At 38.6% G+C, this 121,896-nt stretch overlaps 1 protein-coding gene and 1 long non-coding RNA gene across 3 annotated transcripts; one reads left to right on the top strand and one right to left on the bottom strand.

The window, feature by feature from the left end:
* The first annotated feature begins 489 nt into the window (after window positions 1-489).
* Window positions 490-14,101, top strand: LOC125702766 (uncharacterized). The gene is made up of 4 exons (XR_007380691.1): window positions 490-1,296; window positions 2,019-2,149; window positions 7,071-7,158; window positions 8,222-14,101. It is a non-coding gene; the product is annotated as an uncharacterized LOC125702766 (long non-coding RNA).
* ALCAM (activated leukocyte cell adhesion molecule) lies at window positions 2,214-120,102 on the bottom strand. Of its 2 annotated transcripts, none has more exons than XM_048965984.1 (16): window positions 119,801-120,102; window positions 37,833-37,933; window positions 35,116-35,335; window positions 30,515-30,579; window positions 30,037-30,124; window positions 29,003-29,185; window positions 24,097-24,224; window positions 22,345-22,474; window positions 18,094-18,206; window positions 17,099-17,234; window positions 16,883-17,020; window positions 15,304-15,432; window positions 14,563-14,601; window positions 14,128-14,245; window positions 7,263-7,379; window positions 2,214-4,584 (listed from the first exon to the last, which is right to left on the bottom strand). In XM_048965984.1, the coding sequence occupies exons 1-15, from the start codon at window positions 119,889-119,891 to the stop codon at window positions 7,292-7,294; spliced, it is 1,767 nt and encodes a 588-aa protein (XP_048821941.1). In that variant the 5' UTR covers window positions 119,892-120,102; the 3' UTR covers window positions 2,214-4,584; window positions 7,263-7,291. The 2 variants fall into 2 exon arrangements, with proteins under 2 accessions (XP_048821941.1, XP_048821950.1); XM_048965993.1 differs by lacking the exon at window positions 119,801-120,102 and adding an exon at window positions 64,623-64,727.
* Window positions 120,103-121,896: the final 1,794 nt, after the last annotated feature.

Raw genomic sequence — 121,896 nt, 5'->3', positions numbered from 1 at the left:
GAGAAAGCACTAGGACAGGACGTGCAGGACTGCACAGGCCTTCTCTGCACATCAGATGGAAACACGAGAACAAGAAAAATATTTGGGGATGAGGACATATGGTGGAGGTACATTAATGTTTTCTGATTAAGGAACAAAATTTCATAATACTTAGTCTCTACCTTTTCAAGCTGAAATTCATTACTACATCAAAGTGAGTGCTTTGCTGCTAACAGAGTAAATATTTCTATTTAGAAAAATGTGCAAATTACAGGACTTTTAAAGAACCAAGTGGCTGATAGTGAGTGGCTGTCTGGCTGGAGTTGATCTTAGTTAATAAATTGATTTTGATGTAATTAGATAATAAGTAATAAACTTAGCTACTGATTCTGACAATTTGAAACAAATTATTAAATGTGTGTGCTGCATGACACATGAAGCACTTTTTAATGTGTGGTGGTGGTGGGTTTTTTTTGTATGTATGTTCCATTTTGTTTTTCAGCCTCTCCACCTTGCTCCCTGCCCGCCTGTAGTACTACAGTGTGCTCAGCCTGTAGCAAAGTGCTGTGAGGAAAGGCTGAGGTTCCCCTTGTTCAGCACTGGAGCTAAGATGGTTTCTGCCAGCCCGAGGATCCCACCCTCTTCCAGAGACACAGGTATGTAATGTGCAGAAGTCATGGGCCTCCTGTGTTCTCTCCAACTCCACAGCTTGGGCTATCTTGACTGCAGGAGCACGCTGTTCAAAAAAGCTGTAGCAGTTAAGTTTTAGAAGCAGATACCTGGATGGAGATGCTTTTTCATCAAAAGAAAACTTTTGCACAGATGTGGTTGACACAGGAGGGCATGATCTCATCCCATATGTCATCATTAATCTTAGCTGAGATAACTGCAAATGTGTGACCGTCACACATGCAATGACACAAAACATGAAGCCAACAGGAAAGTACCTGGCTACCAGCTACATGTGGTAGTACAAGTAAATCAGACTGAACTGCAACAGCTGAGGATATTAGATGAACTTGCAAGTTCCATGAAGAAATTACTTAAAAAATAAACAAAAAACCACAACACCACCTTTGCCTGTCTCTGTGGCTGCTACCAATATGGGTGAAACGTGTCAGCATTCCATTATGCTCAAGTCATCAATGTGCAATTTAGAAGTTACTGACTTGTCTCTGTATTTCAAAGCAGAACATCATCATGAAAACTGTTTGCAGGGAAAGTTGTAACATATTGCCTGAACCATCCGTATTGCTGGTTGATGATGGCATGTCATGGGCAGTACAGATGACGGCATGTGGATAGTCTGTTTTACTGGTAAGCAATCTGGTAAGAATTTAACACTAATTAACGGTCTGAACATCTGCTAACTCAAGAAGTATAGTTGGGGGTGCATAAAATCCTGGAAAGTAAGCTGTTCTGTAGGACTCAGACCCAGTACAAAATCCACCTAATGCTTTGCCTTTTCTCATGTTGATTCCAAGCACTCACTGTTCCTTCAGAAGGCCTCACCTTCTGGACATGCCATTACCAAATGTTTCTGTGCTAGTGTTTTGTTCATCTATTACATTGAGCTGCAGTTTTGAGATATTGCTTCTGGGGTCTTAAAAAATGACTGGCTTGAGAAGCCTATGGGCTCTCCTTGCAGTATGCTGCTTCTGCACCATGCAGACAACCTCTTGGTTTGTTCCAAGCTCAGTGACACTTTTCTGTACAGCCATGAACAGATATCACAACCAGTCTTAATTTCCCAACCTCAAGAGGTAGAGGTTGGGTTTGTTCCACTGTGTGCTCTTTTTGTTTTAAACCATTTCTGTGGAGGGATTTTTTTTTCCTTCTTACATGTGGTAAATTGAAGCTGACACCGGAGCAGTGTACAACATTAGATTTCAACAGGACCCCTAAGAGTCCTTCCAAGAGTGTTTCTTTTAACAAGGTTGCATGTGGAGACACATGCCAACCTCATGGGGGGTATCAGGTACCTATGAGGCAGCATGGGACAGTTATATTTCTCTTAAGTGAGTGCTGATTCTCTCTAGGTCCTGACCATCTGCTCTGAGAGAAGGCCCATACAGCCACATAGAACTCCCCAGACCTCATGGGACTCTGCACCAGTGGGATTCTGCAGACGTATATTTGCAGTATCACAGTCAGCAACAGCACAAGCTTGGTAAGTAAAGTGCCCCACTCACATTCATGTGCGCTCTTTCAAAGTGAGATTTCAGACAGGCAAGTGAAGATATACTTCAGTTTTATTGTTGTTTAGGCATGGATAGAAACATCAATTCTTTTGCGCTCTTGGTTCTTGAAACGTGCCTACAGTGAACGTGGAGCAGTGAAAAACGCGGCTCCTAGGACTGACGATTTAAAGTGCATAGGAGATCTAGCAGAATTCCAAAGGATGAGAAGGTCTTCTAATTCCTTTCTCATAGCTGTGGAAGTCGAAGGACTTTTGTTCTTCTCTTCTTCCACCATGCTCCCAAGACAGTGGTACAAACATTTTCAACCCTTCCCTATGCTTTCCCTGATGATCTTTGGAGGTTTCTTCTCTGTGTTTAAAAACTATTTGTAGTGTTATAAACAGTTGATTTTTGCATACTCCTTCCCAGCATTCTGTTGCAACTTTTTTTCCTGTTTAGAGTCACGCTCACTGTGATTTGTTAAAAAAATGTGTTATCACTTGGCAGTGTTCTCGCACCAAAAGAAAAAAAAAAGATATATTTGTATATAAAGTAACTGCTTTGTGTGTTCACGTTTTATTTTGGAAAAACAGGTGTTTAAAAATTTTAGAATTTTTTTAACAAAATTCTAAAAAGAAAAAAAAAATCACAATATTTACAGAGATAACATAATGGCTTAGCCATGCAAAACAAATCACTTTGGTTTTTCCCCCATTTTACTTTGGTTTAAATACTGACCAAGATTATAATTTTTTTTTCTCCTCTTTGCCAAATAAAACAGTAACAAATCAAAAGTTTAGAGGCATATAACAGGATTTCCCTCTAGTATTTTATACAGCATAGAGTCTATAGGACTTCTTATGTATTTTAATCCATGCCAATGCACTACAGGAAGCTTTTATTAAGACATCAGTCACTACTGCCCAGACATATAACATTTTACAAATTTACAAGTAACAGTGTTTTCTTCCCCCCTAAATAATGCAAAAGTGGCAAAATACATTTCCTAACGTCCATCTCTTTCTTTTATTTATTTATTTATAGTCTTTTTTGCCTACCAGTCTATAAAAACATACTTTTTTCCCTGGATATTTGTAAAAGGAAACCTGATGTTCTGCATGCTTTGCTGTTCCTCCCCATCAATCCACCTATCGCTTTCTTCCCAAAACGATCCTTCCTCGCAGAATGAAACTTCCCTCTCCCTTAACAACAATTCTCTATCAGCCATTCACCCTAAACCATTTTCTTATCAGTACCGTTCTAAAAATTTCCTCAAGCTTAAAACATGTTTATAAAGTTACAAACTTGAATGTAACTAAAGATACATAGACATTTCATTGTTACAATTATATGTACTGTTTGATAAATTAGGTACCAGTTAAAAACACTAAAATTATCTCAAGGTGCATTCAATATCTGTAGCATAGTTAACAAAACACACAAAAAATATATATATTCTATTTTTGTGGAAAAAAATGCAGCTTTGATATGACCACTTTTTTTAAAAAATCTCCAATTCTGACTGATATCTCTTTGAAATGAAGAAAAGGTACAGTACTTTAAGGCAGCGGATAACGTAAAGGAATCAAAATCAAACCAGAAATCCAGTTCCTTATCCTAATTTTAACACGAAGGACAACAGGCAATGTATGAGTAAAACGTACGCCTTGCTTTAGAAGGAAAGGACCACAGGCCACCATCTGCACGTAGGCTATGAGTGTTTCACTGTGTTCCTTGCTCAGCCCCCAGCCTTCTCCATTGAAATTCTTTATTCCCTTTCTGGCTGTTTGCTTTCCCTCGGCTTTCTTAAATTCTCACTGTTATTAACAATTCGGGTTATTTTTGTCACAATTGTCACCTCTCCTCTTTACTGTGACTTCTAAAAAATGAAAAAGGAGATCAATGTTTTCCTTTAAGACAATCTTACGCTTTAGGTATTTGCTACAAAGCAGAGGTTTCACTGATAACAATCAGAATTAGACATGTACCTGCCCAAAGGGTGCCATAAAAACAATTGAAATCAAACCATTACACTATACATCAGAATAACAGCAACTCCCAGAACAAAGCCTTACAGTGTATAAAAATAGCTACGTAAAAAATTTACATAAAGGCAAACAAAAAGAAATCTTCAGTGCAGACATTTACAAAAAAATAGTTTAAACAGAACACAACATGGTGACCTATTATCATGGCTGTTGCCAAAATTAGTTATTCTGTGGGTTGGGTTTTTTGTTGTTGTTGTTTTGTTTGTTGTTGTTTGTTTGTTTGTTTGTTTGTTTTAGCTTGAGATAATTGTGTCTAAAATCCGCTGAAAACTTGGTAGTATGATCTGTTTAATACTTGAACCATGAATAGCTGTCACTTCTTTGTATACGTTTAAATACAATCCACGTTCATGCTTCAATTGGTCTATATGTATTCTCTGAAAACATGAAAGATAAAGGCAGTTAAGCAGGTTTAGATTTAAACATGTTAATCAACATAACTGCTCAGCATTCTGACCCCCAAACAAAAAGCTAATTAGCAGTACTTCCCATCTTGTTTATTATCTTTATTGATGACCTAGATGAAGGGATTGAGTGCACCCTCAGTAAGTTTGCAGATGACACCAAGTTGGGAGGTGGTGTCGATCTGCCTGAGTGTAGGGAGGCCATTCAGAGGGATCGAGGTAAGCTGGATTGCTGGGCTGAGGTGAATGGGATGAGGTTCAACAAGGCCAAGTGCTGGGTCCTGCACTTTGGGCACAACCCCATGCAGCACTGTTGGCTTGGGGATGAGTGGCTGGATGACTGTGAAGAGGAAAGGGACTTGGGGCTGTTGGCTGATGCTCAGCTGAGCATGAGCTGACAGTGTGCCCAGGTGGCCAAGAGGGCCAACGGCATCCTGGCGTGCATTAGAAATAGCGTGGCCAGCAGGAGCAGGGAGGTGGTCATCCCCCTGTACTCAGCACTGGTAAGGCTGTATCTTGAGTACGTGTTCAGTTTTGGGCCCCTCTACAAGAAAGACACTGAGGCCCTGGAACGTGTGCAGAGAAGGGCAATGAAACTGGTGAGGGGTCTGGAGCACAAGTTTTACAAGGTGCAGCTGAGGGAGCTGGGATTATTTAGTCTGGAGGAGGCTCAGGGGCGACCTCATTGCACTCTACAAATTCCTGAAGGGAGGCTGTGATGAGGAAGGGTTTGGCCTCTTCTCCCAGGCAACAAACAGGACGAGAGGAAATGGCCACAAGTTGTGCCAGAGGAGGTTTAGGTTAGACATAAGGAAGAACTTTTTCTCTCAGAGAGTGGTCAGGCACTGGAATGGCTGCCCAGGGAGGTGGTGGAGTTGCCATCCCTGGCAGTGTTCAAGAGGCGTCTGGATGAGGAGCTACGAAATATGGTTTAGTGCTTGTGGTAGCAAAGGTAATGAGAGGAGGGTTGGACTAGATGATCTTGCAGGTCGTTTCCAACCTTGTGATTCTATAATTATAGAATCCATAGAATACTTTCTTCTCCCAGTTTAAAAGAACACTTTCCTTCATGATAGCAGCTGTTGCAATGTAGTTCCTAAAGCAACGTCTATCTGGTAGGTAATGTACTTACGGATAAGCTTTAATTGATGCAGGACTACTGACCCAACAAAATAAAAAACTGTAATAAAAGATGGCACTGAAGGCTTGTGATGCTATTTGAATTGCTATGGCCAATAAACACCTTCAGCAATTTCGTCTCCACCTAATCCCCTCAATATTGCAATGCCGTGGAAAGTACAAAGTCCAGAAAAACAAATAAATACAGAATGACCCCCAGCTGAGGAGATGGCAGAATTTTCCTGTAGGAATGTATGTACACTGTGACTTTTTCAAAATCCAAATTTAGTTTTCACTTTTAAGACTTTTAAGTCACTCATAAGGTACTACTTGGAAATTCCCAATGCCAAGGAAACTCCAACAAAAGGGCACACGGGAATACTGCATCTCTTCATATACTCTATAATCATTTTTCTTTAGTACAAAAATAATGAGGTTTATTTTTAAATTTCAGATAGTACTAATGTAGTGAAATGATCCATAATCAGAGCTGTATTCTTATGCAAATGAGAAATGTGATCATCCCACCATATGCTTTAAAGTCCTGCAGCCCAGAACAGGTATCCAGTGCTATTTAGTTACTCAGGGCCATCCACTGCTTTTTTATTGAGGAACTCCAAACACTGTGCTGCTGAACATGTACTACTGCCCTTTTAACGATCAGCTGATGATTAATTCAAGAAAACTGAGTATGGTGACCTACCACAAAGTTAATCTAAAATTACCTGTGTTGCTCAGAAAAATGTTCTGAACTCTCACTTTGAGTACCAAGTAGCAAGATATGGCATGTGGGTATGCAGCAGTGGTGTATAGACGTGCAGGCACTGGGTGGTGCTGTTGGTGCTTCGTAGTGCCCAGTAACTCCAGACAGAACTTCTGTGTCTGTTTATTTTTGCATACTTTATTTTACACAGATCCCAGCTGGGCAAGCTTGTATACCTGTTGCACTTTTACTAGCTTAACATACAGTATCTCCTTCCAAGAGCATGTGGAGAATCATACCACTTTGTGAGGTCCTGAATAAAAGAATGATTTTATTCTTAGGAAAGGTTTGTGCCTTTTGCAGCACTGATGAATAAAGCCCATCAAGAAATATTGCTTCCTGTAACGCAAGAGTGCTCCTGTGAGCATTTAAAGCCATAACTCAAAACCTTCTAAATGTTACCTACACACCTTCTACACAGAAATGCACAGGTAGGTATATACCACAGTGGTATATTACACAATTAGTTTTTTCAATTGCACAAGTCAAAAAAAAAAAAAAAAAAAAAAAAGCCAAAAAGCCAAGTACTAACTTATATCTAACTTATAACTTATTTCTTTAATGTGTGTCTATGCAGGTTAGAACTTGTAACTGGCTGGGGACTTGAGTCTGTCTGTCTTCATATCACCAGAGTCCAAAACCACTCTACTTCCTATGCCCAAAGGGTAAGCAACAGAGACCCGAGCTAATCCTGTGATTGTTAGACATGGATTGCGAGAGAGAGAGAAGAGGTGGCCAGGTGTTAAATTTTGCAGTATGAAACACCTACCTGGAATGATGACTGACACATTTTGTCTCTTAAGTCTCAGATTTATGATTGTTTTCTTCTAGTTTTTTATTTTCTTCTATATTTCCGAGATCTTTGTCTACATGTTTTGACGCTGTCCTAGAACGAAAAATTAGGGTCATTTTTGCACTTTTACAGCACTTTGTTCCATACACACATTAACGATGCTGCTCCCCCCTCTTACAGTTCTGTTTGGAGCAGAGCAATAGGCTTGCATATGATTGTAAATGGACCAATAGCACCAGTTTCCCCACTGAAGCCATGCTTGTGTGTTCTATATCTTGGGAAATCCAGAATTATTCTGAGCTAGCAAGAATGGTTGAATTGGTTGTGCAGATTCATGTATCTCGATAAATTAATTGTGAAGCTTGTTTCAATAAACAAGAGTTTGCTTTAAGGCATACTAAAATGTTACAAGTATGGCTAAGATATCTTGATCAACCTAGCAATCTTTTGTGTACTCGTAGTAATTGACTTTCAGAAGCTGTGCCAAACAGCAGCTCTTTAACTGTGAAGAAATTTAAGGAAAATTCAGGCAGCACCAAAAAAAGAAAACATTCTGTCTTCCAGATCTGTGCTGGCTCTGACTGACAAGGTTTAAGTAAAGAAGGGATTGTGTAAATGTTTGAGGGGGAGAAAAGAGGTATGCCTCGTTTTAAATAGCAGGTTGTCTTTAATACGAGTGGTGGAGATGAATTAATGAGTTAAGTGCTTAGTTTGGCTTAGCACAATAAAACCACTAAGCCATTCATTTAATGTGTGAGAAGCCTCACTGTCTGCCAAGGTGAAAGATTCCTGCAGAGCTGCGATAACATTTTGAAGGCCACAATTTTTAAAATGTAAATGGGCAAATGTGTTTGAGTGGGACAAAGTAAATCCCTCGTGTCAAAGCAGATTATGGTATAGGCATTTTCTCTAAGGATAATTTGTTTCCCCTACAGAAAAGTAACATCTGTTGTGACAGATTTATGCATATGCTCACCCTTGCTTCAGAGTAAAGATCTGCGGTGACACTGACTTGCAAAATGCAATGAAGACACAGGTAGGTAGGCAAAGGAGTGTGACATGGGACGCTGACACCATGCAGGTATGTACCTTACAAAACCACCAATTCCAATTTTTTGCTATTGGAGTGTTTCAGTGCACATCCTCCATCTGAGCAAAGGCTGCGAGCCAGGGCTGAGCACTGTGCGTGCCCTGAACTGAAGGAGCAGTGAAAGGTACTGTCAATAAAGCACTATTTAGTGCTTATCTCAGCAAGCTTCTACCAGGTGCTAATGCACCTGCTCCTTAGCACCCCTGGGAATGCTGTGACAGCTGCTGGTGGGAGCAGTGTATGATGGGCAGTGCCAGAGGGCGTGCAATTCAGGGTCCCAAACCCCATGGAGTACACTGAATGGGAAAAGTTTTAAAGTAGGTTACTTCCTAGGTGGTTCAAACTTGTAATTCTTCCAAGTTACATTTATCTTTTACTAATGTTCTCAGACTGCCTCTGTTCTGCTTGTGTGACTGTCAGAAGGGCAGGTGTCTGTGCAGAACCAGTTTTGCTGTAAACCTTCTTATACACAGATTCAAACTACTGATTGTCAAAGGCAAATCTAATTTTAAAATGCCAAACTTGATACTTGAAGGAACACGTTCTACAGTGGTAAGTTTCTATCGTACTGTGAACTTCCTACTTTCTTCAGATATCTAAGAGCCTGGAACACAATAAGTGCACAGGAGGAAAGGATGTAAGATGTAATGAAGAAGAAAATCCAATGATTTGGTAGAGGTCAACCCTCTCCTGTGATCATAGTAACCCTTCACAAATCTCTTTAATCCTAGTTAAAAAGCAAACAAACAAAATATCCAAATAAACAAAGCCTTTAAAAATTTGGAAAATTATTTTTTCTAATTAAATATAAATGTAAAACTTTGTCTGTTTTAGGTAGAGCACAGAATCTGTCTTGTCACAGTTAAGAAGCCTTTTCCACAAAGAATTCTTTCACAAAACTGGAGATGATAAGGAAAGAGATGAAAAGCTGAAAGAATCTGGATCTGGGCAACTGCCAGAGCTGATATGAGCTGGAGGTGGGGAAGCAGCGCTGTGCTCATCTGCTCTCACAGTGCTGTATGTGGGCACTAGGGCTGCTGCTGCGGACAAGTGAGTGGAATGGACAGACTATTGGCATGGCTCAGCATGATGCCTTTTTTGGCCTCTTATCCACGTTTTTTTATAGGACCTAAAGCAAACTGGATCTCGAATGACCTGACACCTAACCGCCTAACAACAGGAAACTGTAAGTAAGTGGCATTACTGTTCTTTGATCAGGTTAAAATGGATCAATGACTACAGCTGGTAGGTCCTGCGTTGCTATCAAGATTTATTTTTCAGGTGTTTCACTGTAGCTCTGCATTCAATGGAACCGTGGTATTCCCTCACTAAATGCCATCTCTGTTTTCCTAGAGCCAAAAGGGGTGAGAATGGAGAGGTGAAAGGCAGCATTCTGACTTTGAAAGAGAGTTCCCCAGAATCCTGATGTGGAGTACAGTGAGTGTTGCTTGTCTGAAATCAGAGCAGCTTTTCATGTCAGAAAGCCAGACAGATTTAGATTTTCAGCATCTGAGACTGAAATACATACAAAGTTCAATTCTAGTGTCTTGGTGATCTTGCTGATCACCAAATGCTGATATATGGGCAGATTCACCACCTCAGTACAAATTCTATTTCTGTTATTTTTTGTGCTAAATAGTATTATTAAGGGACAGAATCAAAATTTAGACTGAGTTGCAGCAGTGTGATCCATTGGCAGTGCTGTGCCAACAGCAGAGGAATGGGCAACTCTGTCATCTCACACAAATGATGAACAGATCCAATAAGCCCCTATTTTAGTATGCTTTGGCAATGTTACACAATCCCTGAAGATATTCAAGGCCAGGCTTGATGGGTTCCTGGGCAGCCTAATCTAGTGGTTGGCAACCCTGCCCCCAGCAGGAGAGTTGAAACCAGATCATCTTTTGAGGTCCCTTCCAACCCAAGCCATTCTAGGATTCTATGATATTGTGAAAGCTGGATGTATTATTATGAGCTTACTTATATCTCTTGGCTGTTTTTTTTTTTTCTTTTTTAATCGTTTTTAAAACAGATCATTGCAAGTTCTTGCTAAAATCATGACTCATATTTTACATTTATCTATGCTCGCTCTTCAGGAAAATGATTATCCTCAGGGAATGCTAATCAAAATGTCTCTGTAAGTAGTGCCAAAATGAGGTCTTCAGTTTTCTTTTGAGTGTGTGTTGAGGGGCCATTATTTTCACACATTTTGTTTAAATATTTTTTATAATGTTTTTCTTAATATAAGGAATTTTTTTTTCCTATCTCCATTGTTTTACTTGCTTTACTGTAAATACACTCTGCATATAGGTTACACACACACACACATATATATCTCCTTGGAATTTAACTCCTAATTTCTTTTTATCTCAGGCAACCAAGCCTCAGCTGAAATTCTGCTGAAGAAGAAAATCTGCAGTGCCTTTGTCTTGCTATCAAGCTTGTGATAATGACAGGTAAGAAAACACACATAGATGGAGTTCTAAGTGTTGAAGCAAGAGCTATGAACTTCACTGTCAGCAACACATTTGAAAGGCATGTTAAGACACTGAACTGCAATGCTGAAAAGGATTTTGTAGGAGCTGAGGATCTCACCCCACCAAACCTGGACTATTTGCAACCTCTTTCCCTTCACCCCAATTTTGCCTTCTAATTCCTACAATTACTTTTAAATGCCTATTTGTAGGAAAAAAGGCAAAAAGAAAAACATAACAAAGGAGCAATTTTTGTAAATTCAATTTATTCCATTTTCATGCAAGTTTTGTGATGTTAACTGACGCTTCCAGAGTTGTTCTTAATTTGGTCTTTTCTCTGGAAAGCAATTGCATGAAAAACAATGCAAGTGCTGCATCCTGTTGTAAACATACAGCAAGTTGCCTGTATATTTGTCCTGCTACATTTGGTTTCGTATGCTGATTTCCTATAAAGTATCAGTAAAGCAGAATTGCTATGCTTCAAGTGTTCAGTTTCAGAGCGAGTCAAGCAACATTCTTGATTACTGTGATCTAAGGAGAATTTCAATATTTTGTTGTGCTCTGAGCATGAACAATTTCAAGACTGCTGCTGTGCTTCAATTTGCCCAGCTGCATATACTTTCACTGCATTTTAAATCTACATGCTGCACTTCCATGCCTGGAGAACAGGGATAAAGGTTGCTGGGTATGTTGCTTTCTTTCTAAACCTTTAATGTGTACAGAACTCTCATTAGTTTCTGGCAACATGAAAATTTTGTATATAAAGGATTTACAGAAGATGGGTGTTCTAGAACTGCTTAATTAAGATACAGCAAAAGTTTTAGTAAGATTCTTCAGTGCCATATTATATCCTCTGATCAGTGCTAATTAGTTCATTATATGCTTTTTGGAAAATGGACAAAGCTGTAGAAAACAAGCATTTGGCCTTCTGCTCAGATGAAGGAGAGACAAAGCATGCTGGGATAGGGAGCCTCAGCTCTTAATGTGAGACGGGGCTGGTTGCAGGACATGGAATACAGATGAGGCCCTGATTCATGGGATAATATTCATAGTGAGAAGAATATGTGGCAATAATCAGCTTTTGCATCAAGTGGAGCTGAGACAGTGAATAACTCTATAAGTGATTTATTGTGAATATATTCCAAAGCTACAAGTGTAATTTCTACTTAGCGTGGAAGACAAAACAATAGAAGATTATGCAAACCACAACACCCATAATGACAAAAGTAATGTTTTTCTTGCCTCGGCAGACTTGGAAAGTTCTGTGCTGCTGCCTTCTCAGACTTTCCTTTGGCGTCACTTTAGGGATAGAGATTAGGTGAGTTACTGTTCAAGGGTGGGTTCAATAAGTGACTACTATCTGTTGGCCTGCACGGGGACGGACAGTTGTGATTGGACATAGACTGTAACTGAAGGTGTAAGGTGCTTTTTACAAGGAGTATTTTTACTTCTAGATTATGCTGAAAAACTTGTCAGAGAATAGGTGCCGACACTCAGCTTGCTCTTGCAAGTATGGCGTACACAAGTTAGGGAGGATAAAAACAGGTCAACTTCAATATATGCTGAGAACATGAGATTGTCAGTGACAATATATCAATTAAGGGTTTCAGAAGCCAGCAACATTGTATGAAATAGGAAGACTATTATTTAACTATAAAGGTTTTTTATTGTTATTTTTTTGTTCCTGGTGAACCTTTCTAATAAATTCAAGCTCTAATTTTACTTGAAGCATGTATAAGAGAAATTGAGCACAAGGAAAAGAAAAAAGAATATAGAATATTCCATTTAGAATATAATGTATCCTATATTAGAAGAGGAAAAAGCTATTTTAAATCACAAGCTCATTTCAGCAAATGACATCCTGTAATCTAGGTTTCTAATCGGCTCTCACCACAATATATAAATGGTGCAGAGAAAGATACTTTACCTTCTCTGCCCTCCTTGTATCCTACCACCTCTTGCAAAAACCCAATCACTGCATCATTTTATGACTGCACATTCTCATATTCAAAACAGATGAGAGAAAATGATTCTAGACATTATTACAAGAGTAGCAAAGTGTGGGAGGAGGAGCTCAACGTTATTTTACTAGATGATTTTAAGTTTTCCAACTGTAACGATTCTATGGTTCTATTATTACTTCTTAATTAGTAAGCAAAAGAAGCATGACCTTTGGAAAAAAAAAAAAATTGCTTCCGCACCCTTCCATAATATCTGAATATGGTTTTGTGCTCTGTCAAAATCAGCAGTTCTTTATTTGCAGAACTTCTAAAAACTACTTAGTTATGTCTAGAGAACATTCCTTATGTAATATAAAAAAACCCTGCGTTTTATAAGAAAAGTAGATTGAGAATTCTTTGTTACACTTTGTCACTTTTCTGTCACACATTTTAGATTTCATTTGAGCTAACTGTAATGAAAAGTCACAAAAAGAACTTTAAGATTTTTTTTTATATACTTGTGCTGATTTGTTTTTATTATGCATAACTTCTTTAATCTCCCTATTTAAAAAGTACTTAACAACAACCTTCCAGACAGCAAGCCTGTTCTAAGTTCTCCCTTGGGACACATACATGATGATAAGGCCAAATGGCACACAGTCATGGCCATCTTTAAAATTATGGAGAAAAATGGCTACACTTTAATAAAATGAACTGGATGATCTCAAAGTGGGCCTGAGTGATAATACAAAAACTTGAAAGCCAAGCAGACCTCAATGGCAAATCCTGTGCTTGCTTAGGTTGGTAAAACATTCATTTGGATGACGGCTTCTATCTTTTCTGCAACAAAAGGTCTACGTTTACCATTTTTACTTCTATAGATCTCAAAGTATATGTAAATGAATGAATGAAGGACCTAGATAATTCAGATCTGTTCTGCAATTTAGTCCGCGTTTTAAAGCAGAAGAGTTACCCAAATTTTTAAGTGTAGACAATTTCCAGTAGCAATCGAGCCACATAGGACGTGACTTCTCACAGTTAACTCACAGGTACCATATCAGCTCAGATTTGGCTGTCAGGAAATAGAACCTCATTAGAGACAGCTAACTATGAAAAGTCTTGGAGTAAGCTGCCTTTATCCAAGAGAAATATCTTGTTGAGCTTTAGGGCATGCCAATCAGAAGTGTCAAGTTTCCTTTCTCTATTAAATGCACTTAGTATAACAACTTGTCCCTGTCAGACTACTGGAATGCTGCAGGAAGGAAAACAGGTAAATATATGTTTGTGTTTATGATTATTTTTTAAAATTTAGTATCAAGTTTTTCATAAATTCTTACTTTGATTTCTTCACATAGAGCCAGTAGACAACACCTGCAACCAGGGCAACCAACAGAAGACCGACTACAATCCCCACTATTAGTTTCGCCTGGTCATTAACCTTTTCACTGTTGTCATCTGAAGCAAAGAAGAAAAGTTAATGAGTTAACTTATGATGAAGAAAAGTACTACAGCATTTTAAAAATACTTGCATTATAAACAAAAAAAGGAGTCAGAACATAAAAAGGAAAAAAAAAAAGAACTATTTCAAAAAGATCAAGCCAAAAATCCACAACACTTAAAGCTTCAAGAAAGTCATGTTCCTAGTCAATCATGGTGCCACCTGCTACAGATCAAGTTGAGTCCTATTATGAGGGACTGTTCAGTGATTCTGCATATGTCTTAATCTGAGACAATGAACAGAAAGGATTATGGAGATAGAAAACTGTACATACCATTTCTGTCCTCTGGTTCATCGTACTCTGGAATACTTACTGAAATGAAAAATGTTAAAATTAAAGATAAAACATGTGATAACCTGAATATTACTTATAATTATTTGCATCAGTGACACTAAAAAAATAATGCAATATTTGCCAAACATCTTTAAGAAAAAGTTATTCTTTTATAACTGTAAGATATCCAACTGAAGAATCTTGTTCAATACTATAATATTAATCTCAGAAATATTTATGTGTTCCTCTTTCACAACTATTAGCTTCTTAATATATTTCCTCACTGAAAATTGAAAAAGTCAATACCACTAATGACAAACTGGAATTTGAGGAGTAAAAGATGGTTATGTAGTAATAAATAAAGACTTTGTCTTTTGTAAGTAATATTTTATTATACTAAATGTACATTCTTTTGTACCATTATTGTGTAATATTACACAAATTAAACACAAAACTCATGTTTTATAAATATATATATTGTACACTTACGTTGAATATAAAATGAATACATTGCATACATGATATAACTAGTCAAGGAAGACTACACAGCTTCATTCAGAAAGATATCAACACATTCTGTATTCTACTATACTATTAATGGTTCTATTGCTTTTGAGACAAAAAGGTAACTACGTTACTACCAACATTATTATGCACATCCAGTCTTCATTTGTGCACGAAGTGTGGATACTCTATGTGGAACTACAACTTTCAGAAAAATGGTCTTTAGAAGATACTCACTAGCAGAGACATTCAGAGAGGTCACAGTCCTTTCTAGCTGATTTTCTGCAATGCATGTTAATGTTACATTTTCCTCAGGAGCAATTATAATTTTACTGGAAAATTTTCCATTAACATACTTGGTCTCCTCTGTCTGAAAAGGTAAAAAATGAAGGTTAGCATCCTTGAAAAATGCAAACAACAAAGAATTTATTATCTGTATTTACGCAATGAAAATGTTTAGAGAGAAATAACAATGAACCATATTTCAGTTTTCCAAATAACTTTTCCAAATGACAATAGAAATAATTCATTATTACATGGTAATGCAAACATTTGGATTGCCCGGTCTTTTCTTGTAGCTGTATCTACATTTTGCCCAGGACATACTGCAATAAGACTTCTAAAGAGGTATTTTTCAAAAGTTCACCAGACCCTGTACTTGTTTTTGTTTATTCCAACTATTTAAAGAATACCCGAAGAACAAAATTCTCCAAGGAAACCCCAAAATGAGATGTCTAAATTTGCATGTCTTTATGACCACTGTAAGATTTCCACTTTACAAGATTCCAAATCATGAGTTGTTTCCACCCAAGAATCATTTTGCCAAGCCACATCTATTTAGTGGTACCTGCAGCATCAGTGCTGTAATGGTGATGAAGGTGTTCCTTAAATTTGCTGTACACCATTCTTACATTAATACCATGTCCAGAAAAACATTATTTTCAATTAATTAGTTACATAGACTCAACACAATTCCTAACCTACAGTTGCAAGTAAATGGACATGTTTTCACAGTCATGTAATTTCTGAAGGGCTAAAGCAAAACCTTAGGAAGCAGTGAAATCTGCAGGAACAATGGGCATTATACATATATATATATATATATATATATTCACATGTTTGTATACGCATCTAATTTATTTTTCCCATCAAGACAAAATATGGCAATGCTCTGCATGTGTTTTGGTTATCAATATGAAGATATTTCAATTTGCTCTTTTTTCAGATATTTTTCAAGCTGCTTAAGTCTTCATATTTCTCCCCTAGGCTGACTGCATTTTGGTTTTGTTTCTAAAATGCAGTAAGAAACAATGATATAACCACACAAAAATAACATATACATTAGGATAAAACTGCAAAGTCCATTAGGAACTATAGTGAGCATATTTTCTGATTTTTACTTGTAATACTTCCCCCAGCTAATGCCTACATCAAGTACCTTATTACTTTCTAACACAAATTTCAGAGTATTTGTAAATCCTTTATGTATTTGGCAAAGCCACATTATCCAAGCAAAATGACTGAATAACTTTAAAATGCAGATTTTAATTACAAACTTCCTTTTTTTCCTTCCAGCTTCGTCTTGTAGGTGAGGGAACCTGTATACCTTTGCAATATGCATAAGCCCTTTATCATCAGAAATTACCCATGCAGGTACCAGGTAGCTATTGTCCACATAAGCCTGTAATATAATTTACCCTCCTTCTCTCAAAGAAATAAAACTGATTAAACTCCTTCATCTAATTACTTGCAATTTTTTTCTTGACTTTATACACCAAAACATAGGAGGCGTGATTTAAAGTAGTAAAAGAGATACTTGCCTTATTTATGAGGCTTCCACTACCAGTAACTGTCCATTGCACTGCTGGTTTGGGAAATCCTTCCACGTGACAGACAATTGTTTTAGACATTTTATTTGTATTGGTTTTCTTTGTCATTTTGATTTGAGGCTTTCCTATTTGAAAAATATTACAGTTAAACATTTTATTTATGAACAGCATAATTAATAATCATAGCTTTCTTGCTTCCTTACCTTCCACTATAAGTTTAAGTGTCTTTCTTTTCTTTAGTCCTTCAACTTCCTGTAGAGTAGTTTCACAGATGTAGTTTCCAGCATCTTGATACTGCAGACTTGAAAATGATGGACTTGTTTTCATTCTGGTATTGTCCTGATGGAGCAAGGAGTTAATCTTTTGAACTCTAATTCAGAATACATTAACCTCTACATTACAAAAGTTGACTGGCATTAACAGATTAGAGTCTTACACTTCAAGTGTCTTCCTGTTAGTAACCACCTTCAAATAGCAGACAGCAACATCTGAGCATGAAAAGTGGAAACTATTGGATGTTGATATAAGCCGCTTCTCTTCTTCACCTTCAAGTCAAGGGCATAGATGGGAACAACTTTTCTGAGCTTTGCCAGTAGTCTGGTGAAAAATGCTATTGGTACAAGTTGACACACTATCAACACACCTCTAGTAACTGAGCTTAGGAGTTCACTACTAAATGACCTCAGGAATCATCATTTTTAGTTTCCATCAGTACTGGTGTTCTTTAAACCTGCTATCTACAACAGCTACTTTTTTTTAACCACCCACTGAACAGCCAGCAGCCAACATCTAATCTCTCAACCAGCCTTGTCCTGCTAAATTTACTGGGACCGAGATTAAGCTTACCAAAAATAAATAAATAAATAATTGATAAATTCAAATTCCTTCAAAGGGCTTTTTCCTCTTAGCAGGACCTGATTCTAAAAGTTCCTCATACAGACCATTTCAATAAGATTGCATTTGTGTTATACTGTTCAGTAGTTCTCTGAGAATTGAGCCAATAATTACAGTAACTAATTTTTAGTCATCAATTTAAAGTGGTGTCTCTTATTTTAGCATTGCACATAAGATTCATTTTAACAATAGGCCTCCAAAAGCCAAATCAGCATAGTTCCCGCCCTCCCAAAACACTGAAGTATCAACAGTAATATGAAGTGATGAATACACAGATGAAGTGTGAAGTAGATGAATCACTGACCTTTATCCAGAACACAGTTGCATTTCTACTAGAAGAAATTGTGCATGACACAGGCAGGGCCTCTCCAATCTGCTTTGTGACTTCTCCACTAGGAGTAAGCTGCAAATCCAGATCTGGGGCACAAAGAACATTTGTCAAAATGGTAATCTCAGAATGCCTGGGCCATAACATAGGCTTTCCAAGAAAAGAAAATGTGACTAATTGCACTCATTACATTCATTTGCTCAATAAAATCTAAATCAAACTTAGAAGAAAGGATGAAGACAGAATTATTCTAAAACAGGCGTTGCAAGAACATTCACATTTTTGCTGTAATTACAGGCTAACAGGAAAAGTGAAAACTTACTAATTACTAGACAAATTGATATCTTTTTTCACCCTTGTACTACTGAAAGGGTGACAAAAGAGGCACAAGAATCCACAGGAGTATTCAGCATAGCAGTATTTGTTTCTTGAAAGAGGAAGCACAGGGTGCCGTGAGGGAATCTCTTTTTCAGCCAGATTCAAGAGTACTTTCAGTGGAGGACTCAAGCAGGTGGGGACAGATTAATTTGAACAGTTTCTTAATAAAATGCAGAGAAGAGGATAGGAGGACAAGGGGTAACTTTCTGAAATCTGATAAAACAAGATGATTTTTATGCTGAGCATATGGAGAGGATGAGAGTGGTCAATGTAGCGTGTGACAGATGATACTGACTGAAGAGACAAGAGGCCTGAATTATAAGGCTGGGTGGCCACACATGAAGCCCTTTGATTTCTTTGTTTTCATTAGTAACTTAAAAGTCATTCTGTGTTACTCAGAGTCCAAGCTTTCCCTGACCTGTTTTGGCTTCAGGGAAATTGCAGAATCAGTGATAGCTGTGTTTGACGCTAGGGAGGGTGAGACCCAGTAATAGAAAGATCAGGAAACACTGCTCCAGAATTTTCTGAGTATATGGATTTGGCAGGCTAGTGATTGCTTTTTCAGGAAAATCCTACAATGAAAGAAAAGCAGAATTTGCCAAGCTAAACCTCTATTTTGCTTCCCTTCTCACAGAGCTTTGCCTGTGAGCCAAGTTGCCTGGTCAAATAACTATCACAGATGCACACACACAATAGCTCAAATGGCAAGCATACATGGTTTCATCGTGAATATAGCACTAGAAAAGCACTGCAGAATATCCTTTTGGCTTTTAAGCAGAGTTAAATATATATATGTATATATATACATATACTTGAGGCAAAATCACAGTTGGTAAAGGAGGAAAAAACAGTGAGTTTTACTTAACAAAACAGTGAACTTGACTACTGGTTTCATTCAGCGGTTGCCCTGGGAACACCATTAAAAAGCAGGACTTCAGGGATAGTCTATGGTCCATCCAGTACTATTAGACTGCATTATTATCTGTATTATAAAGTCTAATGGCTACTCTGAGAGGTCCCAGATCCGCATGAATGAAAGAAACGTCTTGAAGGGGAAAAATTGTAATTTTTTCTTTAGTCTTTCTTTCCCCCACCTCCCCAACTAGCAAACCCAAGAAAATTAACAAAAGCTACTCCAGATTTTACCACTGCTTTCACAAGGGAAAAAAAAAAACAACATGGAAGAGATTTGTTTCTTCTAGCTCAGCTCCTCTTGAGTCAGAAGAGTGGGTTGAAGACAAAGCTACATTTTTTCCCCCCTCACAGCGACTCTCCAACATTTACTTAACCTTTTCATTCTTTGAAGCATGATATCACCTCAAACCAGAGATCACCAAAGAACAATGAGCATCTTCTTTCACATACACCACAGAAAGGAGAAACTCATTACATTTTTGGCCATCATCTCAAGCAAGACCGACACTGAGCCTCAGTTCAATCCTTCAAACTAGTCCTCCGCCAGGGTAGCAAGCCTGAGCCCCCCACAACTCCATCTTTCTGGTGCTGTAAGTGAGACTACATTCCTCTCACACATGGGTCTTCTTGTTACAGATGTTCAGGAAAATTTACATTATGTGAGATGAACTGCACATCTCGAAGCATTGTTTTCTGAAGTTCTTTTATGAGGCAAACATAGAATTAACATACAATTTCTCATAGAATTCCCTCGAGGAAGAATCCATAGAGCAATTTGATTTCTTTCTTTTCTCTCTCCCACCCAAAATTTGCTTTATGAATACAGTATTTCCCTATATTTGATGGGTAACTCAGATGCCTAAATGTCAGTGTTCAGCTTTCTGTAAAGTTCATAATGGATTCACTGGTGTAAACAAAATTTTGTATTGCCTGTATTTTTAATGGAAATGAAAAACCTAAAGTGTCAAGATCAGAAGTGAGGAAATGAAAAGTCCTGGCTCAGAATAAGCACTTTTACAGTGTAACACTGCAGAAAGAAATACTTATCCACATGAGAAAATGAAAGTAATAAAGCAAAGGAGGAAAATAAAATTTAATACGAATTAAGAAGTATTATTTTAAGGACAGGTACAAAGGTTTGGGCATTCAGGAGGTACAGAACTGTTCTGAGCCTCACCTAAGCAAAGGCTTTAATACTGATAGATGTATCTAAGAGAAACAAGCCATACACGAAGAAAGGAAGCAAGGTACTAGACTGGACATACAAGTTCTGAGTAGCTGCACTCAGACAGAATTACATCATGAAAATACATGTTTCTCTCATACACTGAAACTCTTCTGACATGCACAAAAAACAGCAGGTAAAGGAAAACTGACTCTTTATATATCTATATATTTGAAGTCACAGAAGCCATACTCTAGAGTAACTATTTATGGAGGTATTAGTCAACATGCTAACCACTTGGAACAAAACAAAAGGGCCAATGATACCACAGCAATCTAGCAGCAATTCAGCTTTGGTATTGGGCAGGTAGGAGCAGAAGCACAGATCTCTTACATATCCCAATTCTTTGTCAAGAAAAGGGAATAGATAGTAAAACAGCAGACAACCTTGTTAAATATAAAACATTCATTAAACTAAAGAGGGTAATTATTCATGTACAGGTAGATTCTAGATATATTGTACCTCTTCCAAGAAAAAAAAGCCCACATAGCATCAAACTGCAGAAGAGCAAAAACTGTGGCACACCAAATGCTATGTAGTCAAAAAGTCCTTGCTTTACTGTGTTCCATTACATACAGTCAATCTTGTTGATCAAACCTAACAAAGGAATAAAGTTGGTTTAGAAGGAGACAGAGGCACCTCAGCTCTTGAAAAGTGGGCAGAGAGAGGCAAGCAGACTGAAATATCAGAGTTTTCTAACTCCCTAAGCAAGTAGCTAGATTCTGAAGTTGAAATGCCCTAGCCTGACCCACACTTACGAGGAAAAATAAACATAGATATTCATTTTTCTATGTGACGTTTCTTTTTGTATGAAGTATAATTACTGTGGGAGCATTTCCAGTTTGTTATTAAGTCCCTCTGAACCTGTAAACTATCAGGAGATATTTATGCTACTGGGAAGACTAGAGACCATGAATATCCTCTGGGGAAAACTCAGGACCATTGGCCTGGATCTCATTTCACACCCTGTAATAGTATGGTAAAGTTTGAATGAAAGAGGCCCCACTCCTGCATTTTCCCAAAAAGATAAAATTAAAAGCAGCCATTGAATTAGTTGCTTCAATGGTTAATCCAAGTCAGTGGTTGCTTCATGTTGATGAAGTATGAGTAAATACTCTTGTGTCCATCTAAAGCAAATTTACCAAGCTCTGTTGCTCTCATGATTCAGGGAAAAGGAAGCAAACAAACAACAACAACAACAAAAACAGAAAAAAAAAAAAAAAAACCAGAAAAAAACCCCAAACACTACATGAACAAAACGAATATCTAAGTTGCTTCTCCTTATGTGTTAACCTTATTGAGATAAGATGAAAGGACATCAGACTAATGTGAATTTGACTGCAAAGAACAACCTTCAGTGCGAGCCGCTGTCTGTCTGAGCACATTCTGAGGCATTGCTGGATCAGAATAATTTATCATATCGTGACACATGAAATATCAGAATTGTCACTGTACAGTGCAGTATATAACCTACAATGGTTACATAAAGTGAATCTCTAAGCCAGGAAATTGAGAAAGTTTAGGTGTTTAAGCAGAGATACATTGAAAGGAAAAAAAATTTTAAAACCCAACCTTAATTACTTCAAACAAGCCACATCATTCAGCTCACCATAAGTCAGTTAGAGAGATCTCATTAAGTAAAGCAGAGGTGCAAGCTAAGTTTTCTATCCTTATACAAAAGGATCCAAATACAAAATGCAATGACTTACAGTGCACAGTGATGGTGGTTGCGTCCATCATGCTTTTGTCAGTCAGAGAGCACTTGTATTCTCCTGTTGCATTTCGTCTCACATCTGTCATTACATAAGTATCTGAGCTTCTTATACCTTCTGTTTCTCCCTGTGGATGGAAAACAAAACATTTATTGCATATGAGCCTGCTGAAAGCTTTCTTTTTTGTTGGGGATTTTTTTTAATTGTAAGGCTACTGAAATACACCAAAATACATTTAGTTTCAGTATTACTGAAATGCAATTACCCATTAACAACACTAATGTTTATTTCCTGCATGACCACAGAGTTTATAAAACCCTACAATTAAAAGCTTACTCTTTTAGTTGAACAGCTAACATACTTAAGAGAATATGAAAATAAGAAATCCAGAAGTTCAGTAGAAAGATGATGAAAGATGACTGAAAGGGTTGGAGAAACTGCAACTGCAAAACAAATTGCGTTTCTTAATTTGTATCTCAAATGTCATGCTCATTTCAGGAGGTCATGAAGTAAAATGTACTGCATTACACACACTCAACACACACAGCCCTGCTCTATCCACATCAGCATATACACTACCTTACATGCATTTATCCACAGAAACTGGGGCTTTGTCCCATTCCCCAGTTTCTACCAGATAACAGCTGACTGTCTTTGAACACCTTTGAAGCATGTACAGAATGAGAGTCTAATTCGTATCTATAAATCCAGAAAGTGATTTACCAGGTTTGTCACAATACCCACGAGTCTTGCAAAGGAATTGCAAATTCCGGCTCCCAGTAGCAGGGAGACTTGAAGATCAGACGGCCTGCAGTGTTCAGCTTGCTCACTGTGACCACAGAGCAAGGAGACACATGGCATGCAGTAAATTCCTACGATGACTCACTGCACCTAAATGGCTGAAGAGGACTTCAACTCCTGGTTTCCCTTGCTAACCTTCAGTAACCGAAACATGCCAGGAGCCTAAAGTAGAAAAGGATTATGTTTGAAGGACTACACATACAGTTTTTGAAATACTCGCAAGCATGCCATAGCTTTTGGCTCTCACATTCAACTCTGCTCAGTGCTGCAATAGGAACAAAAAGGGGATATAAGATTGAAGAGAGAGAGAAGCAGCACACAGGAAGAAGGTAGGAATCTTAAAATACAAAGCCAACATTCCAACAAAACTAAAATTAACAGTATCAAACCCTTTATCTTTCCTGATTGTCATCTTATACATTTGACAGATTTGTTCTACACTTTCTCTTGCACTCTCAAGCTGTTTCTTTTTCTTTACGACTGTATGCCACCACACAGTTTAATTAATAAATACAGAAAAGAAATTGCAAAGATTCACCCGTGAAAGTAAATTAAAAAAAAGGCTGAATTAATTTCCTGTACTTTCATTGCTGAATCTGTCCATTGTGACCAAAATAATATGGTATATTCAAAATGATAAACTGCTTTTGTCAAAACTTCTTTTTTAAAAAAAATATATGATGATGTGAAATGAAGAATGGCAATTTTTAGTAGGTTGAAACACCAAAAATCTTAGGATGGGGGAAGGAGGCTCTTTCAAACTATTTTGCCAACTCAGGTGAGATGTTCTTAGAGTCTGATGTAACGGCCAATGTCTATCTTTCAATATAGTTATAATTCCTTCCTTCATTTGTTTTAGAGTCACATATGCACTGACAAGCATCAATGTCTGTAAGAAGGATTCATACAGAATATTTCACTACACAGTGACAGCAAGGAAGGACTTACTGGAATGTAAAACAGGAACTCCTGTGGAGGAGGGTTGCCATTCCCTGAGCACTTCAGAGTGACGTTATCACCTTCTTTAATAGTACTACTTTGTGACAGCACTCGAATAGTCACCTTCTCTGTTGGATCTGTGAAAACATACACACTTAATAGCTTCCATAAAAAACTACAGAGTAATATGATATGCATGGCTGGAGTGTTCATGATTTCATCATGATAAAGTTATTTGCATGTGTTGATCTTTCTTACAGAAGACCTGAAGTCCATCACACTTTCCATACTTTGGCCAATTCAAGTAACCACAAAGAAACCATACAATACAAAAAATCATTTTTATTAACCAAAATATCCTATCACTGACACAGCAATGACTACAACTCTATGAAGTGCTTAAGAGGAAAAAATATCCAGCCCTGATCAGCACGAACAGCTTCACACCATGATTTCATTATGAGGGATTAACTTGTCCTCTGTGAAGCTTGCTATATGGAGGACTGCAGCAATCAGAACAACAACAGAGGCTCTCAGTGCCTTGCATTAGTATTAGATATTAGCCTTCTTCCATTAAAAGGAAGAAATATGAACTAAGCAACTCTATTGAGCCTATTCTGTATGCTGATCACAACAACCTTTCACAAAGATGAATTCCACAAACATAATAGGACCCTTAACATAGTCAACAGAACTGTAAATGTAACGCACTTCTGTCATGTTCACTGAAGTTGAACTATAACTTACGTTTTACTTGAGTAATTTTTTTAAGGCAAAGACGAAGTATATGTTAATAGATGCTATTCTTCCTAAGTAGAAGCCTAAATAAATTTTTTCAAATACAGAATAAAATGAAGAAAATTAAAGGAAATATTATTGGCAGATAACTCTCGCTGCTTTAATTTCAATGAATAAATAAAATTCCAAGGATGCATGTCTTGCACTAAGACACAGTACAGCACACCTTATTAGACATGAAAAAAAATTATCTAGACAGCAGAGAAATCCTTGTCTGACAGCTGATTCTCTGTGTTTAATGAAGCATGGGCTCTATGACCCTTCTGACCCCTTAAGGCACTCATCACATTCATCTTCTGCTATGGGATTTTTCAATAACATGAGCTGCAGTTTATTGTGGCCTCTCAACGACCGGGAGCCCTAATGCAGATCTGCATCTCTCTCCATAGGAAGAGTGGTACCAGACGTCAAAAGGCCCTACCTTCTCTCCTCCACATGCCCTTGGCTCCCTATCCACATCCAAACAGCTACCTCAATGTCTGCAGCACTGAATCACAACTTTACTACTGAGGAAAGGGAAAGTCCAGCTGTTGGTGTGGAACACAACATGTGAGATAGTGAGATGTGAGATAGCAGCTGGTCATAAATCACAGGCACTCTTCTTGGTAGCTTCTCAGCCAAAGACCCCAGAGCCAGCCTACTGCAGAACTGGTCTCTCCCTTTTTCAAGTTATGTACCAAAGGTGAAAATGTTACTACAAATCCTGGAATTTCATAGGCATTGTCTCTGAATTAAAAGGAGATGAATCATACTGAGGAAGACTTCAGGACTTTTAATTTGGAACTGTTTTTTCCCACAGAGATGAACTGAACTGGATTGAAAATTGGACACAGTTAAGCAAGAATGACATTCATGCAAACCACCGGTCTTTCCCCTAGGCGTATCTTACCCTTCTATGTATTTCCATCAGCTGGGAGGAAAGTTTTAATCTCATTCTCTAAACTGGAAAAAAAAAATAACTATGAAAGTAAATAGCAAAAGACTGATTAAATTGTTCTGTAAGGTGAACAGATCACCCTTCTGAGGAAGAAGCAACCCAGTGACAACGTTCAGTGCAATACTCATGCGAAGCAATGCACAGCAACACGCTTCTCCTTCACTAATAAGCATGAACAGCTTGGTGAAGGGATGTCCTTCTGCTCAGCGGCACGTATCTCTGGCTAGGTCCATATCACCCTGTCCTATAAACCATCAACTTTGTATCTGCTTTCTTCAAGAGCAAAATTGTAGAAGCAGACACCAGAGGGCAGTTAGTAAATGAATGCCACCATCCCAGACCCAATGTGTCCGCAACTGACATAATTTTGTATAATTTTAATACAAACACAGATACTGGAAGCAGCATGACTGAAAAAGCACCTTTGACTCTTATCTGTTGTGGAAAGGAGTTAATCCCGAGCAAGACAGACACTTAAAAACAGGGCATGATAGGAAATTTTGCCTAATACCCTTTTATACTAATTAACTCAGAGCAGAACAAAACACAACTGCAGTCCAGATAATTTAGATACAATCAGACATTATCTAATTGTCCAGTGCCAGGAGTTCTCCTGCATTAATCAAGTTACTTTATCCAGCTTGCTGGCTACAGCTGCAAATGAGAGCCTGTAGTCAAGCACTAATAACTACTGCTAGCTGAGCTACCTATCTCCAGTTAGCACTGCATTCTGCAGGAGTTTGCTCATTCTTCAGAGGCTGGCTGCTTCCAGGAGGTCCACTTCAGAACAGGAGCTGGCACAAGTCCTGAGCTACTAAAAACAGTAAAACATCTCTTAAATACTAACTAAACAGGTATATCTGAAACAAAAACATCTTGTTTAGCCATGGTTCAAATTGTGCTTTCCTCATTTCTTTGTGATAAAAAGTTACAGTGAATCTCACTAGATATTACAAAGAACAGCAGTCCTTCTTTATGGTTTTTTTTTCAACTTCCTCCAAAATTGCAAATCATAATAGTTTGACAGACAAACTGAAAGAAAGACTCCCATTACAATCCTGGCTTTTTTTTTTTTTTTTTTTTTTTTTTAAATCTACATTACTTTTTTAAATCTACATTACTGGATAAAAAATCACATTTGTTGAGAAAGAAATCAACTATGACCACTGAACCAAATTTAAAAACAAAAACAAATCAGACCTAATTATCATTAAATAATACCAGTCAAGCAATCTATCTGTTGAAGCTCCAGAAGTTCATAAAGAGTTTCAGAAATCCATTTGGAGATGCATTTAAGCAGAGCATGAAACGGAAGTTACAGCAAATGAAGATATGCAAAAAGGAAATGGGAATTTTCTTTACTCTAATGGTAAAGGAAATTTTGGAAGGTCTCTTTAGTACTGAAGGTTGTGCCTGCCTCCCACTGTTGGCTAATTAGCAGCACGATGCTTCCCATCTCAGGAGGAAGAGCTTATCTTAATTAAATTGCATGTTACTAGACCAGGATTAAAAGAGCTAGTCTAGCAAACAAATCTTTAATACTGGGTATGTGTGGTGTCTGATGCAGAGATTATTCTTCAATGCTGTACAGCTTTTTTCTTTCACATTGAGTAGTTCTTAATAGCAAGTAGATGTAGTACAAACATCACAGAAATTTGCAAGAGCCTCATCCTCAATAGGCAAAGTAGCCTAATGCATTAAATTGATGGGTAAATGGGGAATAATAGCAATAAACCTATCTGACTGGGAAAAAATGAAATTCTTTCTAATCATTACAATTCTTTCCTGTAGATCCTTGCCGTAAGCAATAGGAGCTTTCTGTGGTCACGGGTTCCATAACTGCCAGAAAAGAAAACCAGTGGACCCAAACTTAAAACAGAACAAAACAAAAAAGCAATGGAATTGGTGACTGCAGACTTGAAATCTCTATATAATTTCCCAGGATAATGGTTTATCTGTTATCCCAGAGGCTTTCTTTTCCATTAGTTCTGGCAGTTGTCATTCTGAAGAAACACTTGGTGAAAAGGCGGCCTTAATTTACACTGTTTTTTCTGGGTGAAAATAAGGATTAACTACTCCAAGATCTGATCCCCTACTTCTGCTGCTCAACAAGCTATACCTGCAAAGGAAAAGCAAGCAATGATCTAGGTAGAAAATAGACTGTCACTTCAAGTCCAAGACACTCATTTTCAAAGCAATGGCGCACATCTACTGGCTGCAGACATCAGATGTGCTGTATTCATTTTCTTCATATTCATTTGGATCACAGAGTTGCTAGACTGTATATACTAAGGCCTCATTAGATATCTGGACTGTGTACTCAGGCTTTATTGTTCCCAAAGTGGGGACTTTTTTTTATAAACTGAGGTATTACCTAAAATGTTCAAAGAAACAACAGTTTACAGGGCATCAGGAATAACTCCTGTTTCTCTTCTTTCTGTTACAACCTTCTGCCTTCAGTCCTTCAGAAGTGTCCCTTTACAAGACTCCGAAACCCTCTCCAATAGCTAGCACCTTCTCTGACCTACCTAGTCAATTGTCTGTTTTCTTTATTCAGAGGAGAACTATGATCTCTATGTCAGTCAGCAATACAGTAAAGAAGTTGCTTTGGGACTTAAAGTAACTATTCACATACATTCTCTACTTTAAAATTAGAAGTCTACCAAGATTCAAATGCCACATTTTGAATGTAAATATCAGCATCTTACAGCTGTAGACAAGCTACTACATTTTTGTGCAAGGTAGTCTGCCAGCATTAGCTGCTTGTGCTGACTCTTCTTTGCAAGAAATGAAAAGGATCTCAGCGTACAAATAATTATACAGAGTATTTATTGCATATTTCAAGAGGCACACAGAGTCATTCTCATCAGCCCCATCTTCTGCTAAAGTTCTGAAAAACCCATTTCACAGTAAAATTTTTAATTATTACTTTCTTCATAGCAGTAGAGCCTTGATAATCAGTATTTCTACTGTTAGAAAGAAAGAAAACACAGGTAAATCCAAAGATAAATAAAAATTACCCTTACACTTTATTCAGATCTTCTTACTGCAAATCAGCTTTGAAAACACCATCTCAATAGTCAAGCAGCAATATCTGTAATGTTTTAAACTGTCTCAGAATTATTTCTTTTTCCCCAAAGGTAGACTTTGTACAGCAGAAGATCATTTTTAGTAACTTACAGTGAACATCAAAGACAGCTGGTTCAGACTGTATTGTTTTCTGGCCAGATGGTCCATAATATGTCACAATGCAAGTAAATTTAGCATTTGCATCTTCTTTTGTTGGCATATACTGAAGAGATGATGTCATGGTGAAGAGTCCAGTAGATCTGTTCTCAACCTTTTGCAAATTTATGACCACAACTGTAAAGGAAATATTATTTCATTATCACATGGCCACAATGTGAAACATTTTTCCAACTGCAGATACTTCTTGCTTGCCTGTTCCCTATTTACTGTTATCAGGCTGCAAACACACAAGTAACATGACATATTACCGAAGAAACTACACAGAGTTTTCCTCCAGTGTTGCCACTGACATGTACTAGGAAGGTTTTATCAACAACATATTCCTAACACACTGCAAATTTTAAATCAAAGCAAAGCAAAGAACTAACTGCAATTTTTTGTTGTTGTTTTAATGCAAATCTCTCAGGCAGTAAGAAGGCCTCAGAAGTGCCAGCAAAAACAATTTTTAAGATCACATTTATAACTTAATTTTGTAAGCCTCTCCTGTTTTATGGAAACTAAAATGTTATGGTCCAATCAGCCCATCAAAATTAAAGTTGAAAGTCGTGGGGTAAAGAAGAATTCCTCCTGAACAACTTGAAGGATAAATAACTGCATAAGAAGGCTATCATCTATGTGGTCTAAAACACAGTACTGGACAGGCATAAAACTGAAGCTGGAAATTAGATATCAGTTTTTACTAGCTACATAGGTTCAAGAATTACTTTGCAACAGCATTAACAAAGTCAACTCTCCTCTTCACAATGTGTTTTTTAAGCTGTGATATGACATAAAGAAATAATATGGCATAGCTTGGGTTCTCCGAGAGGCACCCCAGTAGTTTCCTTCCAGTTTCATATTTCTGTATAAGTAGTCTTTCTGAAAGACTTAGTCTTAAGACTAAAACAGAGTAACTCCAATAAACACAGTTCTTCAACATACATTCGTATGTGAATTCAAGGACAACATCCATTACTGCAACATACCTTCTTCCACAGGCTGCAAAACTCGCCCATTTTTGTACCACGTAACATTGCCTTCAGGATAACTATCTCTCACAACGCACTCCCCAAGCTGCAAAACAGACAGAAATTAGTCACTGTTTCTTTTTGCTGTGTTTTAACAGATCTGCTTTTGTTTTGGATAAAACTTCTAGGCAGTTCAAAAGTTTAACACCAGATACATTTTTTTAAATGAGGTAAATCTCATAATGAGGCTTAGGCACAATTTGGAAGAGGGATCGGTTGTGGATCTAGAATCAGGTAGACCCTGCTTACAGGGTTATTAGGGTACTGGTTGAAGAAACCACTCTGTGCACAGCTTGGCTACACAGCGCAACCTCTCACAGCCACACATGCACACACACCCTCTCAGCCTCAGTTCATCACCTCTCTTCGTCTTCACTGCAAAGGAACTGTAGGCAGCCTTCAAGCACGCAAGGTTGAGGGAGAATGCTGCTCTTACCATTTTTAGCTTCTCTGTTTCTAAGAAGTCTGCTTGATGCAAGATTTCTGGTTGAGAGGGTTGTTCTAAAACATAAATAGGATAAAGGTACTAGTGATAGAAGAACAAACAGTTTAAAAAAAAAAAAACACCAAAAGTTACCACAAGATGTGTGAACTTTAAGACTAATTAGAACAGCCTATGCTGGTATAGCCTTATCTATACTTTGCCTTTAAAAGTGATCTTCTACTTAAATATCAGCAAAAAGACTGGAGATGAGGAAAAAACATACCCTTAAAATGTGTCCTACTTTCCGCAATAAATTCCGTGCATCCTGACAATATGTATTGTAGCCAGGCAGACAGTTAGGTGTCCGGGAGGAGATAACTTGATCTGATCTATCTGATTTACATAACACACATGCTGGAGAAGGAACCACTGGTACAGATAATACAGCAACATTAAAATCACTTTACTAGTGATACTGCTACAACTAAGCTATCACTTCATAAAGCAGCAAATTCTACCTAATCGCTCTCCTAATGTTTATTTCTCCTAGAGGGTACTGTTACATATATGAAATTAAATACAATTAAGAAATAAATTGACAGAAGTAAGTACTTGTAATTACTTTAACTGATTTTAAGTTGGTTAAGACTCTCTTAAAAAAAAAACAAAAACTTTTTCTTCAGTCCCTGCATGTCTCTTTATTTACTTTTTTTTTTTTTTTTTTTTTTGTGGTAGATGGACCTCTTAGCTTGCCAAAGTAGAGGATCTATCAGTGTTTCCATCATAAAAAAGTACTTTATAGACACTATATAACGTTTGTTAAAACAAGTTGGCCTGAAGCCCGGAATGCAAATTTTTGTCTCTAAAAGAAACAGTTTTTCCCACTTTTTTTTATTATTTTTTTTTCAGAGGGGAGAGATGAGAGGGCAAAATAAATCAATGTTTCCACAGTCAAAGAAAGTCTCTGCATTTTGGCTGCACTGCTTAAGAAAGCACATGCATTATATACATTTACACACTGAGACATCTTTTACCACGTCAGCTTACAGAGCCTTTTTCCCAAACCAAGTGCCCTATAACATACTGCCAGCAATCCCATTCCCGGTGAACTTCACATCATCATGCCAAAATCTCAATGCAGTGATGATGTAACTCATCTGCAGGTGTACCCTAACCCTAACCCTAACCCTACTCCTACTGTGGCACAGATAGCAAGCCTACTTATTTCCTCAAAAATTCATTTGCTTTGTGTGTGCATGTGTGTGCACAGACATCCTTTGCTTGGAAGACTATGCCAAAATGGAACAAGAGCAGCTCAAAAGGGAAATGAAAGGCAGTAAAAGAAGCTGTTTATCTGACATGCACCAACAACTTGCTTGTGGCAAAAAAAAGCACCAACAAAAACAAAAGAAACAGTGGAAGCAATGCACCAAAAGCCATCACAATGTCCTCAAAACGTTAACAGAGCAAAAGGCACATATTTTTAAAAGCTACATGCATCTTTATTTCCCTTTACTTTTTTAAACGAAAAAGATCAACTTATTTCTGCAAGAATCTGTCAAGGATAAAACATTTCCATGTCAATACAAACAAATTAGGTTTTACAAGACAATTAACAAGCCTTCTGGTTTAGATTTTCTGGTCCCATGCACAGGCACAGTTGATTTCCTGTGGTAGTCGCCAGCTGATCAAATCACAAACCACACAGCCTCCCCTCATCTTTCCCTCCTTGCATCTCCCTTGTCCCTCAGGACAGTGCTCTGTGCCTGTTCAGGAAGATCTGTGCTGTGCTTTGTACCCTCCTCCTCACACCCTTTGCCTGAAGGGGAGCAGAGGGCTGCCATGCTGTGCCCCTTGCCACGCAGTGCCCTGGCTTCTGAGCACATACCATAGCTGAGAGGCCTGCTGCCAGACCCCCAAGCCACAGCGTGCACACCAAGGTAATTCACTGCACAAGACTAATATTGGCACATTGCAGGATGAAATCTGAAGCTTAGCAGCAGCAGGACACACTTTGATGGGTCTGCAACTTCACTCCAGCACTCATCTCTTGGCTGAAGAGCTTGCCAGGACACTCTATAGTCCTGCACAGGCATTGCAACTGCCTGAAAAGTGCTCATGACCCACACCAGCTGGGTTATGGCATGGTAGGGCAACAAGTAGTGGCTGCTGTGCTGCTCTGCTCTGGAAACCTTGGTCACTTAATTCCAGAACAAGATGCTGACAGAATCCATCTGGAAAGCTTGAAGAGCTTGTTTGAGTAGTCCAGTGAGTGTGACTAGCAGGTGGGAGCTGTGCAATGAGCCATTCTGGCTCGTTAGTCCTGAGCTAATCAGGTAGCAACAGCTGAGGATGTGACAAGCTCCAGTGAAACCTGGCTTCAATAAAGCCTTCTGGGATACAGCTGAGGTTTGGTTTACGAGGGTTTGCACTATGGCAGCTTAGCTCTGCATTTGTGGTTCAAGTAGCTTTGAAACTCCACCGAAGAAACAAAACGCTTCAGCTCCACTTAGAAATGCCACTGAATAAATGAAGCTTGCAGGCTACCGTTAACTCTTTCATAATTAAAACAAACAAGTACACAAGCAAGCAAAAGCAACAAATGAAATCCCCCAAAACAGACACAAGGAAGTTAAATGCACAAATATATTAAATAAATATATTTAATAAAGTTGTGAACTCAAAATGAAACACTAAAAAGGTAATTTTTTCTTGTTGTGCCAAGTCTGCCACATTATATATGTGGCATCCTCTACTCTTGTTTTCCTCAATAAACAGTAGCATTCTCTATTAGTATTAATGCAGACTATAAAATACGCAAGCTGTGCTCCATGGCTGAGTTAGCATTGTCTGAATATTTAGTACAGTACACAGTAATTCAAGCAGTAAGTATTTAGTTCACCATACACCACTGTCTCATCTACATATTTACTGCTGTGCAATAAGTAAACACGATCATTCTTTATCATTTCCTTTGGAGCACTGTGCTTACTACGTGTGCACTGAGCATACATGCCCCTGTTGTCATTAATTCACTTGTTCTCGAGGTCAAATTCAATGTGAAACAAGGGAAATGGTATTATTGTTGACTACCAGTCTACATTCACACTCCTTATGCCACTGATAAACTTCTGTCAAGATAACACTGAAGTTTTCTTTTCTCCCAGAGAAAATCCTAGGAATTCCCTTCTAAAACATATTCTTGTGCGACCTGGTTTAGGGAATCTGCTTTAGCAGGGGGTTGGTCTCAATGATCTCTAGAGGTCCCTTCCAACCCCTACAATTCTGTGATTCTGTGAGATTCTGATTGAAACTGCCAGCCTCTGAAAGCAACATATTCTGATGACAGAGACTTACTTTGCCTCTATAAACCTGTATCTGAAAGGCAAAGGCCAAAACAAGCCCTAGAAAAATATTATAAAGACAACAACTTCCACTGCAATTTTAGGACAGCACATATGAACTCTGCCTTAGCCTCAGCAGATCTGAGTCCCTAAAAGAGAGCAATGTATGTCCCTTCGTAAGGTGGTTCAAATTTTGAGGAATTATGTTTCTGAATCACCACTGGAAAGAGCTCAGGTTTGCCTGCAAATTCAGAGCAGGATTGCTCTGGTTCACAGTGTCAATCTGTGTCAGAGCACACAGTCTTTCGGCTCGTTTTGAGTGCAGCTAAACCAAAACTAGTGCTTCAGAGTTCACTTAATGCCTCCCACCAACTGACATTCAGGGCACGCAAGGTTTAGTTCAAAGTAAAGTTCCTCATAAGGTGCTGTTGCTGGCTGGTTGCTAACCTGCTAACCTAGACAAATCCAGGACACGGGAGAGCGCAAAGAGACCAGTTCTTCCAAGTCTAAAATGACCCAACAGTGCTCACAAAGGTGTAAATGCCACATGGCTCTTTCAACAGACCAGATGTTTTGAGACCTTTCAATTTGCCTTCAGTAATCAAAAACAGAAGGATCTTCAGAAGCTGCTAAGAAAGAAGCCTCAGGAAGTCAGGCTTCTGACAGACTCAGAGCTTCACTTCCAACAAACAAATACAAAAGCAAAACCTCAAACACATTCAGCACTCTGAAAATCTCCACTGTGATCCCTAGTTTACCAAATGCTAATAAACCTTGCAGAACTGCACCAGGGGATGGCACCTGGCTTTTCAGCTCCGCTCTCCCAGATTCACAGGTCATGCCATTTCATACTGCCTGCTCAGAGATGCTTTATATATCTCAGCTAATCTAATCCTTCAGAGCACACACAGTTAACATTTCTCTCCTGCAGAAAAATTCACTCAGAGAACAAATGAAAAATAATCAATGCTAATTTTACATTTTTCATTTCCAAGGCCAAATGACATCACATAAGTGAGTCATTATCAAAGTCTAAAATTCTCTTTGAGCCAGCACTTATCATGAATAAACTGTAAGTGCAGGCAGTCCTGTTACGTAAATGCTACCAGTAGATTACATTTTTGAAAGCTGCAGAAATTTGCTAGTCTTAGTAATTTACTCAGCCAAGCTTACTTTCTTGGCTTTAATCTTCCCCTTAAACAAAAGTTTCCTTAATTCAAGATTCAGATACTGAGGAATACTAACAGCAGTAACAACGAGATTACTTACTGAAGACTTTGACTATCGTTGGCTCCTCGGAAACATCATCTTCTGTTACTAGCATACATACAAATCTCTTTTCATCGCTGATTCTTGCATTCTTGATGGATAATGTATAGTTTTCTGAGAGACTCAACCTGTCTTTGTAGTCTGGTACATCATCATACTGTACATTCTTTTTTGTTGATGATCTGAAGGCAATAAATACTGGAGATTCGTTTGGCATTTCCTATAAAAATTAAAAAAAAGGATAGACATCTCTATTTTGCATAAACAATCAGGTTCACTTCAAAGTCCCAAAATATTTGGAATCGGTACAAAGCTGTAATTTAAAAAAAAATAATGTTAAAAGTACAGGAGATTACTTTTTTTGCTGATTAATTTCTGCTGTATGAGCAAGAAATTCAGTGTCATATGACAGCTAGAATAAACCATCTCTTGCACACACTGAGAGTATCATCAGTGGAAGCAATTTCAACCCTTTGGCTCAACTGCAACACAACACAGGGCTTTCTATGATCAAGGCTGGTGGTTTTGGCACCACCTGATTCTCAGTATATGGAAAATCCATTTGAAATAGAAGCATTAATAAGCTAGGCTCAAAAGCTTCAGTTTCCTTTTTCATGATTGTTTTACATATTCATATTGTTTGCCTGGGATAGTCAGACTTCATTCCAAATGCAGGATTTAATCAGGCATAACTGCCTATTTTATTCTAAATTAGGTTTTAGCTTTTTTGGTTTTGTTTTTGTTTTTAAAGGCCCAATAGCTTGTAGAATAAAAATATACATACAAGCAAATATTGTTATTTATGCATTTTAGTATAATCCAAAAAACTTCATTTGCTAGACATCCTCCTTATATCAATCAGTATTCAGTTGCCATCCTGAAAACAAATACAAAATTGAGAGCCTTGCACAAACCTACTGTATAAAAATTTTATTTTGAAGATAAAGACAAAAGTACAAGCTGAGCTGAGCAGGATTCAATTACCCCCCTGCACAGAGAAGGGACAGACATTGTCCCCCTTTAAGTAGGGTGAGGTGAAAGGTTGAATCCCTCTCTACATTCAATATTGTGCTGAGAGCTGGAAAAGGTTTTAGTTCTCTTTAATCCTTTGCACCTTGCGGCACTGATAGTAACAGTGCTCCCAGCACAATATCTCAGCTTGACTGCAGAGCCCACAAAAGCATGACGATGCTGTGACAGGAGATGAGTGGTGTCAGAGCCAGGGCAACGAGCAGGAGACAACAGCTAATGTGAATCTTAAATTCCCTTATAGTCTTTTTCTCTTTTCCACTTTCAAATCCTGGATTATTCCAGTGTCTGTTGCAGAGGAAAGAAGGCACTGCCTCAACTCATTACAAGAGAAGTTGGCTGTCAAGTGCAAATGAGCTCTAAACTATTCAAGCCTGAATGGGGTTCCCCCTTCTTTCAATTAAATAATCACTGCCAAAAAAAACAACAAAAAACCACCACATCCACAAACCAACCAGCTCTCCTCACCCTAAAAGCCAGTGTTGCTACACTGGGAGCTGCCCTGGGAGAGAAAAGTATCAACTTCCCTTGTTTGTACATGGACTATATTAATAATTTCATACAGTTGCAATTGTTTTTTTTGAACATTAGGTTTATGTCCCTTTCCATCATCAGCAGACAGTACTGTATGAAATTGTCCACACACTTGGGACAAGTGGTAGCATTTCCTTTTGATGACTGCTGCTCATTACTTGGTGGAGATGAGCAAACCAAAAGCAAGGGAAATTGATGAATTTTTCTTTCATCTGTCTTCTCACCATCATTTGCATCAATTTTCATAGACATGGACTCCTCTCTTCCCAAATGACACCAGAAAACAAAAACAAAAACAAAACAAAAAAAACCAACACATCGCAAAATGCAGACTTTGCATCTTCTAAATGGATATCTGACATAATTTTACTAGCCCTTTCAGGGAAACATTCTCCACAGACTTGTGATTTTACATCCCAAAACTTGCTTGCAGAACAGGAACTCAAGTGTACAAGTTCAGTAAATGCTGCAAACCTGTAGCCATGAGGGAAAGAGGCAGGGGGATGACACACTAATTGCAGATTGTTCTGCTTTAGAATATGCTAATGGATACCATCTACAAAGAGAGGACTACATAATTTTAAATCCAGTGTCAGAGTAGAAATCACCTGTTACTGCTGGTAACACCAGAGCAAGAGAGGAGATCTAGATCAACTTAAAGAAGCAGGGAAAACCAGCAGGAGATCACTGCAGCTCTACTAAGGTCATCTCTACACTATTCACTGCGCATAAAATACACTCAGCCATGAAACAGCGCTGTGCAGGCAACTGTCACATCAACTGAGCATGGGGACAGCATTTTCCCAGGGATGAAGCATGCCCTGCCTCAGGCAGCCTGCTTCAAAAGCATTCAAATGTACAGCGGTGGCTCTGTCGAGCAAGTGAGATGTCACTGGGTAACATGCCAGGTTTCTAACCCAGGTTGGCAGACAACTCCCCAACAATTATTTCTCTTGAACAATGAGATTAATTTCTCAAAGCTCTCATCTATACTTGGCAGCAGGATGGGGATCTAGCAGTCTTAGAAACGCAGAAACAAGTGACTTTGTATACAAGGCAGAAATTCCATGGATTGAAATCTTGTAGACTCGCACACAACAAATACACATTTTCTTATACCAGTTCTATTGAATAAAAATATAAGCTATACTTACATATTTCCATTTTCCAAACATCAGACCATCTGGTACTTCTAGACGACAAGGCATAGTAATAGTGTCTCCATATACTGCATTTACTGTATACAATCCCAGAGCTAGAAGAGAAACAGAGAAAAAAAAGAAAATAATGAATGTGTTCTCTTGACTTCCAATATGTAAAAGTTTGGTTCACAGCTACTACAAAAGAAGAGCCACGTCCTTTGTAAGTGGTTATTTTCCAGCATACAAGATTTATCTCCAAACCTCTCAGAAAACAGGATTCCCACCACTAACTTCACTTAAACATTTCACCCTTTCTCAACTCTTTTCATGCTGCAGTCAGTGGGAGTGGATTTTCCTACAGCATTTCACTCGTTCAGGTGGATGAACACATCCACTACCATCAGCATTCATGGCTATTGTTCCAAACTCGACACCTGAAAAGGGAAATCCCCATGTATTTATTTTCTTTATTTCAAAAATTGGTCACTTGTGACCATAGAGGTTATGTTGCAATGCCCTGCTGTGGTGAAGACAGCTGACAGGCATTATTCTGACTGCTGTGCTACACTGAAAAGTTAGAAAAGAGAGTGCTATTTAAGTGCTACATTTCCTTAAACACGGGAAACAAACTAGTCTGTTCATGGAGGCTTTGGAAAACTGAAGTGAAATGCTTCCATGAATTATTTAAAAATAGCTTTTTAGAAACCTCAGTGTTATTGTGCTAATGCATACGATTCACAGGGTAGAACTGACCCACTTATTTTTCTTTTCATTGTCCATAATACGCAGACTGAAAAAAATCAACAGTCCCTAAAGTAAAGAACTGTAAGAATGTGAGGAAATTTAAAGCATCATTGTTACAACTCAGTGCATTTACTATGATAATGCATCAGTGCTTAGCTTCCATGTTGAGCAGTCACCTCGGCTCTTGGAGAAGCCAAGCTCTCCTTAAACCATTACCCTACCAACACGCCACTGGGAAGTTTTGATTTGTCCTCCAGTGCTCACTAACTGCCAGATGAACCTTACTGAAGAGAGCAGTGAGATGCTGGGTGATGCAACACAGGCTGAAGAAACACTCAGTCCTTCTTTACAGGCATTTATTGTTTTGAAGATTCAGCCCTTTTGCTGGAGAACATGCACAGAGAACCTGTTCCCTGACCTGAGCAGAGACTCTGATCTGTTCACAAGTCCTGAAGCAGCCAGAGGGATGACCTGGCAATTCTCTTGCCTTCTACACATATACCACAGGAGAACTTTGTTATAGTATTGTCTTTTTCATATTTTTTCAAAGATCCAAACACTGAATTCCTTGCCAACATCTTAGGTTCCAGAACATTTTTCCTCATGCGAGGACTTCGGAGCTCATGGCTAGCACCAGTCAGCCCTCACCATCTGTATCACTATGACAATGTGGCTGTTCTGCATTCTCTGTGGCCATGCATAAGGAAATACTTGAGACCTAGATGAGACCTCGTGGTAAAGCAGAGAAACAGTCAAAAAAGCTTGGGGGCTTGATAGACTAGAGGAATTCAATAGGTAATGGGCAACGATGCTGGCACATATCATAACATTTACTTCCTTCATAGCATGCCATATCTATTAAATGACTGCTACTCTTATTCTGTTAGTAATTGGTCACAAACGTGTTTTGGGTACATTATTCACATTATCAAGACTGCGTGCTCGATTTGCTACAGAGTTTCCCAAGACCAGCTGTTTGCTACGTTTAAATAGAAGTTGGTCCACTAGATGGTGCTGAATAAGTACACACTTTACAAACGAAGCAAAGATTTGTGATGGAAGCAGCTAACTAATGAATAGGACTGATGTTTTATGAAATCAAACTGCAAATAGAAGTAACATTCAAATTGGGAGCAAATTTTCTCCCTTTGACTCTCCTCTGATCCTCATTCTGATCTTCAGGAGGGGGGACCACACAACTTCAGCTTTGCAAGCTGAATCCTAATGCTCATTTCTGCCAGAACTAGAAAACAGTCCTTTTTCATTCCTCACTCCCATGAGTGCAAGTTTATAAGAGAATTGCAAATACTTTTTCCATTGGTAACCAGGTTAGCACTCATTCAAATTCCAGTCAACACACCAGCAATTTGAAATTCTGTAATGGTATTTTGTATCACATGGAAAACCAGAAACTGTTCCTTCTGCTAGCAGATACTCTCTGTCATTAGGGGAAAACAGAAAAACCCTGTGCAATCTGCAAGACTGTTCTTCACCGTTCTCTCCTCGTCAATCGTTTAACCCCTGCAAGTTGCTAAGGTAACAAGCGTATGCCACCAAATACTTGACAAGCAGCCCCAGGAAGGTGAATGAAACTGTTTCTGGAAAGGATTTACGTTTATAGCATTCAAAGCAGGTAATCAATGAATGCCCTGATAAATGGAAAGCCTGTCCTCTGGTTTTAGAAGAATTCTTTCATCTGAAATGTATTCCGTCGAATGGACAAAACCCACACGAAATCACGTCTTGCCATAAATTGTCAAAATTAAAACCATACCGTTTTCTAGGAATTTGTTAACAGATAGAACCTGAAAAATATGAAGGGAAATAGACTTTAGAAAAATACAGAAAACTGAATAGAAAATCTTGTAGTAAAATGTCCTCCTCCCTTTTCTGTAAGGAAAAATCTAGGGCAGGTGAGGAGTGCAAACTAATTGAATAACTGCAAACTTTCAGAGCAGGAACTGCAGTAATAACTGCAAAACTACTTTGCAAAGCTATACATTAGAAAACAAACTAGCAAAAAAAAAAACAAATTGGGAAATTCCCTTTTGTAGCTATTTGATACATTTGCAAAAGAGTGGGATAAATAGGAAAATAGAAGAAACCGACTACTTAACGACATGATAATTCTTATACCTCCCCCGCCCCCCATATCGTTTCCAGCTCATTTGAAGGCAAAGAAAAAGGGATCTACAAATACAAATTGCCACATGACCTAACATCACACAGGGTCAGTGTCACAGCCCTTGTATCTCATTAACTGCAGTAGGGGGCAAAGGCAACTGTAGGGGATAATACAACAAGAGATCACCACCTACCTGCATTTCTGATACAGCTTTCCACAGATAATTAAGACCTCAGCCAGCTCCCCTGCATGAGTTTCAGATTTTATCTTCTAAAACTGAGCCAGTGTTTTTGATAACAACGCTAATTCAGAGGCAGGATCTCTTCACACATATGCTAGATGAAGCTCTACTGAACTACCTGTAAGTGGTCATGGCTACATTCCAAGTGAATCCAATTGACTTCCGTGCCCCTCCTTTACATCCAGGTCCATGCAGGCTCAGGTGATTCTTAACTCATTTCCCCCTATTTGACCCAGCAATGAAGAAATTCCCCTTTGAGCAGGATTAAACCTTCCCACGTGAGTTCAGACAAGGGAAGAAAGCAGCAGCATCAGGAGGCATTTCAAGTCAGCAAAGACCCCAGCAGGACAGTGCTAAATTGAGATTACATTTGCTGCTGGTGGTATTAATTACAGTGCTTTTTACAGCCCCACAGCAGTACTAACTGGCATTCCCTTTTGTCCTCCTGTCTGTATGGCCTGGCCAAGGGAGGAACTGAGCAGTTACTACCCACAGACTTGGGTGACAAACCCAAAAATCTGAGTGGTTGATCAGGGGCTTAGAGGGCTGTTACTATTTTACTTTGGATCTTCATCAAACCGCATGATATAAGTCATAATTTAGAGTAATCATCAGTCTCTAGAACAAGAGGGGTCATATAAGAGGAATGGATAGAAGGTGAGTATTAAAAAAAAAGAAAACATTCAGGAAACCGATGTTTATTCCAACAAAAGCTGCAGGAAGTTGGTGGAAAATATCAATATTTTCCATCTCTTTCTTCCACCTGAGAATGCTTTTCTTGCAAGAAACCCACTTCTAGGTGCGTAGAAATAACATTTTTAGACAAAAGGCTGTTTATAGACCCTTTTAGATGCAAGATTCACTAGAGATTATGAATCTGTACTCCAAAACTATGACTAGCAGAGCTACTGCTAAAACACATCTTCACCTGCACAATCATCTGCCTTAAAGCGCAGCTAGCTTCTACTCAGTAAAGCAACAGAAACCTGGGCAAACTGAGCCTCCCTCAACAATTGAGTCCAGCAGTTTAAATTATGCTTTATATGTACATAGACATCCTATATTTTCCTCTATACCTGATTATTTACTACTGATGCCTCTGCAAGGTTCAGCAGTGATGCTTTCTGTTCCTCAGCAGCAAGCTTTCATTATCTGAGAATAGCAGGACACGTTGGCCATGACTGTTCTTTGCAGCTCTCAGCAGAAGCTCTGCATGCTGGTGGGCAGAGGAGGTCAATTCACAGCTTCCAGAATGGATGTGTCCAAAGTAAGTAACTATTATGTTTATTTAGTGCCTACTTCAGAAAGCAACAGTTAAATTTCGCACTCCAAATCTTTACTTGAGATTTTGCACTCCATCTAGGCCAGGTTACATTGTGGGAGGCTAAAAAGATTTGCCTAATGAAATTAAGACTGTATTAAGTTGCTTATTATCAGCTCTGAAGTAGTCACAGGATATTTTTCTCTGTACCTTCCTTCCACTTCCTAAGGGGATTTCAGGTATATAGCTATACAGAGGTCCTCTTGAGCATCCTTTTATGTACCACCCAGGAAGCATCAGTACTTCACAAAAACAGTAACTGCATGTTCTTAAGATCAGAAAAAACACCTTTCATTATCTGTATTTTATTCTACTGACAAAGCAGTATTTGAATGAAAGGTGGGTGCTGGTACAAAAAGCATCAGCAAGAACTGTCCGGCACTGAATGAATGAAACGGGACTTGACAGAAGATACTTCCTCTCTCAACTGGTGATGCCAATGATGCCTTATATAGTGCTTCTAACTCTGAAAAATATTTTACATTTAATTACAAGCAGCATTTAGAGCAAAAATTAAGAGAGTGGCACTTCACTACTCACAAGTCCTTTCTGCCTTGTGTTTATAATGGATGGACCAAGAACTGGGTACAGTACTGCAGCTGTGGAACCACCAGGGCTGAGAAGGATCACCCCCCTCCACTTGCTGGCAACTTCTCAGGTTATCTAATATAGGTTATATGAACACTATATTTCTTGTCTCTTCTTATTTGAGTATTGAAACAAAGCCACCCATTGGTGACCAAGCCTTCAGAAGGTCTTTTAGTTTCAAGAGAATCATCAGTATTACCCAAGATGGAAATTAACTATGCATGAACATATCCAGAAGTATTTAATGTAGCATAGTTATAAAACATCACAGAACCTGAAAGGTTTCTTGCTCTTTACCACATCATTCCTACAAAGATTTTTAAATTCTGGATAAGCGCAGACAATTTTAACACCAAAAGACAAAAAAAATCCTTTATCATCTCATAAGCACTGATGCAATGGACAGCAATTACCCTTTGGAAGCCTCAGTGCTTGCTTGAGCTCTTTGAATATGTGAAATAACTGAATGGGAATGCACTTTTTTTTTTCCCCCTCTGGAAGCCCCAACTCAAAACATGGTTGTGATTTTGAAAGATCCTGAACTTCCTTTTTCACAAGCTGCTCAAAGAGACACCTACACTGCTCTAAAGATACCAACTGTAAAACTCAAACAGGATCACTTCTGTGCTTAGTGCTAATTTTGGCAAGAAAAATTGTAAATTAGGGAGATGGGATTTGCCACCCAGGAAAATTAATTCATCAGCCAGTACTGATCAGGAAACAGGCAGAGTATGCAATATTAAGAGATACTGATAACACCAGAAGTGGATAGAACCAAATGTCAACAGACTTCAAGTATATCTTTATATACAGCAATATGGTTGTTTAGACACCAGAGGTTTTCCTTATAAATTGGGTAAAATTCTACAGTAAACACATCAACACTTCCCATGGAGTAGAAAAAAACAAAACACTGAAAAATTCATAGCTGTGAAAAGGGCGATAACAGGCTTGTACTTTATCTGGAATCAAGTCAAAGAAGTTGCAGTGGAAAAGTTGTATGTGGCATGAGAAGTTGGGAGAGAGCTTTTGTTTTAAGCCAGAAATTGAAAAAAAAAAAAAAAAAAAAAAAAAAAAAAAAAAGTCAAACCTTCAAAATTTTGTCAAACTCATGCAAATTTCATTTTTGCCATTTCATATCCTAAAATAACCTGGTCTATACGATTTGAAAATTCTCTCTCCTATGGACCCTTCGCTTGTACTTTTCTCACATTCTAAATAAACCATTCATAATCTTCCTTATCAGTACAGAGAGACTGGCTAGAACTAGAAACTAGCTCAGATAATCTGCCACATGTGACCCAGGTTCTATGTTATCAACAAAGAAAGCTTCAATTTCTGGCCAAGAGGACAGAGGCTAATGCCTGGTAATGCCTGGTAATGCCTGCAGTTCAGCCAGTCGTGCTCTGCATGGGAACCACAGTTTTCTATTAAGTAAGCTCACCTTAAAGGAGAGCTCAAGACTGGGATCTTTCTGTGTTCAGGAAGAACAGTCATGCAAAATCTCAGTGAGCACTTTAATCACAATTTTTGAAGTCCTGCAATGCAGCCACGTAAGACTCTGGGTGGTGCGTGTCTGTTTGCAAGCCAGACTCCTCAACCACTGGTTATTTCACTGAATATCCAGCTGCTTTCACTGTTTGGGCAGCTGTTTTCCCCACCTCCTACACCTGAATACAGCTTTCCTATCTATATTCTCTCTTCATCCAAGAGCTCATAGCTTGATTTGGAATGATTTTAGTACAAGCTTTTGAGAAGTTTGAGGGAAATTTCCATCAGCAAAGCAGAAGTGTTAGAAAGTGGCATACTTCCAAGGGCAGATGGCTTTGTGGAAGATTCTACAGCATACCGTTACGGGGTTGTCATTACTGCGAGCTTTGCCTTTGTGAGGTTCACACTGAGCATTCCCCTGAACGTTTATACTGTCACCAAAGAAAGTACAGAAGAAAAGCTTCTTCAGTCCGAATGTAGCAAAACTCCTAAACTGCTTCCAAATAGCTATGACTAAGAAACCTTGTTAATTTAGGTCCTTTATATACATTAGGCAATGATCATGACAGTAGTCATATAAGCACCCAAACATTTCTAGAATATTTGATAGGCAAAATAAATTTGTGCATATCCATGCACTTAACATTCAAGCGTCCTTTATTAAGTGACAACAATAATGCAGTTAAAGTAAAAATGAACACTGCTTTCCACGTCAGCAAGCTTTGAAAAAAACATACCAAAACTATTCCCAGCATTAGCACCTGCAAAGCTTGAAATCAAGTGAGTAGTTGAAAGCTCAGCAAACAATGCAAAAATGCATTGCAAAATGAATTATTTGTATCAACACACAAGCCTTCGTACTGTTCCACATCAGGCACTGTTCCAGTACATGTTCCAAGAAGACAAGGGAAATTGCCAAGAGCAATAGCACTGAAATTGGACCAGTAAAGCTCTGGTTTGCTTGGGAGCAGTAAGTGCATCTCTGCTTTTTAATCTTTAAATTAAGAAAGCCCAAAATCTACTGAAGCAAAGGAAAGAAAACCCATGCCTTTGCACAGTATGGTAGAGCAAAATTGATCGCAAAGTCCTAGGCTTCTTCCACAAAACAAACACCCCACAAAACGTTACCTGTGATTTTAATGGCCTTCTACTAACACTATTTTACAGAAAGCTTTAAGCCCAGAATTACATCACTCTATTTCTGGATTTGTGGGTTTAAATTTTCAAATTTTTTGAGTAAATCTTAAAAGGTTTAATAAATTGCATATATACTGTAAGTAGGAAAAAATGTAATGTAATTCTAAGGAAATATCTGCAAATATGTCATAAGAAAAAATATACCTACTTTAAATTCTTGAATTAGCATAAGGCTAGTAGAAATGAAGCTTCCACAAGGAGCTGATGGAATCATATTAAAAGACAACATTGGCAAGCTGTATTTCAGAGGAAGTGGTAGAATGGCCAATACATCATCTTGTACATTCTTCTGTTTGAGATGGAGCAGTGAATAAAGGAACTGATTACTTGCAAGGTTTATTTTTGTGTGTGCATTTTTTTTTTTTTTAATATATTGGGAACTTGAAAATCATTTAAATGGTTATCAACATATGGTGAGATTTCTTTATTTTTTTTATTTTTAAGTATTTCAGCACATCTGTCAAGGCAGCGAGCTGTAGCTTACCAAGGTTTGATGAAACAAGCTGTCTGCCAAGGGATGAGCAGCAAAATGCAGAAAAACAGTTCCTGAGTCAATACTGCCAGGAGTTTCAACTTTAAAGGATATAACTAATTAGGTAAAATGGAATCAGAAAAGCCCCTTTAATTTGATGAAATTTCTCCTCCTTTTCGATGTTAGCCTGCGATTACTCCCACAACACACTTCTCTTCAGCTTCTCAGCAACCCTTCCAAAATGCTTTTCCATTTGCTCAAACTACTCCAATTATTTTTCACCTTCTTGTTATGCTAGTCAGCAGTTGCCAAGTATTCAATAGCTTAAAATGACTTAGAAGTTTCTATTAAGTTAAATAAAATCTGTAGCTCAAAAATAATAACCTAAAATGCTCTAAAGTCCTATTTTGCCATGAATCCTTTTTCTTCTTCTTTATTTTTTGCTTTTATTTATTTTTTTAAAGGCCAATAGAAAGTGTACTAAATTAAGCTATGGCCCTCTTACTTCTTCATAACCTAATATTGACAGGGTGGATCAATATACCCACAGGCTAACAGAGCAAGAAAAGCATATAATTTATATACAAATGCTGAAATAAAAGACTAACAGCGTATGTTTTTCATATCAAAATTATGAAATATTCTGTTTTGGTACTGCAAAAATATATTACTCTGCCATCCCAGATTTTAACTCAATGTCAAGTTGGCAGCATAAAAAAGGAGAAGATGCTTTGAAGGAGGAGGCTGGATTTTGCCTCTTGTATCCCCTTTCCTTGCTGTGCTTCTTCACCACAGGCAAAAGCCCTGATAATGAGGGTGCAGCTGTGGCTGTACTGAAGATACTGCTGTGCAGGCAGCAGCGGGGACCGAAACCTACTGAATCCTTCATGGAAGTGAATGCAGACTGGTTCTCATCTCACACCTGGGATTTTGCTGCACTCAACCACAAACCTCTTCCTATTGGCCTGCACAGGATCACAACAATGGAAAACAACTTGCAATTGCAAGGATTTGTCATTGCTTTCCCATTTAGTCAACTACTGTTCCTAGGAAGGCGCAGTGCAGTACCACGCTAAGGCTTCACTGTGATCATCATTTAATAAAAAAGGCAAGTAATGCACAAAAGCTCCTGACTATGGTGCTCTTTTCTAACTATGGATAACACTGGAAAACAAGTTTTCTTTCATCTACATTATGGCCCATATATGTTAGCAAAGTACACACTAACACATCTATGTGCACGCACTACTTCTAAGTACTCTTCCTTAGATTTTGGTCTGTGAAGACCCATAAGAAGGAAAGAGGACAAGAAGCAGATTACCGTTTTGTTGTTTTGGTGGGTGTTTTTTTTAGAATCTGCACTAAGAAATGTATGCTTCAACTCTTCCATAAAAGCAAGGGGAAAGTAATCCAAGCAAGTCACTAGCTTTGGAACGCCTTTAAGTATCTTTCCCCTGGGATGAAATGGAAGTGAGGATGCCTACAAAGATCTCGGCATCATAAAGTCATCTGATCCTGATTATATATATTCCCCATCAGGACATGGAAGGCTCCATGACCATATCCACAGAGCTACCAGCAGCATTAAAGCTAGCTGTTTTCCATCACTCACTCTTTGTACCTTGTCTACTTCCACATTAGTGAAAATAACGTGGTTAACATAACTATGGTTTGGCAGTTAACAAAATTATCCATACTTCCCTCTATAGAGGTACATAAAAGACACTGAACCTCTTAGTAAATGACAACTTATGAACTATATTTTATAAAATATGTACTCTCCAAAACATGCATATATTCCTTAAATTTCCTTAAGCATGGAGGAATTTCAATAGTAAATTAAAAAAAAATCAAGTCAGAAGATTACTTTGCAAAGTATGAGCAAAAGCATATATAAAGCAAAGACCAGTCTAGTTAAAAGCAAATAAAAACAAAGGAAAAGATAGGCAAATATGAGAAATAATCCAACACAAAAAAATAGAAAAATTACTGTAGTTAAATCAATGCCACTGCAGTCCTTTTAAGCAAAAGAATCATGACAAAAAACAGCTTTAAGACAATTTTCTCAATTTTCTACATCCTGTCTACAGTCCTCCTTTTGGGAAGACGCACTCCCTTTCTTTCTGTCTTTTGGAAATTTTCCAGTTGAAGACTTATACTTAACCTAATATCAGTAATCTTTTTATACATATATGTTTTTGGCTTTTTTTTTAAACCATGCTTGTTCCTCTACTTCAAATCATGGTTTGCTCTGACAAGTAATCCTGAAACAAAAAAAAAAGGACTTATCTAATATTTGGACTGTTCCAGATTTGAGAATATAATTCCTCCCACTCTCAGGGCATTTGCTTACTCATGAAAATCTGTTCTAAGGTTCACGACCTCATCCTGCCATTGGCTTGCTGTCTGGTATCAGCATCCTCCTCTACAGCAAAACAGCCTTTTGAGAAAGAGCATGATCTATTTGGAAAAGGCATCATTTGGTCTTCTCTAACAAAGCTTTGAAGCATTTGCAAAAGCTATGACTGCATTGATGCATTAATCATCCCTTACATCCCAATAAAGTATAAAATATTTAGTTAATGGAAGCTTGATTGGCAAGTTTCAGAAGCATAGGATGCAACTCCCCCTGACACTGCTGACTCAGCCACCTGAAAGCATCTAGTAAAATGCAGTGTTCTGCCACACTTCTACTCTACAGAGTTGCCAGTCCCGCTCTGCTTGCTGCTTTTAGTAATGCATATTTCCAAATGAGATAGATTCAATGAGCAGAACCAACCACAACCTGTGAATAATGTGTACAGTTGGTTTTTTTTAGTTCAGTGAATGAGCTCATTTATGGTGAAAAACACCTTCAAAAAACAAAAACAAACAAACAAAAAATCACCAAAAGAACAAAAGCAAAACACACACAAAAAAACATCTTAGAACTCACAGCTTGAAAGGGCATAAATAAAGGACAAACCTATCTTTCCATAGCTCTGCATGGATTGAATGAGATATATCTGCTGAAAATGTCCAGTGAGAGGTAAATGGAAAGTTTCAGTTTCCTGTGCATCGCACGGCTCTGGTTCAGTGGAAATCCCCTCAGCTGATGATAGGCTTTTGCCTGCTACATCTGTTTTCCAATTGCATTCCGTACTGATAAGGGAGATGACAAAGCAACATAGATGACATTAATACAGCTTCACTGGAATCATCAACGGGTCTTTGTTACCTAGAGACAAGACCTATCATTTCACTGATGGCACAATAACATAGGTGTGAGGAGGGAAAATGCTCATTGAAAGTATAATGTGATAAATCCTTATGATTTATGCTAAAATGAGTGACTGACAGTTCCTTTGAGGCCTTCTTTAGATTTAATGGGCTCCTAACAGACGTAGCTTTTCAAATTTCAAAGATGCCTGTAGTCAGCACTGTTAGCGGCAACTGTCTGCTGCTGAAGGAGGATGAGCTGAAACAGACATGCTCTTCCTTTCCAGAACAGGAAAAAATCAGCAGCACCTTCATTTCTGAAAGTTTTGTCTTTGTCTGTCTTTATCGGTATCTTGAAAATTAACAAGTGTGCCATCAGCACAAACTGACAGCTATACAAAATGCAATATTACATATTATACGCTCTTATTCACTGGTGAAATACAGATGGTAAGGATATATGCAAGGCTGGTGTGAATTCTGTGCCTATCACTTCTATTTGAAATTACTTATTTGGAGAAGAAATGCTGACACATACTGGTGTCTGTTTCAACCTTGTATGTATTCACATAAGAGCATGTGTACCGAAGGTAGCATCTGATGCCCTAATAAAGAATTTACACATAAAAGAAATTAGTCATTAAAAAAAAAAAAAAAACAACCTTAAAATAATGCTTCATATATAAAACAAAGGTGGAAATGACCACTCATCTGATATGTGAAATCTGGTGGATTGGCAGTGTCAAATGATTTTCCAATATAACTTAACACATAGGAACTGTACACTTATTGAACAAATTGCTGTAATATAAGTCACAGCTGCTCACTAGAGAACACCATGAAAGGCTAGGGAATGCAAAGTATTATTCCTACTCATTTTTTATTAATATACAATTTACTTTCCAGAATTTTAAACTGCTGCCATTGCTTTCTGCCAATACAGTGTTGCTATTAGAGTTATAACCAGCAGCAGCATGCACTGTAAGGGCTATCTTTAGTCTACAAAGAGGTATTAAAGATTTACTGGAAGCACTGTGCAAACAGAAATAATGCAAGTTCAACCTTTCAAGTACTTATGCACATAGTTATCTTCAAGAACAAACAGTTCCACAACATGAAGATTGGGGCGCAAAGCAGCAGAATTACTACTAGAAAGCAGTTATGCTGAATATGACTCTCCCAGTTATTACAAATTAGGGTAGCTGCTTGAGACTTCAGGAGCACTTTTATAAGATAATACGAGGCACTAAAATAACAACCAAACAAACTAAGAAGTCAACTAACTGCTCAGAGACCCAGCCCATGTTAAATCTTTGCAGAGTTCTTGAAGATCTTTGAGGAGCCACTGCTTTTTCCAATGTAATCCCAATGCAGTGAGCTCCTCTGCCCCAGATAAAATCCTGACCAGAGCCTGCAGGAAGAAGAACGTTGACAAGCTCTACATACACTGCATTGGCTTTAGGGAATATATTTATCACATGCCACCAGTTCTGATACAGTCTTGAATGGTATCATCCTGGGCAACCTGACCTAGTGCTTGATGTAGCAGTTGGCAACCCTACTCATGGTTTGGGGGGGGGGGGGGAGGGGGGTGGGAACTAGATAGTCTTTGAAGGTCCTTCCAACCCAAGACATTCTATAACTCTATGAAATGGTAGCTGCACAGTTAAATTAATTTACTTTTAGGTTTTGATTTCAATGGTTGCAATTCCTTTGGAGTAGCCAACCAAGGTAGGTGCATGGCTTTCCATGCAGAGGGGCTATATTTATGCTGTTACTGCAACTCTCTGTAAACACCATCTTGGTCACTTCAAATGAGTCACCCCTCTAAAGACCAGTCAGGAATTCCTTGTAGAGAAGATGGCTTTTACTTAACGTGATGGCTTCTGTTGCACATTATGCTCTTGTAAACCGAACTAATACACAACAACACTTATAAGTATAGTTCAAAGTGATGTTCTGACCTACACAATGGGACCATAACTACCAATTTCCTTGTCTAGACACTGCTGCTGTCAATACCACTTCTCCCTGAGGGGCACAGAAGCCAAGTCTTGTGAGTTGCCATTTTGATTCCCTGCAGAAACTTTTATGAGTGCACAACTAATTATTCATTTTTAGAAACTAACAGTGTATTCAGAACACTACTGTTTCTCAACAAACACCAAACAAGCACTATTTGTTACAAAATCAGCATCAGAGAATTGCAGGGGTTAGAAGTGACCTCCGGAGATCATTAGTCCAACTAGTCTGTTAAAGCCAGTTTTCTACAACAGGTCTCAAAGGAAATTGTCCAGGCAAGTTTTGAATATCTCCAGAAAAAAAGACTTCACAGCCTTTCTAGGCAGCTTGTTCCAGTTCTCTGTTACTCTGACAGAAAATAATTTCTTCCCTTTGTTTGTGTGCAACTTCCTGTGTTCCAGTTTTTGCCTGTTACCCCTTGTTCTATCACTGCACACCACAGAAAAGAGCCTGGCCTCATCCACTTGACTCCTGCAGTTTAGTTATTTATAAACAGAGAGCCCCTCACAGCCTTCTCTGCCTGAGGCTGAACAGGCCCAGGTCTCTCAGCCTTTCCTCACAAGGGAGATGCTCTAGGCTCTCCATGATCCTTGAAGCCCTCTGTCATTGTTGAACCAGAGAGAATTGGACACGGTATCCCAGATGTGGTATCACCAGGGCAGAGTGATATGCTGTCCAAGCCAACAAGTTGCTGATGTGCTAGGCTGGAGTAGATTAGCTGCAAGAGGGCAGAGTCTCTGTGCAAATCTTTATACTGCTGCAAAACCAAATAAACAAGGGGTACCTTACTACTATCAGAGGAGAGACATGAATCACTTCATGCTTTATGTGAATAAACAGCATTCACAGGGTAGCTGCGGCCCTCACAGCTCTCAAGTCTGAAGGCACTCAAAGCCCAGCTGCCTTCAGCCCTTCCCTACCACTGGGCTACAGGCAGCAAACACTCCAGACAGAACAACCCTGTTCCACCCCTGCTGCACACCACCTCTCAGCATCCAGAGGGGTGCTAAGGTGACTGACAAGAAGCTGTGACCTTCCCCCAAGGACAAAAATCTGCTCTGTCTTTTGTAAGGAAGCAAGCTGATCTCCAATATTCTCCAGCTTCTGTAAAAACATGCACTAATTAGCAGAGTTTTTTTTTTTTTTTTTTTTTAATGCCATTATACCTAATTATTCTGAAGAAATCCTGAAAACTAATTATTGGTTCTGGAATCCTTTCTCTTTTTAGAAAGCCAGATGGTGCCCTCCCTGAAATACAGAGGTAAGAGAATTATTTATGTGAGCTCTGACCATGTGTGAATGGCTTGGGGAATGATGTATGTTTTTAATGCCCGGATCCTGACAACAGGCCTTTATACCTTAAATTAATGGGAAACAAATGTTGCACAGTGAAGATAAAAATGACTTTGCAAAGTTTTATTCCTTAGAAGTTGTCTTTTTTAAGAGACTGGGATCCTAGCAAAAAACAGTGGCATCTGCTTGTCTGAAAGACCAGAGGGATACCATGAAACGTCTGCACTCACGGCATGTGCTTGGTTTGGGCTGGGGGAGCGCTAGAGGAAAAAAAAAAGAAAAAAAAAAATGATAAAAATCAATAGAATCTGGAATAATGTTTCTAATTTTAGCTTGAGTTTCTATTAAAAAAACAAACAAACAAACCAACCAACACAAAACCAAACAGAATAACCTAAGCCACCCTCCAGCAAAGTAGCAGCTGCCTTTATTTACTCACAGGTAAAAATCAGCTTTTTAGGCTTATTTAGGTTGAAGCTATTATGTGGGCCTTTAGCAATAGTGCTCTGGATTATCTTTCCAAAAGAGGTCAATAGGAGCCTAAAAATCCTACGTTTCTAGGATTGTTTAAAACGCTTGTTTTAAAGCAGCAGAACTCGGGGCTGCAAAACACATCACTATGCCCAAAGCTGTGAGGAGGGCTGCCTGCCACAGCGCATAGGGACCAGTAGGAAGAAGCTACAGAGAGCTGGCACAAAGCAGCTATGAATCAAGTGACAAAATACCTGGCTGCAGTGTTGTGAGTGGGTTTCAGCAGCAGCATTCATGCTATGCCCTTGGCATTATCCTAAAGGCACTGTTTAATAAGCATCACACCTCAGTTTGAGGCTGCAACACCAAGAAGCTTCTGAAGTAGGTTCACACCTGAACCTGCCTTCTGTGCACCAACACTCCAAGAATTATTTTTCCTCTCTAGACAGTTTCATGCAAGAATCCAAGCCTCAGTTTTGAAATGAGTCCAACATAAAATTAATATCCCTCATAGCTGTTTAAAAAAAAAAGTCCCTCATTATTTTATTCTACAATCAAAATAAGGCACCTTAAATCAAGCTGAACGTATCCGAGTAGGTTTTCATTATCTAGATTTATCATAGGTACATGGCATTTCTTTCTCATTAAAATGCAATATGAGGCATTTTGTACATATAAAAATATGAAAACATATTTTCTGCTCAAAATGACTAAAACGTGATAAAAGCCCACTTAATACTTGCCTTGTCTTGATGTTTTCAAGGGAGTACCATACAGCCTGTCTGAATCCCTCAATAAGAGACTTCCCAAATTCAAAACTAATTTTACTTGGCAACTTCTATTTTAGAAAATGAAGATTTCATCACATATTTTAAATTGTCTTCTTACAAAACACTTTCTTTTTTAGCATAAACACAAGCAAATTTTTGAACATTTTTTGTTTTCATCTGAAAAGGTAAGTCCTTCTGCTTTTATATCTGGTGGTATTGTTATTTTCAAAGACAATGTCAATGCATATTATTAATAAACCATTATTCATACATGGTCCCACGTCTCCTTCATGTCTCATGATATTATGCACTCTAAAGATATGGAGTCTGTTATCTTTTTTAAAAAGCTGTACAACAAAAGAAAAGGAGCAGAACTGCCTTACTGAAAAAAAACTTCTCTTCTAAAGGACACCACAGCAGAAAATATTAGTGACTGGCAGATGCCAAGCAGCATTTGGCAAGATTACAGAATCTCAGGGGTTGGCAGGACCTCAAGAGATCACCGAGTCCAATGCTGCTGCTAGAAGATGTACCCTACAGTAGGTCACTCAGGTAGGCCTCCACAGAAGGAAACTCCACAACCTTTCTGGGCAACCTGTTCCAGCGATCCATCATCCTTACTGTAAAGAAGTTCTTCCACGCATTAAGATGGAACTTCTTATGTTCAAATTTTAGGCCACTACTCGTCTTATCACTACACACCACTTAGAAGAGTCTGGTCTCATCCATTTGCTTCCCACTTCCCATCAGATATTTATAATCATTTATCAGATCCCCTCTCAGTCTTCTTTTCCTCAGGCTGAATAGACCTAAGTTACTGATGCTTTCCTCATATGAGAGATGCTCCAGGTCCTTTATCATCTTTGTGGACTCCTGCTAGGAGACACTGCTTTTTTTTTTAACTGGGGAGTCCAGAACTGTGTGCAGTAGTCTAAATGTGGCCTCCAGGGTAGAGTAAAGGGGAAGGAACACCTCCTTTGACCTGGTGGGCATTCTGTTTTTAATGCACCCCAGGAAACCATTGGCCTTCTTGGCCAAAAGAGCACACTGCTGGCTCATGGCCAACCTGTTGTCCTTCATTATATCCAGGTTTTTCTCTGCAGAGTTTCACTCCAGCAGGTCAGCCCCTAAGCTGTACTGATGCATGCAGTTACTATTTTCAGTTCAATTGTCCACAGTCCTGCCATGGAAGACCATTCTTCCTAGGACGTGTCTTACAGACCAACAAAAGAAAATCAACAGCTAAAAAAGGTTTTTCTGTATTTATACGTCCAATTGAAATGCAGTAAAATATCCTGAAATGGTCCTGGATTTTGCACCGGGCTGAAAATTCATTTATTTCTCATAATGTATACAATAGCTAAAACAGAAATTACTATTTAGTTCCACTTCAAAGAACAAAGTGGTTTGTCATCATACGGTGCTTCTGTACTCCTAAAAATAACGAGGATTTAGTTAGCACAACACCTACTTTAGATATGTTAGAGGTTTTTCTTTTCACCTAAGGAAAATGAAGTTTGTATGATTGTGCTGCTGTGGGTGCCCCACAGGGAGCCAACGGGTTAGGAACTCGACAACCTAAATTAAAGTTCTATAGAGAAATAAAAGGTACTTCATTCCCAGAAGTGTCATGAACTCAGGTAGGTTAGGGAAAAAAAAAAAAAAAAAAAAAGCATCCAGCTGAGAAAAAGGCAGCGATACAGGCTACCAGAGCATTCACCCTGTTGAGAAGTTTCAAAAGCTCGCAGTAGGAGACAAGTTTCCACCAATCTCACCGGCTTTGTCTGCAGAAGACCCACCAAAGGGCACAAAGCCATGCAAAAATAGCCATTATTAGTTCCACTGCCCCTCATTTTCTTGGTTAACTCTTCATACCTCTATTTTTCAGTCTTTCCTGTACAAAACAGTCACTTGCATTGCTCTCAGGGATGCAAGTGAATGGGAATTTTCCAACAGGTGCAATAAAAAGTCTATAGAAATACTAGAGAGCATCAGTCCCAACTAACACTGGAATAAGTCAGCAAGCTGAAATGGAAGGTCTGCAAACCCTTAATAGACCAAGGGAACTACAATTCCTGACCCTATTTTCTACCCCCAGTTATTTTATATACACACACATATATATATAGGCATACTATTCTAGATAAAGTAACTTCATTAAAAGTATTATTTGAAAATTGGGCATTTTTGCCCTTGTAAACTTTTCAGATATTGCAGTTAAAAAAAAAAAAGCCAACACATAGTGACATGTGAGGACAAGAAAACAGGAAAAAAAAAAAAAAAAAAAGGTCATTGCCCCAAATATTACATTAATTTCAGTAGATGAAACAGACTTGATGTATCAAGGCACAGTCCTAACTAATCTTACAGAAGCAATTCTAATTAGATAGGAAATGAAGAATGGTTCCTTTCAAGAAGGCTGAAAGAACAGTGGATTGATTTAAATCAAATCACTGATTTTAATCATAGATTTAAATCAACCAAGCAGGACACCTTGATTTAGATCATCAACTTTAATCCTGTACATTTTACCTTTCTCATAATGAAAGCTCATTCATTTTGTTAGCATAATGCCGAGAATTATAAAAAGCAAATACTTTAATTTAAATGTATTTTTTAAATGTTTTTTTTTTTTTTTTTTTTTAATGTTCACTAAACATTGTAGAGTTGTGAATACAAAGCCTGAACTAAGCTGAATGTTTATTTCTTGGTGGTGGTCTTATTGGTTTTCAGTTTGTTTTTGTTCGTTTGTTTTTTTTTAACACTTAAAAGGAACACTTTTTAAAATCATTCAAATTTAAAAGAAATCTTGAAGGTAAATTATTTTAGAGACTGTAATAAATTCAGGCCTTGAAAAATATAAAAGATTTCAAATTAATTTTGTCCTAAAAATTTCCAGGTAAAACACTCTGAACTACAATGTCATAGACTTTTATCTACTTGTGTTGAAGAATGTTAGACTGCAGTAAAAGGCTATTTGATGTGATTAATTTCATTATCCTTATACTAATGAGCACATTATTTAAAGATACCTACCAGCAGTACGAATCCTGATATTAATCAGCTTTCTCTTAAAAATGCATAAAGATTAAAGATAATAGCATGGCTTCTATTAATAAAGAAAAAAGGAATGTGTTGTTGGCTGGATCATAATACTGAACAATTCAGAGTAATCTGAATACGAGATAAAAGAACAGATTAGATGCTACCTGGGAAATAGAAGGCTTCATTACATACTATGGGGGGGCGGGAAGCCCAAAAAAGTGCCAACAGAAAGGAGGAAAATATATGCGAGAATATTCATGCTAGAATAGACCCAGAGGAAACAGATGAGAGCACAGTTTCGTATCTTGGTACTTGTTGGGAATGCAGCAGCAGAATAGGAAACAACACTGCATTAAAAAGATTGAAAAAAGACATTAAGTATGATTTAAGGGATATTCCAGGAGAGCGGGCTGAGAAATATATCTGGTATGCTCAATAGATACCAATGTGCAACAGACTTGTTTTGCTTCTTCTATTTAGAAATAATCAGAGAAAAATAATCAGAAAATATTCCTCCTAAGCATGCTGAGACATATTTCTCCATATAAAAATCAGCAAACTAAATATGAAGTTACAAGAGCTAAATGAAAGACTAAAGCACACAAAGCACATAGTTAAGTAAAATTTCATTTTAATTGTATGTGCAAGTGAAAAATTCTGACTGGGTTTGTTAGGGAAAAATTACTGATGAAGAAATATCAACTGTTAATCCTTGTGACTCACTACTTGATTCTTAAGCAGAGTATTAAGGCTCTGCTAAAAATGAGCAATGAAAAAAACGGTGACACTTTATTCATTAGTTCTGCCTTTGGTGTGCTTTCAAAGCTTGGGATTCAGAGCTGCTTATTTCCATGTCAATGTCTGAAGCACTTTTCCTTACTCCTGTTAGCTCTGCAAAGCTTTGGCAGAAAGATGCAAAGTATATCTGAAATCACTCACAGCAAAAGCAAAACTAAACAAAAATGTACACTCCCCCACCCTAAAAGGTTAAGTATGTTTGATTTGCACTGCCATATTCTACCTCTTAAATCTCCCAGGATAATTTTTCCTCTTTTACTGACAATGTTTTTGAATAAGAAAGATTTACATTTGAATTTGAAATGTTAAGATAAGTTTGCGGCACTTTTCCTTACAAACTGCGGGAACCTGAAGCACAGAGTGGCAATCTGCAAAACAAAACAGATGAGTGATTCTGCAGCGTTTTTCCTCAACGCATGAAAGAAAAGAAGGACCTTTTAAGCAATACTCGAAAGCACATAAGCTATAAGAACAGACAATTTAGAAAGAACACTCAGAAGAAAAAAACAAGCTACAATGATGAAAATGTAACCATCTCTAGATTGTTGGCCTTTTGGCATACGCTTGTCAAATAAATTAAAGAACAGCTAAAAAAGCAATGCAGAATTTCTTCTGCTTCATTATTTCAGCTATTTATTTTTTACTGAAGTTATTTAGTATTTGACTTCAGATATTCAGTTTTGTGCACTTGCTTGGGAGACAATTTTCTGAAGCCAAACTGCAGAATCCATGCACTAGCAAAAACCTAGATAATGAACATTGGCCTCCAAAGAGCTAATGAAAAGCCCAGCTAAAGTTGGGTTTGTAGGTTACCACTGGCTTGGAAGGCTGCAGAAGTGGAACAGGAAAGCTTTGCAACACTTTGAATAAGTCAGTCCACCTTTCACATAACGGCAGCACATCACTTCAGCAAAAGAAAAACTCCCCAAAATTGTGAGCAGGATCCTAGCCAGTTAAGGGAGAAAGTGGTGGCACTAAGTGATAAAATAAATTGAATCAGTTTCTAACAGAATGCGTATTTTCATCCTGAAGTTGATTTTACACACTAACTTCTTTCCCTTGCACCCCTCTCCCCCACTAGGATTAAATAGTCCTGTTTAGCACAAATCAAACACGTAATTGAATGCTGGATTTATTTACACTATCCTGTGAAGTTCACATAACTTGGTGTGGATCACTAGCTTAGCTTTCCACTCCCAACAGAGAGGAAGAGGACAGAATAGTTCTCTCAATTTCACTTTCTCCGCAGTCTCCACATCTGCATCTTTCACAAGTTCAGTGTTTCAAGTAAAAGTATATACTCAGTGCATTTAGAAATGTAAAAAAAATTACTATCTATCCTAAGAGAGCCTTCACAAATCATATAATTAGACCAGGACAGCAAATCTTCTTGTAATGTAGCTTCTCAAGTCACTGAAGACACCTCATGAAATACTCCATCATCTCAAACTCAAATTCATCACTCAAGAAAATAAAAGCAAAATGCACACCTACATCCCTCATGGACCTCAGCACGTAGAATCTCTTCTGACAGTAGGCAAGCTGCATACTACTACAGCTGATGAATGAATCTTTTAACCCATAGGTTTGTTTTTGAAAAATAAATAAGCTTGTTAAATTTATCTACTAAAGAGAAAAAATATTAAACCTTTTGAAAGCTAATAGAACTCCAAAATATAAGGAGCATCTACTTAGCAAAATTGTGACAATTCTGGCTGGTTTTGGCATCCATAGCTGCATACCGCTCCTGCAGTCTGTGCAAGCAGAGGATAGCCTTCAGATTGCTTCTGTTTTTTATCATAGCCAAAATGGCTTCGTGTAGTCACTTATCATAACAGAAACACCTGCTGCCTTGGGATAATTACTAAAAAAAACACCTTACTCCATACTTTTCACCAGATAGTACTTCGCAGATTAATTCAAAGCATAAAAGCTAATGATAAGATAAATGATACACCTTGCTATTTTCTCTTGGGAAGGATACTTGCTATTTGCTGACACACCTGTTTCTGCACCTCTTCCTTCCTTCTATTAATCTATCAAAGAAACAGGCACACTCTAGTCTTCTGGACACAGCCACAGAAGTATACTATAATAAGCCACTTTCTGGCTCCATTCAAAGAAGCAAGATGTTAAGGGTATCTAGCACTCTTATGATATTCATTGCTATCTAATGTCATATTGTAATTTTAGCAAAGAACACATTTAAATAGATTACCCTCAGTGCTACAGCTTCTTAATTCTAAGTAAATTACTTTTCAACAAGTCTACACATTTATACATTAAAACCAGAAGCTAACAACAGAAGTCTTCTAAATAACTCTTCAAATTGTGGTTCATCACCTTAATTTACAGTTTGCCTTTCACTGAAAATACAATGCATCATTTCTTGTGTTTGCAGAGGATATGGGATCTTAAACAGAATTTGCATCTTCCTGTGATAACTGTTGCTTTTAATCAAGCATATATAACATTATCTCCAATTATAACTTGTTTTGCTAATTAAAAAAGAAGTCCAGCTGAAAGATGCTGCATAAATGTGAAGTTACATTAAAGCACTAATGACTCCAAGCTGGAAATAAAAATACAAAAAAACCCCAAACCCAACAGAATTTATTAGAATTAGACTGAATACTTCTGGCCAAATATGAGGTCTCTTCTAGTTGTTTACTGCCTAAAAAAAAATATTTTCAGTTATAAGATTTATTCATTCAGTTTTACGACTAATACATGATTAATATTTTTCAGATATTGAAGTTCTATCTATCATCTTTCTGCATGACTAAATTTAAAATTTCTATCTGTTATGAGGCAGAGTCCATAGAGGCAAAAAATCTGATTTTAAAATAAATTACTCTGCAAACACTATGTTCAACTAAACACAAAGTTCAACATCTAATGTTGATGTATTACATGTATATTTTGGTTTGGAATGGTTTGTATACATATGTGGTTAGGTATACTCTTCCTTCACAGCTTACAAAATATCATTTATTATCCTGACAAAAAAGTAGTGTTGGTAAGATTGAAAATTTGAATGTTGGCATATTTTGTAAGCAACTGAAGAGCCTTACTTAGAGGCTAGAAACCTAGCAGAACTTGAATGTTTATGTATATGTACAATCACATTCCAAATATGAATCGATTTCACTAGAAAATTTCCCTTTCTATCTCATACTTACATGATACTGACACTCCAAGTGTAACAATTAAAATAAAAAAGAAGTTAGCAAACTCATTACCATCTCTTCAGATTCCAGCTTTCAATTTCCTTCTTTAAATGCAAGAACAGAAGATGAAATATACTAGTGGGAGCTTGGGTTCTGTCACAGTTGCAGATTTGAGAGTTATTTCAGATCCATTCTAGAGCAACTGAGATCCAACTGTCCCTCTACACACAGATTTTGTCACACTCATTTTTAAAGTCACATTGGAAATTTTTCATTTGTTACGGCCACCAACACAAAACATCAGCAGCAAATTATTTCAGATCTATCTAACTTTGCCTCCCTTCCTACTCAAGCCATTCTCAGTCAGTGAACATCCTTCAGCGTTATCTTCCATGTTGCTTTAAAATTAATTCTCTTAAACACACCAGTCAAAATTCATGTAAAGCAGAGTAAAGTGTTTATGTAACTGGAACTGGTGCCCAGGGAGGTTGTGGAGTCTCCTTCTCTGGAGATGTTCAAGACCTGCCTGGATGCCTACTTGTGTGACCTGCTGTAGGGAACCTGCTTTGGCAGGGGGTTGGACTCGATGATCTCTGGAGGTCCCTTCCAACCCCTATGATTCTGTGATTCTGTAAGCTGAATGCTTTAACTTGGAAGATTTGAAAACTTGTATGTTCCATTTCTAGAGTAATAGAGCACCAACAGAAAGCTACGAGTATCACAGAAAAGAAGGGCTTTTGACTAAGGATCTGGACAAGGACACATCCTCTTGCTCTGCTCTCCAAAAACATTAAACATTGTGCATGCAGCACTTGGGGAAAACTGCATTCAAATACATGCTGTTTTTTGTTTGTTTCTTTTTGTTGTTGTTTTGTTTTACCAATTCGGTGGTTAAATAGTGATGTACTCTATAAAAAACAAATTACTCTGTTGGCGCATTAAATGACCTAACACTCAATTACTGACAGGCAGTTCAGGTTTTCACTCACTATCTAAATACTGAGATTGCACACTCAATAAACAATGAAAAATGGTATTCTGGTATAAAGGCAAATGTTTGGTTTTAATTAATCTAAAACAACATGTTTTCTGAATCATTAATATTCCAATATGAGTGTACTATAAAGCCAGCTCACCAAAAAAACCATCCATAAAGTAGCTCTGAGTTAACATGCTGAAAACAACACACTGCTAAAATTACAAGCTAAATAGTAGCAGAAGAACGGTGATAACCACCAGTGAAGCTCCTGGGCTCCTTTCACTGCATTTGAAGAGAATTGCTACCCATGAAGTGTTTGCTATGACTCTGTATATTTTCGTTATGTAGTCACCTGTGCCTCAGGTCTATTTGCTTTTGTCTGCACATGCTTCAGCTACTGTGTATGCCACTGAGAGCTTCCAGTTAAGAGCTCTCTATGACCCTCTTGTCTTGTCTGAGTGTATTCCTGTGGTTAAAACTTGAGATGTTCCTTCACAGCTTAACTAATATGCTCACAGTTCCTCCTACCTACAGGAATTTTAGTTGAGCAGGCAGCAGAGTTAAGCATCACTAAACCGTATAATGAAAATCTAGAAACAAAACAAAAACAGAACACAACAAAACAAAAATATCAAAAGACTGAAACCTTGACTACTTTACAAATTTAGGTGAAGTAAGACACATAAACAATTTTAAGTTTGAATGTGGAAGTTGGACAGAAGTTTTCTAGTCTAAAATTTTCCTGATGTATATAATTAACTGGTTTTCCTACAGATCATGAGGTGTGTTGGAGAAGTCATACAACATCCTTGAAGATCAAAATGACTCATCAGATTGACTGTCTTTCAGACAGAATGCCCACCAAAACCCATACAATTCTAACTTGCTAATGCCCATATGCTTTGGTCACCAAAATTAGCTCTTGCTCATTCACAGTATAAAAATTCACCAATTTCCATTGAAAAATATGAAATTGGTTTGATAGGATCTTTGTTTGATAGAAAGTTACCACTTTCTGTTTTTATTGTTTAAAAAGTGATTTTGTTTGTTTTGCTTTATGAAAAAGTAACATATCTGGTAAATATACAAACTGAGCAAATATAAGAATAATTTTTCAAGTAATTCTTCAAGTAATTCCATATTCATTAGAAGCTTAAATCTTCATGTTTCAGCTAGTTGTGAGAATCTGACCTCTAGCTTTAATCACAATCACTAAAAACTAACAAAACTCTTATAATTTGGTGCCCAACTGTGAAAATGAAAAGCCATTTTCTGTTTTGGAAAAACTTTGCTTTCAGCTCGTCCTTCACAAAATGTGAGGTGAGAAGAAACCGCTTTGAGCTGCCAGCTTGTAACTGTCACTTGGAAGCATGGCTACTTAGAAAATTAAAGCCATAATATATTATATTACACATGCAATTCCAGGTCTCCTAGGTATTAACCTCATGTTCTAAACACAATTTAATTTGACTGGTCTGCCTGTCACAACACTACAGAAAGCAAGATTTCATAATAATTCTTCTATTGCACATTGATCACTTCTTCTAACAACTCATTGCTATTCCACTTACACATAAAATCACTGTGTGCAGATACCAGAATTACTACTCTTCAGTGGCTTTTCTATTTTCTCTTCAAAAATTATGTGACAGCAAAAAGCAGTCAGCAGAGTAAGCATTAAAACACACACACATAATCTATTTGATTTTATAGAGATGTCAGCATATTTTTTATCTGTTATTACAGATTTGCAATCTTTCATGCTGCTTAGATAAAAGATATAACAATTTCTCTGCATTTCAGGTGCTGTCATTGTTAGCACTTCTGTTAAAGCCTGAACACTCACTCTCCATCATACCAAGCACTACTGAACCTGGGGCAGATGGTTGACAAATCAGGTATTAAAAGAGTAATAGTAATTTCATGTTTGGGTGTGGCTTATGCGAGCGATGCCTCCATGTAAAATTTCCCTTAGTACAGCTCCATAGATAACACCATCAAGGGCTGCTGAAAAAAGAAACATTAGGAAGCATGCACAAACTGCATCCTTTAGTACGGGATGAACAACCATAAGCAAGTTATTCAACAGGAAATCCAGTGATCTATTGTTCTGCATCACAGGTCTGAAAACTTACACTATATGCATCTACACTACTCGGAAAAACTACACCCATCTCAACTTTATGCTTTCAATCAGGAAAGTGTACAAAAGGAAAGTACAGTTGGTAAAGGCATCCCTAGACAGCTTCACTGTTTTCTTAACAGAAAAGATAGGAAAAAAAAAAAAGCAGAAAGTCTAGAACAGCAAGCAATGATAATCCACAGAGGTGTTTTGATTCAGTTAAATGATTAACAAAGAACTCTTAGGAATCAAACCCCTTCTCAAAAGCATTAACTCAATCACAGACATATCTCTGTATGAGCATTACAGTAAATTAGAGAGTTACTGTTGCTTTTGGGTTGATCAACATAAACTATAATGGAGAAGACTAGTTTCTGAAGTTGTCCCTCAAACACACTCTGTGAAGGTAACCAGCTCAGCACCCTGAAGCTTAACACAGCTACTTAGAACTATAGGGCTTATATATAACACACCTGTGAAAAACTGAAAATTTGTAATCTGGTGCAGGGATTCCTCTATTAATTATATTAAAATTGCAATTAATATATTAAGAAACAGAGCAAAAACAAAGTCCATCATAACTCAGCAAACTCCAAGCTGCAATTTTTGCCAATACACAATACTTTTTCTTATTATCTAACGAGATTTCAGGTTCCTAGAGAGATAGAAAAGAAGATCTTTCTACACATTCAAAAGTGACATTTTTTTAAATCAAAACTTCTGAACAAGATATTTAAATTACAGCTAAACCTTACTCCAGGGTTCCTTCAGCTTGCTCCAGGGATTTACGCTCATCTTCTACGAAAATAGAAAATACAAATAGAGCCAGCTGAGAAGCATGAGCCCTTCAGAGTATGTCAAACAGCCACATGTGCTGTCAATTAGGAGCACTTCCTCTAGAGTTTGAGAGGTATCATCAGATAACTCCCAATCACCACAAGTTCCTCAAGACAAGCTGTCCATATCCATAATCCTTCTTCTCTCTTCACTCAGTGTTTTTTTTACTGCAGAGAACTATAGAGCATTGAATGTTACCTCTGATTGTGTACATAAAATGAAAGTTCAGAATATAACTCAGCCTATACTCCCCCCACTAAAAACTAACCTGAATTATATCCATCTCAATTTAGAAAGAATCCTTATAAGACACTAATGGAAAAACAACACAGCACACTCCTTACAGACTCAACCCATCTGTTTTTTCAGTAACATCAGTCTTACCACATAATTTCACTACACTCTAGAAATAAAGGCAAGCTACATAAATGCCTTCTTTTTTCTGCTGTTAAATGCATGTGAAGTCTTCCATGTCACATGAGATAGTCTTATAGACTAAGGCCCATCGCAGAATTTTTAAAAGGAACAAAGTAATGAATTATTTCTTTGATCCCACTTAGTTGTACTTGTTGCCACATTTGCCATTAATGCTCCCAGTTTCCTTTGAATTTCCATGTTGTGTTAAATGCTAATAGTAATGCACTTCAGAAAAACAGCTCTTGCCAATTCCAGAAGCAGCACTCCCAATTCTGATGTGCTTCCCAATTCCCACTTCTGATGTGCTTCAACTGTCAAAGGGGAAATACAAAGGAGCAGGAAAATAAAGTTACTCAAAGACACATCTTCAGTATAAGCCAGCTCTGTGCCGATTTATGTGTCTGGAGATACTGCTGTATCATAGAAAGTCCATGTCAGAAGTGAGCTCAGTAGATCATCTAGTCCAACATTCTGCTGAAAGGGGGAACCAGATTAGGTTATTAATGGCCTTGTCAAGCCAGTTTATAAATATTTACAGTAGAATACTGCATTCCTCTCTATTTCTCCTTTTCCAAATTAGGTAACCAAAAGCTAGATATGTATTTTTTTTAGCTGAGACCATTGATTTCCATTTATCAAGTCTTTCTACTTAAGGAACAACAACTTCTAGTACAATTTCAAAACAGAAATTAAAAGCAAGGTTAAAAAGTTGCATTCAGAATTTCACAACAACACAGAGGAAATACCAGTAAACGAACAGCTCCACAGACTTTAGCCAAGACTCCTAGAGCTTTGCCTTCCAGGTACCATTTGGTATAAAATGCCATCACACTGTTTTTCAGCTGGAGACAGAGAGAAGAAACTGAGCTGCTTTATAATTATTGTGAGACAGTGGATGCAGTACTTCAACACCTCTTCTCTGTCAGACTGAGGTCTATCTAAAGCTTGCTGTCATCAATCAACTTCAATGAGTGCTGGATTCAATCCACACCTGAGAATACAAGCAATTTAATTAAGGCTTTGTTGACCTCAAAAGTTTGTTCAAAAACCAGTTGGCTATTAACTGAAGAGGACGGGTTGTTCTAAACTTTCATGGCTTTCCCTCCAAGACCAAAACAAACCTTTTAGTACCTTAATTTACAGTTAAGGTGAATCTGTGTTTTAACAGCTTTCTAATCACCTATGGTTTTCCAGATAATGGTGAAAACAGAAGCCAAATACAGCCTTGATTAACTGAAGGACAAATTAATATTTCACCTGAATCTTGGGACAGTAGAAAAACTTGGAGAACCAGGAAAGTTTGTCTCCAGAAGAGTAAGACAAAATCTGAAACACTAACTCTAAGCAGAACAAATAGCTACAGGAAAGGCACTTGGAAGTGAAAATTACAACAAATCAAGAGCAGAGGGCTCAAAGGGTAGTTCCATTAAGAAACTCAATGTCAGATTAAGACTACAGGGAAGAAAGATCTTCTAGATGTCAATTTTGTTAAAAGGAGTACTTTAAAAAACAGAGAAAAAAAAGAAAAAAGAAAAAAGAACAGAATGAAATGTGACTTCAAGTTGTGAAAGAAGGCTTTTTTTCCCCCTTGGACTATGCACCTGATTGCTAAGATAGCTGCTATTTGCACTTTAAGCAGTCACATCTATAGATAATTTTTCTTTTTTTTTTTCTTTTTCTTTTTTTTTTTTATTTTATCTAAGATGGTTAGAGGAAATACAAGATCACCATCACTAGAAAGAATTACACCAGTAGTAGAAGAGGCAACTATACTGCCAGCCTCTAAAACATGTAAGCAACTGCTCAGAGGGTACATCAGCTGTTTTATTTGTGACTAACTATACTGAAGCTGAAGCTGGGGAACAAAAAGAATAGAATATTCAAAAGTGGATTTCAAGAACATAACACTTAATCATGAAAGAAATCAGTATCTAGTACATACGCAGACAGGATACAGTCTATACTATCACATGTCTATAAAAGAACGTCTCGTTTGATAGGTATGGAAACCTATACTTGGTTATTGTAACTATTAAGTAACATTTCTTGTAACATGATCTAAAGCAAATCAAACAAAACATATCTCCAAAATAATTATGAGAAGAAAACTGCTGTTTTACTTCATAAGTAATTCCAATCTGGAGGCAATCTGAAATTTGTTGTTCTTATTAATCAGGATTCCTCTCAAAACTAAAACTAATAGAAGCAAGTATAAACTTACCATCAGTAAGAAAGATATTAGTAGGAAAGATGCAGAAATGGACACAACCAAGTAATAGTAGCTTAGACAGTAAAACATTTTAGTTATAGTGAATGTGATTCAATATTCAACATTAGTAAAATTAAGAGGTCCCATGAAAAATGGTTTCATGCTATAAAAAAAAAAAAAAAAAAATCTAATAACACTGAAGATCCTGATGAATCCTAATTTCAATTCTATTGTCACTAAATACTTTGAGGTTCCTAAGCTTCGTAATCTGCAAAGAGAGTTCTAGGCACTAACAAGACATTACAAAGCTCTGTATTATAAATAGGGTTTTTGTTGGTGGTGGTTTTTGGTAGTTGTTGGATTTTTTTATTTGTTTGTCTGTTTTTTGAAAAAAATTATCGAGACCAGTATATTTAGTAATATCAATTTAAAATATGGTTTAGAGAAAGTTGGGTTTTGTGAATGTTTCTCTCTGTTTTAGCAAGGTCAGAATATAAATACATATCTTTTAAAGCATACAAATTATTTCCACCTCATGAACAGTTCTTCTTGGGCCGCGCAAGTAACTTTATTCTACCACTGTGTGAATCATACAGAAAATATATGACAAAGCACAGCTGAACACACTACTGCTCTTGTCATTTTGTAGCTTTAAGCAACACTCTTACTTTTATCTCTTTAAAAGGTAAATATCAGGGTTAATATTTTTCACTTCTTTGGAACTAATAATGAAGACTCTTCTTTATAGTGAATCACACTCTATTTCTCATTACTGTGTGCAAACACCGTCTAGACAACCAGTTCAAATATAGGAATCCCTATGTGGCCAGATAAATTCTCATGACTGTTTTACCCACAATAGTTGAGTATAATATCCCTAAGCTAACAGAAGTCCTCCTTTTGTAGCAGAGCTACACAGTGAATCTGCACTTGCCACTGCCTTGGATCTACCACTCATGCAAAAGGCTTCTTCCCTTAACTGTGTGATCAAGAGGTTTTGGATATTCCAGGAGGTCCACATACATACGTGAAATTCATCTTGTCACAGAGACAAATTAACACAATATTATGGATCTGAAAGACAGTTCACAAATGTATCAAGTTTTGGTTCACATTCCTGTTTAAAAAAAAAAGGATCCTCATTTCTGTCACACTGGTACAAACAGTTGTGCTGGATTTTGTAAAATCACTTGTTCGCAAGTAGAAATGCTGAATACACAGCTACGGTATTTTCCAATTTTTGCAGATAAAAAGTAAAGGTTTCTAGTAAAAGTGCTGACGTGAACTTGCTGCAAGTGTTACCAATATCTTTAAAGTTACAGAACTAGAAAAAAGTACACATTTGCAAAATCATTTAATAGATCAGAGTCGAGGCTATTACTTTTCACTGATAACATAAGTGACGGATTTCTTTCCCCAAAGACCAGCAGCTATTTTGCAGACATTTAATACAGAAAACAACATAGGCACTTCATGCAGGCTGTGGCACTAAAACATATCAAACGGCTTTGAAGATGCAACAATGACATCAATTTATAAAGCTTGGTCATTAAGACATCCATATATATCAATCTACATAAAATTTTCTATATATCTCAGTTTAAAAAATTATTTATTTTCAAACAGGTGTGGTCATTGCCATGAGCCACTGAGATACAACAATGTACAATGGTTTATGTTAGTTTCTTCAAACTAGTTTAATAATTTCAATTAACAGTAATTACAATTAATAACACAACACAACTGTGCTGTTAGCATTACATAACACTAGGAAATTTCCTAGTGAATCTTTGTGGTACTGCAAATTCCCTGATATGTACTCTCTCTCTGCGTTTTATTTACTACTGCCCTGTGCCTTTGCAGCCATTTTGTGGGAACTGCACATAAGTCAAGAGCAAACAAATCCTTGTAATGAATGTTGTATTTTACATGCCTTCTACAGTATGAAAGCAGACTCTATAAAGAACATGACAGTAGACTACAAAGCTTTAGGACTGTGACTTTATCCTGACTATCTTCCACAGCCACGTTCAGACCTTAAATCCAACAGCACAGCTTAAAAGCAGTTTCTTCCAGAACTGTTTGATGCACAGAGAGTTGGAACTCTCTTCTATGCATTGAGCAAACGAGTGTACAACAGAAGTTAATTCCTATGGCCAACACACTGGGTTATACTGATTTGCATAGTATATAACTGTTTTGTAGTGAATTCTTTATTATGATTAATCAGACATTGTATTTAAAAAGTAAGATACGAAATGAGGGAAAACACTGGAGGCTCTGCCACTCCCTTGCCCTTCCACTGCAGTACCATGGGAGATGATTAAGTCACACAAGAGAAAAGACAGTACTCTGTGATAGAAATCGAGGACATGGTCATCTTCTCCTTAAAAAGAGGATTCCAGAAGTCTGACAGAAGTTTAACTTGCTGTAGCAATAAAAAAAATAAGTTTGGAGACAGTTTGGATTATTAAGAGTATTGGCTGTTCCTTGAGAGGTGTCAAAAAAGAGAATTAAGAAAAATACTGTATACGTACCAGCACACTAATAGGATCTGGTAAGGATTATTTTTCTCACGCAATGGAAAGACCAGAATGATCAACTCTCCAACAGTCCAAAATCCTAAAGGGACACATGGTGAACTTCAAATCTATCAATAATCCTGTCTGGGTTTCTGATCAGGAAGCGCCTACCCTCCCAACTCTCTCAGGAAGGAAACAAGAAAAGCATTAGCTGATCTGGTCACTGAAGTGTACAGAATACTATCCATAGCTGGGAGTCCTTTGCTCCCCTGCTTGCTTTCCAACTCTTTCTATCATATTGATCAACCTGCTTCCTCTTATCTGCAGATGAGACCAGCCCATATTCCCCCAAAAAGTTTCAAGAACTAGAGTGGGAAAGGCAAACAAAACCAAACTCCAAACTTCATCTGGGCACATTCCCTCTTCCTGCCCTTTATCCTTCCCAAACTACAAACTAGATTCTCTGAACATAATGAAAGTCAGCAAGTCTGATGTCTTGGTTGCATCCAATGAAAATACATACATTTAGAGCAGCGAACAAGCCAAAGGTTTCACCTGATCCAGAAACCATCTATGGATAGATTTATCTTAATTAATTACAGCCTGCTTTGCAAGTCCAGCAGACAACACGACACATGTGTTACACTGGTTCTGTCGATGCTGTAGAAAACAAATTAGCTGACAAAGTAAAAAAAAAATTGCCTTTTCATCCCTTTTCCAGTTGAAATTAATTGCACCAGTGCACCAGTGTAAAAACGCTGAACTCAATATAAATATTTGCAAAGGTAAGGATGCCCATGTATTTGATATATATTTAATACCATTTTAAATAACAAAGATTTGCCTCATTTTAACAATGCTATTTACAGGCATTTTTGCTAGTACAACTACATAAGCTATCTACCTCTTCTGCCATTTCTGTTGCATCTATGTAAGCTACCTACCATTTCTATTGTTTAGGTACAGAAGCTGAACAAAAGATTAGGTGTCTCAACTTAGAGAGTGGGGGCTTTCTATCCACCAGAGTAACAGTCAATCAAACATGGAATGGAAAAGGTCAAACCAGACCAGAGTTCAGAATGTTTCTAACAGAGAAGTGTTTCTGCAAATATCTCATGTCACCAGCTAGTTTCATCTGTTATCAGGTCCTTTAACTTCACTCTATTTTAAATGGAATAAGCTACTCATTGCTTTGTAAATAGACACAACAGTTAGCCAAGTGTGTGAAATCTCCTTTTGAAAAGTAGATACAAGAAGTCAACACAGAATATGTACCAGAATATGTACCAGAACCAGTCTAGTTTGTATCCAGAACAAAAAATCCCTTGGTTAAAGCTTAAGAAATTGAGAATTCATGTGTCCATAGTTACGATAAATGATAGATGTCTGAAGGCAAGAGTGGTAAAAGACTCTCTGGACTATATGTCCTGAGGCAATAAATCCATTTACAATTCAAGATTAGTCTTCCAACTTACACTGCTGAGCTCTTAACTAGAAAGGTCTCATCTACAGTGAAAAAATCTGGTTCCAGTTATTCAAAAGCTGCAGTTCAGTGAAGTACAATACTTGCTAATAGTTGCTAATACTTGCTATAATGCTGAATCTAGATGAGAGTCAAATGTTGCAATTGAAATACACTTCTTCAAAGCAATATCCCTGAAAAACAAGGTGAAAATTACTGGCACATTTACAGAATGGTGAGTATCATCTGTAGTGATGATATTTCCCATTGCAATTGTCAACAACTTCTCAGATTCTTAAATAAATGAAGTTGCAGAAGTGGGAATCTAACAACAGAAATTTAGACATTTGGAAGTTATACCTGTAAAACCTTCCAGCACAGAGACTTTCAAGGTGTATACACTGAATAATTTTTGCCTGAAGAATATAAGTCCAGGAACAGAACTCTCAGGTCATGAACCCACAAAAAAGAGACACCAAGGTACTTCACTTTCCAATGTACTTCTATTTTATTCTCTTAGAAGAACAAAACACATGACCTACAACCACATTGATTTATTTCAATGAAACTAAATAGATGGTCTATTTGCCAGTGAAAGTACAAGCTTTTAACAACCTCTGCAGACTAAATACATCTAAAAGCATATAGGGCTTTCCTTATGTTGGAGAGAAGTACAAAGAAGCTTTAGCTGGCTGGGAGCAAAAAAATTATCATTACCTAAAATGAATTTATGTATTTACATAGTCAATATGTAAAACAAAGGCCATGTTGAAAAAAAAAAAGAAAAAAAAAATCAATAATTTAACCCATTCTTCCGAAAAAACTCTACTGTCTTTTCTCCGCTTTAAATGAATCAAGTGACCTGGTCAAAGTGATCCCTTTTCTGAAAAACTCACAGCTGAGAAATGGTTCCTGATAAACAGAGAGGAAAAAAAAAAAAAGCTGAACATTATGTTCAAGTGTCTTGCATTGCCATTCATACTAAATGTCCTTTTTATGAAAATGGACTTATCTATATTGAGAATTCAAGAGTCGCATTACAGCTCTCTGTATACGGTGTATCCTTGGAGGCTTGATTTCAAAAGCTAGACATTGTATTGTACATTCACTGCTGATGAGATGTCAGTCAGAGCATATTACATCACTCTTCAAAGAGATGCAGAGCGGTAAAGCAAATACAGGAAAACCCCTGAAGTGATCTGATAAATGATTTTCTTAGTTAGTTTGGCACCAGCATGTCTGGTATCTAATTCTTATGATACACAGTCTATCAAGTAGTGCCATATTAGATTCCTGATATTTTGTGTCAACAAGAAATGTATGCTGTGACACATGCCTTTGTAGCAAAGTATGGGAGGATAGAAAAGTCAGAGGGGAACACAATACATTTCCCAAACATGCAAGGAAATAACTGAATTGTACTGGTATTGTATGTTGCTAACAGGCTGCCTTTAGAGAAAAAGAGTCACAATTCAGATTCCTAACTCCAAGCATATCACATTGCACTAGTATTACCTAGTTTTCAAACATAATTCACCATTCTACTAATAGAACTCTCAAACTAACATTACAAAAGATCCTTTTCTCCTCAACATAATTTTCACATATATTCACTATTAAGACTACTAACAAAGGCAGGCAAAGAAGAGACAATACTACAGAGATTAACCTATTTTATAGAATCAGCACAGAGAAAGTGAGGTTGGATCTCAGTGGGTCTCTAGGCAGCTCTCTGCTCAATGCAGTCTCAGCCATAAGATGAGAAAAGGCTGCTCAAATCTTATTCTGGCCGATCTTGAAATCAACTAAGGACGGAACCTGCACAACTGCTCTGGCCAACCTGCTCCATTGCTTCTTCACCATCGCAGTGAAAGTTCTTGCTTTCTTTGCTATCCCCTTATAGTTCATTATCACTGCCTGTCATTCTCACCCTAGGAACCTCAATATTGAGACAAGATGTTCTTTTGGCAACCTCTTTGCATGATGGAGGCTGCTGTCAGGTGTCCCCACAGTCACCTCTTCTCCAGGCTGAGCAAGCCCTGCACTCAGCCACTTCTCATAAGGCAAGTCCTCTACAAGTATCACTCCAGTTAACTGACATCTATCTTCTAACAACAGGTCCAAAACTGGATGCAGTATGTGGTCTAGTGAGTACTGACTACAAAAAAAAACAAGCATTTCTCTTCATCTACTGCTATTCTCCTGCTAATGCAGCCTAGCATATTATTGGCCCTCTTTGCAGTAAAGGTGCACACACTTCTGGCTGGAAGCTAGCTTGTCTGTCAAGACCTCAGAGATCCTGACAAAAGCTGTGGGAAAGAAGGCTATGAGGACTTCATCCTTACATGCCCACAGCCACTGAATCACCTGGTCTGTGCAGAAATGGGTCTACATTTTGGTTGTTTATTCTTTTACCACTCACGTTGTGGCAGAAGACACCGCTCACACAAGACAGTACAGCAAAGGAACATTTCAGAAGAATGAGAGTAGCTTTTCTCTACAGCAGTATTAAGCAAACATCAGCACTGACTGTCTGGGTGCTCTTGTCTGACCTCTGGGGAAAAAAAAAATGCAATTCTAAGTCTATTTCAATATCAATTATATATTTCTATAGTATTAAATTTGTGTAAATGACGGATTTGTGAAAAATGCATTTAAGCTGCCTCTAGACTTTAAAGTGTCTTAGTGTTTGAATGGTTTGTTTTAGCTTCTTTGCTCAGTCATATACTTGGGGACATGAAAATTCAGGTATGGAGCTTCAACATGGTCACTGTATTCAGACTTGGGGCAGTAATTACCTTTTCAGTATCTTGAGATTAGTCCAAGCATTAGAAAAATAATGTAATATGAACTTCCAGGCTAAGAAACATTTTGGTATTGAAGCTTAATGCAAAGCACAGGAAAACGAAGACTGAGCTGAAAAATACTATAATCAGTATTTCATTTCTTTTTACTTAGTCTATCTGAAGCAACCAGATGCGTGTAATGAATAAAAATGTCTGCTTTGCAGCATCACAGTGTTTAAAAAACATTCACTTGAGTACCCAAGTTAAATACTAGCAGAGGGAATCCCATTTTTTAATGCATGGTAGTTTTGTAGGTCACATTAAACTCAGAAGAACAAACCCAAAGTGCCTGATTCTTCTTTATCATAAACAGCGGTTTTGAATAAGAAAGTGTAAAGGAGAATATATTCTGCAGTTAGCCTAGTATAGTATTAGCAGGCAGCTCTATATTACCTGTGAGACAGCTGAATTGATTTTACAGGAATAACTTTCCACTATTTCAGTTCAGAGTCTGTCAGTTTTGTCAGCGCTACCACTTACTCCTTTTTCTCTTTCTGAGACAGATTCCCATCTGTAGTCCCATCAGATAAAAAGCACAATGGATTTTGCTCAACTACAGTTAAGACTATTTCATACAGAGCTTTGTGTCCTAAGGCAATAAAGTCTATGTTGTCATACTCAGCTGTGTACCTGCCTGTCCACCAGCAGAGTTCTAACTATTTAGGCCTGAAAATATCTTAAGATTGAGACACAGCTACCAGTCTCAAAGATCTTAAATGCTTACATTTTTCCATGCTTAACAAGGGAGTAGACTACATTAGTACTACAACCATTACAATTCATTGCTCTTTGCAGAAATGAAGCTAAATCGGATTGATTCTCACTGGAAATGAGACAGGGTAATCTTGGAGAGGATCTCAAAGTTTCAGCAGTTTGAAAGACAGATGTGCGATATATACCAAAAAGACGTAAGAAAATGGATTTCATTATTTCTTCTATCTACGAACATTTTGATTTGAGAGTATATTTTAGCTAGAGTAATCTAACCACCATGATTAAACTGAAGAGTTGCTAGTCCTCAAGTGTAAAGTCCTTGAAAGACTGTCCACAACAAATACCGTTAGATCATTTTTTGTGTATGTGAGAGTATCCTCACATGTATGTATGTATGTATGTATGTATGTATGTATGTATCACATGTATGTGAGACTACCCTGCATAGAAGTTGATGATTTCCATTGTATTCTCTCAGATTTCTTTCATTCACATTCTTGCAATCACAGACTTAGAAGTACCAAGGCACATATAACCAAGTGGTCCAGACAGGATCTCTGGCATGCAACACAGATAAAACAGGATGCTGTATAGCAAGTCCTTTTTGTATCTCAGGTGTGATTCTTGTTTGATAGCAATGAACTGGCTTTAAGATAGATCTTTCTTACCCTTCAAGGATCATTACAGCACTGTCCTTTTCTTCAAAAATGTTGTTTACTCCACCCACCTTAAATTTTAGGACAAGTTATTACTCACTGTTTGTTTCTCCTTGTTTATTTGGAATGTATGTTTTTCCTTCATACACTAAGAAGAAGGAAAAATCATGAAGGTCACAGTCATCATCCAGTTGCAAGCAGAACAGATTATGTTCTGAGTAGTCATCTATGTTGTGGTCTCATCAGAGTGCAAGCCTTCTGGTCTTAACATAAGGCATGTTCTTCAATATTACTAATGAAAATGGCATGTTGGAAGCAGTATCCTTGAAACACATTTATCACTAACAGAACAGGCTATTCTTACAGTCCTCATTATCTTTATTACGGTGGTTTCACTGACAAACACACACACACACACACACACACATAGCACCTCTGTTCATATTTCATTCATACAGTCTTCATAAAATTAATGAAATTCTAAGTATCGAAACTTAAGTGTTCAATCCACCTTCCAAATTCACATAACTTATGACATAATCAAGATATGTCTCCTTTTGAAACCTGTATTTGTTGCATTTCTTGAGGGTCTGAATAGTATTACCTGTGGCACAAGCATTAGCTTTGAGAGATGCCTACTTTGTAAACCCTCAGAATGAGAAACTGCACCATCGCCCATGAGAAGCTCCATAGAGGAACTTTAAAACCTCTTTCATGCCAGACATACACAAAAATCCTATACTCAAAATGCATCAATACCTGTGTTTACAGTAACTACCCACAGTGCTAAGATGAAAAGTCTCCATGCTTACTAGATCTATTTGCACATGGCTTTTCTTTGTCCACAAAAGGTAAAATCAAATCCTCACATCATCAACATTAATGAAACATATAACCTTTAGAACATAACTGATTTCCCTTTGTTTTTTACCAAAGAACTGCTACTTAAGAAACATGATGATCAGTACACTTGAAAAGACTTCTGGTAACAGTTAAGGCACATAACCTTTATAGCATTTATATGACACATTGTTTCCATGGTTTTTGTATACTTTTTAAACATGCCTCTAGAACTTGCCTCCTGATCCTAAAAGGCTGATTAGTTCAATTAAGCTAATAAAGAAAAAAAAAAAAAAATAATAAAACTTATCTCAACCTTCACTTGACATTAACAAAAGTGTTTACATGGCACAGTTCCTGGCTTTCCCAGCCAACAAAGCCTCTGCAACACAACCGATTAATTAAATAGTGCTGAGAAGTTAACACTGAAGGTTACTGATTAATTGTATGTTAGAGCTGTCTAATCAAGTACCCAAGGCAATAAATAAACACAAAGATAAATTATACTCTGATTAAGACAATTATTTATAGTGTTTTTTTTTTTAACTACTTGCTTGCCACATAGCATATTTCAACCTGAATAAACTGAAGCGGGAGGGAAGGGGAGCAGAAATTGAGTTCATTTAACGTATTTCCCAGTTGGCTATTATGGCTGTTTTCCTTTGAAGTGAAATATATTATTATAAATCCTGCTTCATGCATAGCCATCACATAAGCATATATGCTGAATGAGCAGCCATACAACATTTATTTATCATGTATTTTTTAGTACTACTGCTTGCTAATGCATGTCTCCAAGGGCTTAATTCAGCACTGCAAACAGCTGCTAGCCCTCATTAAGAGAAAGCAAGCAATCTACTTTAAACATTACATAATTATAAGGCAGACAAGATTCAGACCTATAGACAATCGACAGCTTTTTATCTGATACTCAAGATCTTCTGCCTAAGAATGAATCTCTCTCCTTTCAGGGAATTTTGCTTCAATATCTGAATTTCAGTCATAGGCCTTTCCAATCTTGAAACTGCAACACTTTTCCATCCATTAAGGTTATTTTCACAGCATTTTCTGAATCACCGTAATTCATTTTTATATTAGATGATATCAAAGCATGAATACTAGAATCTGCCTCCATACCACAGTTCCTCTGACCAATTTTAACCACATACACCACAAAATTCATCTTTTCTGTGTGTGCACTAGAACAAGGTTAGTTATCCTTACCATGGTTCAGAGACCTTTTGAACAAAATGCTTCAACTAGGGCTCTGGTTCTGGAGTTTCCTTCTTTCATTCTTATTTACCACATGTAACTGAAAACAGAAGTTTGCCTCCATAAAAAAACGTCAACAATCTCCTTTTACAGCTGCCAAACCTGACTGGTACGTACAGAGGTCAATGAGATAATCCTGTCCCTTTTGTGTCCAGATGGTGGACACAAGAGCAAGACATCTCTCTTATAAACAAAATATATGACAAAGATTCATAGAATACTCTGAGTTGGAAGGGACCCATGAGGATTGAATCCAATTCCCAAATCCGCACAGAGGAACCTATGAGTTATACCATGTATCCAAGGGCATTACATAAAAAGAATCTGTGCCTCACAAGAAGCAGCAATTAAGGAATAAGTCCAATGGCATTCACCCATTCCCTGGTAATTTCCCCAGAATTTCCACTGTGCTGTAGGAAGGTTTATTAGTCATTTTAACAGTCAAAATCCGTTGTCAGTCTATTGAAAATACAGTCATTACAAAAGTCCAAGTTTATTCTTGTCCTGTACTTTTCTTTTGTCATAAGCTATTGCACATGTAATATATATATAACCACAATAACATAAAAGGAATTAAACTTCCTCTCAGCTATAAGCATGACAGCAAGCTTTTCCTCTGTACATTAACAGACCCATTGCCCATCCATATTATGGTAGCTTTAAAGGACTTCCTGCCATAAGATTGGTTTGAGACAAGAAGTTCAATCCCATGTCCTCTTATTATACAGCTTGCAACAGGACCCACAGTGAAACACAAATCTTCCTGTTTCTTCAGTGCAGATACACACAAGATCTGACAGCTCTATCATGCTCACCTTCCCTTGTCCTCAAATAACTGCTATTTGAAGTTGTTTGGCTGAAATTATAGCAGATTCAGGAACTATGAAGTAAAAGAGAGAAGGTCAAAGGCTGATTGATGTCACCACTGCATATTGTAATAATAACATCTGACCAATTAACACTGATAGAAGTCACACATTTTGTGTCAGTGCCATGATCTGTTTTGTTGTAGTTGCTATTTTTCTCCTTTCATTTTAAAATTACAATTAGAATTTTTCTTCCTTCCCCCCCATCTTTTTTTTTCTTTTCTCTCTTTTATTTTAATGTGATTGAAATTACCATCAACCAAGAGCAACAACCCCATCCCCTATCTCCAGAATTATGGATTCTGTGACACCAGTGCATATTATACATTCAAGAATTTGTCTGTCTTTATTTTTTAAAGTGCTTACCTATATAACACTGAAGAACAGGTTTTAGGGAGGTTAAATTTCCTAAGACCCTTTAATTGTACAATAGCTTCTTTCGTTTAGAAAAGTACTTCTCCCACAGAGGAAAATAACAGTGCAAACATCAAAAGAACATTCAGCCTAATTCATGTATTTCCCAGTACTGCGTAGATGGAGCTCACACTCATTTATCCTCCAACCACAGGCTCACAAAACCACTATTCTGGCACCCTGGGTTTCCAGGAATCAAGCGTGTGTGTACTCTCAAGAAAGGCTTGAATCTGATATACCTGCTCTGCATGTGTTAACATACATGCAACACTAAAAAAATGTAGCCTACCTTCAACAGCAGTTAACACTCATTAAAAATGTGCATTTAATCAACCAAGGGATGGAACATTTCCCCTATGAGGACAAGCTGAGAAGGCTGGGGCTGTTCAGCCTGGAGAAGAGAAGCTGGAAGGGACCCTGACAGGTCATCTAATCCAACTCTCCAATTTTGGATGACAAAACTGTTCTGGACCCTTTACCCAAGCCATTCAACTGACTTCTTTTGAATTTTCTCAGCAAACCTGACTGGACAGGTCCGTAACAAGTAACCATTTCGTGAGCTTCGTGTTGCAGTCGAAGCTGTGCAGGAAGCATTACAAAGTTACACATTGCTTCTTGACTAAATATTTAATAACATCATTAAACCAGTAGGCACATCACTAGGAAAAAGAGCAGTGAAATAATCCTCAGTTCAAGATTTTTTCATGAAGAAGGCAGCTTAGTGTATTTAAGAACCAACAGAAGGTGCAAAGCTTCAGTAATCTCACATGCCGACTCCTAACAACTATCATCAGAGAAACAGAAACAAGGCCTTCACTGTCCTTCAGCAAAGCAATATGCCAAGTGTCTCATCCCCAGTGGTAAAGCCCAATACTAAATCCAAGAGCACAACGACATTCACATGGATCAAAAGGCAGAACCTTGTGTAAGACTCTGCTTATGCTAAAGTATTTAAGTTTCAATATCTGCATGCTGTAATTTCAAAAGAGCATATCTGTGGGTGATTTTTTTTGTTGTTGTTGGAATATGTATAATAAATACTAAGGAGTTGTTGAGAAAAAGCTACAGGTGAACTCAAGCTGTGCTTTTCATCAACTGAAAACTACCCAAAACTTAAATAACTGAATTCAGTGCACTGTAACCTGGCAATATCCTCATAACCTTCCTCCTTTAATAACAGATCTAATTATATGTCTTGCTATGAAATTTAGTTACTTTAAAAAATTCCTTGAACACCAAATAAGCTTCATTGTTACCCTCATCATATCATCTCTAAATTACACCTGTGCAAGTGCCTAACTGCTCTAATTGAAGGTTTATAGAATGTATGCTACAGAACATAACGATCTGAACTACATAAAAATGATTAGGGCAATTACTCGTGGGTAAAAACGTTTAACACAATGTCAAAACCATACAGCATTGTTGTATTTGTTAGGTGCTGCTCCTGCACTGTTAGATGCTGCCCCTGTTGTTGCATAAAACTTCATTTTTCTAAAAGATTTTTTATTCCTTTAGTTTAAATGCCGGTGTCTCAGCTCCCAGACCAAGTTTAAAAGGCATATGCCATGATAATTATTTTATATTGATGAATCAGGACTACTTAATTTATTTTAAATACTTTTATTCCACTGGCACATATCTAAAAGTACGTCCAGTGGTAAAACACCCCCATCTTAATCTTGGAAAAATCTAGGGAGATGAAAGCTAAAAAACTGATTATGCAGCTAAATGTAAATTGGACAGCTATGTAGACCACCTATCATTTTCATAGAAGACATAATTTATAAACAGAAGTTGCAGAAAAATAAATTTTAAAAAATCTGGCATCTTCTGTAACAGAGGCTAAAAATTATAATGAAAATCCTATTATTCACTTAGAACTTTGACCTAAATATCTGAGAGGAAGAAACTTCTCCTCACCAAGGAAGTCACTGCAGATCTCTTAATGCCCTAAGAGACATACTGTTTACATCTTTGGGATCATTCCCTCTGATTCTTATTTATTTATTTCAAATGCTAATAGGTCTGTATACTGATGGGTTTGTACGATCAACCCTCTCCAATCCCCTAGTCTATTATTCTACAGCAGTGTCCCTGTTGCAAGCAAATGCAGTAAGCTCATATACTGAGAGTCACCGGTCACATTTTGAGAATTCAGCACCTCACCCTATTTATTAACAAAAAGCTTTTCCCTGAACAGTAGCTTACTGTCAAGACTGCGAGGTTGTGTACTTCAACTTAGCCAAAAACTGCTTCACACATTTCTGGTGAAAACCCACAGATGTACTTGATTAAAGTAGCATCTGCTGACACGACCCTTAATTCCAAACAGCAGTTCTGATGAGCATTAGGAGCTCAGCCTCCCCTTAGCTGCCACCTTCTTCATAAGCAAATGACATCCTTTTCTTCTCAGATCATGCTGGTATATTCAATCAAATAAGCTGGCATGCTCAACCAAAAAAAAATTATTTTTCAAAGCATCATTCTCAACTCAATCTCCTCCACTGAAAACACACAAAGCTAACCTGTTCTCACTGCTCTGCTCTCCCTTTCCCAAGGCTGCTGTGGATCTGGAAATCTGTCCACAGCTTGGTTAGATCAGGTGCAGACATAAACTCAACATCAAGATGGCTGTACAAAGGAGTGATCTGTGCATAAGCCAAAAAACTTGCAGCAATCTACTTTGAAGAGGGGTCAGAAAGTGTTACTTAAGTTAGATAGTCAAAAGCACTAACTGTGCAACAGTAAAATTAATTTCTAGCCAAACCTTCTGAAAATGAAAAGTTTATTTTCCTGAACAGCATAATGAGTAGTGGTACTCCTCCTCTTGTAATCATGTACAGATAGGTAAGGATTGTTCGGATAAGATCCTGCAAGCCACAACCATACCAGTAGTTGGAGGGTAGAGGGAGAGAAATCATAGTTTGCACAATGAAAAGACAACATCTGATGTCCATGTGATCCACAAATCACATGGAGTTTTTAAGAAAGATGGAAAAATGAATTGTTACTCAATTTGAGAACGTTGTCGCGGTAATCCCTCTGTTTTCAGGTGAATATGAAGCGGCTTCAGTCCTGTTTGGTTCAGACAAACAAGGATGAGTTAATACCAGAGAAAAGGTTTTGAAATGTACATAGGTCACTCCAAAAGTAATGTTCCTATTCATTTCCATGGAAACTACAACAGATACAAAGAGCATCATAACACTATTTGAGCAAATTCTCATCTACAAAACACTGCTTTTCAACATAGTCATAGTGACTAGTTACGTGCTTCATCAGTGATGAACAAGAGCCTGCATATCGTGCTTGTCAAAAACCATACCAGTGGAGGTGACCCACCGTCAAGACAGCTGAAAGGTACCACCCACCACTTCACTGTGGTCACATCCACTGTTTTGTCTCCATAAACATTCAACAAACATGAATGAATGTCAGTGGGTGTGGGGCTTTTTTCCCAAATGAGTTCAGCGACAAACATTTGCTCCATCCCCATTTCCACATCAGACACCACTCAGTCAGACTGCCCCTTTGCTCTCATCTGTCACATGGTATCAACATGTAAGAGAATATTAGTGGGAAGGTTCAATCTGTGCTGCCATACCATCGACATCTGCTGCTGCCATACTAACATTCACCTCTGACGTTGTGGGCCAAAATAATAAAATTGGAGATAGTGCTTTTGGAGCAGCCTTCATAGATGCACTGAACTACACTTTTTGTTAATAATAAACCATAAACTAAAATAGCATATTTACTTTGCAATTTAAAATACTACTTTGTAAGCACAACAGTGAGATCTTCTTAGCAGGACCACTTGTGTATTCCCATAAGTAGGGCTTATCAAACTTCTAGACTTGGCATAAATTAATATGAAGAAGATTTACAGGCTTAAGAGATTTTTTCCAATTTTTAAAGACTTGATAGTAATTGTACTTCATTTTTTAGTGCATGACATTTTTATTTATTTAACCTTCTTTTACAACACAATTTAAAGGACTGGAAATACACAATACTTCAGTGGGCTGAGATTAAAAACTCATAAGTACTCGAAAAGATAAGTAACCCAAAAATTTAAACTGTAACCCCTTATTTTCTAGAATTATACAAAGTTGACACCCTGTTCCAACACAGTTCACCGTCAAACAACTAACAATTCCCATTAAATGCTGAGCTGTTTGAGTGCCTCTCCTTGTAACTAATTAATGTGCACTTGTTAACAAAGGAATCACAAGAACACACTCATAGCTTTATCAAAAAGTAAGAACTCTCAGACTTGCTTTAATTTGAACTACAGAAGACTTTTAGTCAATCTATCTTTCTTAATAAACCAAGTACTTTCACATTAGGTATAAGTATCAAACTGCTATTGCACAAAATTACGTTTATAAAAACCAGGCAGTTGAAGATGCTGGACTGGAGAAGCTTTTAAGCGCTCCGAGCAGCGCATGCCCTTGTGCTCTCATTCAGTAATTGCAGCTAGAATGTAGAAAGGCACTCAGAAACTGTTAAGACAAACAACAAACTTGTATTTAAAGTTTCACCATGCTGGTCTGCATGAAGTCAATCATCAAGGAGCAGACAATTTTTTCTGGAGAATGTTTTGCATTACAAAAAACCGCTAAGGTATGATTTGAACAAAACAAAAATTCATGAGATTATGTTAAACAAGGCATTTTAGCCAGATAAAATTCTCTGCCAGGTTTCTTCTGAAGTGAAGTAAAATTGAGTGGCATTTCATTATGGTTACCTTCAAAAAGGAGGGATATGTTGTCAGAAATCCACAACCTGTTCAAATAGATTGTTATTCACCGTCATTTGTAACCGGATTATAACAATCACAGTTCCTCTTATGAAAGTCAGCCCACTTTTAAGAGTGGATTTGCTTTTGAGGGTTTTTTTTTTTTTTTTTTTAATTGTTGTTCATTGGGAGCTCTTGACATGTGATAAGATAGATTTAATCCATGATTTATTTGCAGCTTGGGACACAGAAGCTAGAAGGTGGAGGTGCAGCACTTGACCATGCTGGAAGCCAGGCAGTTATGTTTGGCAGCTTGCTTCCATATTCCTTGTTACAAACATCATTCCCAGCCAAGCAGAGACTGCTCCATCCGAGAGAGGGCACAAAAGCTGTGCCAAAACAGCTGCTTTTGAGTAAAAGAAAATGTTTCCCTGTCAGTCTCAACCCCAAAGCTCTCTGGATTCTAGATGCACTCATTTCAAGAGGGAAGAAAAAAAAAGAAATGAAATGAATGCCCCCTGTCTTTTTCATGTGATAGCATTTCCTGCTGTTCTTCCCTTGACAGTCGCTGATCACTTCTGCAATCCCCATCAGCCACACAGTGAAATCCTGCAAGACAGAGCAGCTCTGACTGCCCAAGGAAGACCGATGAGGGTAACATTTCCAACCAGCAGCACTAATCAAATTAGGCATTACTCACACAGAAGAGATTTTGGTTTTAATCCATCTTAACCATTTTTATGCTTGAAACCAAGTTTCTTTTTTTTTTCCCCCCTCAGAGAATACAGCCACTCATTACTTGCATACATCAGAAAAAAAGTGTCATGAAGCACGTTAGGGCATAGCCTGCCTGCATGTTTGTCAAGAGCTATAATTTGCCTTCACTTTGTTTTTTAAAAAACAAAGAACATGCAAAATGCCACAGTTATGTGAGACTGTCAGCAAGCTTTCTTTAAAATATCTCTCAGCCTCAGTTTCTTTTGCTTACCTAGTGAATGTATTTACTAAGAAAAACACTTGAACTCGAGCAAACAGGAATACCTGGAATTGATTGAAATTTGATTTCTTCACGGGTATATAGCCACAAAATAACCAAGCACACCCCTTACTTATGGCCAAAGTTGTTTCTTAACATGAGGAGTTCAGGTTACACAAACCAGAATTCCCCAGTTTTGTTTAAGGTCACAGCCCCATCCCCAAGGAAAGCCCCATCCCCACAACACAGCAAGTTGCACCCTTGGAAGTAAAAGCGAACAAGAAACTGCTGAGATACAGGAATGTCCCCTTGCTTGCCAGCTGCTAAGCACCTTCTTTCATCTCTTGCTCACTGTAACGTAACGCAGTAGGTAGAAGTGGCCATGACAATCGTCACGTAGTCTGATCTGGATGCCAAGGAAAACAGACCACGTGTCTTTCAGAAGGATGAAAGTGCAATGAAACACCTGTATCTCACCCACATCTCTCCAATAACCTCGCTCCCAAGACTCCAACTGCTTTCCTTTATAAGGCACAGTACACTAGGTGTGTTCATATTCCCAAAAACATACTGCGCTTTTCTAATAAAAGAAGAAACACCGTTTGTTTGGTCAGAGAAGAGGCATATTCAGCATCTCTTACCAGACTAACATTTCAGGTAGCATGAAAAGATTCCAAATGCATTCGTAACCATCGCACACACTATTTTTAAAAAGCTATAAAACTTAACCTTTGTAGGAAAAGAATAATGCTTCAGAATCATTTTTAATATGGCTGTTATTTCTAAGCCCTGCCATCTCTGCTGCACATCACTAATAGAGATGGATGTCAATTAAGACGTCACTGGTATTTAAAGTTTGTGAAAAGCTTTTTCTGCAACTTTCAGATGACAGATGAAGAAATATCTTCCTGTCCCTTCATCAGTCTGTAACAGCATCATCAAATCAGACTTTCCCACACCACAAAAGAGATTAAAGAGGAAGAAAAGAAAAAAAGGAAGCAAGAAAGAGAAAGTGAACTGGGATTCCTTCTGATACAGCTGTAGGCTAGATGTCCAAAAGCTTTTTATTACCAAAGCACAGCCCAATTAGCTGCCATGGAATCTACAGATTAGAAAGCCACAGAAATCTGTTAATCTCATGGCTACAAAAGCCATTCATTTCTAAGGTCAGACTATGTTTCCAAGTAGGAGGATACAAGCTCACCAGGCTCTACTACAGGGGGGAAAAAAGTACAAATCAGGTACTTCAGAGTGTATCCAGCAAGAGACAGGGCTTTTATCTTCAGACAGGTATACTAAATAAATAAATGAAAACTGACAGGGCTCCTGAAAGACAGGAACTGTTTCCAAACAATAACTGCTTTCATAACTCTTTGAGCAAAAGCAAAAAAATGGTACTCACTGATGGACATTCATCAACTCTGGCTGAACACTCATGGAGACCAAAAAGTGGAAGTGACCACAGTGAGGCAGTGGGCAGTACATTTTAGCACTGCTGACAGTGGGTCACCTCCACTGGTGCAGATTTTGACAAGCACAGCACACAGGCTCTTGCTCATCACTAGCAAAAAATGCATAGCTAATTGCAGTGAGTATGCTGAGAAACAGAGCAAATTCGCAGTTACAAAACACTAACAAACAGTGTTATTACACCCTTTTTTCTTTTACAGTTTCCATGGAAATAAAAGGGAGGCACTACTTTCAGAGCAATGCATGTACATGAAGTGATTGCTCAGATCACCTGCTCTGTCCTAGGAAGCCCTGCAGGTCATGTACTGAACAAGGGGACCCAGAGCCATATCTCCAGTTTCTCAGAAAATCAGATCACAAATCTTGTTGTGAAAGGCAATTATTCTAATGGCTCAGCTGTTCTTTAGCTGCTTTGTGAAGTCAATTATTTGTTTTGGCTTTGTTCACATTCTTGAAATGCTTCATTTCTAGCACATCATATTTTATTTTCACAAAAGAACAAGATTTCAAGTTAGACAGCAGATGCTCAGTCTTCATTCTCACAGGTATATTCCTTCTGGCAGATCGATTTCTGAGGTAATTCTGTGAAGTAAGTTTTCTGCAGGTTTTGATCTCTTTATCTGTCCTTTCCTTCCACATCCCTCCTACACAAGGTGGGAGTGGGAAAAAGAAGGAAAGATGTGATTATTTTTTTTTCCTGTAGCAGTTTCTTCCCACACAAGAGTAACTTTGTTTAAAATCTCAGCATTTGAATATCTACTCAACACATTCTCACAAACAGATCAGACATAAAAGGTGGTGTCCAGTTTCAGCCTTTCAGGTTTTGAGCACTATTTGAACACAATTTTGGATGCTAGGTAGATTAATATTACTCTTATTGTAGAGCTAAACCTAGGCTGCCAACCTATTAAATGTGGAGGCTGGTGGCCCTGCTTGCAGCAGGTGTGTTGGAGCTTGATGATCCTTGATGTCCCTTCCAAACCAAGCCATTCAGTGACTCTATGATGATAAATGCTATTTCCATGTGTAGAGCCTTATCCTTCCATCTTTTCCTGATTATTTACTTCAGCACAGGGGGAAAAAAAAGATGCCAAAGCTACATATTTACTAGTCAGCCACAGAAAGTAAGAACTCATGCTGTATAGCTATATGCTATTTACATTCAGACACTGAGCTATAAGAAAATGGAGCTTTGAGGATTTTTTTCTTCTTAATAACATATTTTCCCTTTCTTTCTTAAACTGTTAGTGGAAGAAAGAGCAAAACCATCCTCATTGTGCTTTTTTTATTTTTAATTTTTATTTTTATTATTTTTACTTGGAGTGATCTCTTATTTCCCAAGGGGGAAAAAACAGCATTTTTCAAAATACTTTCATGCTTCTGTTGCTTCTGTAGTTTTGTTTATTGTTTAAGAGGCAAAACAACAACACACTAAACTGATTAAACAAGCAAAAACAAAACAGTTCAGTGCTTGAGACAGTACATTCTTTGATTTTGAAAAGAAATAATATAATGCATAAGCTACCGCCGTCTGCTACAGAAGGAAACTGGCTTCTATAACCAAAGAGGCTGATTCCAGCAGGATCAACCAACATTGGTCACCTTCTATTCTATCATCCAACCAACAATTTCCTACTGTTGGGGTGATACAAACAGAAAAAAAGACAGATATTCTTAGTTTGTTCCATTTTCCATACACCCTAAGTCATAATATTATATCTCTGAACAGTAGAGCCTAACAACACCATTCCCATATTTTACCTTCAATTTCCAGTTTTATAAATTTAGAAGAAATTATTTCCTTTGCACTTTGTCATTAGAACAGCCAGAGGTAGCTAACACTCTACAGTAACAACATACAACAACAGATATTTCACATTTAGCTACAGACAAACTTAAAGCTAATGTCAGCCCCATTGTGCAAAGACATTTCTGAGACTTAAGTCCAGCTGCATATCTGGACAATTAACAAGATATTTTTTCATTTTCCATTTGAAATGTGAGGCCAGTAGCAAGAGACAACACATGCTACAAAAGAAGAACCATTCGTTCTAATTTTGTAATCACAAGGGAATAGACAAGGGATGCTTGGAATCAGCTCTTCATGTTGGTTTGTGGGTGCACAAAATGAGCAACCTCTCTTCCAGCTAAGAGAGAAATAGCAGGGAATTGCTCTACTGGCATTCAGAGAAATGACCATCTATTTTCAGTAACACCAAACACAAAACTGGTGAACATGAAATTGCTCCAAAAATAATGCCTCCTAATTATTTCCATGGAAACTACAGCAGATACAGAGAGCCCAGTAACACGCTGTTTGATAGAGCAAATTCTTAGCTGTAAAACTCTGTTTTTCAATATAGCCACCACTACTGGCTATGCATTCTCATCAGCAATGAACAAGAGCCTGCATGCCATGCTTATCAAAATCTGCACCAGCAGAGCTGACCCACTGTCACTATCACCACTGCTGAAATTGCACCATCCACCACCTCCCTGCACTCACATGCACTATTTGCACTATTTGGTCTCCAAAAGCATTCAACAAGTGTTGATGAATGTCAGTGTGTGCTTCTTTTTCTGCATAGGGAAATTCAATTCCACTCCTTTGCTTCATATGCACTTCCACGCCAGACGTCATTTTGTCAGACTGCCCCTCTGCTGCTGTCTGTCACACAGCAGCAGAATGTAAGGAAATATTGGTGGGAAGGTTCCATCTCTATTGTCATACCACCAAGATCCACCTCTGACACTGTGGACCAACATAATGAAATAGGAGGCATTACTTCTGGAACAGTCCTGGCACATAGCAGCAGAGGTAAAACATTCATGTTCAAGACGTTAGTTGGAAATCACTGTTCTTCCACAGTCTTTCATGCTGTTACCTTCTCAAACGATAAGGAGAAACCATTACTGATACTTTCAGCCATTAGACACTTCTGAAAAAAGGAGTCTGTAAATCCTTTGGAAACCAGGCATCTTTCAGTACAGCATCCCTGTAGTGAATCACACAGCCACAAGCATGGTCTCACATCAGCATTCTATTGCTCTGCTAAAAAAAAAAAAAAGCATGCCTGCTCACAGAATTGTCACTGAGGAACTGGAAAGATCAGTTCCCCTTTCCCAAGTCAGACAGTAACAATAAATCAGTCTCCAGGCTGCTTAGGTGCCTTCTCCTCAGAACCTTGAAATAAGTAGATTCAACACTGAAAAAACAACATTAGACATGTATTTACATGTTACAGGAAGTTACATGACATTGCCTTGGTGTTTTCCAGCTTTCTCACATAACATCCTTTCTGATTAGCGCCTTCTTTCTCAACACACTCCTTTCTCCACTGAGTCTTCATTTTGCACAGCTTTCATGCATTACTTTTTTTTTTTTCCCCCTCAACATAATGTACTTTAAAATGTTAAAAATTACTTTTAATGACAGAGGAATTAAATTATTTTTCACTCTTGAAATACTGTAAAAATTTGTTACAGCTTTACCTTTAATATTCCTTTATGCTGTCTTGGATAACTTCCTCATACCTTCTATTTCCAAAATGTATAAATTCATCTCTCTTTTGTGCTGATCAATGGTAAAAAAGTCTCATCTTGGACCGGTATCGTAATATCAAGAACAGTGAGCTGAGTTGTATCCTAAAGTATCATATATTCATTCTAATAGCCAAAACATCACAGATATTTAAGTAATAAACCTACTATCCTTTCTTTCTACCCAAAGCTAGCTACGCATTTATAGTCATTTCAATCAGCTGTAGCACGCATATATTCCTGCATGCACGCAAACAGAAAAACTATACTAATGATCAACAGAAGGGAAAGATGCATATGCAGTAGCATGTAAACTAGACTCAGCTCTACAGAATGGCATTTAAAAAAAAAATAAAAAAAAAAATCACATAAGGAGATACAAAAGTCTGTTTCAAGATTTATGACATGAAGAAAACAAATATCCATATTTGGTGTCAGCCACCACAGCTTTAGTCAATTCAATGGCACTAGACAACTCATGACCAAGGCTGTTCAGGCAGCCTTATCACTAGGGTTCATTCGCAAATCAAAATTTGATGAGAAAAAATACCAAAGCCAACTATGTAAGAAAGAAAGCCTTAACACAAATGAGAAATTAACACCAGGCTTCTGGAAATAGATGCCTTGAGACCATAATTCTTTATTTCAGCTTTCACCAGTACTCTTCACAGTGCATAGGTAACACCCACAACCTGAGCAGTGAGATCATATCATCAGTAAAAAAGTGGGAGAACACCACCTGGGAAGAGCTGGGGCTTCTTTGGGAGTGGAGCAGCAGAAACATGAAGAAAGTTACCACAGAGTTCTCCAGCGTATCTCACTTGGAAATGCTGTAAAAGCAGACAAACCTAGGCATGCATGACAGAAACTCTATGATGACATTTCAAAGGAAACAAAAATAGGAACTTAAATTATATCCAGGGATGTGAAGTATTAATGACTTCATCTTTACAATTTACTGTACAATGATTTCATCTAAACAGCTCAGTTTCGTTCAGGTATTTTCAAGAAGCCCCTGATTCAACTGGAAGCAGTAAGAAGAATGCTTACTTGCAGGAAGGGAGGATCTACCATGTGAGAGGGCACACAGAAGACACTGTCTGCTCTATAAGCAAATGGGAAACAGCTGTTTGAGCAAAAGTTCAAATATCAGCACAAAGCTTTAATGCACTATCATTGCATTTTGAGGATCCAAAGTTCTCTAGCCCTTGGAAAGACAATAACAGATCACTTGATGAGCTTTAAAAAGGAGTCAATGTATTCATAAATTGAATTTATACGACCATCTGGGATAATATAGGTCTGGACTTAGTGATACAGGGTGTCCCTGCCAGTCTTGATTGAACACTTCTTTCTTACTAACGCTGCTATAAATCTTTCCAAAGGAAATTCCAATGTGGGCATAAACCACCTGCTTAACCTTAACACACTGTGCCCTCTGGCCTGAAATTAGCAGCAGGTGATAGAACAGGAAACACAGGACTCCTCTGAGACTACTACTGTTTTCTAGTCTGCTGAACTTTTAAACAAATTCTCCTAGAAGGATCTTCTTCCTACCTAAGCCCCTGTACATTTAATACAGGTCTAGCAACAATTTATTGCTATATCTCACAGCTCTCCAACATCTCTCATCTTTTCTTGCTTGAAGTATCTATTATCCTTTGTTAAGGATAATCCCTCTTTGTTTGTTGCACCCACAATAGTATGCTTGAGATTCATGCTTCAAGCAGAAGCTTTAAAGGCCATCAGGAGAATGTTATGTCTTCCACCCTAACCTTTGGTAATGCTCACACTCTGCCTTCTCTTCGAGACCCATTCTTCGCTCTACCTTAAAAAAAGTCTCTGAAACAAAAGTTACGTGAGGAAGTGGCATTTTAGAAGTGTCATGCTGTTGCTTTTTAGCATTTCATAAACCAGCTTAACAGCAAGTGTTTATTTGCCTGTATCTTCCACCTGCAATTTGGTGCTGCCAAGTTGTAAAGTCTCTTCCAAGTTGTATTACACCAGCTTCCAAGCTACATACTTTTGTATATTTTATCCTAGATGTTCTAAAAATATATACAATTATTTCTTTTGCTCTGTTGGAGTAAATCTAATTGATTTCTATTCTGTGGATTGGGGCTCATTAGCGTACTGCCTCTGGTTAACTCATACACTTCATATAATAGATATTACTATTTTTCAAGACAACTAATGAGCAAAATGCTAAACCTGTTATTCTACAAGCCAATGCAAAGAAAATAACAACACTTTTGAAACAAAGTACTAATTCCCATGTGTGGAAATTCTAGATCTGAGATTGGTAGAATATATAATATATATAAAAACATAACACTTTTAAAATACAAGCCTGGATTTCCAAGAAAGCAGCCTAGAACTTGGGCTTATACAGATAGTTCGTCCCTGGAGACTGCAGTACAGACTCATGTACCTGCATAACATTTTCTAATTGAGTATCCAATTCAAAGTTTCTACTTGATCATTCAAATGCAAATTAAACCAACCACAGCACAAATGCCCAGTCTCAGGCTCAAATTCAATTATAACAAGGCAGTTGCTGAATCCTTAATATGGACACTTTTCTATACTTACGTATTTACATTTTAATGCAGACAGAAGGAAAAAAAACTGGCAAGAAGCAAATGCAAATTAGGCTTCATGGTCCTTGATGTATATGATAAATTAAAATAAGTAACAAAAAGAGCAGAGAAACAGGAGCTCTGGGACTTTGTTTTATGCAAGTGTTTTAATATTTTCTTCAAGAGACAGACATGACCATTTTTGTCACTTTCTCTGAATGGGTCTTCTCTGAGTGATAGAATTACAACCCCAGCTGTCAGCACAGAATGATGATCTTGGACTGGTATTCACAACATGCCGACAGGTAGTTGCAAGGAGAGAAGAGGTTCTTAATCTAAACTATGACAGCTTTTATTCTACTTTCCAATTACTTCATCCTCCTGGCTTCTGTAAACACCTTTCAAGTTTCAAATAATTAAGAGCTGAAGGTCTTCAAGCAATCGCTTCCTCATACAGTCAAGTCACAAAAGGACTTGTTCCCTGCTCAGAAGCGGGCAGCCTTGGCAGCAGTTGGACACAATGAGCCACCCACAAGCAGCTCAATGCCATGCTCAAGAGACGCAAACATGCCTAAGAGCTCCCATACCTCCATTTCTGGCAGATGCTCACAACACAACAGCAAGCTGGTTGTTCCCACAGCTAATGGGGATGGTCCACAGACAGACAGCCCTTTCCAGGGGATACTTCTTCCCTCCTCTTCAATCAGCATTTCACAGACAGTTGCATCAGCACCATTGATCCATTGGAAGTTCACTTCAGTAAGAGGCAGCTGCGCTTACATGGTACCTTATTGTATGTTTTGACAGTGACAAGTCTAGTCAATGTGGTAATTTAAATAATCTGTGACATAAAAAAATTGGACTATTCTTCAAGGTCACATGCTCGCAGAAAAAAAAATATCAGGTTCCTAAAGATGTTTAGTTCTTCTTGAAAGCCAGCAGCCAGAAATGCAATGATCTTGTTTTAGAGGCATAAAGATACTGCATTCATTTGCTTCAGAAAGGGCCTCAAAATTTAAAGCAAAATATATGCATCTTTTCCCTTCACATATAGCACGCTCATCTTACTTCTGCTTACAATGCTATATGAAGACCAGATTCAAGAACTTTTTCTATGCCAAACACCAGTACAAGTCAAACTCAACCCTGCAATGAACATGAGCTTTTTAGCAAATTATACTTTGATGGAAGAGTCCAGATGTCTCATTGAACAAATTAGATATACTGTTTGTCCTATAAATTTTCATTGACCCAAGTTTCATTAATGTACTTCATTTTGATATTTTCTGCTGCTCTCCATACTTCGTGGATTTGCACAAGACAGAGTCTTCATGATGTTTCTTACAATGAAAATTTGCATTTTTTCCATAGTTCTGCAATCTCTCCGCTTACACCTTCTTAGCATTAAACAAACAGCAGAAAGACCTGAGGTGTTGAGATACATGTAATTCAAAGCAAAAGAGAGAAAGTGATGAGTTGTGGTTTGTGATACTGCATCTTTTGTTTGAATGCTATGTGGTGAATAAAAATGTGCATTAAGCAAAGCATAACACATTCGAAAGTACACATTTATAGAGACCTTTTGTGCTTAGCTTTAATTTCATTTTTCTTCTAAAAACGTTTAGTGGAAAGGGCAAATACCACCGAAGAACATGTGTTAACAGAGCACTCAAGAATATCTCACATACCTATGTAAGTGGTATTGTAGTATCTGGAGAACTAGCCTAGTAAAACTTCTGAAGGGCAAAATGCAAACAAATGCTCATGAGAACATGAGCAGAGTAAAATACAGTGATTAGTCCTACAGAAAAATGCCAAGCTTTTATAGTTACTAAAACATCTTTTTCTTAAATATTTTATAGCAGGCTATTGAAGTCTAAGCAATAAAAGGAACTTAAGGAGAACTTTTGCACCACTGCCAAATGCAATTCAATTAACTTATAATTTAGTCATTTTTGTGTGCCAAAAGTAAAGAAATTCAGTACTTTAATGTTTTATTAAAATAAAGAAACTACGCATGCAACATGCATGCAGACAGTAGGCCACAATGATGACAGTCATAGAATGATAACCTTAAAATATGGCAAAATTAGTTGTCCAGCATTAGAAACATTCAGACACTTCCCTGGTTCTTTAGCATGTTTAAAAATAATAGTGGTCAATATTTCCAAAGGTGAAATTTAACTTGCATGCTTGTATGAGTAACTCACCACGAAAATCAAAAATACTGAAAAAAAATTAAGCAACTTCTAAGATCAGTTAAAGGAATTAAGTTGAAGAGTTCTTACTGGGACTTAAAAGAAGGAAGAAGAAAAAACAAAACAAAACAAAAAAAAAAACCTCAAGGAGGCATCCTGAGGTTTCAATCAGTAGAGACTACACATCACCTTACATCCAGCTAAGGACAATAGTGTTTAAAGCAAACAATCCCTGTGCTATGATACCAGATTAGTTTGGAAAGAACAGCATGTTATATGAGGAAACTACTAGTTTTCTTCAAACAAAGCAAACAAAAAAACACATTCTGTTTTACTGATGTACATATTTTAATTGGAAGAGTTGCTGAAGTGACCTTCTAAGTGATGAGGTATAATTAGAATGTCCCACTTTCACAGCATATAAATGAACTAAAGTGAAAGAAGGTAGCGGACAGTTTCCTCGGTGTTCAAAAACACCTTTGGGTACGTTAAGCACCATCTGTGAAGGGACACATAGTCCATCTTAAGAGAATTCTCTTAAGAGGACAATTCAAGCACACACAATTAGCTGGAAACTGTGCATCATGAGAGCAGCCTGATGTGCCTCTTCATTACCTTGCCTGATGAGGCAAGGCTGTAAGAGCTATACAGGAACAGGGGAATAAAAGAGCTAGTTTGTCAGGACTGGGAGGGAAAGAAAGGGAGGGAGGAGAGGAAAAGTAAAAATTGTCCAGCAACAGTTTCCTCAAACCACAGAAAAGAAGTCTGAAATACTGAAATTTACAGTTTAAAGACAAGCAACTCCAAAGCATCAGCTCTAATTTCAGCAAATGGTCTGTCCTCGTGACGAATAAAGGCTAAGAATTTTGAGACAGACTATGCTGATATGCAGAAACCACTGCTTTGCCACTTGTATGTTCATTGTCAAGTTCCAGCTCAAAACACCTTCCAATATTACATTTTCAGTACAAGAAAAACACACTGAGTAAACTACAAGTAGTATCAATCACACACTACAGTGATCAGGAGTCTGCTCATACTGCTGCATTTCTCTTTCCCTTAGAATGTTTTTACTGTACAGTACAGACAGAGTAGTTTCATTAATATGGGAGAACATTCTCGCCTCATCAAAGGCTGTGGAAATACTCAATGAGGAGTGCAGCAGAAGAGGTCAGGATTTTTGTATGCATGTCTTGCTATTTGCATACAAAAAAGCAGTTCAAACATATTCTTATCACACATAAAACTACCCATTAGACAACAGCAGTGAAATTAATGATTTATTTATTTATTTTTTAAAACACCCCAGCATCTCTCTACAGGCATTTATGCACATTCTTTTCAGAAGAAAAAAAAAAAAAAAAAAAAAAAACTAAACTAAACTTAAACTGAAGTTCTTCTCCTCCACTAGTCTTCCTGGAATAGATTTTTATTATACATCTACAGGTGGCACTGTTTGTACACAGATAAATCAAAAAGAAAGTATCCACAGCTGGCTCTTAATTTCATCAAAAATAAGCTTTGATTCCATGATGCCTGAAACAAAGTTAAATTAGAAGTGCAGCCTCTGTACTATTTACTCTGAAATCAGAAGTTATTGAAGGGCTTATTTCAGAGGACCTAACAAGATGTGGCATTTAAAAGATCTTCGCAGTGGCTGAAAAATAATTCAGGCTCATCATTTCTTAGTTCATGCAATCCTTTACAAGTGTAAACATGGAAATAATCTTCAATCTCTCTTTGAACTGACAGAGAAGAAACACCAAGGCATTTTGTCATTTTGCCTTACTATTTTTAGCATATCAGCAACAAAGAAATCCAAAGAGCTACAGAAAAAGCACACGGTTGTTCCTGCAACAAGTCATCCATTACTTAAAGTGAAGCCTAAGTTAACAAGTCACATGTTCCCAGGAACATTCTCCAGTCAAGGGGACAGACTGGTTGAGGGAGATGGGCAAAGATCCTTCAAAGATCTTTCACGCATGAAAGGGCAGAAATGACAGATGATACATCATCTGACAGATGACATCATTCTACCATTAAGTAATATTCAACATCATAGAACTGCAGTCTTGTCCAAGAAAGACTACTAAATTACTGAGAAAGGCTCCCAGCTTGCAATACCATCCTCCAGCTTTGCTTGCCTTAGCCTGAATCTCTACCACCCAAGGGCCTTTTGACCTCAAAGACCTTAACTCCACAGATGGTCCTTCATAACTTGTTCAGGGGGTCAAGATGTCCAGGACATTGAACTTTTGGATCCACCTCTGACACAAGCTGATGGAAATAAGAATTGCTTACAGAGAAGACTGGGTATACCTGAGGGAAAGCTGCAGAAAGAGTGAAGCAGCACAGATATTCCTCAACACTCTCTGATGTTGAAAGTCAACCATGGAAGAGCACATTGTGAGGCACATCACATTCAGTCCAGACTGGAGATTGCAAGCACAGCTGTAGCAAATCCTTTTCAGTGAAGGTAGTTTTATCACAGTTTGGAATGGTATTAGGTATAATGCCAGCAAAACCCATTCACCACCGCATCCACACCAAACGCTTTTGCTGGTAGAGCTCAGCAATTTAAGCATGTAGATTTTTCCATCTGTCAGCCTGACTTGGCTATGCTATAAAAACATTAAAGCACAAACTAGGCAAATGGATCAAAGTTCAACAGTAACACAGAGACTAGAGGATAAAATTATACTGTAACTTATTACTTTTTTATCATTCAGTTACAACTTGTGTTTCACTGACATCAAATCTACTTCAGCATGACTCAGTAAATGACCTTACAGGGATTGTAAACCTACAGATTAAAACAACATCTGCACTTCAGTTATATGTAAACAAAACACACTGGGGGTTTTGAATGTAAAAGCAAATTTCCTTCCCTGTCAAAATTATTTTTCTTCCAATTGCATCAACTATCGTTACATTCATTCCAAATTTATCGAAATGGAAATAATCTGAAAACTATTGAGTCAAACTATCATAATTAGATCATAACCACATATTTTCTTCCCACTTAGTTTCTTTCTTTGTTTTTAATAGTCTGAAAAAGATAGGTGTACTTACACCTATTCCGTAAGTATGTGAAAAAATAAAAAATTAAAAGTATGACAAGCAACAACAACAGAGACCCTTTACTGCAACGCTTGTTAGAACATTAATGTCAAAATAATTTGAATATTTGGAAGAAATGTATGTATTAGCAGCCAGAGCTTTGTTTCCTTTTTACTGAATCACTATTAAAGTATATAAACACCTTCCAATATAGTTAGGCATTCAGTTGTTTGTAGAATACCCATCCTAGCATTCCCTGCACAAACTGCCCTGCATCCCACAGAAAGGACAAGATAAGAAAACACCTGCAGAACTACACATGAATCTGCAGATACCAGTTTATTAAATCTTTAACTTGCTTTCCTTGCATTTCTACTTGCACAGCATTTGAGTAACAAAGCAAAACACTGAGTTTACCTGTAGTAACACTAGAGGAAGTTTAAAGTATCTTCCATCAGCATGTTTCCCACCCAATCCACATTAAAGATTAGAAAGAAAATGCTGCATTTCCTCAGTGAGATTGAAAAAAAATGATGAAGATTTCATAGTTTTTGGATCATCTATGTTGTATTAGTTTCTCCTACTTTGTATTCTGAAAAGAAATGAATTGCCAACAAAATGCTTTATGTCATTGATTTTTAAATTAAAAATACTTCTATAACTGATCGTCAGAAGAAACTCATAACATAAAATGGGCTTTAATAATATTCACTACATAGTGAATCATAAGTTTGTTGGTAATAAAACATTTAATTACAAACTCAATTATTGATAGACATAAATGAAGTAGCTATATCATTTTTATAAGCTGTGCAAAACAAACTAGGAAGTAAAGAAAGCATTCCTAATTTTTATTGCCTAATACTATGATGAGTTTTGAAATAGATATATTTTAAAATATATATATTAATAACACGAGGCCTACTCCAAAAGTAATGCCTCCTCTTCTATGATGTTGGCCCATGACCTCAGAGGCAGATGTTGATGGTATGGCAGCAGAAGTTGAACCTTCCCACCAATATTCCCTTATATTTTGTCGCTGTGTGACACATGGTAGCAGAGGCGCAGTCTGACAAAATCATGTCTGACAAGAAGTACATATAAAGCAAAGGACTGGAACTGAATTCCTCTGTGCAGAAAAAATGGCAGCCAGAGACATTCATCAACACTTCTTAAATGTCTATGGAGACCAAACAGTGAATATGAGTGCAGTGAGGGGGTGGATGGTGCATTTCAGCAGTAGCAACACTAATAGTTGGATCAGCTCTGCAGGTGTAGATTTTGACGAGTGTGGCAAGTTCTCGTTCATCACTGGTGAAAATGTACAGCTAATGGTGCTGGCTGTGTAGAAAAACGGTGTTTTATAGCTGAGAATTTGCTCTATCAAACAGCATGCTACTGGGCTCTTTGTATCCACTGTAGTTTCCATGGAAATGAAGAGAAGGCATTATTTTCAGGGCAACCTATGCAATAACAATTTAAATTAAAAAAAAAAAAAAAAAAAAAACTATCAACAGTTCTTATTCCCTCTACTTTGCCTTTCATTACCTTTGCTTTTCCATCTCCACCCCATTTGTCCTTTCATTAGGTGAGAGTTCTTCACGGGTTTCTTCACTTGCTTCCACTCATCAAAAGTATCCTGAGTACCTCAAACTGTCTTTGCTTGCACCACCATTCAATTAGATGGGAACAGCTTCCACATGATCTTCTACCTGGACAGATGGCAGCAACACTGCTGTCGAGGTGCTGAACATCAATAGAAACCAAAAGCTTCTTCTCATTCCAATATACAGACAAACCTGACTATGTATACTTCTGTTCACACAGGACTTCGAGAAAGAGCCTGAAATCTCCAACTGCTTCTCTGCTGCTGAGGCATTTCTGAGCTACTGTTCAATAAGGCAACATCAGAACTAGGAGGAAACTTGCCTCATTAGTGCTGCAGCCATGCAGTACCTCATAAATCAGCCCCTAGCACAGCACCACACGAAGATGCCTAAATGTCACCACACCAAAGCGCTGTGCTCACACAGGAGTCCTCACTCAGCTCTGAGCTGTGCTTAGCACCCCAGAAAGCCCCTGTCAGAAGAAATTCACCCTATCCTGTATCCCCCTGCTCATCAGAGTTATTGTTGGTTAAACAAATTATGTGATCAGTGCTCCCTGCTGCAATTTGTGCACAAAGTCAGGGCAACTTCAGAAGGCTGCCATAATCTTGGAGAACAGAGGAAAAATAGCCTGGCTAAAAACAGAAAATGAAACTCGAACAAGTACCAAGCTAGTCAGGTTGCTATTTTTAGCATTGCTTCCACTTAAATAAAGATTTCTGGTTAAACAAAGATATCAAGCGTACCTAGGAAATGCCTTCATTTTCCCTGCTGCTGTAATCTGCAGCAGGCAGTTGAGTTTCCCAGTAAGGGCCTGAGAAGCAACAGCAAAAAACAAAATTCTGCAAGCTGAAAACGACCGATCTCCACCACCGGAGACTGAAATAAAAATTATCTGTCAGTTTAAAAATAGAGCAATCAGAAAACTTTAATTTAGTCTGCTTAAGAAAAAGATCAGATAGAGACAGTGAAAGCAATTAACAAGAGCCTGACAAGTGCCGATGAAAGGCTCTTTGAAAAACAAGAGGCTAAAATGCGCTGTGATCCAGAAACTAACTGGACTATAAAAACTGGCCTTGAACACTAAGTAACAAATAGTTATGTAAATAAACTATGAATTAACCTGTTGCGATGATTCCCATGCATACAATGTGATTATTGATGGCTACAAGCTGGTCAGAAGGGACGGGTACGGAAGAAGGGGTGGAGGCGCTGCCCTCTACATCAAGGAAGGAAGAGTATGAAGAGCTGTCCCTGAACAGCAGCCATGAGGAACTTAAAAACTTTTGGGCCAGAATTACAGACAGAGGCAACGAAAAGAGACTTGTGGCTGGAGTCTTCTGCAGGCTTTCTGATCAAGCACAGCCTGTTGGTAAAGCCTTCCTCCTCCAGCTACAGGAGGCATTGCGTTAGCAAGTTCTCTTCCTATTGGGGGACTTCAACCGTTCTGACATCTGCTGGAAAAGTATCACAGCAAGCTGCAGGTGATCCACAACACTCCTGGAATATATCGAAGATAACTTCCTGAGCCAGGTTACAGCCCCACCAGGGGGAATGCAATGCTGGACGTGTTGCTCAGCAGCATGAGTGAACTGACTGGTGACATCAGGATTGGAGGCTACCAGGCTGTAGTGACCATGCAGTGGAGAAGTTCACACTCTTGAGGGAAATCGGACAGGCAAAGGGTAAAAATCAGGAAACTAATTTCAGGAAAACCAACTTCCAGCTCCTCAGAATCATAGAATGGCCTGGGTTGAAAGGGACCACAATGATCGTCTAGTTTCAACCCCCCCTGCTGTGTGTAGGGTCGCCAACCACCCAACCAGGCTGCCCAGAGCCACATCCAGCCTGGCCTTGAATGCCTCCAGGGATGGGGCATCCACAACCTCTTTGGGCAACCTATTCCAGTGTTTCAGCACTCTCTGAGTTAAAAACTTCCTCCTAATATCTAACCTAAACCTCCCATCTCATCTCCCTGGGAATCTGACCTCAAGGACAAGGGTGCGGAGCAGAGCTGGCAGACAATCAAGGAAGCTTTCCTTAGGGCACAAGAGCTCTCCATCCCCAGGTGGAGGAAGTCAGGAAAGGAAGGCAAGAGAACAGCATTGCTGAATGTAAACCTGCTGGTAGAAACCTGGAGAGCAAGAAGATGCACCTGCAGCAGAAGCAGACGGGTACCTTGGGAGAAGAATAGGGATGCTGCTGAGCTGTGTAGGGATGGGATCAGGAAAGACAAGGCCCACCTGAAACCAGAAAGGGGAAAAGAAGGATGAGAAAGCATTCTGTAGGTACATCAACTGAAAAACAGAAGTCCAAGAGAGGGTACTCCCCCTAGTGAGCAATACAGACAGGTTATAACAACAGACAAGGAGAAGGCTGTGTACTCAAAAATGTTTCTGACTCAGTCTTCACTGGGAACTGCTCTACATAAAGCCCTTGAGTGGATGGTTTAGAAAGTGTGGACGAGGGGAGTAATGCCCCTCCTGCTATAAGCAAAGATCAGGTTCACAACTGCCTGAGGAACGTGAATGTCCTTAAGTCTTCAAGGTCTTAATGAGATGCATTCCAGAGACCTGAGGGAATTGGCTAATGCAGCCGCCAAGGCATTCTCAATTTTTGAGAAGTCATGGCAGTTAGATGAAGTCCCTGGTGACTGGAAGAAAGGCAACATCACACTCATTTTAAAGAAAGGTAGAAAGGATGACCCAGGGGAACTACCAATCTGATAGCCTCATTTCTGTGCCAGGAAAGATCATGGTGCAGATCCTCTTGGCAGCTATACTGAAGCACATGGAAGAGAGGGAAGTGTTATGGGATAACCAACACAGCTTCACCAAGGGCAGGTCCTGTCTGACCAACCTCGTGGCCTTCTATCATGGCATAACTGTGTCACTGGACAAGGGAAGAGCCCTTACTGGACTTCAGCAAGGCCTTTGACATGGTCTCCTATAACATATTTCTCTAAAGATTTAGAGATATGGACTAGACGGGTGGACTGTTTGATAGATGAGGATCTGGTTATAAGATCGTATCTAGAATGTAGTGGTCAGTGGCTCAGTGAAAGATGGAGATCAGACACACAAGTGGTGTCCCTCAGGGATCAGTACTGGGACCAGTGCTCTTTAACATCTTCATCAATGACATCAACACTGAGATCAAGTGCACCCTCAGCAAGTTTTCAGAAGACATCAAGCTGCAGGATGTGGTCAACACATCTGAGGGCCAGGATACCATCCAGAAACCTAAACAGGCTCAAGAAGAGGGCCCAGTTAACCTCATAAAGTTCAACAAGGCCAAGTGCAAAATCTTATACCTGTCTTACACCTGTGGCAATCCCTTCTATCAGTATAGGCTGCGGGATGTAAAAATAGTGTACAGCCCTGCTGGAAAGGACCTGGGGATACTGGTGGATGACAAGATGGACATAAACCAGCAACGTGTAGCCCAGAAAGCCAACCATATCCTGGGTTGCATCAAAAGCAGCGTGGCCAGCAAGCCAAGGGAGGTGACTCTGTCCCTCTGCTCTGCGCTAGTGAGACCTCACCTGCAGTTCTGCGCCCAGGCGTGGAGTTATGAGTACATGAGAAACAGACTTATTGGAGCACATCCAGAGGAGGACCACAAAAATGATTCAAGGGATGGAACACCTCTTCTACAAGAACAGGCTGAGAGAGCTGGATCTGTTCAGTCTGGAGAAGAAAAGGCCCTGGGGAGACCTGACAGCAACCTTTCAATATCTAAAGAGGGGTTGTAAGAAAGAAGGAGACAGACTCTTTAGCAGGACCTGCTGTGATTTCCGTTGGGTTTCAAAATGGCTTCAAACTAAAGGAGGGAAGATTTACATTAGCTATATAGTGAAGCACTGAAACATGTTTCCCAGAGAGGTGCTGAACATCTTGTCCTTGGAGACATTCAAGGTCAGGCTAGATGGGGCTCTAAGCAACCTGATCTAGCTGTAGGCATGCATCCCTGTTCATTGCTGGGCATTTGGACTAGACAAAGTTCCTTTACAACTCAAATGATTCTGTAATTCTAACATTACGCAGTATTCTTTTTCTTCATTAAGTAGGAAGCAAAAAACAAAAAAGAACTCAGGTAAAGAAGGCAGTTTCAGTACAGCTCAAAGCACTTGTGGAAAAATAAATCATTGAAAGTTTTCAAAAAGTGTAAGACTGCCAATTGTACCAGAAATTAATTTCACCCTAAGCAAAATAGCTGAGAAATAAAAGTAATTAAATTTCTCACTGGTAAATTACACCTGAACTTGTGGCTAACAGATCAAACTAGTGCAAATGATCTCTGATAGCTACAGTTTCAGATATTAGGAACTGTAAAGAACTGATGAGTATTCTGCATCTCCAAACTTTTTTAAAAAAGTAATTCAATGAAAGAAGCCATGCAGAGGTATGTAACTGACAGAACATGCTGCAATACACCAAAAAAGGACCTGAAATATGCCCTGCATAAGCCTACAGACATACAATCAGAAATGACAGTCAATAAAATAAGCAACTATGGTAGGACATATGAACAAAAATAAAGGAGTATTTGATAAGAAGATCTATCAAGAATAGGAACATGAGAGCCTGCGTATGGACACTGAATAGAGTCTTAAGTGGGCTAGTAGGACAGGAAGATTGATAGCTTTCTGACGCAATGCATTCATAGCCTGTCACCCACAAAAAGTAACTTCTGCAAAGAATTACAGCTCTTTCATGAGAAAAATCAGAGGAAAATAGAAGTAATAGGAAAGAAAAGAGTTATCTTAGTTGCTCTCTCCCCTGTCAGGAGATTTTGACCACTCAGGGATAAACTAATCCAGTAGAGATTCAGCAAAAATTCTTAAGGTTTTCCTCTTCATGCTAAGGATTTTTTACTTTTTATTAAAAAAAAAAAAAAAAAATCTATATCCACAAGCAAAAATTAGAAAGTCTGCAGGTAGTGGAAAAGTATACACCACCATCTTTGTCCTTAGCCATCTGTCTAAAACACAGCACATATAATTACATGGAAATCACATGTAGGCATTCACTAAAGATCATTATATCTCCCAACTTTGGCTAATGAGGTCCAGGGCTAGGTAATTGATTAACAAATGTAAAAAAAAAACCAAAACAAAACTGTATAGTACCAGCTATACAGTTGATTCACACTTACCAACGTGCATATGATTCAGCAGGAGTCACCATTTCTGGAGGTGTTCAAGAAACATTTAGATACTACAGTAAGGGACATGGTTTAGTGGGGAAATATTGGAGGCAGTTGGGCAGTAGGCCTAGATTACCTTCGAGATCTTTTCCAACCTTGGTGATGCTGTAAGTACACTGGTAGAAAGCCTGTATGTGAAACATGGATATTTTCATGTTTAATCCGTTTCACTGCCTGCTTTCCTCCTAATAATGAAAAATAAACTAAAATCATCACCAAAAATTCATATTGCTTTGACTACTGCAGTGCATTTGGTATATTATTTGGCATATTACCCAAAACAATTTAGATATACGGTTATCAGACGTTACTCATGGGAGTATTCGGAGTGCCCTGGGAACGGCCCTACTTTTACAGGGGTTGCTTAGATACTAAATTCCTGCTCAGATTGCTCTGACATCAATACACTTGGATATTTCTGAAGTCATGGAAAGGTTCGAAGTGTTTCAAAGGAAATGGAAATCCATAAAAAAAACTGTTAAAATTAAAATACATTAAAAAAAACCTCTAAATTTAAAGGATCATTTAAGGTTTTCTTCTTTCCTCTAGAACTCACATTCAAAATGGTGCTAGGTTGAAACCTGAAGTAGAGAACATGCTCTTCTGAACTCATTTTCAACAACTGAAAAAGAGCAAGCGAAATGGTCTCCAACCTGTATAAGCCAGCAGAGGAATAAAGTAGCTGAAGACACTCTATAGCCCAGAACTGAAATTTGGAAGTCAGAAATCAGTATGGGCGGTTACACAACTGAAATTGCTTTGTAGCATGGCTCTAAGGGGATGTGAAAGTTGCTTCAGGAAGACTATCATCTTATTTTAACTGCTGAAAGCAAAACTGCAAGTAAACTTCTCCCCAGTGCAAGAACAGAAACAAAAGGAACTCTTCTGAAAAGGAATCTGAGTCAAGAGCACCCACAAGTCTCAACCACGTTGCAGAGATGTGGCCACACATCTTTGAACCCTCTGCTTCTGCTAGCACTACCACCGAGGGAGCACCTGGAGCACAGATATGACAAGAGGAAATAGTGACCCTGCTTCCACATGGTTCTGAAAGCACAGACAGATGCCCCTTCTCCACTGCCTTTCAATGCCCTTCTCCCAGGAGACACATCAAAAGATTCCTTTTATTCCCTTAAAAATGTTCTTTGCTGCTCATTTCAACTTCTATTCTTATTTTTCTCCACTTGTGTATGGATAAACAAAAGCCACAATGCCTTGAAAAGTTACTCCCCCTAAGCATTAGCAGCAATGAGACTTCACTCATACTATTTTCTCCATCAAAACCTGCAAAAGGACCGTAGACTCTGAGGCATAGTTGGGTAGACAATTATGATTAATTAGCTATATCAGAATAGTTTGCTCATGTTAACACAGCTCCTGTCAGGATGGGCATTATTGCCAGCATACCAACCAATTATCCCTCGCTTTTCTTTCCCTGATTTGTTTTCAATAGTAAAGTTTGCTAGGGTAAGTGCATCCACAGAAGTGCTTGGGCTAGCTCATTATATGCTTGATCAATGCGACCCTTTATCTGATGGTGTCCTTCTCCATGTCTTTACAAAAAAAAAAAAAAAAAAAAAAGAAAGCTTGTTTAATGACCCACAGGGAGAAAACAAGAGCATCCTTCTTTCCTTTCCACAGACTCCTGCTGGCCTAGAGCACAAGGCTCTCCACACGGTCATGCACACAAACAAATCAAAGCACTGGGACTTGGAATCCTCACCACGTTCTCTCCTGATAGACTCTGCTCTGACTTCCTTTGCAATTTACAACTAATCACTTTTCTCCTTGTGTCATTTATTCCTAGACTGGAAAATTCTGCAATTAAAGGATTTTGAGGCATCTGAGATGACAGATAAGCCCATGATTAAAAGATTCGTGATGTTGTGATATTAGAGGCATGCTTAGAGCAAGGCAAAAAAAACAAAACAGCATTCATACCCTTCATTTTCTTTCAACCTGAGCACAAGTTCAAGCAGAAAACACTACACCAGAGTTAGGCGTGGTGCCTTATAGTTTCAAACCCTCAGCTATATCAATCTTCTACTGACACACATGTCCACATGGCTAAAGAGAGCATAGCACTTAATGGTGTATAATAAGCTTCCCATTCTTCCAGTAAGCTTTCTTCCTATCACAAGTTTATAAATTATGCATCAAGATTTTACAATTCTCCATTAAAATCATTGAAAAGCATCTCAGGTATCTCAAAGTCAGACATGATGATCCTTCCATCACTTTGGCTTTGAAGTCTGCCAATCTGAAGAAAAATATATTTTCAGAGGGAGCTGCAACATTTTAGAATGATCACTGGTCACAATAATCTAACAAAATATTCTTCACTGAAAGTCAATATTGAAAAACACACGTTCAAATTAAAACTATTTGGGGATTATAGTTTTAATAGCATTTACAATAGAATAATTACAATATATCTTTGAAAAGTGGGGCAGAAACAACACACAAATAGGACCATAACTGACTTAAGATACACTGCAGAAAAAAACAAGTTATCATCACAGGGTTTGATAGCTGTGCATTTAACCATATCATAATCTAAAAACTAATAAGAAAGCATAACTATAAAATGGATCTCTCAAGTTAAGTCTCATAAAAGTCTCAAAACTGCAAATCTGTTCTAAAGGATTTCCTCACATTTTAATTAACAGTCATAAAAAAATTGTGATGAGATAATCTCAGTTTATATAGAAGCATTTTCTCAATTTAAAATTATACTCAAGAAAGCTTAGTAAGCTGCATGTTCCCTGCTGACAGGCATTAAAAAAAAAAATCCTCTTTCATATAATATATCTTACATATGGAAAAACCATGTGTGTGCAATTTAAACACGCGAGCTTATAAAGTCAGCAAAAGAGGTGAACTATCACTTGCATCATATTTTGGAAGAGTGACCAGAGCAAGACGAGAGCCCCTTGCCTAAATTGCTTCCTCTGTGAGCCATGCAAACCAGATGTCCCCCGCGAGGAACAGAAGCACACTACAGCTCACAGAGAACATCCAGCACCTGAAGAGCCTCCTAGCCATCAGTTCTGCTTACTGTGGCTTTCTGGGTCCCTTCTGCAAGGATTGTATTACCACTAGTTTATTAAATTCAATCCTTAAGCAAATACTGAGATACCTGAATAATTTCAAATCTGGATGTTCAAAAATGTGCTCAACACTCTTGCATCAGCTTAACTTCTGGATTTTGTGACTTAGCACATTTTTGGTTACAGGTCTACAATGTCAGCTAAAACAACAGACAAGCAAGCAGTATGATGGTCCACAATTCAGCTACGTTGAAAGGCTCAGTCCAGAAACATGGTTGACCACTCCAATTTCATACAGCTGTATTTATTATATTCCTCATATTAAAAACTAATACTACTTTGGAACTGGCAAGAATGTACGGTAAGATTAAAGGCTTATTTTCTCAGGATTCTCATCTCAGGAATGTCTTAAATAATTGCAGAATACAATGCCTTACCCCTGAGAAAATCCAAAAGCTCACTAAAGACAGAGTTAAACACGTAGGCCAGATGCAAAGCATAAGCATAGTTTGACATCCTTTCCTGACATTTTACTTCACACACTAAGCTACTTGCAAAGACTGGAAGAAAACATAAAGGCTTTCCCCACCTCCCAGAAAGACTCTTATCATAAACAGCATTTAGATCACCTGTGGTGATCCAGTAACACAAGAAGGGAAGGCTCCTTGGGAAGGCCAATTGCTATCAGGACTAACGGACCTATACACGTGCCTCGCTGGAAAGCTTCAGCCATGAGAAGTCACCATGGTAATACAGACAGCTTGTTGAGGCTGGAAACAGTACTGTGTTGTATGGCAGAAAGGAGAAGGGACATGAAACTGAGTATGGTGGTGTGACAGAGCACAGTCTTGATGAAGAATAATGTCTGTTAAGTGCAATAAGTAAAAGGAAAGGGAAGAAGCAAAAAGAACTGACAAACTGAAGATACAGATGATTCTCCCCTGCTTTCTGGTATCTGCTAACTGGCTCTTCTCCTCTCTCTCGAAAATCTAATTTGGAAGACTCTTCTTAATCCCAAATTTTTCCAGAAAGCTCTTATGAAGAAGTGGACAGCTCATCCTCCACAGTTTGCTTCCCTTGCAAGCTGAAGGCCAAGTACTACTGCAGAAGACTTACCTCCAAGATTCCATCAGTGGGGCCCTCTAGCAACATGACATCAGCACGTGGCATCCACTCCTCCTGCTCTGATGGAGCAGCCCACTTTCCACTGTCTTCTCATTGGGAGTGGCTTTAATAGGCCAGAGCCAAAGCAGGATTTCCCTCAGATTCATCTGACTACTCTCCAGGAACTCAGACGTTCAATCACAAAGAAACACTTCTTACAAGTGTCTCACAAAGAAATATTTCTTCTGGTTACCAAAACAACTGTCCTTTTGGTCTTGCTACCTCCTGTCCAGGCAGCAACCTCCAACAGGTCTCTTCAGAAGAAGTTTTATCCCTCTTGGTCTCCATAGTAGACTCCATTCGTTTGCCTTCCCTGCAGGCCCAATGGGTACACCAGATTTGTGACACTGAACTGAACTGCTTTCTACCTGTGCATGCTGCTCCCTGTAAAGATGCCAATTGACATCTTTGGTCAAGCTGGTGGCTCCTGGTAGCAAGCTGTGCCTTTACCTAGCTCAAGTGTGCTTCAGGACAACAAAACAGAAATCATAGGGTAAGAATTTTATTATTCTACTTTGTCTCTTTCCTTTTTCTGTATTTGGAAAGAAGTTCAAACCCCCCTACTATAAAACAGTAGAAAAGCGAAGAGTTTTATGGCATGAATCCACCTGCCAGCTACCCTCACAAACTTCTAGGCATCAATGCACACATCACCAGAAGACATTATACAGCAGACACCATCTAGCAGGCACAGTCAGGGCTCAACCCTGCAGCCACTTTCTCAGCCACTGCATGCCATTAGGCTGCTGTAAGAGCTGCCAGCACTCAGCCCTTTCGTGCTGCAGAACTAAGAAATCCCATCCCAGATGACACAAAGTTCCTGCTCAGGTGCTTGTCACACCACAGCTCCCTTCCATCTAGCCTCCAGTGCAAAGCTGGGTCTCTCGACACAAGAGAGCTCTTTAACATGCTATGTCTGCATAAGCGTGCAAAACAGGGCTATGAAAATGGTGAAGAGTCTGGAGGACAAGGTGTATGAGGAAGGGCTGAGGTACCGTGGTTTGCTCAGCATAGAGCAGAGGAGCTGAGGGGAGACCTGATGGCAGCTGCAGCTCCTCACAGGGAGCGGAGGGGCAGCGCTGAGCTCTGCTCTGTGTGACAGCGACGGGGCCGAGGGAACGGCATAGAGCTGCGTCAGGGGAGGGCAGCTGGGGGTCAGGGACAGGGTCTGCACCAGAGAGCAGTGGGCAATGGAACGGACTGCCCAGGGCAGTGAGCACAGCCCCACGTTGCCAGAGTTCAAGAAGCATTTTCACACCGCTTTTAAACATAGGGTTCGAATTTGAGAGGTCCTGTATGGAGCACAGGATTGGACTTGGTCGTTACGGGTCCTTCATGGACATTCAATGATTCTATGAGATGTAATTCATGCAAGGTTAAGTACCATGGACTCACAAAATGCATGCTGTTATCAAGGATGTACATGCACTGCAGGAATAGCCCATTAAAAAAAAAAAAAATCTAGACTTTCATTTTCATCTTTGCTGAGGAGAAAAAAGCCACAAAATGTTCATTATTACTGAAGCTGCCACAAGGAACATATAACTTAAGTTTTTATTTTTTTCCTCAGCATTTGAATGCCAAGTTTGTTAGACCACTGAAGTCCTCCCAGATAAAATACATTCTGTGGTGCTTCCCACCCTAGCTTAACAGCATGGAAATAAAAAAAAATAAATAAAAAAATAAAAACAGAAAAACCCACAAAAACAAAACCAACCAACTTGGATAGTGAGCTCTCTCAAGCTACTATCATACCTAGCTCAAAGCAACATCCTTCTGCTTACAAACATCATTGTTTGAGAAGTCTGCCACGTTCAGATTTTTCTTTAAAAACTATGTAACTTCAACTTACTCAAGGGATCACCATCCTTCTTCCTTAAATGATTTTTTTTTTTAAGGTTAAAAAAAATTTAGAAATAGCTAGGCCTCAGTCCTCCCCAAGCTAATGGAATTAAAGTGTTTTTTTGTTTGTTTGTTTTAGGTTATCACTGCAGAAGGTACTGGGAAATTGCTAGAGTCAAGTGTTTCATTAACAGATGGAAAATGTAGGCAATTAATGCATGCATGGATTTTCTAATACCTTTCCTTTCCTGCCTTCCTATAGCTAAGAGTGAAGGTCCATCTTTAAATAAAGAAAACAGAGGGGAAAAAAAAAAAAAAACCTCCCAGACTTAACTAAAAATTTTAGAAAAAAAAAAAAAAAAAAAAAAAAAAGTTTTTCAATGCAATACTTCCTTTTAAGGTTCTGTTAAAATCTTCACTTCAAGATTTATGTATAGTTTACTATGCTTGGTTACAGAACACCCAGACTATAAGCCACCAATCTCCTTGTGTGGTTATGAAAAAAGGCTGTGTTGTAAAGAACGCAGAAAAAAAGTAACAAATATTTATTCTTTTGCAGGAAGAAAGCCTCCTTACAAGGAGCCATGGTCCCCAGTATGCTCATGTTCTGCTCTTTCACACTCACATGAAAAGACTCATGGAACTGTCACAGCTGTTTACAGATGACAACATCTTGAAGGAAGACTAGAAACTGGTCTAAAAGCATGAAAACGAGTGATTCGTAAGGCTTTTGTGAATTTGAATTCATACCTAAGGCAATGAACCTGCCATACTAACAAGGCTAGGGTTTTATATATGCTTATGCAAAGTAGTTTCCAATTCTGAAGTTAATGTCTGGCCCTCGGAACAAATCCATGACAATCATTTGTTTCAAGAAACAGTTGAAACGCTAATCCTGCCCAGAAATAATAATAATAATAATAATAAGCTTTTAGGGTAAAATATCAACTTCAAAACTGAAGATCTAATGAAGTCAGACAGCAAATTCCAGCTACAAGTGATTCACCTGCCCCTCCTACCACGTGTGCGGATGTCAGCCCTTACAACACCCCACTTCTTTCTGGAGAAAGCTTCTGTCGGCTCACACTCACCCATTCAGTATTCATTGAAGAAATACACTGCCTTATTCATTCCTCTGTGCCCTCTGCATCTGATGTAATGGAAAGAGAGCCAGAGATCGTGAGCATACTGAGCATGCTGAAGCCCATTTTTCTTTATCACTGCTGTACTCACAGATGGAAATAACGATAAAAAAAGCGACCCATAGAGTGCTCTGCAAACCATTCAGTGCCGGAGAACAAAGTGACACCCCTAAAGCAAGCAGACAGCTCTTTGCAGCAGTTCAGAGGGTAAGTATGCCCCTAGTAAAAGCAGGAAATTTCTCAAGCTTGGGAGGGGTGCAGATCCTTCACCTGCTACAACAGACACCAGAGGTGACCACTGTTAAAAGTCCCTGCTGTCTGGCTCTTCATCTCCATGCTGTCCAGGACTACCTCTAAGCAGGAACGCAAGTGCAGAGATACTCCAAAGGCAGAAGGCCCCAAACACAGCTCCATTCCCACTCCAATCCCCACAAGATGACCTCATTGCCTGCTGCTCTCCCGTTGACTCTCATACAGAAATAATACCTCTCCCACAGCCCTTGGATATATCAGCATTTCAATACATAAACAAGTAGATCCAAGAATCTCAACTGAAAAAGGGTTCACCTGCATTTTCTACTTCCCACACAACATGCCAGTTATTTTCCCCACTATCTCACAAGGTTTAGACTTCTTTCCCTCCAGAAACTGGACAGATGTCTCCTATGTAACCCTGCAGGGTTCTCAGGAAAGTGATAAGGAGCGACAAGTAATGACCTGCAGACAAAAGTGAGTTTGGATGAAATACCAGACGCTGACCCTTATCAAACCTTCAGGTGAACTTCCAGGAGACACACTGACATCAGACATGCACGTAGATACTTCGGAATTTGCTGCTGTGGGGCTCCACACATTAACCAGGGGTAAATCTTCGGGGTAAAGGTTATGCTTAAGGACTTAAACTTCAAAGCTAAGGCAGAATGTGTTGCACTGTTCAACAGTAATGTGGTGAGTAAGGTCATACTGAACAGTGGAAGAGTTGCTCCTCCAAAAATCAAAGCCCTGTTACAGAGGGCTTGAGCAAAATACTTGCATTTGGTTTTAAATATCTATCAAAATAACAATAAGAACAACACTTATTTGACAACCTTAAGATGTAAAACGTAACCTCATGCAATGTGAAGTCTCTGTCATTATTTGCTTGTATTAATGGCAGCTATTCAAATCCACAGATCTGCCTGCGCAACAAGCTCTGTATTAGGAAGAATGAATGCACATGCAATAGTAAGAAAAGTAATTTACAAATATAAACTGGGAACTGGGGGGACATTCATAACATTGACTTCCACATTGTTTTTGTGTAGACAGGATTCAAGATCAGCAGTAAAAACTGCTTGAGAACTGCAAGGTATTGTTACAAAAGTGTCAGTAATGTATTCAAGTTGGAAAAATTATCCTCTTGCCCACTTGTCAAGCTACCAAGCGCAAGAGACAAACAGCTTCTTCATTTACATCAGGTAAATCATGTCAGTGTCATAAGCTTAAATATTCCCCAGTTTGCGAAAGCAAATCTCATAATGCTGTGTCAATATTCATGAGTTAATTTTAATATGTAATACTTATCCTATCATCTTGTCTATATGCAAGCACTCGTTATACTACTTGATACACAGTATCAAGCATTGAGGAATCAATTCTGAACTCTTCGCTTTTGCAATTACACACCTGTACCAAAGTTCCCCAGATACTGCCTAGGTACTCAGTTCTTCGTCTTTCTTTTTTTGTTCTGCGTAAGGTTTTGTATGTGAAGGTTATTATGTTCATCTCTCCTTTCCAAAAACACTAGAATAAGTCAACAAACATGACTTTATCTGAACAAGTATTAAAATTCACTTGGTTAAACACACAGTGCTTTCTAGATTTCACGACACAAAACCGTATCCTAAAATGGAGTAATACCCCAGGCTAATATTCTATATAATCAGCAGCTAACCATTTCAGAAACCTCTATTAAAGAACATATTCCACAAATAATATTAAAACCTCACTCCTGCATTCAACTATACATTGCTTTAATGCCAGTTTAAACTGGGTAATCTCATAGTCCTTTCTGTGGAAGTTTACCATGCCATCCAACAGATAACCCTCTCTGGTCCTTATAATCTACGAACCTTAGAAGCTCTTCTTGGCCAACACAGTAAGTTCACTCAAATCAACAAGTCATTCCACTTCATAAAAATAAACAAACAAAAGAGGATACACGCACACATATCAATCAAAAAAAAATATATATATTAAATATATATATTATTATATATGATATATAATATAAAAAAAATCACATTTAAATCTAGCTGTATACAGCTGACATCTATTTTCAAATTCAATATCTAGGGCTATTTTCTCACGTTAAATTGAAAAAAATTAGGAAAAATAGATTACTTCTGCAGTAAAAAAAAATATAGGATCTGTGAGAAATACAAGGTCTGAGATTTGCAGAACAGTTATCAGCTTCCTGCATTTACCTGTTTATATATTAGAGACATGGAATATGTTCAAAGCATACAAACACATTTGAGCTGGCGTTCTTTTGCTATAACCTTGAATCCACGTTTACAGAATGGTATGCATATTCTAGTTTCTCTTTATGATCCTAGATGAACTTATTTTTGTTAAATAAAGGTCCTACTTTGTCAGTGCTACTGTAAGTGCTTGTTCTTTCTCTTGCCACGACAGTCTACCAATCTTACTGTTTGCACCTTGTTTCATCCAACACCATTCCTGGTGCAGCTCATCCCTTGAGAGTACCCTCTATTCTAAGTTCATTTTGAATTGTTCCACGAAGCACCCCTCAGACAAGCAGACTTCAGACAAAAACCAGATTCTGCAATACACCCACTTTAAAAGCCTGCAAAGCCTTGCTGCAAAGGAACACTCTGTAATTGAATCACCTCTTTGGATTTGCCCAGTTGCGTGACTCAGATTTGTCCTTGCTTCTTCACACAACAGGAAGGCTGTGAACAAAGTAAGATGCATTTAAAAAACAAACCCTTTGCCACAGTGTACTGTTAAGGAAGATTTTTTTTTTTCTTCCCCAACACATCTTTCAATCTGAAGCCAGAGATCTGAGAAAAAGCACAAAGATGTTCTTTCTAACAGTAAGGTAGCAGAGCTCCCTCTATTGAAATAGCTGCCAAAAATCTCTTCAAATTTCTTCTTTTGAAAAAAAGAAAAAAAAAGGAAAAAAAAAAAAAACCAAAAAACCACAACAGTTCCCAGACAGGACTCACCTAACAGAAAGGCAAGTTGTGTCAAAGAGATAACTGAAGGCAGGGGCAAAACCACCAGACATAGCTAGTTCCCAGTGAGTGCTGAAGGGTCACTGGCTCACCAGGGCTCCAAACGTGGAGATTCCAGCAGCCAACAAGATCCAGGGAGACACTTGAAACTTTACTGATGTTTAAACACTTTCCCCTAGGGCTGAAATTGCTACACTTAATATCCATGTTTAATAATACTAGGGGATTCCATAGACTGTACTACTACAGCTCACAATGCAACACATGAAAGCTGTTTGAGTATTTGCAGTTTTCCTTCCACAACAAGAGGTTAACTATACACAAAACGACCTAATTGAAAACAGGTGATACAGATACATAGGCTGCAGAAACACTCATTAAATCATGGGCTGCACTTTTTGCTTGTTATCAGGGGAACAGCTTAGTATTTCCATTGCTACTGAAAGCACTTCAAATGCTTTCTAACCAAACATTAGAGAACTGTTCTAACCCCTGATAACCCACAAAAATCATACCCTAAAGCTACTCCACTCTCCATCTCCATGGTTTTATCACTTCCTCCTTTTCTTACCTCCCAAAAGACGCATATTTCTTATCAAAAACAAACAAACAAAAAAAAAAAAAAACCAGCTCAACAGAAATAGGAGTTGTTTAATAAATAAATACTTATTTGCCTTTCTAGAGACAAGCAAGTATGATAAGGAATGAAATTTTATCTTAAGCTAGGCAGATATTCCTCTGCAGAGCCAACACCTTAGAGAAGTGGATTAACATCCTCTGGGGCTGGGCTGACTCTGATTTAGCCTGCACAACATGCATTGGGGAAAAAGAAAATCAAAACAAAACCAGAAAAGAAAGAAGGGACAGAAAGTTGATCTGATCACTGCCAGCTGCTGATTGTACTAGCTTCACTGTGATCTCTTCTTACATAAGAGATGAGATTCATTTTCAAGCATGTTAGAGACAGAAACGTACAGCCTCCTTCAATATTCATACTGTTCTTAATAAGGAGAAGATACCAAGATAAAGAACGTGTAGGTCAAAGCCTTGTCTTCAGGGAAGATAATTTCAAATCAAGGGGAGTGTTCAAATGAAATGATGTTCACTTTTCCCTGGAAAAAAATCATGCTCTGCTCAAGTCAATTCTAATTACCACCCCCCTACAGCACTTACAGTTCTTGGAAGATTCTCTCATTTGAGCATTGGTGCATGGAAGCAGAACTATTTTTCTTCAAAGCAGAAGAGCTCAGGAGAAATCAGCATGCTGCAACAGGTGCTCAATTCTCTGTTACAGGTGTGACATTACAGCTTATGTGTATTTCCAATTTAAAAAATTACATTATCAAAGTGAAAAAAAAAAAAAAAAGCTATCTAAGAGGAACCTTGAGAAGCACTGAACAAAGAGATCGTAGTTCTCACGTAGTCTTAAAAGCCAGCCTACCCTGTCATGCAGTCTGCAGAACTGAACAAGACCATGCCAAAAAAAAAAAAAAAAAAAAAAAAAAAAAGAAAATAAAAAGAAAAAAGAAAACTCAGATTATTAGTGATATGAAAAACCAATTTCTACAGTCAGCATGGTAATGTAAAAGAGAAGCCCTCAAGTGTGAAACAGCACTGCAGAGCAAGTCTATTGGAGACCATTGTGCTTGTAGTCATACAGTGTGGCTCACAATCAGGACAGACTGAATATGGAGCATCTACTGTTGGGAGACTCAGCTATGGGCTCAGTTTCTCAAATGTTAACAGGTCTGAAGCACAAACAGACAGGCCTGGCACCCTCCATAGCTGTCTCCCTTCTTTCCAATCTCCTTTTGTTTCACTACAGGCTCAATAATCAGACCAAAACCACTTTGACCAAAAAAAAAAAAAAAAAATACTCTACAAAAAGTCCCTGTGGTAGTATTGTAATAAAAATCCCATGATGGTGTAATGTGGTATGACTAGCAAGCACATTAAAGCTATTGTCACTACAGTAATCCTTAGTTTTAGATTTGTACCATGCATTACTAGGGAGGACATTATGGAAATCTGTGGTGAGCACTCAATAGCACAAGACTATAAACCACATTACAGAAGTAGAATATTTGTAAGAAAATTGAGAGGATATGTTTAACCTTATCACAAAAGTGTAATTTGCATTATGTAAAGTAATGGCATTTTCATTATTTTCCCCTTCATGTATCAGCCTGCACAGATACTTAGAGATTCAGTTCCCCAAAACCTACAGCTGGAGAAAAGCCAGCCAGTAGTTTTATGCCTAGCACTCTGGGAGCTGAAGCTATTTACCCTGGGATTACAGATTAGCACCCTAAATTACATTCTGTAAGGAAAATGGATGGACATATAACTAAGAGTGTTGACTCTTGCACAGGTTGGGAAGTGGAAATAAGATATCTCAGAATTAAATCTGACTTACCACAGAGATATGTATTTCATGAACATCACAAAATGTATTTTTTCCAGTTAAAAAATTGATTGTTTGGTTCCCCTATGGAGCTGAAGAGCTTATTTTTCTCTGGACTGAAATTTCAGAAACGTATAGACCTGGATGATTGCTGCTGTTGCCCTCTGTGTGCCAGAAAACCAACAGAGGAGGGGCAGCACAGGACAATGAGTTTCTAACAAATTCTTACAAAAGAACTTTAAAGAGGTTTTACAAAGAAGTAGCACTTCCCAAAACAAAAATCCTTTAACAACTTCTAGCTCACTTGTGAAGAAGTCTCTGGCATTGGACAACAGAAACACAGCAGATCGAAACAAAATATACATGGCACAGAGATCTCCTGACCTCAGTCTTAGAAAGCCTCATGAACTTCAGGTCTTAATACAGAAAATCAGTTTTCTTAGATCAATGTCCTGCTAAATATACAAGGAAAAAGAAAAAAAGAAAAAGAAAAAAAACCCAACAACCATAGCTACCAGTGAGGACAAATTAATCACCCTGTGATTAAGAAGGCTCCATGTTGCCCTTTCATTACCATGACACAGTTACCAGTGTTTAGTAATACAATGCCAAATGAGACTCTGATCTTCAGAATTATTATAAACCAGAGACCAGGGAAGAGGGGGAAGCACCACAGTTAGCTCGTGACTGAAAATGGACTTTCTTTCCACTTGCAGTCATCTTCCTAGAAGAGCCCAAGCATTTAACCGATATTCTCATTTACTCAATCATAGAGTTAGCCTCCTAGCCTCACACTTGGGCATAGACCACCTCATTTTTAAATAGAGCTCTTCTTAGGCAATATCTTCTGCAAAGAAAAGCTCAATATTTCTCATAGGAGCCCTCCACCAGGCTGAATATTGCCAGAGAGATCTATACCTAATGCACATCAACTTTTAATATGCTTTTAATAGCTCAGCCTGTGCTTGCCATATGCAAAGCTGAAATGGAACTCCCCAAAGCCAAGCATTGTGATAGTGATGTATCCAGAATTTGTGGTGAATGATGGTAAATTGGCACGACACAACTAAGATTGTAAGGAGTAAGGAATGTGAAATAGGCAGTGCCTAAATGCCAAAAGCTTAACAAGTATTGTTTTTAACTATCTTTTGTCCTCCAGGGAATAGATTGAGAATGCAAGGCTTAAGTTATAAATTGGGCATTCCAGACATTTTCTGTAGGCTGGGAAGGTCTCTGAGGTGGGGCTGTGTTCTCCCCTCATGCATTTGTTCTGTCCGACCTTCTCATCGAGAACACAAGGAAGGAGAGCAGAGAGAACTACTCTGTAAATGTCGGATGGTTTACCTCCAAACTCTTTAAGCAATAGCTCATCAAATTCCATCTCTTTATAGACTTCCATCAGTGCAACCCTTAAGATAAATTATTTTTATTATTTCAGATTTCCTTCGGTGGGCAAATGTGGACAGTCACAGCGAGTGAAATCAATTCTTATTTACGTTAGCAGAAAGTGGGACAGAACTCTCTACAGGGGACACATCTTGCTTCATCGCTGGGGTGCTTATCTCTCCGGATACTCCACATGCCTTCAGTATTTCATAACATGAAAAATCTTTTCCAAAGAGCTGCTCTACACCACAGAGATCGGCACTGACTGCAAACTCTGCTGCTGAGGCATTTGTAAGCCTTACTGAGATTAGATGCTGTATTTGCCAGAGCAAAACCAGAGCAGAACAGACTAGTACAGTGCTTACACTTCTATTCCTCTTGTATCTGTGTTGGAAGAGTGGTTGGTTGTGTTTGGTGGGTTTTTTTAGGGTTTTTATGTTTGTTTTTTCGTTTTTTTCTTTTAGCTATTCTAATAGAAATTAAAGCTTGAGTTATGCCAGCAAGGTAAGGCTGCCACTTGTCTGAACTTAACTGAAGCACATACTAAGTAAGAGCGGTTATATCGCTGGTGAAAAGGGGCTCCTGAAGCGCTGTCCTTATCTCGCTGCTGCCTATAAGCGGTTAACCGAGGAGCGCGCAGCAGTGAGGCAAAGGCTGGCAATGAACGAACGCCAACTTCACAGCTCCTGAGAGCCCCGCGCTCCCGGCACACACGAGCAGAGCCTTTCCTTCAAAGCAATACAAACTACTGCCACAGGCTGACGCTCTTTCTACAGGAATAATGAGACGCTCTCCGTGCCGAATGCACAACTCCTCACTTCCTCAGCTTCTCCCTCAGACTTCACTTTCACGCTCAATATTTACAAAATAAAACCTACGAACGTCTGACGGCTGCAACGTTCCCAGCACCGGTGGGGGACGCGGCGCTCCCCGAGGCTCACAGCAGCCGCCAGTGCCACGGGACCCGCCCTCAGCAGCGCAGCGCTGCGCCCCGACCGCGCTCGGGACTGCGCGGCGTTGCGGGCAGAGCGGTCCCGGCTCTGTTCCCACCTCTCCCGCCCGCTTCCCGATGGTTGCGGGCGCTACTATGGGGCACGGCGGCTCGCTCTCCCGCAGCCCGCTTCCCCGCATCGGCCACCGGAGTGAGGCGGTGAGCGTCGGGCGTTCCAGCTACGAGCGGGCGGACGGACGGACGGGAGCCCCGGGGGGCACGGCCACCTGCGGCCCCAGCCTCGCCCCCGACGAGTCCCTCGCGGAACGGGCTCTCACCTGGCGGCATGCAGAGGGCTGCGAGCAGCAGGCAGAGCAGCGGGCGGCGGCGGCAGGAGGCGCGGGCGGCGGCGGCGGGGGGCTCCATCATCCCGCCTGCCCGCGGCGGGACCGGGAGGCGGCGAGAAGACGGCGGCGGCACGCGGGGCTCTTCCCTCCGGCTGCGGAGCGCGGAGGCAACTTCTCTCGTCTCGCGGCCGTCTGCGGGCGCGGCAAGCGGCGGGGCGGCTGCTCTCCCTGTCGGCGCGCGGCGAGGAGCGACTCCGCACCAGAGCAGGTAGCGGCTTCCCTCTGGCAGCCGAGCGGCGCTCCAGGACTGAGAGCGGCGGCAGGGAGGCGGGGCCGGCTGCGGCGGCGCAGCTGGCCCGGCCCCTCGCAGCAGGCGGCGGGGCGGGGGAAGCCCCGGGTGCGGCCGCCCCAGTCGGCGGAGCCGCGGTCCCCAGAGCCCCCGGAGGCGCCGCCGAGGGGGAGCGGGACTGTGAGGTTGCGGAGCACGGCGAGCCCCGTGCCAGTCGCCCCGCCCCGCTCCTGTACGTCTTCTGTGTCCGTGGTCAAGGTGTGCGTCGGGTGGGAGTATTGCAAATCGCGAGCTTAAAAAATAAAACTGCCTGTTCTGCCGGGTGCGTAGTCAAAAGGAAAGCTCACAGCGGTCGGTGGAGCAGAGGGCTTGGAAGGGAGGGAGTTTAGGGCGCTTCTGGCTGCGTGAAGGAATGCACCGAAGGACGAGGGAGCGTGCGTTCGGCGCATCTGCCCCGAAGATGAAAACGATGCCCGCAGCAGTCATGGAACGCGGACATCTCGCCCGCTGCACGGCGAGGGCGGGCTGGGAGATGGGCGCCCCGGAGTCACACGGCCAGTTCTGCCCGAGAAGTACCCCTGGTGTCCAAAAGCTGAAAGCGTGAATTACGCGTGTCATGTGGTCCCTCCAGAGGGACTTTACAGAAGCGAAATCCGAAGCGAGAAGAGCTCTCACTTACTTCATGTGAGCTTTTAGACAGGAACTTCCCCAAAAGTCCTGGAAATCAAAGACACGCTTCAGTAGATTATTCTGCAGATATATTTGCTGTTCTCAAAATATGCGACGATGACTAAAAACTGAGAACACTTCGATATTTCTGTGGTGCAGAGTAGATTTAAAATAGCACCGTCTGTGCATGTCTTTCACCACGTACTGCACTTGTTTCCAGTAAAATGAGGCAACGATGTTTCACTTCAACAACTTTAAGTCTAAAGCATTGTCTTCAACTCACATCATCCTTCTATTCTTCCACATTATTACCTTTATAATTGTGTACGTCATGCTATGCAATCGGTTTTAAAAATATTTTACTTCCTCTACTTACTGCCCATCTGAGCCTTTGTTTTCTGTGGAGATTTCTCTTAATCAGCGTATTACTAAGCAGATTACAAAAAAGAAAGAAAAAAAAAAAGAAAGAAAATGAAAAGATCTTTTTCACTTTTAAGATCAATAATGTTCTTTTGTCTTCCTTTTGAAGCCACTCTATAGTACCCATTCAGAGTTTTTTTCTTGTATGTTTAAAATCAGCACTGAGTACTCATTAGCTACAATATTTAGTAATTTTATTGCTGCAGAGCCTGGGGATTCCCCTAGAGCATCTGGGACAGAACAAGAGGAAATGATTTCAAACGAAAAGAGGGAAGATTTCGATTGGACATAAGGAGGAAGTGTTTTACAATGAGGGTGATGAGGCACTGGCACAGGTTGCCCAAAGACGTGGTGGATGCCCTGTCCCTGGGGACATTCGAGATCAGGTTGTGCAGGACTCTGAGCAACCTCATCCAGCTGTTGGTATCCCTATTCACTGCAGGGGAATTGGACTAGATAGTCTTTAAGGGTTCCTTCCAACTCAAGTGGTTCTATTCAATGAAACTCTTTAGAGGTATTGCGTAGAGTTATATGGAGATGACCACTTAGTCTAGTTCAACATTGTATTTCTCTTGTTTTTGACTTCTGGTATGTGTTGGTTTTTCTACAGCTCTGGCACTATTACAAATGGAGGGCCTAATTCTGACTTCTTTATTGATATGGACAAGACTGATAAAGCCGTTGGGATTGTGGATGGAAGATTGAAAAG

This window comes from Lagopus muta, chromosome 1 (genome assembly GCF_023343835.1).
Source record: "Lagopus muta isolate bLagMut1 chromosome 1, bLagMut1 primary, whole genome shotgun sequence".
Classification (NCBI taxonomy): domain Eukaryota; kingdom Metazoa; phylum Chordata; class Aves; order Galliformes; family Phasianidae; genus Lagopus; species Lagopus muta.
The sequence above is the reverse complement of the archived record's forward strand: the minus strand, read 5'-3'. Positions and strand labels throughout refer to the sequence as shown.

Coding starts and splice junctions, on each gene's coding strand:
- ALCAM (XM_048965984.1), bottom strand. CDS start 119,891: ATGATGGAGCCCCCCGCCGCCGCCGCCCGCGCCTCCTGCCGCCGCCGC. Junction 18,207..22,344: donor AACCACCATCACTGTGCACT/GTAAGTCATTGC, acceptor TTTGTGCCCCAG/ATCTGGATTTGCAGCTTACT. Junction 15,433..16,882: donor AAGCCTCATAAATAAGGCAA/GTATCTCTTTTA, acceptor CTTTTCAGACAG/AGGAGACCAAGTATGTTAAT.